The 144,179-nt window shown below is 36.6% G+C and overlaps 2 protein-coding genes and 1 long non-coding RNA gene across 4 annotated transcripts; all 3 read right to left on the bottom strand.

Moving 5' to 3' along the window:
* Positions 1 to 27,668: 27,668 nt before the first annotated feature.
* On the bottom strand, positions 27,669 to 28,875 carry LOC149559986 (uncharacterized). The gene is made up of 3 exons (XR_016363323.1): positions 28,400 to 28,875; positions 28,214 to 28,273; positions 27,669 to 27,968 (listed from the first exon to the last, which is right to left on the bottom strand). It is a non-coding gene; the product is annotated as an uncharacterized LOC149559986 (long non-coding RNA).
* Positions 28,876 to 36,648: 7,773 nt separating this feature from the next.
* On the bottom strand, positions 36,649 to 39,452 carry LOC149559985 (uncharacterized). Its single transcript, XM_089827537.1, has 5 exons — positions 39,393 to 39,452; positions 38,626 to 38,663; positions 38,059 to 38,350; positions 36,933 to 37,860; positions 36,649 to 36,809 (listed from the first exon to the last, which is right to left on the bottom strand). The coding sequence occupies exons 1-5, from the start codon at positions 39,450 to 39,452 to the stop codon at positions 36,649 to 36,651; spliced, it is 1,479 nt and encodes a 492-aa protein (XP_089683663.1).
* Positions 39,453 to 45,911: 6,459 nt separating this feature from the next.
* Positions 45,912 to 140,614, bottom strand: LOC149559984 (Ribosomal protein L13 family protein). Of its 2 annotated transcripts, XM_089824392.1 has the most exons (6): positions 140,418 to 140,614; positions 86,785 to 86,841; positions 46,944 to 47,015; positions 46,680 to 46,846; positions 46,457 to 46,568; positions 45,912 to 46,371 (listed from the first exon to the last, which is right to left on the bottom strand). In XM_089824392.1, the coding sequence occupies exons 2-6, from the start codon at positions 86,803 to 86,805 to the stop codon at positions 46,177 to 46,179; spliced, it is 567 nt and encodes a 188-aa protein (XP_089680518.1). In that variant the 5' UTR covers positions 86,806 to 86,841; positions 140,418 to 140,614; the 3' UTR covers positions 45,912 to 46,176. The 2 variants fall into 2 exon arrangements, with proteins under 2 accessions (XP_089680518.1, XP_089680519.1); XM_089824393.1 differs by lacking the exons at positions 86,785 to 86,841; positions 140,418 to 140,614 and adding an exon at positions 51,801 to 51,821.
* Positions 140,615 to 144,179: the final 3,565 nt, after the last annotated feature.

The raw sequence follows: 144,179 nt of genomic DNA, 5'->3' as shown, positions 1-144,179 counted from the left end.
CTTGGGCAGATTCATTAAGCATCAGGTGTCCCAGAATTCTATTCAAGGTTGGCGGTGGGGTAATGGCTTACCTTTTCTTTCCCATCTTCAATTTGTTGATGATTCTGCTCTTTCCGATCTTGCTAGGATCAAGGAAGCTGAAGCCTTTCGACATGCTTTGGATGTTTATTTGGCAGCCTTAGGCCAGAAAGTTAATAGCACAAATCTTCCATTTACTTTTTTAATACTCTTGATTCTATCCAGCACGGGATTGTTGGTATCCTACGGTTTCAGATTGGGTCACTTCCTTTGACTTATCTTGGCATTCCTATTGCTGTTTCCAGGCAGCCACGTCTCTTTTGGAAAAATTTGATTACCAAGCTTCAGGATAAGGTAAATCATTGGACTCATAGATGGCTTTCTACTGCTGCCCAGGTTACTCTTCTTCAAGCTATTATCCAAGCTCTTCCTACTTATAGAAGCATGGTTCAAGCTGCACCTATTTACTTTCTCAAGGAGTTTGATGCTCTTTCTCGACAATTCCTTTGGAGTGGTAATTTGCATAGTACTAAATGGAGCTTGGTTAATTGGGCAACTGTTTGTAGGCCTAAAAAGGAGGGTGGTCTTGGTCTTCGATCTGCTCTCTTGAGTAGTCAAGCTTTGGCTGCTAAACTTTATTGGCAATGGTGCTCTAGACAACATCAACTTTGGGCTCGTATTATCACTCATAAATATTTTCATGGTGCTGATCCTTTCTCTGTTTCTGCACTTCCTCTTGAAGGTCGTGGCTCAATGGTTTGGCATACTTTGAAGACAAGTGCGATGTTGGTAAAGAGGGGTCTGTTCTGGATATGTAAAGGAGGTTCTCATGCTTTGTTTTTGTCTGATGCTTGGGATGGATTCCCTTCCATTTTATCCATATACCCTCATCTTCAGCCTCTTTGTGACTCTTTTCTTGCCACTGGATGGGATAAAGTGGCTCATTACAAGACTCCTTATCAATTGGGACCTGTTGTTGGTTACAGATGGAAGCATTCTTCTGATTAGCCTCCTGGAGGTACAGACATGGATCATCAGGAGCTTTCTCAAATTTTGGCCTCTAACGAGTGTTCTTCTTTGCTTGGTTCAGATGTTTTGGCTTGGGGTGGTACCTTGTCTGGTAAATATTATGTCTCTACTGGATATCAGGAGATAACTAGATAATTATTTGGGGATGTTGAGGTCCCTTGGTGGAAGCAAGTTTGGAATAAATTTTCTTGGTCCAAGTGCAATTTTTTCATGTGGCTAGTGGCTCACAACCGTTGTCTTACCTGGGATAATCTTTGTAAACGTGGATTTCAGGGCCCCTCTTATTGTGTTTTGTGTGGTAATGGAGAGGAGTTTGTCTCCCATCTATTCTTCCATTGCTCCTATTCTACTCAGATATGGCACCTTTGGTGGAGCACTTGGGGTTGCTCTTGTCAGCATGCTTCCTCTTTGCCTGAGTTCTGGGCCCACTTGGGTAGTGCTCCCTCTAAGTCTTCTTCTCTCCATGCTGCTTGGATTGCTAGCCCATCTTTCATACTTTGGCATATCTGGTTGGAGAGGAATCGTCACATATTCCAAAATGTTCGGCTTGGTGTTTTGCATCTTTGGTGGAAAATATCAGATTCTCTTCAGGAAACTATTCTTGTGAAGTGTGAGCTTGATGGGGGTATGGATCCAGTTGATCTTTCTATTTGTAATCGCCTCAATTTTTATCTTCGGGATGGGGCTGCAGCTCATAGGTTTCCTTCTATGTCCAGGCAGCTTCACCATCAGAGGAAGGGTCGGGTTAACCGAGATGGGCACTGGACTCCTCCTCCCTCTGGAGTTCTAAAAATTAACATTGATGGTTCTTCCCGTGAGAATCCTAGCCTTGCTGGTATTGGCGGAGTGGCTCGTTGTAGTTCTGGGGATGTTAAATTTTTCTTCTCAGTTCATAAGGGTGATTATACTAACAATCTCATGGAAGCTCAGGCTATTTTATATGATGTGGAACAGTGTTGCTTGGCGGGATGGAGTAAGATTATATGTGAGTCTGATTCCTAGGTGGTGGTGAACATGCTTTCTTCACAAGAGCTTGAGGATGTTAGTTGGCAGCTGGCCACTGTTGTTAAGCAGATTATTCTCTTCTCTACCTCTTTTCAGTTCATTAGGTTCACGTATATTCCTCGTGAATGGAATAGAACTGTTGATTGTTTAGCCAAATGGGCTTCTAGTCATGATTCAGGTTGGAATATTAGGGATAGGAGGCAACTGGCCTTTGAGATGGTGCAAGAATTTGATGATCTTGTTGCCTAGGATCGAGCTCCTTGTTGAGCTCTCCTTGTTGTATTCCTTTATGTCTTAATAAATTTTTACCCCTCTTTTCCAAATAATATCAAGGATAGATTACATGGTTTCTCATATTCCTATCACCAAGTTCTATCATTTTTTGTTGTTCCAATAATCTAAAATTCAGGAAGGGAGCACATGTTGTCAAACAAGGAACAACATTTGGCAAAATCAATAGCATTACTTGTAACTTCAAATTGAGAAAAAAAATGTACTTTACCCTGCCCCTCCTCATGGAAGTTAGTTTGTTGCCCATGGGCAATGAGGCCATTAATAACATGATATGTAATAGAGACTCGGTATGAATTTTGACAGCAAGAAGAATGACTTAATAAAATAGGGAAAGAATTAAATTAATTTGTTTATATTCTGAAAGTCCTGCAAAGCTATTTGAATTAAGAGCTCCTCAAACATGGTAACTAGTGGCATGTTTTGAGTATGATGCACCAATTAGTGTTTAGAATTCTATGAAGTTATAGCAATCATAACCATGTTGATATTAGAGCTATTAGATAACCACAATCTATCAAAGATATTAACTTGTTTTCTGGTTTCGATTACAGGGATTCAGCCCCTGGTGACACTTTACGATTTTGATCTGCCTCAGGCTTTCCAGGACTCTTATGATGGATGGTTAGACTCAAGGATTGTGTAAGTTAGGTTCAAACTTCATATTATCTTATCTCTCTTCTTGATTATTGGCTCTGTTTGTTAGTAAAAGTCCACAATTCTGATGTTTTGTATGAAGAAACTTTTATAGAATTTCTAAGGTTAAAAACAATAGAAATGTATCAGATTTCAACAATTCATGTTAAATGTTTAATTTCTTTGGGGTTGATTGTCGATGATGGATTATGTAGTATGATCTGAAACATTGATGCTAAAAATGGTCACACAATCGATCCCACAAGAATGGACAATTTTGAATTTAGATATCTCTACAAATGCTCGAACCTTCTATAAGGTTATATTAGAGTCACATAAATAGAGCTTGCTTATGTTTTTACTTTTAGCAATATAATTGACTCTATATTGCCCTTATAGTCATGTGCAGACTTTCTTTGTGCCGGTCAATCTGAGTATACAATTCACAAATATAAATGAAATTTCTGAGGCCCTTGATTTTGTCTCTCAAACTTTAATAGATAGACGTGATGGCGTTCCCATTGGGCCAGAGATAAATTTCCGAAACCCCAATATCATGCCCTGTTTAGTTCTCTGTTTCCATGCAGTAATTTGTGTCTAATCTTGTATTTTGCAGGCTGCAATGAAGCTGTTTTTTGTGGTGCCCTATGGAATGCAAAAAATACTTGACTACATCAGAGTAACTTAATCCACCAGTTATTGTAGCAAAAAATGGTAAATTGAATTGTGCCAGTAGGCGATTGTAAATTTGAGTACATAAATGATACTGAAAGTCCATAAGGTAGTTAAAATTCGGATTCTTTAAACATCATATAAGAACTATTGATTCTTAAACTAAAAGTATTAAACAATCAAAGTCGACTTATCTTTTTGAAGCTTATTTCTCTCTTAATACTATGCAAATATTTGATCTTACTTTATTTAATTTCAACCTTGAATATGATCGGTTTAATATTTCATTTCTTAAAACCTCTAAAATAATAAAGATTTATTTAAATATTTTGTACATAGTTGGAATATAATTCTCTTATCCAAATTACTATATTTTTAATGGCTGGCTTCATGAATTATCAAACAATTTTTCATTGAATAAAGTAAAATTAATAACAAACTTCGCTTGACTTGTTGATTCAATGATAAAAACATATATATTAGTAATGTAGTATTTTAAAAGTGCAGAGTGACTAGAAAAGGTAGATTGATTTTAGATATGCAAGGAATAGTTTTTTAAGCTTATAATTTGGATTGATTTTTTATTCATGTACATTAGAAATTTAAATTATTTTTAATTTTATCTAGTTATATCTTCAAATGATTGACAATTGCTACTAGTTAAATACAAAAGCATAACAATTTCCATTGATTTGAGCAGGATTTTCTGAACCTAGAAACGATTCTCTGTCTATCAACCAAGTACTCGGAGACAAACACCGTCTTGATTACCATCGAGAATACATGAAGTCTTTGTTAAAGGGTATTAGGTATGCAATTCTCTGCATTAGATTGCTAAATTTATGATTGACAAGTTTTAATTTTTTATAATCAGAAATAACCGATTGATCACCCATTTCAGTACAATTCAAATTCTGCTCAATCAATTCAATTAAATTTGAATTCAATTGCAGGAATGAAGCTGATGTAAGAGGTTACATGGTGTGATCTCTGCCGGATGACTTCGAATTCAATTATGGATACACTATCAGATTTGGCTTATATTATGTGGACTATAAAGACAATTTGAAAAAATATTCGAAGATTTCTGCTCAGTGGTTCAAAAAAGTTCTGAGGAGCAATTCAATTTCGTCTCTATCAGAGAAAAGCGATGAGGGCAGCTTAAATAGCATTTAAATGGACAAAGATTTTGATATACATTGCCGCCATTACACAGTTTGTGGGGCTGGCATTTTTTCTTCTCAAATCCGCATATTCTATGGGCATTTTTGTAGGATTGGATTATTTTCGATGTACATTATATGGGCACTCTTGTAGGATTCGTTTTAAAAGCCCCATGTAACCTTTTTTATTTGTAACTGGTTCGATTATTTTTATAGATACGGAAAACATTTTATAATGAAAGAAAATGGAATTTTTTTAAATATTTTCACATATTATCACTTTTGACTTGTTTGAGGCACTGTTTTATGATTGGACGAAGGCATTGTGAATGTAAATTCTAGACAGTAGGCTAATTGTTGTGATGTCATTTGTTAGTCAGTAGCATCCACTTTGATTCCTGAACCTGGAATCTACATTAATGTTTTATAATAGAACTATTTTTTAAGATAATTTTTATATTTAATTTTATAGTTTAAAGTTGTATATTAAAAAGATGTTTTAAAGTAAAAAGTCAAAACTTTGTTTTACAATTAAAACATTTGTAATTACTAAAAAAATTTAACATATAACATTAATTAATTAATTAATTAAATTTTTATAATATTTTTAACAATAAGATAGTAATACTTTTTAAGAATATTGTAGAAATATGTCTTGGACAATTAATTCTTTCTATAAGTCTTCTACAGTTTGCACATAAATAAATTTTATGTACTTCAATTCTACGAAAATATTATTTTTCAAATATATTTATTGAATATTATAAAAAAATAATTTTAAAAATAATTAATTTATTAATTTATATTATATGTTGATTTTTATAGTAATAAAAAATATTTTAATTGTAACACAAAGTTTGACTTTTTACTTTAAAACATATTTTTATTATAAGACTTTAAACTATACAATTAAATATAAAAATTCTCTTAAAAAAAGTTCTATTATAAAACATCAAATATTTGTGCAATTTCCTTCTTATATATATATATATATTTCAAATGATTCAATATTTGAAACTATTTAATCATTTTTATTTTACATTTTCTTATGTATTTTTCTGATTTTTTGGTAGTATTGTCATTTCAAACTCTCCACCTCATATTCCAACACTTCCAATTTATGAAATTAGATGCTTGTGCAAGTTTAAAATTCAAAATACAAGTATTAAATTATTTAAAATATTAAAATCATAATTTCTTTTATAAAGGAATGGTTAGATTTTATCTAAAAATAAGGTTAAGACATAATTAAAAGCTTAACTAAAAAAATTCTTGTGATATTACTATCAGTATTCAATTCTGTAATTTTTTAGTCAAACTCCATGTTTCATGAGTAGTGGTTCCTTCTTTTCAAAAAGACAGGGACTATTGCTCGTCAAGAGTTCTTGTTATCTATTATGTTTACACCTTTCAATTGTCATATAAGGGAGTAAAACAACTCAATGTCATATTATGCCAACAAGTGGAAGTTTTATCTGTTTGCCTGTCTCTTTGAGATTAGTCACTTCTATTTTAAAATGCCACATGTGTAAGGATGGGAATTGGCTCAGGTTCTTTCATATTACCCCTTTTAATCACTCGCGACATCTTTTCTTCATATTGGAATATTTTGGTTTCGGTTCATGAAGTCGATGCCTTTCTTGGGTTACAATCATATGAATTGTCAGTGTTATGTGGCATGCCCGCATATTCCATTTTGTCGGCCTTCTGTGTTTATCGATCTCTATATGTGCTTGTGATTCCTTCAATCCATTCTCTTAGATCAGGCATTCATTACCATGGCTACATAGAGATTGGGCTACTAATAATGTCGACCCATGTTTGCAACTTGGTCTAAGCTTGACATATGATATCTCGATGCATATGTTTGGCATTTCCATATTGATATTTTCCAGACTCACAATATCTGATGGGCACATCACCATAATATGATATTGAGGTATGAAGAATGTTTTCCTTAATAAGATTCAAAGTGTTCATAGCAACAACTTTTTGATCACATCATCTGGAAGTTTCCTTGAACTTTCCACGTATTAAGTGGAAAAAGATTTGAAATTTTCACCTTTGAATTTGAATTCTTATGCCTTTTAAATGTAAAATATAACTCAACACTCAAACTATTTGTGCAATTATGTGTTCAACTAATCGGACCATGCAACATAAATAGCTTGACAATCCTATCTCTTATAGCTTAATTGGCATTACTAATATGATCATGAGCATGGGCACCTGTTGTCCTGAACTTGAAATCTAGACTGTTAAATCTGCATTTTGAATCACCAAATTTGAACCACAACACCATGTTGAGTTTTGAAAAGACAATTGAATTCACATGTCAAGAATTTGAACCTCAATCTGAAATCTGACACCTTGAATCTACAACACAAGTCTTTGAACTGTGAACCTTTGATCTTTGAATCACTAGACTTTCATGCTGAAACTGTAAGATGAACCACTTCAAACTACTTTGAACCTTAGTTCAAAGTAGGTCAAAACTCCACACTAAAAATTGTAAAACTATGTCCATATTGGGTACCAACACTATGTTAAAGAATATATGATTTTTGATAGAATAATCAGATAATTTATTTATGATATATCAACTGAATTATCTTCTTTATTTCTCTCTTCACTATTGTACTTTGAATCTTTAGAACTTATGACTGATATTATTTCTCTGAATTGTGTTTTTAGAATTACTAATGCTTACGATGTATATGCAATATTCAATGGTCGAAGAAGATCACAATAATATATTATATAATTTTTAAATAAATCATTGAGGATAGTTCAGATACAAAAGACTTTAGTCTTAGTGACAAATATTTCAAAGAAAAGGAGAGTGATTATTTTCATAGATGGATTAATGGATTCACTAAGGTATTGGGTTAAGGCCTTGAACCCAACTAATCTATAGGATGTCATTAAAAAAGAAAGGGAAATGGAAACCTCTACTTCAAGAAGCAAACACTTCACAAGGAATTTCAATCATAAGAGGGATAAAGAAAAAAAACACTCTCACAAGGATGTTGATCAATTTAAGAAAATGTGGGGCAGATTCGATGTTGAATAGTTAATTGAGCTTAAAAAGAAGAAATTATTTTTTTAATGTAGGAAACCTTGGGACCCAACTCACCAGTGTCCATTGAAGGAAAAGATGAAACAATTAGATTACTTTATAGACCCATAATCAAGTTCTAAAAATTCAAAACAACAGCCTAAATCAAGCTCAAGTGAAGAAGATTATATATCAAATAATTTAGCAGGTGGACATAACGGGAAAAGTTACATAGCCCAATTAACTAGCTCACAAAAAATTGGATATCTTAGAGTTAGAGGGGTGTTGTGTGGGCAAAAAATAATCACATTAATAGATACCAATGCAACCCATATTTTATAAACAAAGGAGTTCTAGCTCAAAGAGGTTTGAGGATTGAAGAATGTGAAAGATCCATAGTAATGGTTGTTGATGGATTCACCATCACTTGTACACATAAGATGTCAAACTTATGCATTCAATTGTGATAATATGAATCGAAGGATGACCTCTATGTAGTTAGTGTTGAGACACTGATGCAGTGCTTGGCATCCAATGGCTATGTTCACTTGGTAAGTTTAGAATAAATTTGCAAACTAGGGAAATGAAGCTTAAAGTTGAAGGGAAGAACTTCCTTGTTAGAGGAATGAAAATTGGGAATCCAAGGCTTGTTTCCTTTAAATGAGTGGAAAGGTTAATGAGGAATGATCAAGTGGAGTGCACAACAAAGTGTGTGTTCTCACCAAAATATTTGGGACAACAAGACAAGAGTTTTCATCCTATGATTAAGGTGTTATTAGATAAGTACAATATGGTATTTATAGACATGACATGTGGTATTCCCCCAGATAGAGGAATTGAGCACATAATAGAATTAGATGAGGGTGTGAACTAGTTATAACCACACCCTATAGGCATTCAAAGAGATGCAAAGATGAGATAGAAAAGGCAATTAAAGAGTTGTTGGAAATGAGTCACATAAGACCAAGAGCCCCTTTTCCTCTTCAATGTTCTTAGTGAAGAAGAAAGATGAAACCATTCACATGTGCATTGATTACAAGGCCCTAAATAGGAAGACAATCAAGAACTGCTACCCCATTCCATGCATTGATGAGTTGCATGGAGCTTGCTTCTTTTCCAAGATAGATTTGAGATCCAGTTACCACCAAATCAAAGCAAGGGGAGAGGATGTGGAGAAGACAACATTTAGGTGTCACTATGGGCACTATGAATTTCTACTCATGCCTTTTGGGTTGACTAATGTGCCTATTACTTTCCAATCTTGTATGAACCGTATCTTTATTAAGCAGCTTTGTAAGTTTTTTTCAATATTTTTTGATGATATTTTAGTATATAGCAATACATGGGATAGCACTTGAGACATTTAGAGGAGGTATCTTAGTATTTTGAAGAGGCAATCTTTGTTTGCTAAGGAGTCTAAATGTGAATTTGGTTTAACAATTTTTTTATAGCTCGGTAACACTATCAACTCTAAAGGATTTAATGTTGATCCAAAAAAAATCAAGGCAATCATGGACTAGCCTCCCCCTACTAATTTATCATGGTTGAAAGGGTTCTTTGTCTTGTGAGGTTTTTAAAGAATAGCTGTTAAAGGTTTCTCACAGGTGGATGCCCCATTGACTAATTTGACAAAAATGGGGGCCTTTGCATGGTCAAATGAAGCACAAAAATGTTTAACTAATTTAAGGAACTTGTTAGTTCTTGTCTGGTGTTAGCAATCCTAGATTTTTCCAAACCATTTGAGTTGAAATGTGATGCATTAGGTGAGGGGATAGGTTTTTGTCTACCAAAAAATAAATGTCCCATTGCTTTTGAAAGTAGGAAGTTGAGAGGTGTCAAAAATGATTACTTTGTTTATGGCAAAGACATGCTAGCAATAATTCACACTCTTGCCAAGTTTAGACAATATTTAGTGGGAAGTAAGTTTATTGTTAAAACATATCACAATAGTCTCAAATACTTCCTAAATCAACAAGACTTGAGTGAAAGACAACAAAAATGGTTGAATAAATTGTAGGGGAAAAGAAATAGTGTGGTTGATGCTTTATTAAGGAGGCCACATTTATGCTCCATAGTGGAAATAACAACTAATTGGAAGAAGAATATTACAGTTGGATATGTTAAAGATGACTGGGCTTCAAACTTGCTTGAAGAAAAATCTCATGATGATAGGTATAACATGCAAAACAAGTTAATATTATATAAGGACAGGGTTTTCTTATTGCCAAATTTCAAGTTCAGAATGGATATTTTTAAGTCTTTTCATAATGTCCCTATGGCTGGTCATCCAGGTTTCTTTAAAACATATAAGAAAATTAGAGCAAGATTTAGCTAGAAGGGATTAAAACTTAAAGTTTAGAGATTTGTACAAGAGTGTCAAACATGCTAGCAAAAAACATAAAACATGTACCCTACTAGTTTATTACAACCTTTGTCCATTCCAAACCAAAAATGGGAGAGTATTTCAATGAATTTCATAACCAGTCTACTAGCAGCGCAAGGTAAAATTTGCATTTATGTTGGGGTTGACATATTGACTAAATTTGCACACTTTTTGTCATATCAACTACATATATAGATGTACAAGTAGAAGATCACTTCTTTAAAGAAATTTTTAGACTTCATGGGTTGCTCAGGAACATAGTAAGTGGTAGGGATAGTAAATTTATGAGCTTGCTTTGGAAATAATTATTTAGGTTATGTGGAACTGAACTCACTCCTAGCACTAGTTATCATCCGCAAATGGATGGTCAAACTGAAATTCTTAACAAGTGGCTAGAAGGTTACTTAAGAAACTTTGTTTTAGCTCAATAGAAAGCATGGATAAAATGGTCGCACATGAGCGAGTATTGTTATAATTCAACCTATCACATGTCCATCAAGATGTTACCTTACATGGCACTCTATGGTTATGAACCATTGAGTATTTTATGTTAGAGTAAAGCATTTTTAAGTTAATTTATTAAATTACCTCTACTCCCTTCTTAAGATTTTACTTTATGCACTTTGTATTTTCATTTAATAAATAATTAATAATTATTAAATGTCATTTACCTCTTAGGGTTTCCCTTTAGGTTTTTTATCTTCTTTTATAAGGATTGATCTTTTGTAATTATCTCTCATCTTTTCAGTCTTATAATGTAGTTCTCATATTTTTAGAGCAAAACACTTGCCTCTTCTTTTCTTTTTCTTCTCTGTGATAGGTTCTTGCATGCAGGTGTTCTTCAAGTTTTGTGGATTTGTATTGCTCAAATCCTTCATGGTATTAGAGCATAACCTACTGTAGCTTGTTCAATACTTGGAGGGAAAAAAGAATGAGAGTTTGAGAGAATAGATCTAGCATTTGGGGGTATTTTCTGTGAAAATAGAGGGGACTTTGATTTTTGGAGCACTTTGAGGCCAAACAGACCTCACAGTTGAGTTTAGAAGGCATCAAAACCCCCATTTTTATGTAAAATTTGTCAAATTTGGACACAGATGGAATCTTAGGCAAAATAATATTGCTTCAAAATTGGGCATGTTTCTTGAGGCAACATTTTTTTTATTTTTGATATGCAAATCAAGATTTTTTGGCTCAAAAATTAAAAACTTTTGGCACACAAATTCTAGCCTCCATAACTTTTGCTTCTCTCTTTCTATGTAATGCCCACCCATAGTTTTCTTTTCAATTATATTTGCCAAACTCTTTTATGCCTATTTCATGACTTGGATTACATGTATATCAATAAAGAATTACTTAGTTGATTATATTTCTCATGTTAATTTATGATTATGATTACTAGTGCTTTAATAATACTTTAATGGTTCTTGTTAGTAAATGTGGTTGATGTTGTGATGATATCAAATGATGAGTATTTTATATTCACAATGATGAATTTCCATGTTTGAATATGTGATGAATTATACTCAAGACTTATTATAGTACTTACCCCATACTTGCATGTGTATGGTGTGTGACTTTGTTTTACTTTTCTATTTAAAGTGTTTGATATGGTTAAGGGAGGGAACTGTAGTCACCTGCTAGTTGGGATCTACACGATGTACCACTCCCTGCCATTGCCTATTTAGTTATATATATATATATATATATATATATATATATATATATATATATATATATATATATATATATATATATATATATGCGCATATGTACATGTTCAGATTTTATACAAGATTGTACGTACTAGGCATTGACTTCTCTAAATTGCCAAGATGAGTGTGCCCTATCACAATAACTCAATAGTAAGAATGGAAAGATAATGTTCAGGTCCAATCCCAGCCATAGCCTAAATACTTATCCTACAAGGAGGACTCCTAATTGACTATCTACCCCTTTTTAAACCCATGAGTTTATCTTTGTCTATGTTGTTTACTTTTGATTTTTTGTCAATTTTAGAAATGTTACTTTTATGTAGATTTGACTATGTGATTTATTTGGTAAATGATTTAATTATAATATTTCAGTTAATCATATAATATTGAGAATTATTAAATATTATTTGATTAAAAAGAAAATATTGAAGTGTGAGAATATTTAATTAATAAATAAACTAATTAAATATGTGCTTTAATTTAAAAGTATTAATCTAGATTAAGTCTAAATTTAGAAAATTGGTTAAAGAGAAATTAGAATATGATGATATTTAATTAATTATAAATTAATTAAATATGTACTTTTGTTTAAAAGATTTAATTTAAAAGTCTAATTTAAGAAGTTAGACAAAAAGAGAATTAAAATATTAAAATATCAAAGATTTAATATTGTTTTATTATAATTATTTATTTAATAATAATTAAATTAGAGTTGCATTTAAACAATGAGCTTTGGTTATTATTATTAATTTAAATAATAAACTAACTTTAATTAGTGCTTGCACTAGGAGGGGTCTTTGCATGTTTGAAAAATGGAACCTTAGGTAGAGTTAAACTCTTTATTAAGAGATTCGAACTCATTTCTACACACACAAGTTTTGGGGAGCAAAATTCAAAATTGGGTCAAGAGAATTGTTGAAAGTTTTAGAGGATTTGGATTTGCATGCATTCACAGATTGTCTCAGATTTTAGTTGTGGTTTTGAGGTAAAGTTTGAAAACTCATTATATAATTTTATAGAAAGATCCATCTACTTTGTGTCTTTCTAAGTGTTTGCATATTGTTTATTAATTTACTGAATTGATTGTTGAATAAAGAATTATGTTATAGATTTCTAAAATTAAAACTTATTAATCAAGCAAACTTCAATGAGGGAAATTACAAAAAAACTGTAGAAAATTATAATGAGTGTATTATTTTAAACCCCTTTAGATAATATAAGGAATATTTGATTATGAAAATTTGGAAAAAAATAATAAATTGAATAGTTAGAATTTGAACTTTAAATTTGTCAGTAGAACCATAAGATTATCATGAATTTTCTAAATATAGATAAATATTATTCTTATATCTAAAATAATGTAATTGCAAAATTTATTGAAATAAAGAAAAGAAAAAGATTAATTAAGAGAAAAACATGTTGTAACTAAACTTATGCATGCATGTGAAAATAAATATGCTAAAAATAGAAGTCTAAGTATAGTAAGGTTACATGCATATGAAAACAAATATGCGAAAAATAGAAATGAAGTATAGTATGGTTACATACATGTGAAAACAAATATGCTAAGAATAAAAAGCTAAATATAGTATAGTTACATGCATTTGAAAACAAATATGCTAAAAATAAAAAGCTAAGTATAGTATGGCTATATGCATGTGAAAACAAATATGTTAAAAATAGAAAGCTAAGTATAGTATAGTTATATGCATGTGAAAACAAATATGCTAAAAATAGAACACTACGTATAGTATGCTTGCATTATTTAAAGAATCAAAGACATGCAAAAATACTAATTGCATGTTTATTTTTATTTTATAAAAATATAATTTAATTTTTAAATTTATTTATTTAAAAAATAATTTTAAAATTATTATTAATTAATTTCAAAAATTAAATTAATACTACTCAATTAGTATAAAGTAAATGTTAGTATTAATGATTATTTAAGTTTAGTTAAACTCTTAGTTGCATATAAATAATTTAATATGTATTAATGCAAGAGGGAAGTTAATAAATAAATATTTAGAATTTTATTATATTTTAAGAAAAGTTGTGGTAGAGTTCACTTTGTAATCATTTAGTTAATAACTATTCGACTTTATGAGAGAAATTATAAATAATTAAATTAAACTTATAATTTTATCTCTAGTTGCATTATGAATTAAAGGAAAAATAAATATTAATATTGGACTTAAATAGAAGTCAAATTAATATTTTAGAAATGAAATTGATATTAGTATGTAATCTAATAATATATATTTATATTATTAATTAAATCATTTATAATTTAAGATTATTTAAATTAATAACATGATAATATTGCATGATATTTTATATGCGCAAAAAGATTGGATATTTAAATAATTATTGTTTTAAATAGGTATATTATCATAACAATTTACATCTATATTTTTACTTTAGTTCTAAACACATCCTTATGACCCAAACTAAATAAGAGAAATTGGTAGAATTAAATTATGTGGCTAAAAACTATGTATTTTTTAATTATTTATTTATAGTCTTGTGATGTTTATTTTCGTGTTGGTTTTTCTTTGTGGGTTGTTTAGTTGGCCAGGTTAGGATGTGCACTAGAGGCATTTTTGAGATTTCTTTTATGATTATTTGACTGGATGTCATGATGAAGTTTATGATTTTGAATTGAGATTTATGTTTTATGAGCTTTATACTATTGAGCATTTGTAAGAAACTTAAGTTTTTAGAACCAATGTTATTTTTTGGGTTACATGTTAAGGAACCAAGTTTGATCATTGTAGGTGTTGAAATATGGAACACAATTGTGGTGTATGTGTTTAGGGGAGGTTCTCTAGGTACGTGTCTTTGGGAGTGGTTTGCAATAGGGGTCCGAGACCCAAAGTGGTCAGTACCAGGGTAACCTGCTGTAAGTTGTGTAGTAAGTGATAACATAGTAATTAAAATATCTTGCCTAGACTTTTTCTTGAGATACTTAAAAAAGATAAATTGGAGATTTTTCCTCATCCATGCCTTGAGTGCTTGTATAGACTAAGGATGAGATGGAGATGATACCTTGAGAGGTATGACTAGTTTTTCTTGTCTTCATGAGAGGGTATTCTAGTTTTGTGTGTGTCATGTTGAGGGTCCGAGGTCTAGAGTGACCAGTCTAGGGTAACTCAACACTTGAGGGTCCAGGATCTAGTGAGAGACCAGTCCAAGGTAACTCAAGTAGTTTGATCATGTGATAACACTACCTAATATGTAGCCTGAGTCTCCTCCATAGATTTGGTATTTGCCTCTAGTGGTATTTTTATTGATGTTCTTCTTATTATTAGATGTTCCTATTGTTGGTGATTTACTTTTATTGATGACAGTTGTTATTTGTTGATTATTGTCATTTGATAAGCGGCTTTTGACTTAAGGTGAATATCTTTCATTGGCTTTATCTTGATTTGATACAATATTGTATTTGGTATCTGGATGTTGGCTTGGTGTGGGGTGTTGGTATTAGATTGAGTGTTCTTTCGACTTTGATTGTCTTTTTCTTCTTAAGTAGTTTGTGTTACCCTTGAGGTAGTTTTCGCTATCAAGATTATGTGCTTAGGATTACTTTATGATTTGATTATTTGTGTGTGGATCATTACATTATCTCTCATGTATGGTGGGAGTGGGAGTCTGAATAAGTAACCACATGGTTGGGAGGTAGTGTATTCTTACCATTTGGGTCCCCATCAGATTGACAGATGTTGGATGTCCATTGATACAATGATACTATTATCATTCTTCCTCTTATCTTGAAGACTTCTATTCATTTGATGTATCTATGTATCATGTGTTTTGAAATCCTACGAGATATTGTATTATTGATGTACTTGTATCTATTTTCACATACCTTGTGACATGTGCAGTGGATGTTATTCATTAGATGTGCTTTCATATTATTAGTTGTACTTATGCATTTACTTATATGATTATATATGGGTTTATTCATTTTATGATTATGTACATTGTAATTGAGACTTACTTATTGATACTTTTTAATTGTAAGTTGTGTAATAAGTGATAACATAGTAATTAAAATATCTTGCCTAGCCTTTTTCTTGAGATACATTAAAAAGACGAATTAGAGATTTTTCCTCGTCCATACCTTGAGTGGTTGTATAGACTAAGGATGAGATGGAGATGATACCTTGAGAGATATGACTAGTTTTCGTCATCTTCATGACAGGGTATTTTGGTTTCACATGTGTCACGTTGAGGGTCTAGGGTCCAGAGTGACCAGTCCAGGATAACTTAAAACTTGAAGGTCTAAGGTCTAGTGAGAGACCAATCTAGGGTAACTCAAGTAGTTTGATCATGTGATGACACTCCCTAGTATGTAGCCTGAGTCTCCTCCATAGATTTTGTATTTGCCTCTAGTGGTGTTGTTTTTGGTGTTCTTATTGTTGGATGTTCCTATTGTTGGTGATTTACTTTTATTGATGACAGTTGTTATCTGTTGGTTATTGTCCTTTGACAAGTGGCTTTTGACTTAAGGTGGATATTTTTCATTGACTTCATCTTGATTTGATACGTTATTGTATTTGGTATCTGGATGTTGGCTTGGTGTGGGGTGTTGGTATTGGATTGAGTGTTCTTTCGACTTTGATTTTCTTTTTCTTCTTGAGTAGTTTGTGTTACCCTTCAGGTAGTTTTGACTATTAGGATTCCTTGCTTAGGATTGCTTTATAATTTGATTATTTGTGTGTGGATTATAAATTATCTCTCCTGCACAGTGGGAGTGGGAATCTAAATAGGCGACCACGTGGTCAAGAGGTAGTGTATTCTTACCATTTGAGTCCCCCTCAAATTGACAGATGTCGGATACTTGTTGATACAGTGGTACCATTATCATTCTTCCTCCTATCTTGAAGACTTCTATTCATTTGATGTATCTATGTATCATGTGTTTTGAAATCCTACGGGATATTGTATTATTAGTGTACTTATATCTATTTTCACATACCCTGTGACATGTGCAGTGGATGTTATTCATTACATGTGCTTTCATATTATTAGTTGTACTTGTGCATTTGCTTGTATGATTATGTATGCGTTTATTCATTTTATGATTATGGACATTGTAATTAAGACTTAAACTTATTGATAAAACTTTCTTAAATGTGACTCAATGTGAAGGAACTCTTGAGGAATTGAAACTGTATTTGTAATTGCTTATGTGTATTTGATGTGTATGTGAATATTGCTTCCGCATTATTGTTACTTTGATGTTGTTTAAATTTTTTTTTAAAATAGTTCAGTAAACTTTGTAACATATTAGGTTTATTTCTTTTGGGTTCCCGAGCGAGGTGTTACATTCTGTGACATGTGTTTGAATGCAGGTGATTCTTGGGAGCTATGGGGTTGATCTTTCATCAACCCCCACCTCATGTTTAGATTCTTATCACACAAGTTTACTCTTCAACATTTCCTCCCATTGTAGCTCCAATCATTGAGCCACCTACTACAGTTGTTGAGGATATATCAAAGGACACACATCTCCTCTTAGATGACAAATTCAACACATCTATTATCCCACCTCCATTGGAAATTCTATTTCAGGATTCTCATGCATTCTCCTTTGAGCATCATCTAGGACTTTCAGCTTCACCTTACATTCAAGGGTTTTACCCTCCTTGTCCATTGCCTTTGTTTCTTTCAGATTGGAGCCACATTGGTATGTTCATTGACACTAAAGTTCTGACATTCTAGGGGGGCTATGGAGTCTCAAGCTTCTATCATAGGGGGTATTATTGTATTTATGGTCTTGAGAGAGTCTCTTGAGATTTTTCATTTTTGCATCCTTCTCTATCTCTTTTTGGAGTAGGGTTTTTCCCACTAGGTTTTCTCTATTTCTCCATTTCATAGAGATTTGGTTCTGATTGGGTACCTAATCAGGCTTTGATTTTAGGACCCAAGTTTTCTTTCAGCATTGCATTGTTTGTAGCTGCATTGTTTCTCATCTTAAGGGGGGTGTTAGAATAAAGTGTTAATTTCATTTCATTTTGTAAATTACCTTTGTCCCTTTCTTAATATTTCAGTTTATGCACTTTTCATTTCTATTTAATAATTAAATAGTAATTATTAAATATCATTTACCTCTTATGGTTTCCCTTTCAGGTTTTTGATCTCCTATAAGGATTGATCTTTTGTAATCATCTCTTATCTTTTTAGTCTGATAATATAGTTCTCATATTTGTAAAGCTAAACCCTTGAATCTTCTTTTCTTTTTATTCTCTATGATAGGTTCTTGCATGTAGGTGTTCTTCGGATTTTGTGGATTTGTATTGCTCAAATCCTTCATTTTAGATATGGTTTTGATGGATAGAATAGTACCCAAAGCTCCAGACTTATTGCAATAGAGTAAGGACATAGTGAAAACGCTATAGAAGAACATCCAACATGTTACATCCCAATTTTTTACCTAATTTAAATTAATATAGTCATTGAGTTGAATGGATTTTTCTTTCCTATTCATGTGAAAATGGTAGTTAAATATAATCGTTGTATCCTATGGAATTGGTTGTCATCAATTATTTTTTATAATTGCTTAATGGTAATGGTCACTATTTGTTATTTGTCATGTGATGATGATAGAAGTTTATAGTTGCTTGGTTTCAAAATTATAGTTATTAACTAGCTTCCTTACTAATATCTATGTTAATTGTTATTTTGGATTTACCATAGAACTTTTTATTATTGTAGAAATTGTTGCACGAGTGATTGCAAGAACAAATGAACGGGAGAAGCATTGCTTAATGGGATCTACAGAATGGGGTACTACCTTAGTCCACTTATTTGATCGATAGGTATGACCTCTAACTATCTTGGTAAGAAACTAGCGAATTATATAACAGAATACAATCATTGGACACACGAGCTATTAGATAAATATTAAAACATTAAACATTTTAACTTAATTAAAGTACATACCTTTAATGGCTTATGGTTGACATTCTCATTACTTCAATATAATACATATTTATGTACGTGCACATAAATATAAAAATAAGGTGACACCATAGTATAAATTTATACAAGATTATATCTATTAAAATACATATATCTAAATGTGCATACACCATGAGAAGATACGGAAATAAAATATTTTTCCAGGTGATACACATATCTAGATATGCATACCTTAGTAGGTACAACATTGGATAAATATTAAATATTATGCCATCATAATATAATATATATCTGCAAATATATAAGTATATATATAACCTTATAAATTATCCTTTTGATTATATAACTTTCAAGTTCTCTTTCATATTTATTTTTCTTCCTCTTATAAGGCAAGAATGTACACTTGGCAATTTGATTGGTGATTCAAGAAGATGATTCTTCTTCTCTTATAACCGATCATAGAGTCATGGCTTCTTGGAAGCCTTTATGATTTCGAATGCCTCCTTTATTTATGCAAGTCGGGAGAACTAAAACATTATTCTTCTACGCAATATTCCTCTTCTCTCCTATGTTTTTTTCATTCTATTTTTGCTACAAATGATCAAGGATGTGTCGTATTCATTTTTGCCCTGAGCTTTGCATTTTGGTTGCTCATGTCAAGAAAAACCGACTACATTGAGTCAAGCCAAGCCCACATTTTCCAGGCTAGGTTATGTGGTTAGCTTTTCCAATCATAAATTGTTATATATTAATAATTACATTCGAATTTACAGCAGTATAAATGTATCAATGAATTTTGTACATTATTATTGTATTGCAATATCGAATAGATATTCGATGAGTCCATTCTTCCCATGTTGAGTCAAGATCAAATGTACATGATAAGTTCATCCATCTCTGTTTACTGATGGGTTTCATAATCAAATTATATTCCTTGCAAGTCCATTAAGATTAGTTCTCAAGTCTTAAAGATTGTGATATGACATATTGAAATTTTATAATATACTTAACACCAGCTGAGGTTCAGCAAAAAGAGTTGGATTACTCTAGAATTTGAATACCTAGGATTCACCAATTGTATGGCCAAGGAAGAGGGTGAATAGGTGAGAGGAAAATCTGCCAGAACATGAAACAGAATTAGATGTGATACAATAAATATATATTATTTTTAAAAAGAATCATTTAATAGTTCATGCATATCCATTTATATTATTTTTCCTATTGTCAAGTCGAGCGGTGGTGATCGGGTGTTAGAAACCCATCCAAAAATCTTAGCGAAGGCCATTACAGGCATGCTTACCTTCTTAAAATCACATGATGTCAATAGTGCCATTTATTCAAACATGTCCATCCATAACTATGCGGACATTCTAAATATTGGTATTGCTCAGATGGTTGGACTTGTAGTAACTAAAGCCTAGCCCTGGGTTAGGGAGGGTCTTTCTTTTGAAAAGATTGTGTGGGGATAGATATGGTCTGCGGTTGGGAGGTTAAGCCTAAGTCAATGCTTCTCCTCTTACCCGAAAGTCGAGGCTTGCATAACCAGTTAAAGACTCATCAGTTACTTTTTGTATGTTCCTTCTATATCCCTGCTATGCATTTGTTTCCTTTTGTATCATAGTAAAAATGGAAATAAATTACATTATTTGTATACAAAGAATGTTATGAAATGGTTATTTCAATTAATATCTCATGAAATAGATTATAAGATGTTATGTTTCGAAAATTAGTTGAAGAATTACTTTCATTTCTATTTGAAATCAGATATTAGTTCCTTTCTTTTTTGTTAAGAAAACTTGTTTGTTACACAACATGCTCAAAATCAATAGATACGATATGTAGATCAACATAGGGTTGAGAGACATTTTGAAGTTGATGAATTAGTGTATTTGAGTTTGCAGACTTATCGACAATCTTCTCTCAAGAAAAGTGGGGCTGGAAAATTGAAACCAAGGTTTTATGAACCATATAGAGTAACCTAGGGGATCAGGGAGCTACCCATGAACAATAAGTTACATAATGTATTTCATGTATCTAGGCTCAAAATAGTGTTGGGACATAAGGTAATTCAGTCAACAATATTGCTACCCTTGGATGATGAAGGGAGGCTACTTTTAGTGCCTAAAGCAATCATTGAGACAAGAGAAAGGCGCCTCTGTAAGTGAGTGATCAAGGATTACTTAGTAAAATGGAAAGACTTGCCAGTGGAACACGCTATTTGAAAGAAAGAGAAGATTTTAATGCACCCAGAACTAAAATTGCTTGAGGGAAAGTAAGTCATGGGGAGGGAGGACTGTAATGTCCCTCCCTAAGCTCACAAACAAAGAGGATAATTTTATTTTTCAAAAATTACTCCTTTCTTAGCATTTAATAAAAGACAAAATAATGAATATGTTATAGGCACTACTAGGAAGTATTTCACATTACAAACTTATGAAAATATACATTTAAAGGAAGAAAGTCATATTTTAAAAGACAAGACAAGGGATGCATAACTCTTGGCCCACATGGATATGGAAGCCAAGGCAGTGGACAAAGTGTTACATAGGGAGGATTTTTTGTGTTGTGGAGTGCTCATTCTTGTCAGGAGGGAGTTCTAGAGATGTTCAACTACATATTACAGAGAGTAATGAGAATATAATCAATCATTGGCTATTCTCAAGGCTGAGAGATGCTCCTAGAGTAGCATAAAATCTTTGACAGCTCATGGTATTCATTGGTTTGGTCTCCACAAAGACAGGGTCTCACAACGAAGATTCCTATCTCCCCAGTGTTGCAAAATATGCCCAGGATAGCTCTTAACATCAAGGGTGGAATATTGCCCTTAGTCTAAACCTTGAGGAATCCTTAGCGAATGGTGATTGTTCATGAATCAATTTTGGGTAAGTATAGAGCTTGAGAATATGAACAACAGGAACAAGGTACATAGCTATAGCCAGAAACGGATGGAGTTATTTTGCCAACAAGATTTGGTAGCCAGTTACAAGAGTTCAATTCACGGGAGCCACTTGGGAAGGTCATTAAGTGTAACTCGAGAATACATGTTGGAGATGATGGTTTGGATGTTGTCATAGAATGGTCGAATAAGCAGGAAAATTGATATCGAGGTAGTCATGGTTGTAGATGGACTAACTATCACAAAAGAGTATCATTGAATCCTCCTCCTCCAATTGTCCATGCTAAACATTAGTAGCAACAGGAACACCAACAACTAAAAGTCACACTCCACAACAAATCAACACCATCTCTAAACAAGGAGGATCGTGTTGAGGGAATTTGTATTGAACATTCCATCTGGTTGAGTTGCTTAAAATAGAGAGTTTTAGGAGATAAGAAAAATATTGGAGGGTCTCAAGCCAGTAACCAGATAGCCCTAGTAGGCAAGTGAAGCTTTCCAACTCACACATGTGAAACTAGACTTGGGGAGATATTTAGCTAACATATTAAACTGGAAATGGTTATCATATATGTTATCAATTTCCTTGATGTTTATTCAGATAAGCTTTCTTAATAAATATGTGCATGTGATTTGTGTTTAATTATAAAGGGTTTCTTGATCAAAAAATTGAATGTAAATAGGGGTAGATTGTTATAGGAAGACTTACTATAACCCACAAAATATGACTTTCTTTCTTGAGGGATCTAGTTTAGTCATTTTTTGATTGGGAATATTAATGTATACAAGGCACTCAAAGATTCTTAGGTGACTCAGATCAAGTTTGTTTCCTTAAGACTTCTTTAGGTGTTACATTCTCTAGAATTAAATAAGGACATATATTTTGAATGTACATTGTTGTATTGGAGACTTCAGACCATAATGTTATGTTTAAGATTTTGATCATGCATCATGACCTTAGTTGCTTCAATAAAGGTTATGTTCGTCATTTCTTCTACTCCATTTTGTTGAGAATTACATGGTACTATATACTCCCTCTTTATCCCAATAGATATGTAGAACTCTTTAAATTTTTCATAAATGTATTCTCCTCCATTGTCAGGTCTTAGAATTTTAATTTTCTTCCCAGTTTGATTTTTGAATAGGGCTTTAAAGTCATCGAATTTAGATAGAACTTCATTTTATTCTTTTACTTTCAGAAAACAGATCCAGGTTTGGCTATAATAATCATCGAAAAAGATGATATAATACAAGTATCCCCCTAGGGAAACAACTGGCCTTGGTCCACATAAGTCAATATGAATGAGTTCAAGTACAATCTTTGATTTGTGTTCACTATGAGGAAAAGATGTTTTGGAGTTCTTTCCTACTGCAAATCCTTTACCTATTCCATCGTGTTCAATTTTTAGGTTAGGAATGTCTTTCACAATCTTCTCTATGGAGGCATAGCGTGGAAATGCAGGTGATCTAATTTTATGTGCCAAATCTCATTATATTTAACAACTTCATGATTTAAGGATAGGTTTTGAGATTTACATGGTTTATATAGGCTTCCATTTCTAAATCCAATAGAGATTGTATTCATAATATTTGACTTCTTAGGCCAAGATAGGACCTATCTTCTTGGAAAGTGGTGTAATACCCTTGATTTGCTAGGCCCAAAATAGAGAGTAGGTTTCTCTTGATACCTGGTACAAATAGAACATCTTTTAGTTGTAGAGAAACTCCAGATTCAAGTTCAACTTCACAGGATAAGTGGACATATCCCCTATTGTGACTTCTTCAATTCAGTGTCCTTCAAAGGTTTCAAACTGATCTCTAAATCCAGTTATGTGTCTAGATGCTCTGATATCAATTATCTAGGTATTCTTATTAGCAGTTTAACTCACTTGATAAGGCAAGGAAGAATGGTGAGTTTTCAGCTTCCTTAACTTCATATATGCTAACAAGGGCTTTCTTTCTAGATAATACATGTGAGTATGTCCAAATTTTTCACATTTGTAGCATTGAACTTAAGACAAATCTCTATTCTTATAGTTTTGATTTGTCTTTCCTTGAAACATCTCTTCTTTTAATTGTTTGAGTTCGTATGTAAATCTTGAACTTCACCCTATTGTAATCAATTGTGACTCTTCCTAAATGCAGTCATTCTTGAGTTAGTCAATTTTTCTTTGAAATTGGATGTGCATTGATCCCTTGAACGAAGGATTCTTATGTAGTTGGAAAACCTTTAACAACTATCAATGATATAAAAAATTATCATCTATAATATTTCTGAGTTTAGAAAATTGATATCTTAATTCTAATATTCTCATGAAATATGGCGTGACAGTTTCTCCTTAATTCATCTTAATATGAAGGAGTTGTGTTTTTAAGGTAAGCAATTGACTTGCATTATTGATTTCATATGAATTTTGAATACTCATGAACATCTCATATGTGGATGTAGATTTTGCTATAAATGGAAGAATGTGATCTTTTACATAATCAATTATTATTTTCATAGCTTTATTGTTATGCCTTTTCCATATTGTTTTATCTAGCTCATTTTTAGGCATATTTTTGTTTTTTTTGACATATTGTTCTAATTCAAGCTTTCAAAGAACGATTGTGATTTGTATTCTCTAGGATACAAAGTTTTATGCTCCATCATGTTTGTCTTCTAACTTGACTATGTTTACCATGTTTGCACTTTTGAATAGTTTTTAAATATTTTAGAGATCTTGGGAGATGATTTAACAATTTTTTAGAACTCTATCTACTAGCCTAGCTCTAATACCATGTTAAGGGATATAGGATATGTGATGGAGTAATCTAATAATTTATTTTTGATATATCAACTAGATTATTTTATCGATTTATCTCTTTAGGATTGTACTTTGAATCTTCAGAACTTATGACTAATATTATTTCTCTGAATTGTGTTTGCAAAATTACCAATGCTTACAATGTATATGCAATACTCAATGGTTAAAGGATATCACAATAATAGGTTATACAATTTCTAAATAAATTATTGAGGATAGCAGATACAATGAATGGTAATATTTCCTTATTATTGATATCCTGATATTAATTTGTGCACTCACATTTGATGCAAACCCGATTTTGATCTGGGTGATTATGATAGCATCAACTCAATATGAGTTTGGGAAAAAATATGGATGTACTTTGAATGATAACACAATCTATCAAGGCTCAATTATATGAGGCACTTACATAATATATATACAATCTGACTTGAACATGAACATGATATCAATCTTGATCCGATCATGTACCTTCAATGTCAATAACCACATATGTAAAACATCATATCAAATTTATGTATATGATTATATATTGGCATTGGTTTATCAGATCCATTTGAAGCTATACTTTAACAAACTAGACCCAATGAGAACATATCAAGTATATTTGTTTAATAAAAGTAAAATTGGTCCACTGTTGTGAAAGTTTTATCAACTGGAACTTGAATAGAAGTGGTTTAAAACTTATTGCAAGTTTGAAATTATTTTCAATATTATATTGAAATTACATCTACTCTCTTACTAATGGAATACTTCATAGAATTAGCTTTCTCATTTGTCTTTTTAGCTATAACTAATTATCATAAATTCTATTTTTAAAATACCTCAGTATTTATTTATGTTAATTTGTCTATTAACTTTTAAAAAGTTCAAACTGTCTAAATTATAATAACCTAACTGACTTTAGATTGATTTCATTCTTCATTGTCTCATGGGTGAATTACTTATGTTTTATTGAATTGTTTCTTATACCATCTTCTTATTTGTTTTCACTTTTATTCTTATTATTTTCCACTTTTTCATCTCTTTTTTTTAAGATAACTTTGATAACACATTTTTTATTGTGAAATGTATATTAATTTTATTATTTCTATACTAGACATAATTTATAACAATTTTATTATTTTTTGTTTATATACATTTTGCTTTTCTTTTTTCATCTAGGTTCTTATTGGTTTTCATTTATATTTTAGTAAAGTTTATGAATATCAATATTTTTTTTAATTAGGTACAATTTATATTAAATTTAGAATTTCTTTGTTCTAATATAGAAATATTTTGTTTTAATCAAGTAGATTCAAACTCAAGATCTCCTAAATGAGAGGTTCACAATCAACTATTATGCTTTTCTTGTAGGCCCTTGTCTACTTATAAAGTTGAAACCTCTAGAATTTTAGAACTTAACCAAATAATACATGTTGACTACTAAAGTGCATTTTTAAATTAGATTCTACAGGACATTCTATAGTGGGTGAACCTTTGTACATAACAACATGAAAACTATGCCTGGCTCACTTTGTGAATTTTGATTGAATTATTGACTCCATTCTATTTTCACCATATCTAATATGTTAACTACATGCTTTGCTCAATTTGAATTTTGATTGAATTGCTTACTCCATTCAATTGCACCATCTTATCACAAAACCATTACCCTATAGGCAAGAACTATGACGCTTGCATCCCTTGTTAATCTCGTACTTTAACTAAACTAATGTCTTTTGTTTGAATTCTACTTCATATAATAGACTCCCCAATTACAATTTCATATGTTTAGATTTGTGCATAGTAATTTTATTATTTATTTATAATTATTATATAACTATTCATATTTATTAATAATAAAGAATGATTTAAATTTTAAACTACATAATATTAATTATAAACTATAGGGATTGGCTCCTTTCCCATTGATGTGCAATCTATAATCCTTTCCCATTGATGTGCAATCTATAATAGTATATAACAATTTTAATTTTAAAATTAGTGTATAATATTAGTTATATACTTGTTCACATCAAAATCCATGAAGAAAGTATGTGCAAAGGAAGTCATGATCTAGAGCATATCCATCAACTGCTTCAACACTATCTCACATGTCTCCCTATTATTAAGGATGATTGGAGCCCCTTTCACATTTTGTTTTAGATTAAGGTAAAAGCAGGTTTTGAAGGGGCCCCAAAACCCTTTACATCTAAGAGAAAGATAAACCATTAAGCACAACCAGGTCCAAAGACCAGAAACCAGCTAAACAACTAAATCAGGTTTTACAGGGACCCGAGACCAACAGATGTGACCAAAAAAATCAACCAAAACAATACTGGAACCTTGAAGGTCAACAGACTGGAACAGTAACTTGAAAAACCTCCCAAAGTAGTATCCAACGAACCAGTAAAACAACCAATTCACCAACACAAAAAATCAATCATCATAAGGAAACATAAGATTTTCCTTTAGATATGAATTTTCCCTTACCCGACCGAAGGATCCTATCTAAAGGGGGGTAGAATAATTAGACTTCTTCGGTTAACATTTTGTTAACAACCAATATTGCTCCTCTATTTAGGATTTTCCAAAGCATAAGATAACAAATTGTTTCCACAGTGATTCCACACTAAGTTTGACTCTTATTTGATTTAGTAATTTTTTGTGTTTAACGTTTTATGAGTTTTTGCAAAGATTTTCACTCCTTTGTCATTTTTAGGGATTTGAACACAATTTAAATGCAACAAAATACTGAAACTTGGGTCAACAAGTTTCTCACGAATTGTGATTTCAAGCATAGATGATTAGGTATAATCACCATTTTTGCAGATTATTGCATCTCTGGGTTCTATAATTTGACATTTGTAAACATGTAGACAACTTCACATACGAGAATTAATCATTTGATGGTGTGTTGGACACGCACAAGGAGCATTCAGATGTTTAATAATTTGAAATCTAAAGGCATGCTTAAATTTATGGATATGTGAAACCCTATGTAATGTCCCCAACAATAAATTTCATATTGAATATTAAATCAAAAAATTTCCTTAATTCTCCAAACAAATTGATAGCAAGATGTGTGATCAAACAGGAGAAGATATTTACTACATCAAGTCATGCTATCAAGGTTGAACTGTGTTGTTTTCCAGTCAAACTTATTGACCCATGTTTCATGATTTCATGAATAGTGGCTCAGAAGAGCTCATCTTTCATAAGAATAAATGAAACACTTAGCACTCATTAAATCTACATGATGCTCAGAAAGGGGAAGCATTGGCCCTTCCCAAGACGTCACCCATTCCAATACTGCTCCATCTCAAAGATGATTAACCACAAGATTTCCTACAAGGTTAAGTCCACTTTGCTTGCTAACAAATGAGCTATGAAATCCAAGAAGATAAAACAGAAAACACAAAAACAAAAGAAAGTCACAACATAGACACCATTAAATATAGCCAAAATGCACGCAAAAATCCGAAACAGAATTTTATAGAAATTTTCTAATGTAAATGCATATATCCAATCTGGTACATTGATTTGACACTTACAACAGCTTTTGCAATAAAATCTACAACGCAACAGAAAACTATACCAAATAGAATGAAGCACATAGTATGTAGATCACCTGAAACTGGTTGAAATGAACAGAAACTCTTCTATACTTCCACCAACTGAACTATGCCATCTGAGAAAAGGATAAAACAGAAAACATGTAGAAACAAAAGAAAATCAAAACATAAGCACCATTAAATACTCTTGGAAATACCAAAACTACAACTGGGAAACCTGCAACCAAACCACTAAAAATTACCAAATCCTCCTTAAACCTTCAACTCCAATGCGACCTCCGAATGGAAACACCCTCTGCGAACAAAGAGTTTTTGTGCTTGGCCACCTGCAACTTATGGTTATACATCCAAAAGCTCAAATCTTCGATGGGTTTTCATCCATTGAGGAATACACAAGCAATGTTTCCCTCTAATTTTTATATGCAACAGGTCCAAAAAGGTTGACCAAAGTCCCACTCACTTTGGAAGATTTTCCAAAATGGATTCCATGTATAGCATATGACTGCCATACGTGTCATAATCTTTTGTGCTTTGATGATTTGTTAATTCTAGTGTAGTATGGAGATCCTGGTTCCACAAAGAAAAGGTTATGCATTCTACTTTTTTCTTCCAAATGTTTAAAACTGTTAATGTTTGGTAGCTTCAATCGAATAACTCTATAGTTATTCATATATATATATATATATATATATAAAAGTTTGTATTATATATTATCTAATTATTGAATAGACATGTCTATTCATTCACCCATGCTCAATATAAATGAGAGAATATTGCATATGGAAAACATATACCTTATTACAAGCAATGCTTAGTACATTTGCAGCGATCCAGAAAACTAACATTGTATTAGAGCCAATCTGCAAATATAGAAATAAAAAGAAGCATACATGCTAGAGAAATGGATGCAATTGAAGTGCCACGCGTTGTTAACAGAAATTGGTTGGTTTGTTTGGATTGTAATCAATATCATTGGGAATGAGATCACTTCTTTATTAGTGCCGCCATCCGGGAGCACATCAAGAGCGGCCTAGCCAGAAAAACCAGACTTCCCTTCGAAACTCCAATAAAGAAATAGAAATATGGACAACAAGTCCTTGGGTCCTGTTGGGAGTTATAGAGAAAGATACTTGTTTCTTCTCATGATATATCTTCAACAAACAAGTGAACGTAATGCATTGCTTGTCTCAACCGCTTCTCAGAGCCAATGTTGAAGAGCTAATTGACCTTCAAGGTGAGCGAAAGAAGAGTGAGGAAGTGCTACGTTGTCAGAGAAGCAATAGTTTCAAAGCCTCCATTGCTTGAGATGAAAGCAAAATGATAGTTTCTTTCTCGCTTGTTTGTGCTGATGTAATTTGAATTGGTTGATGTTGAGACTTAAGTTTATTTTATTGTAATATATCTCACCGGTGAATATCTTGAAAGGCTTGCAGTCCAAGTCTCTTCATGCAATCAATAAGCCTCTTTGAGACCAAATATAACTTATTAGCTGCAGAATTATGGACAATAATGAATGAGTCGGCTCTTGCAAATCGAAGACCAAATTTCATAAGCAGCTCTGAACCAAGGCAGTCACCATGCTGAACATATAATAAGCAGCCTGTATGTCCACCTAATCATGATTTTAAGGTTTGATCAACTACGCTTTCGCTATTTAGTGAAATATATTAAACATATGGGTATTTGAAAGTTATGGAAATAAATTAGACATATAGAGAGCAATTTGTCAAAAGGAATATATTAAAACTGAGTCTAAGAGGGACCCGCCACTAGTACAAAGCATTAATAAAGGTGGTAATATTATGTTGAAAGTATAGAAATACATAAGGGAAAATTCATGAATGCATAGAGTTGGACCATCAGTTAAGTGCCAATATTAAAATCAAACATTACAATGAGTGCCCTACTTGATGATATGGTATGTCATGGGAAATTCATATGTAAGGCATGTTCGGTAAATGAATCAAACACATGAAAGCACTTTATATTAAAGGTGGCAATGAAGGGATTCAACTATGAAATAAAAATAAGTATTGAGGTAAGTTTTATTATTAATGATCATTTTATAAATATTATTTTCTAAAGTTTAGATAAATATTATATGGGATATATAATTTGATAATATATGTGGTAATGAATTATGTGTAATTGCATTATATTCATTCATTCAAAATGATGTTTAATATATGTTAAAGAAATTCAATATGGGAGTATGCAAGGAAAATATTGAGTATTATATTAGTCTGTCTCTTATTTATATGTATTAGAAGAGCTATTTGTCTTGATCTTTTCCTCCAAAAATGTTGTTGCAAGAAAAGGGAGATTGAGATTTAGAAGAAGAATAACATTTCATTTGAGAAAATCTTGAAAGAGAGGGAGAAGACTAAGGATGCTATTTGGTTAACCTTCAGTGACCCCGATTTTATTGATTGAGAGGGAGTAAACCATGTTGAACTGATTTCTCTAATGTTCAATAAGTTGTCATAGTTATGAGGACTGTGACTATGGATGGGCCTATCCCCTGTGTGCATCATGAGGAAGTGACGACTTCCAAATGATAATCACTTGTATTTGGAGAAATTGTTGTAAGGTGATGATCTTACAATCAACTTGTATTATGAAATCTAATAAATTGAGTAAATGGTGAATGTCTTGTATCTCAACATTCTGGGAAGCCATTACTCTTAGAGCACTTGGTGAATATCATTGATATTTTGGGAGGCCAATACTCTTGATATCAAATGTGGTATCTAAAACATTTTGAGTAAGTGGTGAATATCACTGATATTCTGGGAGGCCAATACTCTTGACATCAAATTTGATATCTAAACATTTTGAGTAAGTGGTGAATATCATTAATATTCTAGGAGGCCAATACTCTTGATATCAAATGTGATATCTAAACCTTGTTTTGAGTACTTGATGAATATCAGATGTCGATATTCTAGAAGATCAAGACTCTTGATATCAAATGTGATATCTTACCCTAGTTTGAGTAATTGATGAATATCATATGTTGATATTTTGGAGATCAATACTCTTGATATCGTTTACGATATTGAATTCTAGAAAACTTCTGAAATATCCTTAAATTCCTAATATTACCAATGGTGCAATATTTTGTCTTGTATTTATCCTCCCTTGTTAAGAGGGAGTGTTAATGTTTGGTAGCTTCAGTCAGATAACTCTATGGTTAGTTATATATATATAACAATTAAGTTCGTATTATTAATTATCTATTTATTGAATAGACATGTCTATTCATTCACCCATGCTCACTATAAATGAGAGAATGTTGCATATGGAAAACATAAACCTTATTACAGGCAATGCTTAGTACATTTGCAGTGATTCAGAAAACTAACAAAAACAAAGTTGCATGGGGACAGGGTATTTGGGCAACCCTAGGGACGGATATTTGGGTATGTCAAACCTTTTTTTAAATATAACTTTATATTTATAAAATAACTGAAAATATGAGTCATGATAATGGTTTTTCAAAACAAGAATACTGATGAAGTTTGCAGATTTAATATATTATTTTCAATTTCAGATTTGCAATATGTCTGTAAACAGTAGTAATAATATATGATAAATGTTTATTAATTAATAAAGAAGACAAACTTAAAACATGAACAAGATCATAAATCATATAACAATAGCATATTGCAAATGATAAATTTCTGACTTGAATTGTGATATAGTTTACTGTTAAACAGTATTGTAAATGATAAATTTCTGACTTGAATTGTGGTATAGTTTACTGTTAAACAGTATTGTAAACTGATAGCAAAATAAACTTGATAAACAAGAAGCTAAAAAAATAATTTAATATTTTTAACTTTGTATTATATATAATTTAATATTTTTACAGAAAATCTGATAAAATAAGTCATCACAATGGTATTTCAAAACAAGAAGAGTGATAAAGTTCATAAATGTGATCTATTGTTTCCAGTTTCAGATTTGCAGTATATTTGTAAACAGTAGTAATAATATATTATAGATGCTTAACCGAGAAGGCAGACTTTAAACATGACCAAGAAGATCTTAAATCGTATAACAATGACATACTGCAAATGATAAACTTCTGACTTGAACAGTGATATAGTTTAGTGTTAATCAGTATTATATCAAGTTTCAAACTAATTATGTATTGAATTAAGCTTGACAAACAAGAAGCTGCTGATAACACAAACAAGAAACAGAAATAAAAATCAGAAATCATAATCAAGGTCCTTAACAATGATGCTCTCCACTCAATACCCAGTACTTGGGTAAGTGGATACGTGTCCCAAGGGTGTAAGTATGCATACCCATGCAACCTAGGTTTAAAACTTAAATGAACTTTCAAATACCGTGCTTCACAAGAACAAGGAGTAAACAGTTTGTTTTATGGCATTTGTCGGAGGCGCCATTGCTTCCATCAGAATGTAAGAACATTGCACAAGCTTTTCAGTCTCAGCAGAACAGATAAGTAAAAAGAGGTTAATTGATTACCATCAGCTTCACAACCTGTAGTTGTCAAAGCAAGTAATGATACTACATTATCTCCATATGTTGCAACCGATAACCATCATCACATGGCTTCTGTCACAACATAGAATTTGCAGTAAACAATCCACACATAACTGGGACAATGGATACGAGCAGTCCACATTTGTAAATAATTTTGGGTATCGATTGTCAGTAAGAATCAGTTTTGTGATTTATTATATCTAATTTCTGCAGCACTCAAATCAGACAAATGTTGCCCTTTGTACAATTTAGAGTGCATTTATTTTATTTTGATGCCTGATTATGTCAATAGTTGTTTTCATTGTCCAACATATATTGTCAAAGATACTTTTTATTGATTTTTCACGTGGTTTGTAACAATAAAGTTGTTTCCTTTTTGTATCCTAATTACCAGTCTCAAAATCCAGGTTCACATTATCAGTTAGTGGCTTATCCAGAGTATCAGTATTGGGCATTTCCATCAGATAATACATCATTGGAAGCTGTAATGCCAGGTACGTAATATTTTGGAAAACAAGAAACATATGTCCATGGCATACAAACTGGTAACAACTACCTCTTCAGGGGCAGACATGGATATCTGTCAAATTTAATTCCATTGCATGGTTCTTATAGAAGAGGGGTATTCTGCCAGCTTCTTTAATCAATTGTTCCTGTAGAAGTTAAAAAGTATGGATGACCAGCTATGTCATCTTGACCAGACCCAAGAAATGCTGGAATTTTTCATAGCAATGATTTTTCATCTAGGATCCATTCAACATGTAAGAATTTTCCTTAGGGAAAAATTCACCCAAGATCAAAGAACTCAAGCACAAGCACAACAGTAGACTAAAAAGAGTATGATCAGAATATCGATATGTATTCGATTCAATGTACAAGTACACTAGGAGTGCCTATATATAAAGGCCTCTAGAATGCTTCTAGAATGCCTAGGAGTTAGCAATATGATAAGTCATACAACCAGGCATATGTCCACCAAATATGGGTTATCCACCATTAAGCATAGGAGTAAGTGCGATGATGAGAGGATAAGCCTACAAAGGTGTAGCACAAAAAATAATGTTGTAGACAGCATGTTCTTAATTAGGAGTGCAAATAACTGTGTTGTCTACATGACAACTCAGTTAATTATGCAAACTCTAGTGTTGTAGACAACATGTGTTGAATTAGAGTTGCGTACTTCTGTGTTGTCAACATGACAACTCATAACGGTATGCAAACTCCTAAGTGTCAACCTAAAAAATAAAAAAATAATGCATTAACCTAAGTAAACTTAAGTGTAAATAGTGAATACTTATTTACACCAACACCCCCCCTTAAGTGCAACTTAGGGGAATGCACTTAAGCTCACAAATGCATGATGGGTCCCAGCTACGAGGCCATGTTAGGTACCCATGTACAAAAGCAATGCTCTACGTACAATGATGCAATGCAATCTCTCATAAAGCAGAGATAGAGGGAAAATCTCATGGGAAAAACCCTCCTCCAAAAAGAGAGATAAATACAATAAAGAAGATGAGAGAGAAGAAGACCTCAGATGAGGAAAAGATCCCTCCCAGAAGAAAGAAGAGAGAAGTCAAGGGACTCCCCTTTCTGCAACATACTGCACCCCCAAGAGATCTCGCAAATGAATATACTTGACCTCAATGAAAAGTTTGGTGAAGATATCTGCAACCTGCTCTGTTATAGGACAATACTGTAATGCAATGATTTGCTCATGTATCAACTCTTTGATGTAGTGCATATGAACCTCAATATGTTTAGTCCGCTGATGCTGAATTGGATGTGTAGAGATCTCAATAGCACTCTGATTGTCACAATGTATGATTGTAGGTTTAAGTAGATCAAACCCAAACTCCTTCAGGATGTGTTGTAACCAAAGAGCCTCTATAGCTGCATTGACAGCTCCTCGATACTCAGCCTCAGTGGAAGAAAGAGCAACATTATTTTGCTTCTTACTCTGCCAACAAATAGGGTCGGAACCAAGGTGAAAGATGTATCCTGAAGTAGACTTGCGAGAATCAAGGTCCCTTGCATAGTCTGAGTCTATATATCCAACCAGATGAAGTCTTGTACCTGCTGCATTATGTATCCCAAGTGTATGTGTACCCTGCATGTAGTGCAAGATGCGCTTGGCAGCCTTCCAATGAAGCTCATGTGGCTCTTGCATGAAGCGAGAAACCATGCCAACTGCAAAAGCTATATCAAGGCGTATATGCATCAAGTAGATAAGACTCCCAACTACTTGTCTGTATAATGTAGCATCAACAAGTGGAGTAGACACTTGGTGTCCAACTTGACACCTGATAGAAAGGGAGTAGGAGCGGGCTTGCAATCACTCATGTGAAACCGAGAAAGCAAGTCAAGAGCATACTTGGGTTGAGAAAGTGTGATCCCTATTGAAGACAGTGTGATCTCAATACCAAGGATGTAATGTAGTAAACCCAAGTCTATCATAGCAAATCTGTCCTACAAAGAGGTCTTGACACTTGCAATGATGGATGAAGTACTTCCTGTAATGATCAAGTCATCTACATAAAGTACAAGTATCAAGTGTGAGTCATCCTTCTAAAGAATTTAGACATTCGAATCAGAATGACACCTGGTGAATCCTGCTAAGAGTAAGAAGGAATCCATCTTAGCATACCAAGCCCGAGTAGCCTGCTTAAGACCATAGATAGACTTCTTCAATCTGCAAACCATAGTAGAATCCTGTATAAACCCCTGTGGCTACTCCATATAAATCTCCTCGTGAAGATCACCATTCAAAAAGGCACTCTTAACATCCATCCGGTGTACAACCCATCCATGAGCTACAGCAATAGCTAGTGTTAGGCGAATGGAGTTCATCTTGGCGACTGGTGCAAATGTCTCAATATAGTCAATACCTGGAACCTGTGAGAAACCTTTGGCAACTAGTGCGGCCTTATGCTTATCCAAACTTCCATCCACTACAAATTTGGTTCAATAGATCCACTAACATCGAACCACCTTTCTTCCCTTAGGAAGGGGAACTAAGTCGCAAGTGTTGTTTTTCATCAAAGAGTTATATTCTTCCTCCATAACCTTGTCCCATTCTAGAATCCCTAATGCTTCCTTAAATGACTATGGATCTGAAGCAATGGCTATAAATGCATGTGGAAATGATTTGTGCTGTGACCTAGTCCTCCGAGTGTCTGAAGGATTCCCCACCAAAGAACCTGCTGAATCAAGGATCTATTGTGCCCAACGAGGTTTAGTGGAAGAAGAAGGAATGTCCTCAACTGTTTGTGGACCCTACGAAGGTGGTGTCCTGCAAGTCAAAGTTGAAGGAATCTCATCTTCCGAGTCACTATCATCATTATGATCACTGTCCACAAAGGAGGAAGGAGGAGTTGAAGAAGCCAAACTTGGACAAGTTTCTTCAAAGTGAACACTCCTCTGGTAAAAGATTTCATGTGTCTCTAGATCCATGAGTTTGTATGCCTTGAGATGGTCAAAGATATCCAACAAATATGCATGGTTTTCTTCTAAGTCACAAGGTTCGACTTTGAGTTCGAGTTCGACAAGGATGAAGTTTGACAAGTCAAAAAACTTGAAAAAAAATTTGACATTAAATTGGCCTCATGTAATTCTCAAGAAAATATGTTATTTATCATTATTATTATATGTTTGAGTTTAATGCAAGGAACTTTTCAATTCATAACTACAATAGAAAACATCTCTTCATGTCTAACAATATATCCAATATATAATCAGAAGAGTTTGAGATTACAAAATAGATTTGAAATCATTACAACAAAAGATATCACATTTATAAGATATAACCCATAAGAAACATGTGAAATCATGATTACAAAGTTCTTTTACTATCCAAAAGATAGATCAGCGTTTTATACTTTAAAATTTAGAACTTCAAATAGCTCAAAATTAGCAAAAGTACGAAGATAGTTTTTGTCAAAATATTATAGTCAAAAGTCAATACTATTGAACTTCAAAAAAGCTCCAAGTTATCGAGAGCACTTGGCTGATCTGCTCTAGAATCATCATCAGTGTCACTACTTAACTCATCATCCAAGAAGTCTGGTTCCTCTAGAGGTCTAGTTGCCATGTCTTTTGAAATTCCCTTTTGTGAAGAAGATGTGGAGTCCTTTGCTGATTGGTTCATGAGAAATTTCAAATTGCAGCGAACATAGACAAGATCTCCCAACTTTCCGAATAGCAGCTTGTTCCTCTTTTTAGAATGAATGTGGTCAAAACAACTCTAGTTCCTCTCACATGCTGATGAACTTGCTCCCTGACTCAATACTCTAATGGCAAAGCGTTGTAGTTCAAGAGTTTGTGCCCCATAGCTCATCCACCATCTATACCCAGTTACCTTAGCTTGTGCCATGTCATATTGTGTTGCTTGCATTCCAAACATCCCTTCTGCTTTCTTGTATCTCCAACATTGGTCCCTAATCAAAGCTGCAGTGTTTTGATCCGGCTCATACTTGATAATGGCATCATAAAGCCCTGCCATAATTTCACTATCACTTTGTCTATCAGTACGAAATAACTTGGGCTCCAAATAGCAAGTTGCTGCATGTAGAGGTGTGTGCATTATTTTACACCTGAAATCAACTACCTCCCATATCTCCATGTACTCTGCTTCCACATTCTTCAATGCTCTCTGAATGGATTCTTTACAATGGTCCATGCTTTCATAAAGCATGCCAAGGCAAGGAGTGTCACCATCCACCATATGAAGAACATCAACAATTGGACCACATATGTTCAAAACCTTTGATCCACTTTCCCAAAAATTGTTGTTTAAAATGATTTGCTCTATGTTCTTCCCCTTAGCACTTTTAGAAAGTGCTGAACTTTCCCACTCATTAGAACAAATCACCGATCTCAAAGCTGTTTTTTCTTCAATTGCTCTCCTCAATGTGATATAGAATGAAGCAAACCTTGTGTCACAAGGCCTCAACAACTCTCTCGATGCATGTTTCCTGTAAAGACTCAAGGTGAGACAATGATTTCTAATGAAATTTGCAACTGATCTCCCTCTATAAATTGCTTCATGTATCCATGGAAACTTGGCCAAGTCATTAAGCAACAAATCCAAACAATGGGCTACACATGGGCTCCAATTAATCTGTGGGTACTTCTCTACAATCAGCTTCCCAGCTCCCACACAATTCGTTGCACTATCAGTAACCACCTAAACCACATTTTCTACCCCCACTTCACTAATAGCTTCTTCTAATATCTGGAAAATATGTGCTGAAGTTTTCTTTTGATTGATCGTGCCAATCACTTTCAAGAACACAATTAATTCAAGGGAAGCCACTAAAACATTAATCAAAGGCCTCTAACATATATCTGACCACCCATCACTCAATACAATACAACCTATTGCCTTCCAAGAGGCTTTGATCACATCTAACTTTCCTGTCACTCTGCCTTTGGACCTCTCTAAAAGAGTTGTTCTTAAAGCTTTTGAAGATGGAGGTGTGTAGCCTTTACCGAACTCTGTTGTTTTCACAACTGCATTACGGAAATGGGGATTCCTTGCTGCATTGAATAGGACAGCACCAATAAAAAAATAATCGGCCCATGCATCATCCACCTCTTGTCTCTCTATTGGTTTCCAAAAGCTCTTGAATGTTCCACTCTGTTTTATTGCACCTGTGGATGTAGACTTGAGAAAACTAGAGGACAACACAGATGTGAACTTAGACACATCCTCTTGAATTCTTTTTTTTTTTTGTATCTTTTTTCAGTCAGCTTCACTCAAAAGGGTTAGTTCTCTCTCTATATCAGCTACCATTGCATCAGTCACAGCTGGACATGCTCTAACACCTCCTCCTGTAACCCCATTGATACCAAGTAAGTGGTCTCTTGCCCTTGTTAGACTTCCTATAAAATCTTTCATACAATTAGTACAATAGAGTTTAGCACCATCTTTTGTCACATATTTCCATACTTCAGACTTTGATTTTTTGGGAGCCATTCAATTACAGCCTGCATGATGCAAAAGAAAATTAATATTAAAAAACATTTAATATTTTCTTGAAGACATTAAAAGGAAATATAAGAAATAATTATTTCAAACTCTATAATGAAACATAATAAACATCAAATTCCATTTTAAATTAACTAGATACAAAAAAAAACCCTTTTAAACTCTTGTGCACTAAAGTGACTACTCTATATCTTTTAAAATATAAAAGAAAAACAAAATTAATTTTCATCTTTTTTATATACATTAGTTCTTATTTTATATACAACTTAAAAATATTAAATAAAGTATTAATTATAATAAATAAAATGATAATATTAATAATAAATGAAGATATTAAGTCTAAGTTGTCTAACTATTTTGAAGTTTACTTAAAAAATAAATAATACATACAAATTTAAATAATTACAAAAATGAAATATTAAATCTAAATATTATTAGTTTACTATTTTATATCTTATTATTCTATATAAAATATTTCATATAAAAATAAAATATTTCAAACTTTTAGTTATAATATAATAGACTTAACCTAATATAATATAATATAATAATATACTATGGTGATATGATATACAAAAATTTAACAAATTAAACGTAACCTATATAATATATTATGTTATTAAAAAATGTAACCTAAAAAATTAAAAACTATGGCCAAAAAACGTAACCTAAAAACTATGACAAAAAATAATGTAAAATAATAACGCTCAAGCCTAAACGTAACCTACCTGTCGCAGGAGTCTACCGATGAGTTGCAGGAGTTGAAACTTGAAAGTTGAAACCCCCATCGTCGTCTAGTGCCAGAACCAGAGAGAATAGTTCATGCGCCAAGAACGAGAATGCAAGGAGTTCAATTCGGTCGAGATAAATGCTTGAATTCAAAGGACTAAGATTTGGTCCTATTCCATTCTTCGGCCTAAATCAAAATTGGTTCCAGCAGCATTTCCCCGCATCTCAAGACATCAACTTCAGACGTCGTCGTCCAAAGGCGTCCTCCAAAACTGGGCATCGTCGTCCTCCAAAACTGGGCAGCCAAAATTAGACACTAAACAGTGATAAAATCCAAAACAAACAAGATGCATTTGTAGTGCTGAAAAACGTTTATTTATAACATTTGTTTGGCCGAAAACCCTAAAACAATCGGCATTTAAAAAGCATTTTTTGGAAAACGACAACCCTTTTTCTGCCGTATGAATTTATGTCAAATTTTATGGTTTTTTTTTTTTTTGTGGTTCGCCGAATTTTGAATTTCAAGCCGAAAATTCGGCGAACATTGTGACTTAGGTTTTCTTTGAGGTTCTAATGCCTTTCGCTTTTGTGGAGGTATCCTTGCCCATGTTGGACAACCAAAAACTTTAAAGTGCTTTACACTTGGTTTTCTGCCACACCATGCCTCAAAAGGTGTTATTCCATCTAAGGCCTTATGGGGACTTCTGTTTTGGATGTAATTAGCACAACACATGGCTTCTACCCAAAACACTTGATCTAGAGACTTATGTTGAAGCATACAAGTGGTCATTTTCTTAAGGGTTCTATTCTTCCTTTCAGCGACACCGTTTTGTTGTGGCATGTATGCAACTGAATGTTGAAGATCAATACCCTCATGAGTGCAAAAGTCTATAAGCCTAGAGTTGACATATTCCCTGTCATTATCTATTTGTAGAATCTTGATGGCTTTCCTTGATTTTTTCTCAACTTGAGCTTTGAAGGTGGTAAACTTATCAAATACTTCACTCTTATGAGCAAGAAAAAACACCCAAGTGTACCATGAAAAGTCATCAATAAAGGTTAGAACATAGCAGGCCTTACCAAAAGATGGTACTGGAAATGGGCCAGGTACATCACTATGAACCAATTCAAGAACAGCAGTAGCCTTCCAAGACTTCCCCTTGTCATATTTCTCTTCAGGATGCTTGCCTGCTTCACAACCTAGAGATACACCCTCTAAATATTTGACTTTAGGTAGACCAATGACCATTTCCTTGCTACTGAGTTGTTGAAGGTAGCGATAATTGAGATGTCCAAATCTCTCATGCCATAGTTTACTTTGTGTATTTGAATGAGTCAACAAGGCAAGGGAAGTGGACTTAGGCACAAAATGTCAGAAAGAATAAAGTTTTGTCTCATGATTAGCCTTTCCAACCGCTACCATAGAATCATCTTTGAGATTTTTCACCAAAACTGTATCAAGGAGGAACTCCACTTTGTTGCCACATCCATAGTGAGTTATCTGGTAGATGGAGAGAAGGTTGGTGCTAAGATTAGGAACATGAAGAACATCTTTGAAGATGCCATTTTGCCAACTCAACATTTCCTTTCCCTTCAACTTCCACTTGTGTCATTACCCACATAGAAGCAAGGTAAATTTGATGGTTTCAAAGAGGAAAACTGCTCCCTTGAAGCACCCATATGATGTGTTGCTCTTGAATCAAGAACCCATTCCTCAGCATTATTTGTACTTGCAACTAAAGCTTGTCCCTTACCTTTTGAAGTGGTTGAAGATCCCTTATCCTTAAAGGCATTTGGTACATCAATTTTGTGTTTCCTCATTGGGTTTACCAATTCATCAATCTGCTTATCCATACACTCATGTTCATCATGACCATTCTTCTTACAATAGGAACAAGTTTTCTTCTCCCTTTTGTTGGAATTGTTCCCCTTCTGATTATTTTTAGAAAAAGACTTTCCTTGTTGTGAAGAAGATTGTTGAGTGGAAGAAGATTGATGTGAGGAAGATTGTTCTTTAGAGGAGGATTGTTGCGTGTCATCTTGTGGCTTAGCCTTCCACTGCTTCTGCTTCTTGTTGAAGTTATTACCACTTGAATTACCTTCATTAGCTACCAAGGCTTTGGTCTTGGAGGACTTGAGAATTCCCATACTCACTAAATTGTCATGTTTTAAGATCAGCATTTCTGAAAAATTTTCGAATGAAGGCTTACTGTAGGCACTACCCAACGTTAATTTGTGAGTATTATAACTGAAAACAAAAGGAGCATATTCAGGTGGAAGATGAGTCATGATATGTTTGATCATCTTTCCATACTTGATGGGTTCACCACAGTCCTTAAGTTGTGCCTTAAACATGTCTACTTGGGTAAGATAGTCTTTGATGGTGTCAAAATTCCTAGGATCCAACTTGAGAAGTTTGTCCTCAACAGTGTAAGCCATGTCTTCATCTGCTATCCCATACAATGCTTCAAGTTTAGCCCATACCTCTATTGGATCTGTAAGCTTCCTAATGTGATATTTGACAGGATCAGAGATATTTTTCAACAAAGTTCCTAGGGCAATCTCTTGTTTGGATTCCCAGTCTTCTTTTTGAGCTTTATCAGCATCAGCAGGAGGTTTCTTTGTTGCACCAATTACATAACGCAGTAAACCTTTTTCTACTAATGGTTCCTTTATGTTTTCTTTCCAAGTAGCATAATTATGTATAGTTAACTTTGAAAAATAACCCATAATGCAAGAGCACAACAAGGAGACACAAAACACATTACACATCCCCCCTTTTCACTCAATCAAAAAAATCCCTCCCAAATGAAAGATTTTGGCACTCTATATGTAGTGTGTTTACAATAGGCCACTTGTCAAAATGGACAAAGTGAGCTTCTGATTTTGCTGTTTACAACCTCTTTAGAGTACAAATTTGGAACTTTACAATGTAGCTCAGAAATACAACAAGTTTGAAACAATACAATGCAAAATAGGACCTATTTCTGAAAATGGTATTTTTGTCCACACAAGCCTATAATCTGGTAGCAGATTTGGAAAGTAGACGAAAAAAGATGCATTTTCAAAAAAAAGGGAACCTGAAAAGGAGTCCAGACGAGCCCATACGCTACATTTGAAGTTGCAAAATGAAAGATTGGACAGGTACAATCATCAAAAAACATTATTTCTGACAAATCTGTGCACCAAAACCAGAAAAGAACTACATCACTAAAAAGTTCAGGAAATTCTACTCAAAATTAAAAAAATCACACATGATTTGGAGTCTGAATGTCTTAGATATGGCCTCTCAAAGTTAGGCTGTCAAATCAACACCGCATCTGAAGAGGGGTCTGGAGAGGAAAACACACTGTTAAATTTGACGGTCAAACGGCCGTCGAATAAGTTCAAATTTGCCTCCTGATGATAGTCAAACGACCGTCAAATTTAAGATAGCAAATTGCTAACGCAGCAAAAAAATCAACCTCCCTGGGTGACATGGCAGTACAGAATCTATACGGAAAAAGAACATGTGTCTCGGTATGGCTGCCACATGTGTACAGAAAAATGCTAACTTTATGGCTGCTATCAACTAACTAGGCACTGAGTGACATGGAGTAGTGGTCCACGTGGGCGGCTGTGTGCTCACTGCGTGGCAATGGCTCTACTAGTTGTCGTGATGTAAATTGTTGGCGTCCCTGCCGGAAAGTGCAGACGGCTAGCATTCTTGTCAAAAAGTACAGAGCCACGTGTCTAGTGGTGATTACGCCAAGTAGTTTGCGGCGAGGCGGTCGATGCAGTCATAGACGCCAATGACATGGCGTGGATCGTACCGGAAAGCAAAAAAATGGGCGCCAACAGTGTCTTAACGACCGAAGACTAGTTTTTGACATTGCTGGAAAACTCTGTGCTGACGTCGCCAGAAATCTATGTGTGCCAGCGGGAGTCTCAAAAGCAGGCCGGGAACCTCAAACAGCAAGCCAGGAATCTTGTGAATAATCCCACATTGATGGGAAGTTTGTATATGAAGGGTTTAAAAACCCATTTCTGCAAGAGATATGTAAACAAGCTGTCGAGAGGTAGTTGGAACCGCCGAGTGTGAGCTTGTCGCCGGTTGGGTATTGAATGCATGGCGGAAAATGGTAAATTGTTGGATTTGAATTGGCCCGCTAAAAATAAAATTTTGTGCAAGGCCGAGGTGTCATTGCCCAGTGCCTATACAAAAAAAAAATTCTCTACACACCCAACTAGGCTAAAAAAATTTGAAAAAAATAGCTCCAAAAATGCAAAGGAATAAAATTACAGATCCAAAAAATAATTAAGCAAATATGAAAATGACCATACCGTATTTGCAAATCGGGCCTTCGGGTTCTGGTTTGCAAAAAAGTGTTGCCTCAAAATCAACTTTGGCCTAAGGTAGGCGAATGTATAGTCGATTTTCACCGAATCATCACTCCAGACGCAATGGCGAGGTCCACTTGGCTCTAGACGCTCCCAATTGCTGCAAATGCTTCAAATCTGAATCAGGTCCCTTCGAGAGATGAATCGACAAGGTCTCCAATGGCTATGTGACGAGAATCTCCTTCAGCTCTGATACCATGTAAGAATTTGCCTTAAGGCAAAATTCACCCAAGATCAAAGAACTCAAGCACAAGCACAATAGTAGACCAAAAAGAGTATGATCAAAATATCGATATGTACTCGATTCAATGTACAAGTACACTAGAAGTGCCTGTATATAAAAGCCTCTGGAATACTTCTAGAATGCCTAGGAGTTAGCAACATGATAAGTCATACAACCAAGCACATGTCCACCAGATATGGGTTATCCTCCATTAAGCACAGGAGTAAGTGCAATGATGAGAGGATAAGCCTACAAAGGTGTAGCACGAAAAATAATGTTGTAGACACCATGTGCTTAATTAGGAGTGCAAATAACTATGTTGTCTACATGACAACTCAGTTAATTATGCAAACTCTAGTGTTGTAGACACCATGTGCTGAATTAGAGTTGCGTACTTTACTACTTCTGTGTTGTCAACATGACAACTCATAAAGGTATGAAAAATCCTAAGTGTCAACCTAATAAATAATAAAATAATGCATTAACCTAAGTAAATTTAAGCAAAGTGTAAATAGTGAATACTTATTTACACCAACACAACAATTAGTGAATTTGTCGTAGCTGTTCAATTCCCACCTACACGAGTACTATAATTCATAAGGTAACAAAACATTTATCAAAAACATAGATTGATTTATAAATTGTTTCAAGTTTACTTAGGAATGTATAAATATATTTTAAACTAGGAGTTGCTTTCACTCACTGGAAGGTTGAAACTTGTGTTGGTTTCTTTTTGGCCTCAGCGAACAGCTATTCATATCCTGTCACAGAAAGTCTACATCCACCACATGGTCTTCATTTTGGCATTCCATTTTCCTCCACGCAAGTGAGAACAAGTGATGGTTTGATACCCTATCAAGTGGAAATGATAAACAATGACCCAGAATGGGTAGTACAGCTATCATATGCATCACACAGATAACTTCAATGAGGATACCTGCCATACAGAAGAACTTCGTTAAACTGAAATCACTCCTAGGCTCATCAAACAGAACTTAAGCAAACATTCAGACACCCTACAAAATAGCATATACATTTCCCTGTTTCATCACTTTTCCAGGAAGCTCGACCTCTGGAATCAAAATGGATCAATACTGTACACTCAAATCATCAATTGAAAATGGCATGTATATGAAACAGATGTTTGATTGTCATTTAAGACACTTCATATTTTGATAAATTGTTGATGACAAAATGTTCCCACTTTCAGCTCGTTTGCACTAGCCCAAATCAACATTCCTGAGGGCGCACACATAACATCTATAACAGAAACATCTCTCTTTCTGATTTTGATAAATTGCTGATGAGAACATGTTCTCACTTTCAGCTCATTTGCACTAGCCCAAATTAACATTCCTGAGGGCGCACATAACATCTATAACAGAAACATCTCTCTTTCTGATTTTGATAAATTGCTGATGAGAACATGTTCTCACTTTCAGCTCATTTGCACTAGCCCAAATTAACATTCCTGAGGGCGCACACAAAAACATCTATAACAGAAATATCTCATACTCTTCTGAAGTTGTATGCAATTTCTCAGATATTTAGGGAGACGTACCAGTTTTTTTCTTTTCAATTGTCAGTCAAGTAACAAGTACAGTCTAGTCACTCCTCTTTATTGGTGTTTTGATGCTGCTCTGGTTAACAGTATAAACATTCTTTTACATTAAATATGCCAAAACCACTGTGTCCAGTTCAGATTGAGGTTTGGCCAGATGTGACAGTTCTTACTTTCCTTTAATATGTCAATTTTTATCAAAAAATAATATTTTACAGGCACAAAAGAGAATTTGAAATGTAAATTCATCTTTACTGTCTACTCAAGGATAACCAGTAGTCCTGTGATGCCAATTCATGAGCTTTAAGTCAAATCAATAACAGGATTAATCACCATGACGAGAACATAACCATGTGAGAAACATGAAATATTTTAATGCCATTTACTATCAGAAATAAACATAGGAAATCAATTCAATGAAATTGATATCAATTAACAGAAAACAGTCCATACTCAACAAAACAAGAATGCAAGAAATGAGTTCCTCTGTTGGGCTCATACACTCTCCATCCCAATTTGTGCGACAACTCCCAGAGGATGACACTGCATTATAGAGAATTCAAACATGCAGCATCTCACATTTCATAAAATTTTGCTAGTTGACATACAGTTTGATATCTCAGTTTAATTCTCCCTTGACTTCCTGTTTGACAGCATCACTCTGTTCAACTTTTTTCTGAGCACGAATCATTGCTCGCCTTACTCGAGGACGCATTTCTCTCACTTTCCGTGGTGGCATAACAAAGTTCTCAAGAGGCCTGTCCTTAAAAGGGTGTTCACTGCCAGCAAAAATCCTGAGCTTTCTATCTCGATCCTGTAGTAAAAAGACAGCTATAAGTTTTGATGGCGTATAAACATTGAGCATTGACAAAAGTTAGAACTCGATGAGAATATCTTACATCCTGCAACCTATTTTTGGGTAGCATGCGAAATACAGCCTTCCGGATCACTTCTGTTGGATCCTTTGCCATCTGATCTTTCAAAGTCCTCTCTTTCAGATGACCAACATATCTGGATGAACAATGATGTTAGAAATTTTAAAGAAAATATTGCAGACCGGAAATGTTAGATTCAACAAGAATTTGCTTAATCTTAATATAAAAATTTGGAGCATTATCCTACCCTGTATGCCATCGATAAACTTTATCAGTCATTTTCCTCCCTGTCACACAAATATCTTTTGCATTAAGGACAATACACAAATCCCCATCATCACGATTCGGAGCATAGGTTGGCTTGTCCTTGCCCTGTAATACAACAGATATCTGTGACGCTAATCTTCCAAGAACCTGCAGTTTTACACATAATTAGCCGAAGAGAAGCATAGAAGCTTATGCCTTGAAATCTGTCAACATAAAAGGGCCTACAATGTTCCCTACAACACACCTGCCCTTTACAATCAAAAACTCTCCATCTGAGGCCTTCCAAATTTATACGTTTGATTCCAGCCATAGCCTTCTGCATTGAGCAACACAATAAACACCCCAAAATCGGCATCAAAAACACTACAGAACAAAAACTCTAAAATCAAAGATATAATGCCTATACTCTCCTGAAGAATGCAGGAAGGTCATAGGTATCTTAAATAATTCTCACAAAAGTAATTTGAAAATCATTAGGACACTAGCATTCTAAGAAATAAAAATCAGGCAGACATGAGTTAGAAGCTTGAAGCAATCAATTAATTAGATAAGAAACAAAAATTATGATTTGTTATATTATGTCGAACCCAACAATACACAGTCAGTCCATTGAAAAATCAAAATGATATTAGGGGAATACATAAATAATAAACCCAAAGATTCTTGTGCATTGCTTTTTTTTTTCCTGCCAACAAAAATATTCACAGAGTATATTGTTTAAGTGAATTGTTATCAGGATATGAAGAAATAAATATAAGTATGCATCAAATCCATTGAGAGATCTATACAATGTTTCATTAGGGATTGGAAGAGATGAGGATAACTTGCCACTCATTCTGGTTGATCAAAAAACAATATAAATACACATTAATATAATTTTTGATGTCCTCTGTTAAATTTTTTAAAGGCACCCCTCCTCAGCAATGATAAGCTATCTATAATTTCAAATTTCATCTTGTAAACAGTGTCAAATCATAATGTCAAGCTAAATTATGGCGCACTGGACAAGCAATTTATTTCAGACTTTATACTGACTTTTTCACAAAAAACTCTACAGCTATAATGTAATGTAACAACTGAAACTACACGCTAAATCAGACCATAAGAAGCTCAATATAAGATCAACACATTTCAACCGCAGAAGAGAAACTGAAAATAAACAAAGAAAACAAGACGTCCAAACCCTCAGGTAAGTTGTAAATTGCTTACAGAACTGTGAAGCAGGTATTTGAAATAAATTCTCCACGACAACCAACCTAAATAGAAAAACAATTGCATGCAACCATAGTCAACATTAAGGGGTACAAGTAGGAATCAAAATCGAACTTCTAAAGAAAACAAGGTTGTAAGGGGCTCATGATAAGTTTAGACCCTTTCACAATTTTCCCCTAAGAACTTGGGAGGTTATGGTTGCCTCATGTTACTTATCAATCATCTGTGAATGAAAATTAGATGAGGCTCGTGGAGGGTGATTGTAATGTCCCCTAATTATTAGTATACAAATTTACACTAGATTGCAATAAGATCAAGAAAGGTTCAGGGACAATTTTATAACTTGATGAAGATCCTGCAAAACAAGTTAAGAAATACTATAATCTCAATTTATAATTAGACATGCTTGCATTAGAGATAGATATACATAAAAATTATAAGATATTTTAATCAGATTTAGGATGTCACTATCATGGAGATGATAAGGTACGGTGATTTGATGAGGTGCCTGAGAGACCCCAACCCTAGGCCCAAGAGTGAATGTACTATCCCTCTTGGCCTCATGTGGGCCATGCCATACAAATGAGGTAGAGTACCTAGTGTGGTGTCCTATCACCATTTTCCTCATTCTTGTCACTTCTATCTTGTCACCAATGATTAACATCCTGAGGCATTTGTTCACATGATAAAGGTCATCAGGAGTATGCAGCAGGGTGCCTGGAAAGTCCATCCTCCTAAGCCCAAATGCAGTCGTCCCCTGGTCAACCTTTTCGCCCCATGGGACTCCTTAGTCCAACATGAGGTAGCATGCTTAGAAGGCGACCTCATCACCATTTTCCCTCATGTAGCCAACTCATTTTCCATACCATGGCTTGTTGCAGTAGTTAAATATGCATGCAATATCACATATTCCATATATCATGTATTAGACCTGATCACAGATAATGGTTTAGCAATACATCTAATTGTAGGCAATAATGCCTTCCATTTGAGAAGTATACCAATTTATCAATGTGTGCTATAAGTAACATAAACAGTCACAAGTATTACATTTGGCAATGACAGTAGTAAGAAATGTTATTAATATATTTTAGTATATGCTCATATCAGAGGTCACAGCATATAGTTATAAATTACTCCATGTTTCTTCCTTGTCCGCTGATGATTAACAGTAAACAGGGATGCTTCTATTTCTTCTTTGGTCCAATATCAAACTCCTTCAATGATCTCCACTCTTGAGCCTGGAGTTGGAGCTCCTTGGGCACCTCATCATATCACCATATTTTATTATCTCCATGATGGTGACACTCTAAATCTGATTTAAGTATATCTTATTATTGATCTTATTTATGTCTATCTCTAATGCAAGCATATCCAAATATGAACTAAGATTAGTATTTCCCGACTTTCTTTGCAGGATGACCATCAAGATATAAAGATACTCCTGAACCATATTTAATTTATTGAGATCTAGGGTAAATTTGAATACTAATAATTGGGGGACATTGCTGTGATTTTGTGATTATTTGGGTTTCAAATCAATTCTTTGACTGTCATGGTTATCTTTGTATCCTCTAGTGCTTAAACCCTTAAATAGTATATACTTCATTTCCCTAAATAGAATCCTTTCTAATTAATGAATTTTCAGAGTTTGCAAAGTATCAAGGTGTTTTCTTTTTAGCAAACTTCCTTTGGGAGGAGAAAAAATTTGCATGTCAATGTAAAGTTCAACATCTTCCTTAGACAAGAAATGTGAGATGCCTCACAGATGCCAGAGGTGGCTGATGATTTCAGATCACAGGCCACTCTAGAAGCATTTTAGGAGCAATATCGCAAGGAGTAAAATAGCAAGTGTGTGTGCTTGCAAAGATAAAATAATCCTTCCAACAAGTGTTCTACTTCTTAGACCCTAGATATCTGTCATAAGGAACACTTTTCTAGTGTTTCTGGGATTTAAAAGCATGGTGTGTGTACATGGTAAGCCGAGTCTGATGCTCCAAAGGTAGTTTATGCCATAACAAAGTGGGCATAACACGTTAGAATGCAGATTAAAACAGGAGCACCAAAGGTACCTCATTCCTAAGCTTGAAGTCTTTGCTACAAGCAGAATCTTCTTTGAAGCAAATGTTTGTCAGCGAGAAGTGGTGCAAGTCTTCTTGCTCAAAGACACTTGCTAGGATTAGCGTTTGGTAGTTGATGACACCATTTTTTGGACTCTGGCTAAGAAGATTGCAGATGTATATCTTTAAATAGATTTATATGTTTTTTCCTTTTCTTTTTTAATAGTTGAGGATTTTATGTTTTCTTCGTTTACAGATTAAAGCTTCTGAGTAACTAGAGTAACTTTATAAATTGACTTCATTTTGACCTTTTACAAATAACTTGTTGGTGTAAATTTAAATGATCATTATTGGTGAGGACTAACTAAATTGTATTTCAATATCTGAACAATCCACAACTCTGTTTCCGAGTTCTTATATATATCTAAGTTCATATATATATATCTTGTACTGATAATAATATTTTGTTGATTTGTACAGACATTCCTTCTATAGTATTTGAGCAGATTTAATTCAAGTATATATGTGAGTGCAATTCTGATTTTATGGACTGAGATGATATTGCTGATTTGATTGATATATCTCAGCAGATTTAAATGCATACTATATATGCATTGAAACATGATCACATAGGGGGCATGACCCTACGTGGTCATGCCTCAATGCATATACAACATGTATGTTGAAGGCACCAATCCACTTAACATCAGTGATAACCAAAATAATTGGTGAGATTAGTATTCAAGAACCACCGATACTCTTAATCATATTCTCAGTAACTTACAATGCCCGATACTAATGTGATTGGCATTAATACATTGCTTTATCAATATGGTAAGATTATAACATACGATCGGTAACTTCAGAATATTATAATTTTATAATATTATGATGATATATATATATAATCATACTTAATATACAGATTTATCATCACTCATATTAATTTCATATATTATATTTGCTTTAATTTCTATGAGTCTAATATTCTCAACAGCTGGCAATTTTCTCTCATATCTATAAGCTAAGTACTGATGCTGGTTCTGATGCTGATGCGGGTGCTGATGCGTGGATTATTTTTGGGGGGTTTTGGATGCGTTTGAGCGAGTGCATATATATATATATATATATATATAGACACACTATAATTTATGTATGCAAAGAAATGCAAGAAATATACAAAATGAGAAAAAAAACCACTCCATAGCAATTAGCATATTCAAATTGAAATAATAGTCATGTCTAATTAGTAAATTACTCAAGTTCAAGATTCCAATGCAATTTGAATTACAAAATCAAAACATAGTTCATGGTTCAATGTTGATCAATCAAGAGTCAAGGCTCAAGATTAACAAATCAAATTATGTCAATCAGAATAATTAGGATTCTCAAAAAAATCTACATTTTCATCATCTCCTTCTGCTGCAACATTTGCAAGTTCATTTGTAATAATCTGCCCTTAATTTTTTTTGACAATGCTGATGTAAAACCGAGGTGAGATTTTGTCAAACAGTTCACAGACCCTCTGAATGAAACCTTAGAATGTGCTATACTGATCACCGGTTTTTAGGAATAACAAACTATAGAATAATGCAAGGACACTTTTCGTCAAACAGTTGGGAGCAGATCCCAGATTTGTAACTATCAAGTAACTTATCAGCATTGGAAGTGTTTTTATATTAGAACATAGCAAAGATACCACAAAACAAACATTCTTTCTTCCAGACTTAAGTTCGTATGTGATCACACTTAATGTAATATTCAGTAAATTTGAAAAACTGACCAGTTCATACGCAATCCACAATGGACATATGGTAGAACATACAGACCTTTTACACAATAATCTGCTGTAGGAAATCATGCATCCAAGTTTATTCCTCCTCCGAACTGCTGAAGTATATCACGCCCAGTATTATGTCAACAGTATGGTTTTTTTCTGAGTGCTGTTGGTAATCTGACAGACCAAGCTTTGAATGCCAACCCACGTTTTTATCATAACCCGACTGAAAACTGAACCACGGCTCTCTAGTTGGCCGGACGTGACTTTGGGAAGGTTCTGTTATAAGGTTATTGTCAGTAAATAACCGTGACTCACGCAATGTATTTCCAACTTTGCCCTGTTAGTAACCTTGCCAATGCGGAATGATGAGGATAATCAACCCATGCATAACCTGATCAGCACGTGAACACTCAGGAACAATATATCGTTGGCGTTTTCAAAGCCCACAGTATTCACAACTGGAACCCGACTGATATTTCCACCCACCAATAAAGTCAAATGCCCTCAACCAGGTATATCCGACTGGGTAGAGGAAATACTCAAAGCGTCCAACTGTATCAGACTGACCTGTAAATGACTGCGGCAATAGGAGTTTCCAATGACGTCCAAGCAGTAATACAAATACCAGTGACTCTTTTCTGATTCCTTCTTATTATTTCACCCAGTATAGTTCTTCAAACAGACTGTAAGTAGGAGTTTCGTATTTACCAAATGAGTACCACAGACTGGAATTAATCAAATAAACTCAGAACTCCCTTACCTCCATAAACTTGCTCCACTGAAAATTTTTCTTACTTGCCGATTTCTTGCCCAAATCTGTAAAATACCAACTAGGAAAGAAGATTAGTGGAACGTCCAACCTTCTTGAAAATCTCAGACTTGAGGGTTTTCGTCCTTAAGGCTCAACCAGTCACATTTAAGCAACCAGAACTCAGTGTATTTGATTTCATAAATGTTCTTGTATATTGATAATCCCAATCTAAGCTCCCTTTTAAAGCCTCGATGTGAGGGAAATCACAAGGAGTAAAGAATGTGGGATTAAAACTCCATTTTCGTCCTGTAGTCACTAAAAGTCATTTTATAAAGTAAATAACTTATAACATTAAAATGACTTAATTTTCTAATACTTTAATAAAGTTCTGAAGTAAATTAATCTAAACTCCTGTTGTGACTAGTAGACATCCTACCAAATAATATTATTAACCTATCCGGATGTGGAGATAGATTAAATTGGCACCCATCTATCTAGTGCTGAGAAGGGACCATGACATCATTTGAACCAAACATGGTTCCAATTGTGCTACATGCACATGCTATGATGTTATCAACATTATCTATCATCACATTAAGATCCTGAAGTGTTACATCCAAGTTTGCACATTCAGGGGCTACATCCCAAAGCTTGGTTGACCCTTCCTTGTATCCATCCTCCTTACATGACAAAAGATGAAAGTTGGTATGTATATAAAGTTAAACCAAGTCCTCAACTTTCTTTGAGCGCAAAAGGTTGCGCTTCACAAAATGGATATAGGAGTATGTACTCCAATTTCATTCAGCAGCAGAAGAACTTGCAACCTAGATAGTGTTCATAAAATTAAACACAAATAAAAAGCAATTTAAAGAATGTTAAAACACTATATTGTAGAATACAATTGTCAAATAAAAATAAATAAAAACTTGCTTGTGAGAGGATCTTGATTGCAAGAGGTTGTAGATTCTTGAATGGTTAACCATACATGTACCACCATGTGATAGCTCCCGTGTCATTTTGGTCCTTTATTGCAAATGGAGTAAGTTTTGATCCTAAAGCAAATAGCCAAATTCTAACCTCATCTTTTTGTGCATTTCATCATCTAGGAAGAGTCTTGCAAATGCAGTGTAGTACCTAGTAGCAACTTCTTCATCCGGATATGGTGCAACTCTATCTGGCATAGAAAGTATTTCCTGGCTATAGTACCTTGGAGATAAGGCATATGCAAGGAGGTGCAATGGAGTAGTCATCTTCTCCCAACGATGATGAATGATTGCCTCCACCTATTTGCACAAGGATTCACATTTTGTGGGGGTTAGTCTCATGTGCTTGTATGGAAAGCTTTACCTTTTCTATCATGGTGTCTCTGTCATCATACACATCCCCCAAGCAAGGTGCATTTGTATTAGCAAAGCGTAGCACGAGTCCATCAATGCTCATCCAAGACCATTCTCTTGACCTTCAAGGCTCTCTCTAAATTTGAAGCCTTCCATATACCCCATTGGTTACAAATAACTATTTGGCTCAATACTGATCGCAGTTTGAGAAGTTATCTCATAACCACAGTATGAGATGCAAATGTAGTTTCAGCAACCTAAGCAAGTTGACAATAAGACAGCAAATATAAAGCAAGGTTATAAACTATGTTACCCGGAAATGCATTTCCACCTCTAAGACTTAGGTTTTGGAAACGGGGACGGTTTCGGGGATGGGGGGCGGCAGGAAACGTTTCCAAGCTATCCCCACCTAGACAGGAAAATCGGAAACGCATCTCCGAAACACAAGAAATGGTCAACGAGTTTCGAAAACTTGTTGATTGTCCCGGGGACTGCATTTTCATTTCCTAGAGGTTTCTGGGACTTCTAAAAAAGTTTCTGAATTTTACCACAAAAATTAAATAAGCCACTTGTGGACCCCGCAACTTCAAATATATTAAAAAATAAAACTTTTAATGTTTTTTATATAGACTTAGGTTTGTTAATATAATAATAACTCATTGTTTTCATTTCCTATCTTAATGTTTTATTATATATAATCATAACCTTGCGTCCATTAATAATAATAATAATTGTATACTTCTGTTGTTACATGATCCATTATCCCTACGGATATCATACAGATCTCTTTATCTTTTATGGTTTAATTTATATTACAGATCTAGTTTAATTTAAAAGTTTAATTGTTTAAGTCTTAACTTTTCAATGTTTTCATTTTGTTGAAAGTTGATGTTTTTCATTGTCTCATTTGATTCATTTCATGAGTTACTAATGGTATTGTAAGTACTTAGATGATGATTGAAAGTGATTATTTGAATTTTCTTAGATAATTGAAAATGATGCTATTTAGAATTTTGATTTTCTATGATGATTCAATTAGATACTGATTGCTATGCCCTATGATCATTGATGAATCAATATTTGATGAATGAAATTGATAATTTTTAACTATGTTGCTGTGATGAATGTAGAATTGATGAATATTTTTGAAAAGTCAGATATATATATATATATACAGCCGTCCCTTGCCATCCCCTATTCCTGCCAAAAAAAAAACGACCTAGAAACCCGTTTCCCCGTCCCCTCGTCCCGAAAACTTGGGGTAACATAGATTATAACCAAGATAAGATAATAATATTAATGTCCAATGAGAAACCACCAAGGTTTATGGGACTGATCATACAAATAGAAGAGTTGGCCAAAGAAAAAGCACCAAACGGTGACCAAGAAGAAACAAAACAAGAGAGAAGACAAGGTAAGGACTAAGGGTCCTTCCTTGTCATAAAGAAATCAGTAAAATTGAACATGAATATAAAACTTATTCAAAATAATTTAATAAATAAATACATGAAACTAAGTAATTACAGCTTTAAATTTACCTTCAACAACTCAAACTTGGAGAATGCTCTAAATATAGATTGTGACATGTGGTGGTTTGTCACAAACTTTTGCATCTCCTCTCCCTCTAGGTATATTTGTTTCATCCAATCTATTTGGGTGCCAATTTGTTACATGACCAAGTTGAGAGAGTGTACGGTGCATGGTGTCCAAATAATATGGTCATATCAAGACTCAACCAAAGCACCTACACCCCTACAACTATTGGCATTATCTGTGACCACTTGGACCACATTCTCATTGCCCACCATCTCTATTGCCTCAATAAGAACTTTATAAATGAATTGAGAATCCATAACTTGTCCTTCCCAATCAATTGCCCTCAAAAACATCACCCCTTTGGGGGACATTGCAATCACATTGATCAATGATTGGTTTCTTGTGTCTTTCCATCCATTAGACACAATAGTTATACTAGAAGTTTTCCAAGATGTCCTAATTGGTTAAAGAGCTTTGTCTATAGAAACCTTTTCGTTTTGCGAAAGAGTAGTACGCACCTTTTCAAACCCAGGGCTAATGTAATCAGCGTGTGCTTTAAGGATGGCTGCAACCATTTCCTTCCACTATGGCGATCTTACCAAATTGATAGGCAGACCATTGGCACAAAGGCAACATGTAATTGCTTCATCAACAAGCTTTATTGCCTCCATTTTGAATGCTTGCTCTAATGGACCTCTTTTACAGGTAATAACTTCTACTTCTTCATCTTCCTCTCCCACTTCCAAGAATGAATGTTTGGAGGATGCGACATGATTGGTGGGCACATTCACTTTGCTCTTTGTGGATGAAGGTTTATACAAACTTGTTTTTTATTTTCTCAATAAATGATCAGCAGCTTTTTGCTCTTTTATAAATCGGACAAACTGTGCATTGCTCATTCTTTTTCCATCTTTGCTTCCCTTGCACAATGTTATTCCTCTACTAGTAGGTGTAGTGATTTGGTAGCTTCAGTTGGATAAACCTACGAGTCAAAACTAGTGAAGGTGTGTGTGTGTGTGTGTGTATAAAATTGTTATGTAAATATTAGAGAAATTAATATAATAATGACTCGAGATATTATGCACACACACACACACACACAATTAAAATTGTCATTTATGTTAATCACATAATAATGAATAGACATGTCACATAAAAGGACATGTCTCTTCTTGACTTATTTCCAATATAAATACAAGAGATTGTTGCCTTTGGAAAGCACATTCCATACAGCAGTGTCAAAACATTTGCAGCGATCCTCCAAAACTCAACATGGTATCAAAGCCAGGCTGCAAATGTACAAAAGGAGATGAAAATAAATCAGAGGCTTGAGTAGTTGAATGGAGTTTTATAACATAATAAAGATTGTGAAATGGCTACAAATGCAGCAAAGCAATTGGGAAATATGAATGTTTCGGTAGTCTAAGAGTCTTTAGTTACAAATGAATATACCACTTGAATCGATTGATAATATTTGGTTACAAATGCACGGTGAAAATGAATAAAAACAGAGCATTCCTGCCACATGGATACTGCTAGAAGCATTAGCCACATAAACACAGGAACATGCGTGGAGTATGAAGACGGAATCGTATATTAATATATGCCTCTGTAAATCGTTAATTAATATATGTCTCTGTCCGAGTTACACGACACTTGACTGTTAATAGACTAGCGCCAATTCAGAATCAATGTTAGATCAGGAAAGCAGCATATATAAATAAATAAAGGGGAGTGAACAGCCTGGTTTAACCCAAAGAATTACTCCACTGGGTTTCCAAATGCATGGGCAAAGAATGATACCAATAAAATATATTAAAAGTGAACAGAATTGAATAGTTTTCATGCCATAGGAGAGACGAGAAAAGATAATACAAGGGGAAGAATTGGAACCCATTAATCACCAAGGACATATAAAACAAGTGCATGGTATCAAGGCAACCCTCTGCCATTGTGACGGGATGTGAGGAGTATATTGAAAGGGAGATATAAAGAATAAGCCATGTTCGTCCCATTACACATGGAATAGTTTTGGCATATGATATAATCCTACATGCCAATACAAGAGTAGGGGATATGTTCGTACATTCCCATTAAAGGTGGCGAGTATATGTACTTTAACACCTCACATAGATTATGAGGTGGAGGCACCAGTAAGATATATTCAAAGTCATAACTAACACATAATAATTACCATCTTCCATCGACCACGTGCAAAGGGGTTGAAGAAGTTAAGGTAATGTTGGAGGTAAGTGTTAATTGTTTATTTCTTATGAATATAAATGAATATAGATTGTGGAAATTGGTGACTTTAGATTATTATATGGGGCATTAATAAGGAAATCATATGCTGAAAATATAAATTAAACTATATTTATAGAAGATGGAATATATGCATATATGTTCAAGGTATATATTTAAATTAGACATTTATCTATATTATATTGGAATGATCTTATATTATTACGTAGAATTATTTATTGTCCTTGAGTATTATATTAGTCTCTCTGTTATTTGTATTTATATACACAGTATAAGAGCTATTTGCCTTGATCTTTCCTTTTTCACTGAGGACATTCTTGCAGGAAAATGATGTTTGATATCAGATTCAAAGGGAGTCTTGCACTTCATTAGAAACAACATTGGAAGAGGAGCTCAGAAAATTGATATTCAAAGGGAGTCTGAAAATTTATGTGTGACTGCATGATTTTAATGGGCCTACCCATTGTGTACATCATGAGGAAGTGATGACTTCCAAAAATTATCACTTGTATCTATAGAAGTTATTGAAAGATGATGATGTTTCAATGACTTAATCTTCTATTATGATGAACATCTTATGATGTCTAAGTAGATCATGATAGATTGTAACTTGTATGGTGGATTAAGTTCCTTAAACAAAGACCATGGCCTTCTATTGTGATGGACATCTTATGATGTCTAAGTAGATCATGATAGATGATAACTTACATGGTGGATTAAGTTCCTTAAACAAACCATGGTTTTCTACTGTGATGACATCTATTGACGTTTGAGTAAAAACATGATAGATTATATCTTGCATGATGGATTAAGTTACTTAAACAGACCATGAATATTTTTATGGTAAGTATTATTAAGGACACATTATCTATGGACATTTTTTAGAGTAGTTGGTGAATATCATGTGACTTGATATATTGAGGCCATTACTCTTGAAGTCTTGATATCATGAGATGATATCTAAATAGTGGATGTCTTCTAATCAAAGATATCCTTAAACTTGTCTTTCCTGATTTTAAATTGAGGTTATCCCTCCTAGCTAAGAGGGAGTGTTGTGATTTGGTAGCTTGAGTCGGATAAACCTGAGTCAAAACTAGTGAAGATGTGTACATATATTTAGTATATATATAAAATTATTATGTAAAAAATATTAGAGAAATTAATATAATAATGGCTCAAGATATTATGCATGCACACACACACACACACACACACACATAATTGTCATTTATGTTAATCACATAATAATGAATAGACATGTCCCATGGAGGGACATGTCTCTTCTTGACTTATTTTCAATATAAATACAAGAGATCACTGCCTTTGGAAAACACATACCGTACAAGCAGTGTCAAACCATTTGCAACGATCCTCCAAAACTCAACAGTAGGGCTTATAAAATGAGCTTTGACCCGAGAATACGAGTTGTTGATTGTTTACTATTATGACATATATTGCATTTCCAAATGTATAACCCACCTCCCAAAACCTATGATAATCTTGTGGTATGTCTCCATAATGGAGATGCCACATCAATATTGAAGTTACCGCTTCGTTGACCTTCACCTTCTGCTGAATGTTGACTACTAGTTGTGGCCATTCTCGCACAATACAAACTATGAATCTAATAAGAAAATAAAAATATTAAATTAGAAATATTTAAATAGATTATGGACATAAAACATACAAATGCAAATATACAATACAAAAATAGTTTGTTCCTTCATTTTTAAAAAAAATAAGAAAAATCTTACAAAACTTGAAAACTTCATGAAGGCCTCAAAAAAATCCCTCAAAAAGCTCATCAAATGGATCAAATGCTTACCTTAGATACTTAGACATCCTTTGTAGAAGGCTATTAGACACTCTATGAATGATCCTCTTCAAGAATAATGACCTTGCTTTCAAAATGTCAAAATAGAGACCAAATGATAGGAATAAGATAAAAGATAAGGATGAGCTATGCACGGCATAGGAAGTATTAATTTTAGCACAACAAATGGAGCGTAGAAAGAAGCTTCAGCAGGATTACTGATAGACACCGAGGGGGTGAAGGAGTACAGATAGAGGGAGTGCATTCGCCTAGCAGACCAAGGAGTGTCGAGGAATTGCTAGAAGATACTCGACAGCGATTGAATTCGATGGAAGAAACAAGAGAGGAGTTCCTTAACTTGTATACGCTGAGGGTAGAGAATCCAAACAGAAGGGAAGTAACTTGCATGGCTCGAAGTGCTAAAGGAGCATGAGTGTGGAGTAAACACTCTGTTCCCGATACACCCAACGAATGGATACAGGCAGAGAATAGAACAACTTCGCTTGAGAAAGATCTTTTCTCACTGAATAACGCGGTTGTCCAAAGTAGGGTAGTTGTCTGAAGCAGCGCGGTTGTGCAAAATACGTGGGTGCTCAGAACAACGCAGGTACTCCAAACAGCATGGGTGCTTAGAATAGCACGGGTACACAAGAAGTACCATAGAATCAGAAGAAAGTAACAATTGCAAGACCAAAGGAAAATTTGTTGAAATTCAATGGTGATGGGACAACAAATCCGATCAGACACTGCAAAACATGCAAAACAATATGGACGGCATGGTGTAACGGACCAAGATGACTGGGTCCAACAGTTCCCAGCCAACGATTGATTGGTTTTCGGATGTCAATTCACAGAAATTAACTACATGAACAGAAGGAAGGAATTCATAGCAGAGTTCCGACTACTAAGGGACAATAATGAAATTGTGGCAGAAATATACAGTACAAAGCAAGGAAAGAATGAAACAATCCGTGTGTATGCAACAATGCTGAAAGAGTTGGTGGGAAAGATGGAGAGCCAACCAGTGGACGAATTAAAGAAACAATAGTTTGTTGAAGGGCTACGGCCGTCACTGAAGAAGAAAATAATGATTGTACCTCCAGCATCGTACATAGATGCGTATAATCGGGCAATGGATTTGGGGTGTGAGCAAAAAAAAAAGCAAGAAAAACAAAAACAAAATCGTCAAACTTGGACAATTCGTCTTCCGGAAGCAGTACCAGCAATGAAGAATCAAAAAGGTACAAGCGTTGCAAAAGGGTATGCTATGGATGATGGAGTTTAAAAATCTAAAAAAGAATCTTGACTCAATGAAAGGGGAATTGTGGTGTACAGACTATAAGGAGGGCCACACAAAGGGCTCCTGCCTGAAAAAACAATTTTGTGATATCTGCCAGATTGCAGGACATTCTACAAAGGAATGCTTGTTCAATATGAAGACAAAAGGACACCAACAAGTGTTGCTGACACAAAAAGTATCCACCATGGGAGCAGGAACAAACAATGACATAACCTTAGGAGGATACCAGAACAATAACCGGTGTGAAGGAGGTGGTAATAATAATAATACCAATGGAGGCTGAAATCGGATATAGTACAACTCGAGTGGACGGTCGATGATACAATGTTGTGCATACAACCTCTTGAGGCCCTTTGCTAGAGACTGTACCATGAAGGAAACACCACAGTTGTTGTGTAGATGGTGTGGTCTGGGAGACCACGAGGATTCAAAATGCCCTAAGCAAGGTGTGAACTTGTTAAGCATCGAAGCATGTGATGAGAAGATACTAGCCATCACTCGCAAACAAGCAAAGAAGGCAATATACCCAAATGCAAAGGAAGAAAAGAAGAGGTTGCAACAAGCACACACGGAGTTGGAAAAACAAATGGAAACGGAAAAACTACAAATAAAAGACACTACTAGCACTTCGAAGAGAAACTTGGTAGAACAAAACATGATAAGGCAGGTAATGCAAATGGAAGTTCCTATAAAATTAAATGACCTTCTTACAATGCCTCAGTTGCGAACGGTGATACTGAACATGACACCACTCCCGAAAGCAATGGAAGAAACAACAAAGGATGGCAGTGGAGCGACTACAACAGACCCAATGCTACTGGCACTCACTGTGGTAAGACATCCGGCAATAGTAGAGATGGGTATCCTGGGAACCACACTCACGAACACAATCATCGACAGAGGGTTAGGAGTAAACGTACTACCAGAGGATATATGGAAAAAGTTGGAACAACATTCATTGTGGCCACCTACATTTCAATTACTCACTGTCGATCAGCATGGGATTAAGCTCCTAGGGACCCTGATGGCACAGCCTGTAACTATTAGCACACAACATTCTTGTTGGATTTTGTGGTCATACCATTAAAAAGAAAAGGGTATGACACCCATCTTCGAGCAGGGCTGGCTGGTACAAGCGAAGGTGAAACATGATTGGAAATGGAATACTCCGTCCATGGAAGGCGGAAACCAGAGATTTGTAATCGACCTTCACACAGATGGTAGGTGAGGAGGCAACATCATTGGATTCTGAAGGAAAGGCGGAGGGGAAGACGAGGGGAAAAAGAATGGAACCTAATCAAGAGGTGGTATTGAGATTGGAAGGAGGGTCTAACGATGATGACTTGGACTCAATGAACGGCCTACTCCATTGGTAGATGGAGGACTACGAACTTTATCTGAGCTATAACATGTTAGGGGTCGAAGATGGAAAAGAGGAAAACGAATGTCCAAAGGAATACAGAGAAGTAAAAGAAGGAAAGGTGGTTACGGCTGAAGATGAAGGAAAGGCAGTTATGGCTGAAGCTGAAGGAAGGAAAGAGCATATCGTATGGCCGGTACAAGAGAAAGAACATACCATACAAACCCAACAAAAGAAAAGATTCCACCGTACAAAACACAATGAATGGACTGTGTGGAAAGAATAGGTTACACCGCACAATGGATTTAGTAGAAAGGTGTCGGTAGCAAGGAAAACACATCATGCAGTCAGCACAAGGAGACAAAAAGAGCTATGCAGAAACTAGAAATGCACATTGTACGACCACCAGGTAGTACTGTACGAATCTCACACGCAAACACAAAACATGCACCATATGGCAAGGGGAAGATAGTACCGTACACCATACAAACAGAAAATCATGGAGACAACACCATATGAAAGCATCAAAAAGTATCACCACACAACAGCAGGAGGAAACCGTACAAATGCAGAGAAGTAAGCGACCGTACGGACGGGAAAAGGCCACAAGAAAGGGCCACCATATGATTGTGTATGGTTTGCGAGAAAAGACGCCAAACACTGTGTAGTCGAAAGGAAAATATAAAAGCATTGTGTTGACATACGAACTGGAAAAAGGAAGCGATTCTACAGACAGCACGAGAGAACAATAGCAAAATCGATAGTCAACATAGTAAACAAGCCGAGCACCGTATGGTCTGGGGATCACTGTACGGCTTGGAGGAAGAGGGTTGTGTTGTGCAACATAGGTAAAATTTGCTAACGTATATATGTAAATATAAATAATTAGAATAAATAAGAAATCAAAGAGAAAATTATAATAGATGAGCAATGATAAGATGCAAAATAATAGTAAGCTGAAGGCTATAAAGTCATTGTATGACCATCAAGTGGGAAAAAGAGCACTGTACAACCTTCATTAAGAGCACCGTACGACCACCATATAAGCATGCCATACAGAAAGGCAAATTGAGAACAAATACAGAGTAAAGAACACCGTACGAGAACATTAGGAAGTGAGATAACACCGTACGATGGTCAAGCAAAACAGGAAGAGATGTACCATACAGTCATAAGAAGTGACTGAAAGAGGCCACCGTACGATCGTACGGTAGAAGAGGTACAAAACAACACAAGAAATGGCAGAGAGCACTACCGTATGGTAACCCCAAAATGTGAGTTAGAGAGAAAAGAAATCCACCATACGGTGGCACAGACAACATTGTACAACTGTACGGTCGACATAGGAAAGGTTGTGAGGACATACCGTATGGTCCTGAAGGTGAAGACTTAAGAAGCAAAGGGCATTGAAATAGTACCATACAGACTCTTGAAAGAAAGAATGTGGTTCATACAACCCTTTGGAAAAATACCGTACAGTTCGGTTGAGACAGGAAACACCGTTGTATGGCCAAGCAATTAAAAGGAACTAGACAGTATGACCATTGGTCTCAAGGAACAAGGCTATAATTACTGCATACCACAGTATGGCAGAAAGGTTCTAAAAAGATAATGACAAATCAAAACAGTTCACAATGAATAACGTATGATACCGAAGAGAAGGGAAAGACATAAAAAGGTAGTCAAACATAAGCAGTTGGCAGAAAGAGTTTGGGATTGGAAGCAAATCACAAAAATGGTGTGTTTCATGGACTTCCATGTGGGTTTGAGGGTGCTAATTTGGTCTTGGCGGTGGGGGTGCTACCCCTCGACCCCACCTTGCAATGGGGCTCTGCCCCAAGACCCCACGGGGGTACTACCCCCTGACCTCGCTGGGGGCATTGCCCCCCAAACCTCCGGTTAGTTTAGTTATCAGTTGTGGGAAGTGTAACCAGCTGATAAGACTAGGAGCTGCTGCAAGTATAGAGTGTCTGTATGCCAGAGGTGGAGAGAGCACTGTGGAGTATAAAAATTTAATCCATGATAGGAATCAGTTTTGTCCATAATTATCCATCATTAAGGAGATTATCTAGTTCTTGGGATCAAGCAGGACGTAGTTTACAGATTTGTTTTATGACGTATCTTGGAGATGATGTTTGCACAAGCTAATAATCAAATACTATGGTTTGATCAATCAGAACTAGATCTGTATTAATTGATATGTGAGCTTAAAATGCCAGTGATTCTAAGGATTTACATTCATATGCAGAATTTGATATGTTACTGATATAAATGAGAGTGTAAAGATGCAGTTGTGAGTCCTTTCAGTGAAGAAAAGTCAACTGAGGACATACATTACAGGCTACAAGTCATTGGGATCATACAAGAAATTAGAAGCGGCACTACCTTGAATCTCCAGATAGGTTTCAGAAGAAAGTATTGATTTCAACAAAAGTCCTGCTTTATGCCAGATTTTGTTCTGCTCCTTTTCCAAGAACTCACATACATGGCTGTATCAACTTGCTCTGGTCCTGAACATAGATGCATCTCTGGCCTGCATATAATCTCAATCATATGCACTGTAGTCCTATTTTTCTATCAGCAAAGCCTGGAATCATTAAGTTACAGAGGAGGGCTGCCATGTTTAGAAAGCAATGATACTTGGAACATATTGGAATTATCTTCAGAGACCTTGCTGAAAATTCATAACAATCTGGCCATGCAGATATTCCAGACTTATAGTCACTAATTATGAATGGGAAGATGATGGCAAAATTATTGTAAATGTCATACAAATATTACTATCCTGAACTACTTGAGACTGCACATAAAGAGATGAACTGTGAGCACATCTAATGGTGTTGCAGCTTTTTTTTTTTCATCAATGCCATTGAAGATACATTATCAGTGAAATGCATGCAACCAGCACTTGAAGCAGGATTCCAACTATAAAGAGTTTTAATCGCAGACCATTGTCTGCTGTTGTTAAAAGCACGACATTGGAAGCAGAAGAAATGTTTAAAATAATGGTAGGGGTCAATGTCTCTGGGAACTGTGGTTATCCAGGCCCAAACAGATAGAGATGCAAATATTATCAGTCAGGGAGCAGGGCTCGAAAATCTGTTGGCGCCAGTTGCAAATACATTCTCCAGGTCGTGACCACGGTGGAAGAAGCTAGTTTCAGGCACAAAGCAATTCGCAGGCATATAGGAAGAGTCCCAAGGGGCAAACTTGGTGTGGCCCGGAGATGTTCTCTGTGCCGTAGAAGCCTGGAAGTCTTCACACACAAGGCACCCGCGTGGATTCATAATGTACCAAACATTTGCCATGCATATCTTATGTTTGTCCATTTTTTTTCTGCAGGCTAAAAGGGTATCGCGTGGGTTGCTGGACGCGGGGGATTCTACGAGTCACAGATTATGTATTTGATGGCTTGAGCAGTTTGAACAAATAGATGATTCTGTGTGCTCGGATTAACATCTGTGGCATCATTTATCAGCGGGAAAATTCAAACACCTACCCTCTCGTTTCAATGGCAGCTACTATGTGTAACAGAAATCTGCACATGTTCTGGACTGGACCACTGTATTCGTCTGTGCAATCATTAATCAAGTCTTTGAGGAGTCGATTCACCAGCATCCATGGCAAAGGAAGCATTCACGGGGTTGAGAGAAAGAACCCGTCACGATAAGGAGGCCCAATGAATACGTAAGGAAGAATTATCAGATCGCCCACAAAAAAGTTATAAAATATTCATCTCCAAAGGTCTGTGTGCTGTGCGGGTTTCACTATGATGAAATACTTCGCCTCAAGAATGGGAGATTATTTTCTCAAACTATAGTCCAAGCCGAAAATGTAATCATGTGTCAAGACAAATCATCGGGTGTCGATTGAAAAAGAAGATTTAAAAGTTTATTTAAACACTAAATATTATACCTGTCGGTGATGTAGTTATTAATCAAGTTGCTTATTAAGATTGCGATTAGTTGGTGTGAAAAGGTATGCTGTTTCAGCAAGCACCCTTTCACTTTTTATAAATGTAAGGCTTGTGATGTAGCAAAGGACGAAAAATTCCTTCTTTGAAACTCGGCATATATTATTGAAAATTCCCTGCATATTTATTAAAAAGCGTACATATTATCAAATTTCTTCCAAGGAGAATTTTGAGGACTTGAACAAAGTCAAGGAAACATTGATTTTTGAGTTTAAATCTGGATGTCGTGGGACTGATATGTATTGAATCAAATATCACAGGCCTGAAGTCTTCAGTACAATTTTTCCCACAAATAAACCAGTAAGAGATTTATTTGTTGTAGAGTTAAATTGCATGTATTCTCGTCCTTTATGGTTCATCTGTTTATTTGTCTTTAATTTATTAATTTGATTGGAACATTAAATTGTTTGATGCTATTCAAATTCGATTAATACAAATAATACAGGATATCATCCCATCTCTATTATTTGTATCTACTGCGTCCACATGATGGTTAAAAACATAATAGACTAATTTGAATATGCTGAAATATAACAGTTTGTGGCATCGAATTAATTAAATTATTAGCAAGTATTCCATTAACAATATAAAGTTGTATGTAAGAAGTCTGCATTGACTCTATTACCCAACTAGAATTTGGCACTGGTCATAACCTTGCTCTTAAATTCCGAACCCAAGGTTGGCATTTCCTCATCTTTTTCTTTGAGAATTTAATTTCGCTTTGTAACTCATTTTTATTTTATTTTATTTTTCATTTCGGCAAATTACGATCTTAATCAGCAATCCAAATTTGAAGATATTAATCTCAATTTAGAAGTCTTTCCTTGATACTTGCCAATTGAGGAATTTGTTTTCTTTAATCCGCTATAATACATTTTGCATCCGAGTTTTGGGATTTGGGTAAACTGGCCTTGGTCCAGCGGAACCTAAAGCGCAGAGGATTTAATCCTGTCAAGTTGGCCAAAATCAATTAGATACCTAACATCGAGCAGGCAAAGCTCGTAGGCTTCTAACCATCGATTTTGATAACCAACACACTGTAGCAAGCCTTTCAAAAAAGGTGCTATGCTTTGAAGCACTCGGAGTAGGTGTTGGACTTGAGGCTACTGACCATCTAGTTGGAGGCAGTAGAGCGATAGTTGGCTCAACATACCCAGGAGTTCGAAGCAGAGAAGGCGGCATGGGTGGCTATCAAGGTTAGATTGGCTGGGGACACAGTATTGTGTTAGCAGAGGCTATAGATGCAATGTGTTTTTGGAGACCAGTTTGATGTAGGCACAAGAGGAATGTGAATGTGATGTGACGACAAAATATCTATCCTATTATAGTTAGTCACAGTTAATGTATCCTATTTTGTTAATCTGTCTCGGCAATGTTGTAATTGTCGTCTGGAGACTACTTTTCTTTTTAGGGGGATGATGTCGATAAAATCTATATTGTAGCTGACGGGTAGAAGTGTATCCGAAAGGGCATGTGACGGTTGAGTCACCCCTTAGAAAAAGCATATGTACACCCTCCGGAAGGGACTATTGATCATCATCATAATCATATTGTAAGCATTGGAGTGCATATTGCATATATGAATAAAGTATCTGTTCTGCGTTATATCTTCCTGTACTACATGCAATAAGTATCCTTTTACTTTGTATGATAAACAGGTAGGGCCATCGACTATCTTTGTAAATCGTCGAGAAGTTTCTTCGAAGGGTATTTAAGCACGACATGTAGGTAGTAGTAGATATGCGATTTAGATTATTTTCTTTGTCCTGCGAATTCTTGTTGGACTTCAGTACTGTTCGCCATTTTCAAAAGTGAAAGATCTTCCCTAATTGGCTTTCTCCGATTTTCGTGGGATTCATCCCTCACCCTATTTTGTATGTGTGTTACCTTGCTTCGGATCTAGCACATCTAGAGCACCATCTTTGTATGCAATTATATTTCGTGATGGGAACAACAACTATCTGGTATATGCGAGTATTGGTTCTTCCTTCCATGTTATTGTACAAATTGTGTATTGGCAAGTACTTCCTCTTATTCACTCTCTACCTCATTCCTCCCCACCACTCTTCATCAAACACCCCTATCCCCACTATGCACTTCATCCCTACCAATGTACAACCCCTCCAAATCGCCCTCCTTACTATTTGAAACTCCCCATACACGTACATCCCTCCACCACCACCGTACGAACACTTAAAAACTTTGTACAACCTTCTTAACTCTATTGTACAGCTCCTTGGAATCACCTTACGCAAGCCATACCGTACGGCATATTTTCAAGCCTCTCCACCGTACAGCTTGACTCCAGTCAACACCCTAACATATCACAACCTGCATACCCTACCGTACGGACATCTGCTGCTACTGTATGGACATCTACTACCAAAAAAGTTTCTGACAGAAACAAAACATTACTGTAATCAAAATAAAGTAACTATTGTACTTAGTACTTGTTAAAGCTTAATCAGGTTGGGTAGTTAGGAGGTGAGGGAATGCATCGGTTTGTGTTCCCAACCAGCCGACCCTTCTATAAGTACTTGGAATATTGTCAATGCATTGAGGATGTTTTGGTATGAATAAAGTAAATCATTTCCTCGTCAATTGGTATTGTGGTATTAAGGTACATTCTATGTTTTTCTCTGTATACATATTATCTCTATTATTCTATGAACTTGAGAAGTATTTCCATTCTACTTTTTTGGCGCCATTGCCTAAGTCCGAACTTGGAGGTCGACAGGATGAAGTAATGGGAAGGCCATTTGAACCACTTATCCAAGTAACAAATAGTGACAGAGAAGAAGAGGAAATAACTAGGGAAGATCAATTAACATGCGATCCGGTGATGGCCTAGGAAGTTGTGGTCAATCAGTAAATACAAAGGGAAGCCTATGAGAGAACGGTTCCTGAAAGTACGGTACACAACGAACTTTTGGTGCCACCAGTAGTGTACGGTATCCTAGGACAAATTCCTCGCCTGTTGGCACGCAACTTGTTATTGCTGGAGGAAAGAATCGAGACAGAAAGGGAACGAAGGAGACAACAAGTACTCCAACAGTTTTCTGAAAGGAGGACCACAGAACGTGACTTGGAGGAATGTGAAAATTCCAAAAATGGAAACAGGCACTAGACTGATCCATGCCCATGATTCCAAACAAATATCCGAGGCAAGTACCAAGGGAAGAAACTGAGGACGTCACCTTGAGGACACTACGTCTCCAGCAATAGGAGGAGAGACGTCGTAACTTAAGGGGAGGACAAGGGGATCCCACTAGAATCTAAGTGAGGTTGATTGAGCACACAATTGAAGGAATAGTCAATTTGGCCATCTCGAAGAAACTAGGAAGGAAGTTAGGGTGCAAAAGCCCAGAGACACCTGCATGGAGAGAACTACGATAGGAGCAAAGTCGAGGAGAATAGGATACCTCCAGTAATCAAGAATCAAGCTCAGCAAGAGGAATTGTTCCATCAAGAGGGAGTGCTCCACCGAGAAGAAGTGTTCCATTTGAAGGAAGAGTTCCACCAAGAATTTCAAGAGAAAGTGTTCCGCCAAGAGGGAAAAAGGCCAACATAATGGCAATAGGCAAACAAAAATTTCCTAGGTTCACAAGGGATGGCTCGGAGGACCCCGCACGCCACTATAAAACATGCATAACCATATGGCAAGCCAACATAGAAAATGACACAACTGAGTGGCTAAAAGCTTTCCCTGGCACACTAAGGGGTATAGCCATCGAGTAGTATACCGATCTGGAGGTAGGAAAGAAAAACACATGGAATACTATCCGGATAGCCTTTGAGGAAGAATTCAGACTCCTGAGGGACGATGATGAAATAGTAATGGAGATTTATAACAGAAGACAAGGGAAGAGTGAATCCGTTAAAGCCTACAATAGAAGGCTAAAAGAGTTGATTTGAAAACTAGACAACAAGCCTGCGGATGGACTAAAGAAAAGATGGTTCGTTGAAGGATTAACACCATCCCTTAGGAAAATGATGAAGATAGTCCCACCATCAACCTTTGGGGATGCGTGTACTCACGCGATGGACATAGAAAGTGAGAGCAAAACTTCCAAGGCAAGAAGTCATGGAAGCGCGAGTGAAAGTTTAGAAGAAAGTGAAGATGAATCCAAAACCATCCAAGCTTTGAGAAAAGACCTACGGCAATTAATGAAGTGGCAGGGAGTAAGGAAGAAAAAAAAGGAGGGAGCTTTGGTGCACTGACTGTGAAAAAGGCCATACAAAAGGAGCATGTCCAAAGAAAGCATCTTGTGAGATTGTCAAGTACTAGGGCACGCAATTAAAGATTGTCCCTACAATTTAAAAACACAGAACGTTCAACTATTCCTCACCCAAAGAGAGCAATCTACACCACCCTCCACCACTCTTAAGAATATAAATACGGAAGCCTCACCAAGAGGATACAGAAATAACAAAAGAGGAAGTAATAATAATAGAAACAACAACAACACACCTCGGCATACAATCCAGTATGATTCTAAGGGGAGGCCTATGATCCAATTTAGGTGTAATGAATAGGGATATTTTGCATGAGATTGCTAGAACAGAGAACAAAATAGAGGAATGCAGTGTAAATGGTGTGGGCCAGGCAATCACAAAGATGCAAATTGCCCGATACAAAAGGGGGTAAATATGTTAGACACTAAAGAACCAGAAAGTGAAATCCTGGCAGTCACGAGGATGCAAGCCAGAAAACTAGCCTATCCAGATGCAGCTATGGAGACAAAAAGATTTTTACGAAGCAAAGACGGCCATTCAAGATAGCATGGGAGAGGAAGGGAAGACAAGGCCAGATAAACCTATTTAGGATGGGGGTGTACAAAATATTATGAGGCAAGTACTGGAAACCACCATTCCAGTGAAAATTGTTGATTTATTGGAAACATTACCCCAGTTGCAGGTAGAATTAACACAGGGGGCAAGCCTAAAAGGGGCAACTTCTAAAACAGAAGCACGGACAGAAAACAATACCCTATTCTCTATAGGAATGGGAAGTGTAGTAGAGAATAAAGTAATATTGTATTTAGCACTTGTTAAGCTTGAGCAGGTTGGGTAGTTGGGCAGTGAGGGAATGTATTAGTTGGTCTTCCAAACCAACCGACCCTTTTATAAGCACTTGGAATATTGATAATGGACTCATGATATTTTAGTATGAATAAAATAAATCATTCTCTCAACATTTTGATATTGTGGTTATCAAGCACATTCTACGTTACTACTCTGTAAGCATATATCTTGTTATCCTGTGAATGTAAGTAGTATTTCCATTCTACATTTTTGGTGTTGTTGCCTAAGTCCAAACCTGGAGGTCGATAGGATGGAATAATGGGAAGGCCCTTTCTACCACTTATACACGTAAATAGTAACGGAGAAGAGAAGGAAATAACCAGGGAAGATCGTTGACACGCGATCTGGTAACAGCCTGGGAAGTTGTGGTCGAACAGTACATACAAAGGGAAGCCCGTGAGAGAACGGTTCCTGAAGGTACAATACGCGATGAACATTCGGTGCCACCAATGGTATACGATCTACTGGGATAGATTCCTCGCTTATTGGCACGCAACTTGTTAAGTGTGGAGCAAGAAAGAGCCGAGTCAAAAAGGGAACAAAGGAGGCAACAAGTACTCCAACAGTTTGCTGAAAGGAGGACAAGGGAACACAACTTAGAGGAACGTGATAATCCGAAGAAGGAAAACAGACACTAAACCAATTCATGCCCCTGATTCCAAACATATATCCGAGGCAGGTACCAAGAGAAGAAACCGAGGAAGAAGTTGCCTTGAGGATACTACATCTCCAGTAGTAGGAGGAGAGACATCGTAATTTGAAGGGAGGACAAGGGGATTCCATCAGATTCCAAGGGGGGTTGATTGAGCATACAATCGAAGGTATAGCCAATTTGGGCACAGAAATCCAGAGACACCTACACGATGTCATATCCCCATTTTAAGATAAAATTTTAATAATTATTAGATAATACAATGTTATTAAATAAATAATATTTAAAGTTATATTAAAACTAATACTAAAATATAAAACAAGAAAATAATATTTATTTAATCTATATTATTAATAAAATATTTAGTATGATATTTTAAATAATTGAAAAATAATAAAATTTCAATGAGTAAAGAAATAAATAAAATTAAATACAAGAGACAATATTGTAGAAAGTATGTTAACTTTCTAAATAGAATTTAATAATAAATAAAATAAACACAAATAAGTAAGTAAATAAATAATATAACATAGAGGAATATAAATTAACTAAATCTAAGAAAAAGTCGAGATGTTTAACAAATAGACATGACTCTTTAAAACTAAGATATAAAAGGGAGAAAAGTTTATTTAGAGAGGGGAAAAAAAGGAAGAGAAGAAGAAAGGAGTTCAAAAAGGAAAAATGGAAGAAGAAAGTAATATGAAGAAAATAAGGAAGTGACTTTTTGAAAAGGTGGCAATGATATTGAAAGGATGTGAACTTTTGAAAAGGTCATAATTATGAATAGTTGCGACTCTTCAAAAATATTATGATTATAAAGTAATGGGGCTTTTCCAAAGGATTTTAGTTATGAAGTGTCATGACTTTTCAAAAAGATTATAATTATGAAGTGTTGTGACTTTGCAAAGCATTTGTATTATGAAAGGTTGTGACTCTTGGAAAAGAAGAAACAAAAAAAAAAATTATTTTGTCCTTTCTTTATTATTAGAAAATGAAGAACTTTGAAAAGTAAATATAGAGTTGAGATAATCTAGAAGGAATAATTCATTGGAGGGCCGAATAAGGATAGAGCCACATGGACCAAGAAAAGAAGAAGGTAAGAAAGGTATGTTTATGGATTATATTTGTTTAATTATATTTATGAATTTGTTTATATTAATGAATCATACTTGTGAATAATATTATGTTAACCTATGAGGTTAATACCATGTTTACCAATGTTACTCGTACCATGAAGCATGCAAGATATTTAAGATCTCCATTGTCTGCCATGGCCGAGTGTCGATATTGTAGCATGGAGCATGTGAGATATTTAAGATCTCTATAGTCCGCCATGGCCGATAATCGACCTACTAGAATATTCTGAAGTTGTCAACATATGCATATGTGAGTAGCCTTGGATAGAGGATGCCCGTCCAAGAAGAATCTTAAGGGGCGCACTCCCGAGAAGACAGCAATGTAGCTATGAGCTAGGAAGCCCAACTTGGAGATGTCCTTAAGATTGGGAATTAACTTAGAAGGTAGAATAGTATAGTTAGTATTATCGTTATTATGTTTCTAACGTTTATTCTTGCAGGTATTACTTGTCCTTAATGAATCCTATTTAGTGGGGACATTACACACGAAGAGACCTCTAGCAGAAGCAAAGTTTTGTAGAAGAGGATACTTCCAGTAATCAAGAATCAAGCTCCTCATCAAGAGGGAACTTCTAGTCAAGAGGAAGTGTTCCATCAAGAGGAAGTGTTTCGTTGAGAGGAAGTGTTTCATTGAGAGGAAGTGTTCCATCGGGAGATAGTATTCCGCCAAGATGGAAAAAGGCCAACATAATGGCAATAGACAAAAAAAAATTGCCGAGGTTCACAGAAACAGCTCAGAGGACCCCGCACGCCACTGCAAAACATGCATAACCATATGGTAAGCGAACGGAGAAAATGATGCAGCTGAGTGGCTAAACGCTTTCCCTACCACACTAAGGGGTATAGCCATTGATTGATATACCAATCACGAGGGAGGAAAGAAAAACACATGGAATAATATCTGCATAGCCTTTGAGGAAGAATTCAGACTCCTAAGAGATGATGATGAAATAGTAACGGAGATTTATAACACAAGGCAAAGGAAGAGTGAATCCGTTAAAGCCTACAGTAGAAGACTAAAAGAGTTGATAGGACAACTTGACAACAAGCCTATGGATAGACTAAAGGAAAGATGGTTCATTGAAGGATTAACACCGTCAATTAGGAAAAAGATGAAAATAGTTCCACCATCAACCTTTGCGTATGCGTGTACTCGCAGGATGGACATAGAAAGAGAAAGCAAAACTTCCAAGGCAAGAAGGCATGGAAGTGTGAGTGAAAGTTCAGAAGAAAGCGAAGATGAAACCAAAACCATCCAAGCCCTCAGAAAAGACTCGAGGCAACTAATGAAGGAAGTAGCAGGGAGTAAAGAAGAAAAAAAAGAAGGGAGGGAGCTTTGGTGCACCGACTATGAAAAAGAAGGCCATACAAAAGGAGCATGTCCACAGAAAGCATTTTGTGAGATTTGTCAAGTACTGGGGCACACAATTAAAGATTGTCCCTACAATTTAAAAACACGGAGCACTCAAGTATTCTTTACCCAAGGAGAGCAATCTAAACCACCCTCCACTCCTCCAAAGAATACAAATACAGAAGCCTCACCAGGAGGATACAGAAATAACAAAAGAGAAAGTATTAGTGATAGCAACAACAACAGCAATAACAACACACCGCAGCGAGCAATCCAATATGATTGTAAGGGGAGACCAATGATCCAATATAGAAGGAGCAACGAATGGGAACATTTTGCACAAGATTGTCAAGATGGAGGAGGATAGAATGGAGGAATGTTGCATAAATGGTGTGGGCCGGGCAATCATGAGGATGCGAATTGCTCGAGACAAAAGGGGGTAAATATGTTAGATATTGAAGATCCAGAAGGCGAAATTCTTGTGGTCACGAGGATGCAAGCTAGAAAATTAGCCTATCCAGATGCTACCATGAAGACGGAAAGATTTCAGGAAGCAAAGAAGGACATTCAAGATAGCATGGGAGAGGAAGGGAAGACAAGGCTAGAAAAACCTACTTTTGGTAGGGGTGTACCAAATATTGTGAGGCAAGTACTAGAAACCACCATCCCTATGAAAATCGTTGATTTATTGGTAACATTACCCCAGTTATAGGTAGCATTAGCAGAGGGGGCAAGCCCAAGAGGGGCAACTTCTAAGAAAGAGAAGGAGAAGCAAAGGCAGAAAACAATACCCTATTCACTATAGGAATAGGGAGAACAACAACCATAGTAGAAATGGAGATATTAGGGTGCAAGCCTTCAAATACTATTGTTGATGGAGGTTCTGGTGTAAATGTTTTATCTGAAAAAACGTAGAAGGCAATAGGAAAACCCACACTTTGGCCACCTACATTTCAACTAGTAGAAGCAAACCAACATGGAATTAAGACTATAGGGACCTTGATGGGACAAAAAGTCATAGTCAGTACTCAACAATTTTTCCTTGATTTTGTAGTTATTACTTTACAGAAGAAAGGGTATGATGCTTTATTAGGAAGAGGATGACTGGTTATAACAAAAGCCACCCATAATTGGAAATGGAACACTCTATCTATTGAATCAGAAGGAAGAAAGTACATCATAGACCTAAAGAACCAATCAATAAGTCGGGACATGGCATCAGACTCGAAGGGAGAAGACTATGAAGGGATGGAACCAAACGAGGAAGGAGTGCTCAAGTTGGGGGCATGCTGAGACGAGGAAACAAGTTCCCTTAATGGATTATTCCATTGACAAATGGGAGACTATGAAGTTTTCCACAAAAAAATGCAATATGTTGCAAATACAAGAATCTAAGTCGGAGGAAAGATACCCAAAGGGTTATACGGAGTACAAAGAAGGTGCGACAACCCTTAGACCAGCACACATCATTGAGAAAGAGGTGGAATATAAGAAGCCAAACTGGCCTCACATTAATTTTATGAGCCCCGGAAGAAGGAACAAATCAGTGAAAGGGAGAACAAAGGTGCAAGGAGGACACAGCCATAGAGGAAGGAAGAGACAGTTATGGACAGTCATACGGAGGCAGGTGTGGGTACGGAAGGTCGTACGAAGAAAGTAGCAGGAGGTGGTCATACAGTGCAAGGTACGGATGACCATACGAAGAAGGAAAAGGAGGCATGTACGAACAGTCGTACAAGGACAGAGGAGGCATGTATGGACAGGAAGGAGGTTGTACAAGGGAGCAGCGTACGAGAGGCAAAAAGGGTTGTACAAGGGAGTACAAGAGTAGTACAAAAAGTGACAGGGGTCGTACAAGCACAAACAATCGTACACAAGCAAAAGGGGAAGACTACGATACATGTTGCCAAAGTAGCAGTAAGAAAGAATCAGCTTGTCGTACAAAGAGTCAAACTATCGTACGAGCACAACCATACGGCTATTACCGTACCCTCCTAGCGATACAAAGTCGTACGCAGACATGCATTTTCGAGGGAATGACAAATTGTGGTTGCCATATTGGCAAAGGTATTATTCTGAGGGGTAAAAACACGTATTGTCCACGTGACAGGAAGAAAGGGTTGGAGCACAAAGCCACTTCAAACACATTTGGAATTACGACACACCACAAAATGGTGAAATTAAGCATAGAAAACCCGAGCAAAGGGAACATCATTGATTCCAAAAAGAAGAAACCAACAACACTAAAAGCTAAGGAGGTAAGGAAGATGACAAAGGGCAAGGGTAAAATGGCACAAAAGATTACTGCTGAGAATATTTATTTTGAAAGCGTCAGGAGTAGCAAATGCCGCACTTGGTGGGAGTTGGAAAGGACTACTCTTCAAGACAAATGGAAGGCTGAGAAAGAGGCCATGGAAGAGGCTTGGAGAATAGAAAAAACTAACTTGGGAAACAAGACGACCGCAGCAGAGGCAAAGAAGATGGACGCCTTACGGGTACTAAAAGGAGTTCAGGCAAAACAAAAGGCAGTTGAATGCAACCTGCAATGACTCTGAGGAGCTTCGAGAACAAGGATGTCTTCCCAACCCTCTTCCTGAAGTCCAACTTTTGTTCTAGTGTGTTGGGTAGTCGTCTGTAAGACAGCTTCTTTTTTTTGTGGGGGGCAATAGATGTAGTAGAGAATAAAGTATTATTGTATTTAGCACTTGTTAAGCTTGAGCGGGTTGGGTAGTTAAGCGGTGAGGGAATGCATTGGTTGGTCTTCCCAACCAACCGAGCCTTTTATAAGCACTTGGAATATTGATAATGGAGTCATGATATTTTGATATGAATAAAGTAAATCATTCTCTCATCATTCTAATATCGTGGTAATCAGGCACATGCTATATTATTACTCTGTAAGCATATCTTGTTATCTTGTGAATGTAAGTAGTATTTCTATTCTATAGGGAGAAAACCAGCCATAGTAGAAATGGAGATATTAGAGTGCAAACTTCCAAATACTATTGTTGATGGAGGTTCCAACGTAAATGTTTTATCTGAAGAAACATGGAAGGCAATAGGAAAACCCACACTCTACCCACCTACATTTCAACTAGTGGGAGCAGACCAACACAGAATCAAGAGTATAGGAACCTTGATGGGACAAAAAGTCAAAGTCGGTACTCAACAATTCTTCCTTGATTTTGAGGTTATCACCTTAGAGAAGAAATGGTACGATGTTTTACTAGGAAGAGGATGGTTGGCTACATCAAAAGCCATCAATAATTGGAAACGAAACACTCTATCTATTGAGTCTGAAGGAAGAAGGTACATCATAGATCTCAGAAACAAGTCAGTAAGTCAAGATCTGACATCAAGCTTGGAGGGAGAAGACTGTGAAGGGATGGAACCAGACGAGGAAGGAGTGCTCAAATTAAGGGAATGCTCAGACAACAAAACAAGTTCCTTTAATGGATTATTCCACTGGCAGATGGGAGACCATGAAGTTTTCCACGCAGAATATAATATGCTACAAATACAGGATTCTGAGTCAAAAGAAAGATACCCAGAGGGCTACACAGAGTATAAGGAAGGTGTGGCAACCCTCAATAAGACACTTGCACACATCTTTGAAAATGAGGTGGAATACAAGGAGGCCAAACTCTAGACTTTAAACCTTGGGGAAGAGGATCAACCCAAGGAGATTTTGATAGGGGATGATTGGGATCCAGTGTTAAAGGTGGCAGCTTTTATAATTTTTCTGGAGTATAAGGACATCTTTGCTTGGACGTACAAGGACTTGAAAGGAGTACCCCCAAAGCTATGTGTCCATCGGATTCCATTGGTACTTGGAGCAAGACCAGTGCGAACACGACCTTACAAAATGAATAAGACCTATGCGGTGAGGGTCGAGAAAAAAATCACAAAGATGTTGGCAATAGGGATAATATTCAAAGTACAAACAAGTGAATGGGTATCTCCTATAGTCATATCACTAAAGAAGGATGGCAATCAAATTAGGATATGTGTGGACTTCAGATGTTTGAATGTGGTGACTATAAAGGACCCATTCCCCATTCTGTTTACTGATAGCATTTTGGAGAAGGTAGCTGGTCATGAGATGTATTCCTTCGTGGACGGATTCTCATGGTACAATCAAATTAGCATTGTCGAGGAGGATAAGCTAAAAACTACATTTGTGGTTGAAGATGGGGCCTATGCCTATAACAGGATGCCCTTTGGGTTGTGCAATGCACCAGCCACATTCTAGAGAATCATACTACATATCTTCGATGGTATGTCAGTGAAAAATTCCAAAGCCTTCTTCGATGACTAGTTGGTTTTTAGTGGGAAGAAGCAACATCTCAAAATTATGGGGGAATGCATGGAGAAATGTCGAAAAGCAAGGCTGGCCCTCAATCTGAAAAAAAATGCAGGTTTATGGTTCCACACAGAAGACTTCTTAGACATATCGTTTGCAAAAATATGACAAAATCAAGGTTATTTTGGAAATGGAACCTCCATCGGATGTAATAGGTGTCAAATCCTTCCTGGGCCATGTAGGATACTATAGAAGGTTTATAAAGGGCTTTGCGGAAGTATCACTGCCCCTGGAGAAATTAACCAAGCAAGGAGAGCGGTTTGGGTGGAAGGAAGAACAGAATGATGCTTTCCAAGAACTGAAGAAAAGATTAGTTGGGACCCCTATCCTCATATATCTCAATTGGAACAAAGAGTTGTGTCCATGTGGACGCATCCAATTATGCAATAGGTGTCACTCTAGCACAAATGGGGAAAGAAGGGCTTGATCACCCTATGTATTTTGCAAGCAGGCTTTTGTCAGAAGCAGAGCGTAACTACAGTAAATCACCCACTGAGAGGGAAGCATTAGGTATGGTGTATGCAGTGCATAAGTGAAGACATTACTTATTAGCTACACCCTTTACATTTTTCATTGACCACCAAGCACTATTGTACTTAGTAAACAAGCCGGTGATTCAAGAGAGAGTAAGTGGCTAATTCTGTTGCAAGAGTTTATATTCAAAATCATAGTCTAACCTGGAAAAACCCATGTAATTGTTGATCAATTATCAAGAATCAAGTCAGGAGAACCCTCAGGCAGTAGGGTGAATGAGGACTTTCCAGATGCACACCTATTCTAGATTTTTGTGTTACCTCAATGGTACGAAAAAATTGGACAATGCTTATCAACAACAACCTTCCCAAGAGAAATGTCAGCAATGGAGAGGAGAAAAATTGCCTTAAAAAGCAGCATATTTCAGCTAATTGAAGGGTTATTGTACAAATTGGGGCCGGATGGAATACTGAGGAAATGCGTTATGAAGAAATCCCAAGAGTTCTAAAAGAATCCCATGAAGAATTGGCGGGAGGTAACATGGGACCTGATACTTCAGCAAGAAAGGTGATGTTGGCAGGACTTCGGTGGCCGACATTAAATGCAGATGCGAGGGAATGGGTGTTGAGCTGCAACACTTGTCAAAGAGCAGGCAAACCGCTCAAAAGGGACTTCATGCCACTATTTTCGTCCCAACCACAAGAGTTATTTGAACGGTGGGGACTAGACTTTGTGGGTCCCCTACTTGTAAGCAAAACCCATTGGTGTAAGTACATAGTGGTGGCAACATAATACCTGACAAAATGGGTGGAAGTGCGGGCCCTTCCACACAATACTGCTCTCAGTATGGCCAGATTCCAGTTGCATTATTGTGAACGATCAAGTTATTTTGCCTTTGGTTTCAAATATTCTTACAGTGGTTCAGCCGTTCATATCAGCATTCTCTACATCTCAACTCCAACAAAGTCTAGAAAGGAAGAAAAAGGGGTTATCCAGTTAGAAGCAGCAAATATTGATGCGGTTGCTCATTTAGTCCATAAAAATGTGAAAAAAATAAAAGAAAATCAAAGTCGATTGCAGATTAGCAATGAATCCCTCATCAGATATTTGTTTGTTGGAGTTGCATAACCTGCTACCAAAATTTTTACGAATGATGGTAATGAAGCTGACTTTAATGTATCTCAAGTAGATTTGGGTCATGTAACACATGAAGTTGTTAATAAATTTCAAGTCTCTGCCCATATTGGTACAGAAAACAAATAAGGACAAACAAACAAAGGATCAGTTCAAGCAACACTTTCAAGCTTTAGCTTCATGCCTTCAACGAATTATAGGAGTTCAAGCTTTGACTCTTGAATCCACTTTAGCAGAAACAGTTTCCAATCCTGAGAGAGTACCTAATAAAGGTGCCATAGAAAAAAACTAAAGTATCAAACATATTGTAAATAGTTGAGAATTGGATAATTTAGATGAAGGTGCAAAGTTTTGAGTTGTTCAGTGGGATAAAAGCAATGTACACCAAGACAAATCAGATGGAACAACAGATTTGAAAAGCGATAGAAAACATCAAGGAACAATGAATATCATGGCAAGAGATTATGAATAGTCTCAAAGAGATAAAATAAATGGACATCAACATATTGGCATCACTCAAAAAAATTTCAAGTGAAGAAGATTAATCTAACATATGGCTTCAGAACATAGAATGATAACGTATAAGCATGAATCAAATAACAGCTGAATAAAAAAATTTGTTAAACACTTGTAGGCAACTCAAGGCCAAAGTGTTGAATGATTTACTAAAGATCATTGAGGACATATCAGTTAATGAACAGACTAGGGTTCCAGATGCACAAACAATACAGAATAGTTTTGAAGCTATGATCAACCCAGAGCTTAATCATGAACAACATTCAAGTGAAGATGTGATGATAGGACTAAGTGTCATTTCAGTGGCTCTAGGAACATGTATTTATCACCTACTTGGGTGCAACAAAGAATTAGATGAAGTTCAGCAAAATCGTGATAAAGAGAAATTAAAAATATAAAGTGTGATCATTCTTGACAATAAATTCTTAACTCAACCCAACAAATCGTTCAGAACATATGAAGCAAACCCTTCACATCAATAGCTGCCACCCACAGGTCAAGGAGCTTCAACTAGAGATGTCAGCATATGTATCTGAACATGAATTTCAAAAGTTGTTTGTCTCCTTGTTTATTTCATTGTGCAAGTTGGATAAATTACATTTGGATATCTATGTAAATATTTTGCAAGTATTGCAACTTTGGTCAAATTTTTGTTTTAATAAGTTTTTCAATATCCTTTTGTTAAAGTTAGGATCTGAGGTTTTATTTTATCAGAGTTAAAGTTGGTTCTAAATGCATAAATGACTTCCATGCTCTTGCTTGGTTACTAAGCCTAAAGGTATAATGACAAAAGGTCTTTAAATACAAGAATCGTACCATGTAAAAAGGGATTTTTTGTGGCATTTTAGCAAGGGTGACTCAGGTATTGTGGAATCATGTAACTCCTCAAGATGAATACAAACCACTTTTTGGACTATTACTTAAATGGATATTTGTTCATTGTTATTGGTTCATCAAATGTTGTTGCTAATATCAGTTTTTGAGTTTCTTGAGTAAAACTACAAGCATTAAACATTATATTTAAGAAAGTCTTTGGTGTGTTTCTTCCTTGGTATCTCGCAGAAAATGTTACTAAAGAATATATTTATTTCCATTGTTGGGAAGCCTACATGGATACCTTGGCTTTCATAAACTTTCCATCAAGCTTATATGGCATTTGTATATCTGCTGTTAGAAATTTCTTTTATAGATGTTAGTTAAAAGTATATTCAGAAAAAGACCAAAATATATCATACAAGGGAGCTGCCCTATTAAACACAGAGGGTCATACTCCACAAACGATCTCTCCAACTGTTGTGGGCAATTTGTCAGTAAACCATTGGACACTTTGTCAAGGAATTCAAAGTGACAAATCTGTTTACCAACAAAAACTGTAACACCTTCCTAGGCCACTACATGCTTATGCATATTTCCTCAACTCGACCTTCTCATTTCTTGAAAGTTTTGAGGCTAAACGAAAAATTATAGGTGCATCAATACCCACAAAGAGACACAAGTCCACTGTTGAAAGCAAATGTCTAAGATATAGATCTATAGACAAACATTGTCAGATTTCTTTTCTTGAGACATATGTATGTGAAGAACAACTTCTAGGGCAAGCGAAATCTGCATTTTATGGAACAACAATTTGTAATTCCCATATTTTCTTCCTTTTTAATTAATGTATTTTTCAGACTTCTAAATCATAAATACTTAATATTTATTGGTATAGATGCATGTGACAATTTTGGCACAAACATGTGTAATATTCTCTGCTGGTTTTGATTTAGAAATAATGACTTTGACTATGCTGGAATTTCTACGAACAATTGTTATGAAAAAGAATCCTTGAACAATTTACTACTATATCATGCCCTGTACTGTTTCATCGAAACTAAAACTGCGAAATAGATGTATCAACCAAATATACCAAGTTGCAAGCAAGTCTGAAGTGGAACTTGATTCAGAACTTAATGATAATGTATTTCATTCATAGCAGTGAATCAATGGCCATTAATCTATACTCAAAAAATAGGATTACAGATTTTACCAAATAGCTGAGCCTTGCAATTATAAATAATGCAGAATGAGTAAGGAGGGACAGAACCATAACAATGAGGAAAGCTGTCTAGAGATTCTGGAGAAAACAACCCGCACTCAGCCATCACCACTTCCAGGCATTTAACCAGTAAGTCTCCAGTTACTGTGTGTATTCTGCCAAATCCTGAGCTATGGAAAGGACACGACTCGACTCTGGGGGAAAGATGAAATCAATGCCATTACTCAAAACAAGGGATGTGAAATACCCGTGTTGCTGGAGGAGGTTATGTTACATCTGCTGCCTGATGAAGATGCCGTTACCACACAGTAGCTCTCCCGTGATTACTTCCAGACTATGCGCCGTAGCCTCCCATTGCCATTTAATGTTTCTGAAACTATTCTGCCATCACCATTTAATGTAACAACCAGTTCCTGTCACAGCTACTTCCTGTAATGTGGATATTCACGTACAAGATGTCACTGTGGAAAGAGTTTAGAAATGCTGGCTTGTCTGTACTTCCCCTAACCTGAGAACTCAGCTACATGAAGTGAATACTGTCAATATAAATCTGAAATGCAGGGATCATACTCACTTGAGTCTTCACCAATATCTACAGCTGTGGAAGAACTACCTCCCTGTCTGCCGTCTCATGCATCAACCTGGTGATACGTAAATGCCAATGCCACACACCGACCTGTTGTTCAATTTGCTGTTTAATTTCCAGTTTCCAATAGGTCCCCAATAGACCCTTCAAATTCAGTTCTGAGTATGTGAGGTGAGTACTAGGTTTGGCATCTAGTCTCACTTTTTCTTCTATAAGGGTTTTCGTCCTTAGAAGAATCCAATCACCTTAAGCAACCATTAAGATTTATAGGAATATCATATATTCGTTGTGTCTTTCCCAGCTGACCTCAAAGTGAGGGAAGAGTGTTGGAATAACAGATGTGGGATAAAACACCAATTTCGTCTTCTAGTCACTTAAGTCACTTTATAAAGTGAATCTCTTAATAAAACATAAAGTAACTTTATTAAAGTACTTTAATACATTAAATGACGAACTTAAGACAAATCTTCCCTTGTGACTAGCAGGTATCCTTACTGGTAATGTCGTTAATCTATCCGGATGTGGAGATAGATTAACCAGGGGCCAAAAGAACTAGCGCAAAAGAGGGGACATGACATGACAACATGTGCATCTTCAAGTATTACCATCCAAGTGTTGTCCTAAACATGTAACTTTTTCAGTTGTAAGCACAATTGAAGTATATCTGAGCACACATACAATGCTTATTAACTATGTTCCCACGAGTTTCCAGGACAGGGATGACAGGGGACAGCAGTACAGGTTTCTGGGATGGCAAGAAAAAATTGCTGATTTTGGGAAAGGGAGGGGACGGCAAATGAGGATGGCTATATAGATATAGGGAAAATATAAAACATATAAGGAAATTTACATATATACATTATAATCATATGAAGACATAGATAAACCATGCCATTTAAAAATCATAGAACCTTAACATTCAACATTTCAATAATCAAACTCAATACTCAATATGCTATAATGCATTCATAATTTGGATTATTGTCAATGTGCATGTAATATTAAATTAATACATAAAAATTTGAAATATACACAAGAACATAATTTGGAATTAATTTTCAATAGTAACAAGAACAATAACCCACCTTCCAAATTGAAACACACTACTATCATTTAATTTTGAAACTACACTTCCAATTCATTGTAAGTGGATTGATATTAATACAAAAAGGTCCTTTATACAGTTCTGATCATGAAATAGGCTTGTTACTATAAGACAGTATCTTGACGCAACTTCCAATGTTCACCATATCTTCCTCAAAGTACCCAAATCAACCCAAGACCAACCAAGCACTAATGTATTGCCAAAAATGACATAAGAATGCATGTTCTAGGTCTATAATGCACTTTTCAAACCTTCACAACACCTTGCAAACAATCTGTTATATAATTTTGAGCATGTAGCGAGATTGTAATAGCAATATTAATTCCATGAAAGGGTCCCAAGTAGCAGAAATTAACTACCAAACAGTAGTAAGCATGTTAGGGTGAACTCAAAAGGAGGGACCCACTTCAAAATTAAAAGAGAAAATGTTTTATAAAAGAGAAATATTTTACAAGTGATGTTGTCTATAAAATCGGGGACACTAATCCATCTGGGGGACTTCTAGGGCAACCCCAATCATCCCCAAGATGTACGGACGTCCCCGAAAAAAATTCCTGAAGTCTCCAAGTTTCTGGGATGTTTCTTGGGAATTTTTTTTATAAAGGGGGGGTAGAGGGGGAACGTCCCCTAGCTGTCCCCAAAACATTTCCAGTATGGAGACGGGGTTTTTTAGGCAGGGGACATGTCCCCAGGCAACACAGATTATTTTTTCCCATGCCCGATGATTGAGTCATATGTTCCCATAATAATATTCAATATAATTCTCAGGATGTGTGTGTCTTGCTTTGAACATGCACAAGAGCCACTCTATGCCCACATATTATCCCCATATTTTTTTCTTTTCTTTTCATGTGCAACCAGATCTGCAAAAGTAAATCCATGATTTTTACTCATTTCCTAAATTTTCCTGCTCCATGCATGTAGCTGTGCACTAAAATCTTCTTTGTGCATCAGATTGTTGATCATGCAACTAAAGGCTCTACATGTCTCTTTTAAGCTCTTACAACCAGCTGCATTCTGATCTATATACGACCTGCTCATGTTTTTCCACTATTGCTTCTGAAAGGTGGCTCTGTGATTCAAAGGAAATTTTAAACAGTGTTCAACTTGTTTCTACAGTCGTCCCCATACATTTTCTGCACAAAGAAATCCCCCTGATTACTAGGAACCCTAACTTAAAAAGTCAAACGTGCTGAAATTAGTATTTAAAGGATTATCAGCATCAACTGCTAGGTTAAACCCCAAGGCATGTATTTTTTATTCTTATAGTTTTAATTTTCAATCCTTCTAATTATCAAGCTGCAACAAAAAAGATTCAATGCCTGTAAGGGCCTTTTTCTGTTGAAAGTTAAGGAGTTACTGTTTGATGAAAAGAATCTATCCATCTGGAAGGAAGGCATTTGATGATTGTGACCACAATTGAAGGGATGACAACCACTATACTAGGTAATCAAAGCCTCGTAGCCTAATTGTAATTTCAAGTTTCGTTTTGTCCTCTACATTGTCAGTTGTATTTGGTTGAGAATTTATGATTTAGACTTGAGACAGTTTATAATTTGAAATTTGTAATATCGGTCAAAATTTATTTCTCTGTCCTATGTTTTTGTTTCCACACATTATATTTGGCATGAATAACAATAACAGATGATTTCCATACTTGTTAAACATTTCATATTTGTTTTTCCCATTTTAAAGTGAAGTAATTGAATTGAATTGAATTTGTGTTTGCCACATAAATGGAAAGCAATTATAGTTGAAATTTTAAACCATAAGTGTAAAATGATATGCATAAGAGAGAATGCAAAACGTTGATAGTGTAAGATGCGTTGATTGGCTAAATGACTTTAGAATAATGCTCTAGGTAACCAAATATCACATTCTACAATATCCTTGGGCAATCTCTTGCACCATATATTTAGCAAGACCTTAGAACTTAATAGACTGCCTAAAACACAGATAATTTGAGATCAAAATTTTGAAGATGAATATAAAATTCCTAAATGGAAAAGAGTAACATTGAATTTCAATCCTGAGTGTCTTTCAGTGACTTAACAGCTAAGCATGCTAGCTTTAGGTATAAAATTTCCCTGTGCCGTTGTTGTTGAACTGATTTACCTAATTGTAGTTATATAATACCCATTTCCCAAAAAAACACTTAAACCTATTTGTCACAATTTCAAAAAGTACAACTAGTATAAACACATTATAGAATAAAGAATCTAGCAATAGATGAATATATGAGCCAAAGAAAGTGCATGTACCTTTACAGTTAGATTGGCCATTTTGATAATGCAAATTAAAAATATATCCAAAGATCTCTGCAAGAAATAAAATGCCAATTTGGTAAATGTCACTTCAGATGAATTTTGACTGCTAGGATCTTAAAGACTTAAATCAAAAGAATGATACGTTAACAGCACACATGTTAAGAGAAAGCAAGAAACAGATCATATTGATGTCCACAGCTAACTAGAAGTAAATCATGTTGCTAAGCAATATTAAACAGTTCCCTAATAAAGGGGATATCGTGCTTAAGTTCTCGAGGCCACAAGATAAAATATAGGCATCCTAAGGGCGGAAAATCAAACCCAATTTTGTCAAATCACTAAGGAAAACCTATGCCCAGCTAAAAGTGATGATATCTTCTCGGACAACTAAGGAATATTAATTGAATGTCATATCCTAGACTTAGATGACAAATGCTTAGGTAATGGCTCTACTTAGATTAATATGGGAAATCCAGAACTCAGTAAGAAGAAGATTCTTATGTCATCACTGGTCTGATGAACAAGGGAACTTCTTGAATTAACTAGCAACATAATAACCTGCTTGATGAAGCAATTATCCCTTAGGAGGAGCTTCATCTTCTTATCCTTCTCTAATGTAAAATTTAAGGTTAAACATAAAAATAGTGCGGCCCATTTAGCCAACTTGGTCTAGGAAACTAATGGTCTTAGACACTGAATAAAGGAGAAATTGATTCCTGGTGGACCTTATTAACTCAAGAATTTTTTTGTCAGCATATTAGACTCTCGTGAGTCGTCGTTTTTCCTTCCAAGGTGGTGAAAGTAATTCTATGATGGAGTTTACAGGCATAATCTGAGTCACAAGGTTTGAGTTCAACAACTATGAAGTTCGGAGGAACTTTGACGAGGTCAAAAAATTCAAAAAAGAATTGACAGTAAATTTGCTTTATATAATTTATTATAGTATTTTTTTAAATACAAGTATATCCAATAAATTATGAAGATAGATTAATATTACAACATGGATTTGAAATCTTTATAAAAGAATATCACATTTTGAAAATAAATACAAATAAGAGTGATTTATAATTTTTAAAACATTAAATTTATAAAACAAAACATAGTAATTTCACTTTATAATTTTAAAACATAAAATCAAAATGTATTCCTATTTTATTTTATTTTTACATTAAAAAATAAAAAAATAAAAAATACTTGAATTTATTAGATTTAAGATTGCACAAATTTAAATAATAATAAGTAAACTTTAGTAAATATAAATATTTAAATAAAAAATGATATACTTAAAACTTGAATATTATAAAATTTCTTTCTTATTATTAAATAAATTAAAAAACTTATTACACAAAACAAAAATAAAACCAAAACAAGAGTTGTGTAACAACTATAGTCCCGCCTTATGGAAAAGTAAGAGACTTGCAATTTTGCAAAATTACTTTGACAAAAAAAAATGTACTCAAGAAATGTTTAATATTTAACTTGAGAGTCTAACGTTTAATATTTAACTTGAGAGGAAAACTATGACAATATACATATAAATAATTTTGTTATTTTTTATAGATAACATTAAATTTTAATATTAGATGATTTATAGTTTAGATCTATTATATATTATAATATAATATTAAGATTAATTCAAATTAAATATTTAGTGCACATAAAATTTGAATTGTATTTATTATTAGATTTTTTAATAATTAAAAGGCTAACTTGCGATAGTTATTATTATTATTATCATAAGTATAATACATGTCCTAGCTTGAAAGAGTCATAAAGTTCAAGGTCATAAAAGTTCCAAAGTTTCCATTTCAAAACCTTCACAAGCCACCTTCTATTTGTTTAAAATATTGTGCAAAAATAAAGAAAAGCCTAAATAATTATGATATGAGAGATTAGAATAAACCACCAACATTTAAATTAGATCCCAATATTTGAAAATAGATTATTTAATTTTACTAATAGCTAACTAAGTTTCTATATCTTTTGATATTCCAATTACAATGAATATATAATTATGTATATTTATACTTTTTTTACATAAAATAATAGTTGAAAAATTAATATATTATATGTTGTAAAAATGTTTTCATTGTTGAAGATTATCAAAATTATTAAATTATAATATATGTTGAAGATTATATTAAATTTTTAAAAGTGTAATATAAAAATATAATTATTAATGTAATTATGACTATCTATATTATTATCAAATTTATAATTTAATTGAAAGAAAAGAATTCAAACCAAAATACTAAGCAAAGAAAGTATTCTTGTATTTGAAAATTGAAATCAATTTTAATAAAATGTTTAAATTATTTTGATAATTTTTATTATCTTTCTTCAAATTTGACGATTTTAACATAAAATAATTATTCAAATTATTTAAAAATATTACTTTTTGAAAATAATTAAAATAATTTTTTTTTGACAATTATTTAAAATAAAAAATTATAAAACAAATATGTTTAATTTTTTAATTGAAACAAATATAATTATTTAATATTTTTATTTAATTATTATTATTTTATTTAAATTCAATAATTTTTATATAAATTAAATATTTATTTCTAAATTAATTCTAAAATATTATTTAATTGAAAATTAAAATATAATATAAAATTATTAAAAAAATTAAATAAAATATATATTTTACATATCTTAACAAATGTGTTTATGATTATTTGTGTACTGAAAGTGACGATAATTGCGCAGTACAAACTTTATAATTTTTATAGTTTTGGTTTAATATTTGCATCAACACGATCCCCAACGCGCAGATAGAAATTGATGAATGTAGCAGTTGATTAAATCATTTATTGTCATGCGTCATTCATATTTTAAATTTATATGCACGGACGATTCGTTCATTTTTTTTCTTCAATTTTACGAATGGAAATTTTTTTTTCACCTGGGAGAAATTGTGTTGGCCAATAAGAATTTTAGTTTTTAACATTTTCAGGAAAAAAATAATCTTCATTTTCCCGCAAACACGAGCAGACATAGGATTTGTGTAAAATATTTTTGAGGACACCAAGATTTCCGACGCAAACAAATCCTCATATTTGAGGTGAAAACAATAGTCTCCGCCTATATATAGGCGGGACTAACAAAATGGGAAACTATCAAATTAAACACTAAACAAAAACTCAATGTCAAATGTCCATTAACAAAATTAGAACAAGGGAGTAGCAACAAGCAGTTTGCAGATGGTATTCAGCAGCGATCACTAACCAGCGTGCTGTCAAATTCACATTGGCAGTAGACACAGCTCACAAATGCAGAACACAGCTCGACAATCGCAGTTCCAGGGTAGATAATAATTCTTTGCTAAATCCTAAATAATTTCCTCGATGTCCTCACATCAAACTGAGATAATGAACAGAGGATGTTATTTATAAAAAAATTAGCGAAAATCCCTAAATAGCCTGTAAAAATTTTCATTTTTTAAATGCTGCACTTGCTTTATACGAACTTCAGCCAAACCTTTGTGAATTTAATGATTTTTTTATGGGTTTGTCAAATTTCAAGCCTCAAGCCGATAATTCAGCGAACCCTTGTGACATAAGCATAATATAACATCTCCTCCTCTAGTTCAATGCAAGACTAAATTGTGGATTGTGGGGAACAATGTGTTATATTTCTCTTTTTGTTTCAGAAGAGTGACTTGCAAAGTCCTGATTGAAAGGTATTTGTTGTTCAGATTCTTAAGAAGATGGGGGAAAACCCCTTGGCATGTTAAGGTATAATCATAAAATGCTTACCCCTTTGTTGTTGATCAATTTAGTAATGCTCTTTCAGATTTCAAGATTCATATCTTTCCCTGCTATCATCACTGTGGTCTATTCTACTTCTAGATTTTCATCCACTGCACCATTCCCCTCTGTAAAATAGCTTGTTAGATGCGCATAGCAACTCTCAGAGACTCTGAATGGATTCTTCTTGACCCCTCACAGCTTCTCAATGTGAATTTAGGACCAAAACTATAACACGTCTGCATTCTTCCACACAAGCCACCATGTTCTTCCTTTTGCCAATTCCAACTGCTGGTAATTCAACAAGAAGCTTTGAAGAGGATTCTTCAGCATGTCCGTTAACTTCTTCTCAGTTTTGAACTTTACATAGATACAGTGAGATCATCCCATCAAGAAGAAGAGGTTGATACTTTGGTACTAGCAAAAGTGCATGTTTACATTGAAGACAGCAGTTATGTTCACAATGTATTTAGCCACACCAGCATTAAGGAAATCTTCAGACAAAAAACAAAAGGAATATAATCTTTCAGCAACACCTCTGATACTTTTTCAAACCCAGAAAATGAACTTTCTCGTAAATACAATAAGTGTTTGTAACTTTGTACACACCTTTTAGATTTCTGACAACACAACAAAACTTACACTATTAGATACTGCACAGGTGCCGATATGGAAGTTCTGCAATCTCAGTAGTGTCACTTTGCAACAGCCAACTATCTTCTCAAATATTTGCCTTGAAATGGCTCAGGGTCTATGAGAGAGCAAGGACACTTCTCACGGCAGCAAGTAGATGTAGAATGCACTTGTAATCAAAAACTCGCTGTAACACACTCCTACAACTTCTCATGGTTCCAAATAAAAAGTCCTTAAAAATTTATTAACATTGTCTCTTTGTCTTCTCGTCGGTTTGGATACAATTGCAATGATTGATCATTGGAATGCTGACAACCAATGAAATGAAAGATTTTAATGAAGTCCACAAGACTAAAGTAGCCTATGGGACCCACATGATCACCCCCCTAAGGTAACTAATCTAGCTGTAGACTTTTGGTTAACTTGTCTCTCCGTCATTGAAGTTTGAAAATCAGAGCTGATGTTCTCTTCACTTGATTCTCCTCAAATAAGTAATTCAAGTCCATGCTTTGTAATAGCTCTGCATGTCTAGATCTGATGTCACTGTATGCCAGGCAATCCTTGACGAAGCGATGCTCCATCTCTACCACCCCTATATTACAGAATAAACAAGTTTTTTCTGCCCACTCTTCTTTTGGAACTTATCATCTACCAATTTTACATCGCAGCCAGTGTGAACTAGTTTTGAGCTACGCTATCAGCATTTTTGCTCTCCAATTAATAGGTGCTCTTATATAGGCCTTTTCATCATGACTAGAAGTGGGGTTAAATTCTTTAGTGTAGTAAGATTTTTCCCACCCCATGTGTCTTGTCCAAATGATATTGTGAAATTTTTCCAAGACAAACTTCTTTATTTCTTTAATACTATCTAGGCAAGTACGGATGTTGATATCCCATTTTCACATCCACTTGTCATTTTGCCTCATCCATGTGCCTTTTTGCCTCACAAGTTTTTCATCCATGACTAGCTTGCACCAGCAATGTTTTTCCAAACCTTGGGTTTTCTTTAAATAGCTTAGCATCCGGACCAGTGTGACGGCTTCTAGCAGAAAAGAACCCACTTCAACCAATAAGATCTCATAGGGCACCGTGGTCTTGACTTTGAGATTGCGTAAAGTTTCTTACCAGATTTCATATTCGAGGTTGATTGATGCACAACTTTTATTGCAGGGATGATCACTGTTGACAAAGGATGGATTCGCTTCAAAATCTACAAAAGTTAGTGCAGAGATAATATAATATTCCTAAACTTAGCATGCCCTTCGATCCTTTGATGTGCTTGCATTAATAGATTTTGATGCCTTGTCTATTCGGGCAAATCAAGTATACATATCATGTGAAAAGGTGTGGGGGTGAATGGTCATGTCTCCAAATGGAGACATGAACATTCATCCTCACACCTGTTCGGTGTTAACTAATCATTCCCGATTTGTTACAGACTCGACACAAGTCTAACAATGTATTACCAAACATTAAGATCTGCAACCCAATATGAAGTATAGATTGATAGTGATCTAAATATCAAAGGAATCAAAATAAGTTTTGATTATGCCTTAAATGATCTCAAGAAATATATATGTGATCACCGGTTTCAATTGCGCATATCACAGTTATTGTCAGACCAAAGCTACATGCTTTAACGCTCCCTCTTAACTAGGGAAGACAAAGTGCATATATATAAGTTCTCCTTATTTAAAACTGATATCATCTAAATATATTTAAGAAAATCAAGTCTCATGATATTCTTTCCAGTTATGGTGTGTACACAAATATCAAGTCTCATGATATCCACCATAAGGGATCATGGTATATCCATATTACATATCTTGTGATCAAAAAACACATGATATTAAGTATCATCTAACATATAATACCTAGTTTTACATATCACCTAACACCGTGATATGAGGAATCCCCTAACATGTGATACTTAGTTTTACATATCACCTAACACATGATATGAGGAATCACTCAACATGTGATACCTAGTTTTACATATCACCTAACATGTGATACCCAATTTTAGATATCATCTCAATATGATGTTAGAGATATGGTCTGATCAAGAATATCAAGTCTCATGATATTCACCATAACTCAAAATTGTTCAAAGGTAATGTGTACTTACCATAGGAACATTCATAATCTAATGTGATCAGTTATAGCCATCATACGATGTCTATCACAATCTAGAAGGTCATGGTCTGATTAAGGAACTAGATCCAACATGCTAGAAATCATCTATCCTGATTTGTTCCAGCCATCACACGATGTCTATCATGATAGAAGATTAAGTTATTGTAAGATTGTCATCTTCCAATAACATCAACAAATACAAGTAATAATCATTTGGAAGTTGTCACTTCCTCAAGATTTACACAGAGCCCATAAGGCATTACAATGATCTCATTAGTATAATAATCAATCAAGTTTACCTCATAAGTGTTTCACCTTCAACAGTAAAACTCCCTCTCAATCACTATGATCGAGATTGTCACAAGTTGACTGAATCGATCTGCTCCCTCTGAAGCTCAAGTTCATCGACATTTTGACCTCTTCGAAGATGCCAAACTCCCTCTGATCTGAATTCCAAATGCTTTCGTCCTTGTGTTTCAAATATTTCCTTTCATAAGGTGAGCCCATATAGGAAATATAACGCATGAATCAATTTTCATCCTTCATGAATATTTAGCGCTTTGACTTGATGTCGAACATGAAGATGATTTCCTCTCAGATTACATCTCACTTTGGAATCAACAAGAGACATCTTGATTTTACGACCTTGCTTATTTTGTTCCAATGCAACTAAATCCTTGTTGCACAGTGCACGAGGATATCAATCAGCACACATAAAGCATCTTGCACGATCAAATTTGATTTCTACAATCATACTACCACAACCGAGATTCTTAGTGAGGCTCTCTTCCAATTAGCCTTTCTGGCATAGATATAACAGTGCTCCCAGCAAGTGGTGTGCATAGGGCCCATAGATCCCAAGCTACTACTCGTACAGGGCAGCCCACTTAGTTTATGTAGGTTGTCATAGATCTGAACATGGTGTAACTCCACAGTGGAGACACTTCCTTCCATTCCCACTAACAAGAGTTATGACTCATGAAGATCTCGTTTATTTCAGACAGCAAACCAACCAACATAGCTTCACAAGGTAATATTGACCTTATCTTCTACGACATCAATGCACACTAAAGCTTGTTGACTTTCATGGTAATCGCTTCAATATCCTCCAATACTGATGAGCTACTCTTCAATTATGAATCAACAAAATCGATAAATCTTGGCCCTATCATGATACGGTTAAACATCAGTTTGCGGAAGAAGCAAATTTAGACATATAATACACATTAACCAATCAACACAATGGTTGTGGGGTGTTCAAACTACTTCGCACGGCTTCCTCTTGATCCACACACATACAGTACTTATCTTCAACATCATGTATCAATACTTAATCCAATCACGATAACTGTGGGATTTGGGGACCCTGTGTTAAACCTTCATTTGTCATTGCCAACATTACCAAGTTCCTTGGAAGTCAATTGAACCAGGCCCTCTAGCTGCTCCCTCTGTCATGGAAGCAAGGCTCGCTCACACAATAGACTTCTAAGACCAATATTATAGCTACGACATACATCTATCATAGATTATCTTTTCTTTTCTGTATATTAGATTTCTTCTAAGTCCCAGTATGGTCCTTTCATTCAATGAAGGATCCCAAAACCACAAGCATGACAGCAATCACAAATGCATGTGGGGCAACAAGGTCAGATGATAGTGACAACACAGTCATGTAATAAATCAAGTAAGCCAACACTTTCATCCTCACATGCCACTTCAACCAACATGGAAACATGGCAACCAATGAAGCAATCACCTCAGGGTCATGATATGTCAATACATCTACCTATACATTCTGCTCCACAATCTTTTGGTTCTTGACCTTATCTTTGCCACTTTAATGTGAATTGCAACACTTCAAGGTAATGTACCAATGTATGTCCATCCACCTGTATTTTGTTTACTATTGACATTCATTTTTTCCTTCAAAACAAAAGCTACATCTTTCATCCATTATTAACTGTAACTATTGATATTTTGTGCATGGGTTAGAGTGGTCTTCTCCAAACATTTTATGACAGCACAGGATAGCATTGGAGGAATTGAGATTCTCAAAACTTTCATGCTCATTGGTCTACAACCACTCTTTTTTTTATTATTGTTTTGGACCTATGACCATTCTTTCCAAAAGCTCAACAAATTACCCTATGTGACTCAAGTAGCATCAAAGATGAACCCATATGCAGTATATTCAACTTTTACACTACATCCACATACTATCTTTGATTTCTCCTAATCGAACGTTTCAAAGATTTAAGCAGGGCTAAGATCTGAAACTTGCAAATTGTTCTGTCAACATTCAATCACATACCCAGTAACTTTGGTAATACGAAGTCAATTCCGCTGTCAACAACATAATTTGAAATTTGATCTCTTAAATTTAATGAGATCTCTCCTTTACTAGGCTCTGATACCATGTAAAGTTTCTTACCAGATTTCATATTCGAGGCTAACTGATGCACAACTTTTATTGCAAGTATGATCATTGTTGACAAAGGATGGATTCGCTTCAAAATCTGTAGAAGTTAGTGCAAAGATAATATAATATTCTTGAACTCAAAATGCGCTTCGATACTTTGATGTGCTTGCATTAATAGATTTTGATGCCTTGTTTATTCGGGTGGATCAAGTATACATATCATATGAAAAGGTGTGGGGGTGAATGGTCATGTCTCTGAATGGAGACATGAACATTCATCCTCATAACTATTTGGTGTTAATTAATCATTTCTGATTTGTTACAAACTTGACACAAGTCTAAAAATGTATTACCAAACATTATGACCTGCAACCCAATATAAAGTATAATCGATAGTGATCTAATTATCAAAGGAATCAGAATAAGTTTTGATCATGCCTTAATGATCTCAGAAAATATATATATGATCATCGGTTTCAATTGTGCATATCACGGTTATTGTCAGACTGAAGCTACATGCTTTAACAAATGGCATGTAATGAAGTGTTTTTGAATTCTTTCTACCTGTCGCCATTTCTGTTTGGACATACTACCGCCCCAAACTTGACACCCATATAGAATAACTGGAGTGACCAACAGGCCAAAAAGAGTTTTCATGGTCGTCCCATCCCATAATTTTGCATTCCTACACCTATTTTGCAAAGAATATAACGCCTTCCAGCGCCCTTGAATCCTTTTTGATCTGCATGTATCCCAATTGAATTTTAATCTATACCCAAGTATTTGTACTCCTTCACAATCTCAAGAGGGTTACCTTGAAATAGGAACTTGTCTTAAATACCCCTATTCTTTTTCAATGAGAACTTCATAACTTTGGTTTTGCTAGTGCTCACTTGCATTCCTAACTCATAACAAAAACTTTCTAACACTTTTAAGTGTTCTTTCAAACCTTTAACCGTTTTAGCAAGTATGATGATTGCATATAGAAGCAATCTTATCACAAAGTGAGCCAACTGTACCTCCTCACCATTGCTCTTGTTTATCCATTCTTCTAGCTTGTCAATATAGAGCCCGAATAAGGTTGGAGATAGCGGACACCCTTGTTTAACCTCGATCTTGTTACCAAAATATTCTGATAGCCCGTCCGTCATTCTGATTTTAGCTTTGACTTGCACATAAAATCTGTGAACAGCAGACCTAATTTCTTTATGAACTTCCAACTATTCCATTCTTTCCCAAAGTTTGTTACATGACACTGTGTCAAATGCTTTTTTTAAGTCCACAAAATAGCAAAAAGCGCCATCCCCTAAGTGTCCCAAATTTTCTCTACCAAATATCTAAGAGTGATGTTGTGATCTATAGTAGAGAATTTTGGTCTAAAGCCTACTTGCTCTTTTGCTCTTTTACCGTCTGTTTCAACCCATTTACTAATTTGCCATTCTACCATGCTACCAAATAACTTTCCAAAGAGTGGATTGCTCATGATAGTTCAATAATTAGAAGGGTTGTTTATGTCTCCGCTTTTGTGAAGTGGAATCTGCACACTAGTCCAATTTATAGGGAAGCCTTCCCTATTGACACTATTGAAGATCCTAGTGATGTGCGGTGTCAAAGTTTCAGCACCCCACTTTAAATATTCAGCTTGTAGCCCATCTATGTCTTGAGCTTTACCAGGAGCTAACCTCTTTATGCCTTGAATAATATCCTTCTGGCTGAATAAATCACATGTAGTCTCGGTTACCATGGTCCTATGCTCTCCTAAATCACACTCATAGAGGGTCTTGGCATATTCTAGCTATTTGATCACTATGATGTTATTCTCTATCTGTGTCTTTCTCTATTGAAGCTCTTTCCAAAACTTTTTGGGGCTGCTTTTTCCAAGATTAATCAACTCGATCCTTCTCATGTTCACATATTCGTCTTTCTTCTTTTTAATCAGTTGATCGTACTCCTTTCTGCTTTCTTTGTTCATGTTCTTTTTCCAACTCCTTTTTGCCATTTTGCACTCCTCATCAAACCACAGATTAGACAGAAAAGTATTCGTGTCTTCTCTCTTGGCCTTAGATCTTTTACACTCCTCCAGGGCTTTTGATAGTAAGGACAAGATTAACCTTGTCCATGGAATGTTGTTTAGAAGGCTTGGGATAATTTCCCTGAACACTAGACAATTGTAAAAGAGTCTCGAAAAATATTATGATTTTCTTATGTCATTAATACTTTTCTAGTCGGGAGCATCTTCATCTTCTACAAGGGTTTTTCGACATTATGTTGATCCTTAATGTAAGTGGCCACCCTTATCGAGATGGGGGTATGGTCCGACTTTAGCTCAATGGGGCATTCCTCTATCTCAAAGTTAGTTATCTTTGAGACAGTCTTGCAAACATATGACACAATCGACAACACTTTGCCCATTGTGTCTTTTGCATGTGATTTCACCCAAAGTAGGCCATTTTTCCATACCATTACATATGACCATGTTATATAGGCAACATAAACCTAGTAATTCAGCCCCAAAGTGATTGACCTTTCCCATGTTGTCCTACGATGATCTTTCCCATTTTTGTGTCCCCTCTTCCTCTAGCCAAACTGGGTCTCTGCTTTCCTTGTAACTCTCATTAAGGCTAAGAGTTTGGTTGTTCGTTGTTCAAGTGTTGATATCGCCTATTATCATTATTTCCCCTAGGGAGCTAAAAGCTGCAATGTCTTTTTTGATTGCAGCAAACGGGTCTTCTCAAGCCAATCTATGTTTCTTATACATTTTTTATCCTTTAGGGGCGAAGAAGCAAGCAGCCACCATTGTAGAAATATGATTCTCTGTTATTTTCATCCATATATACTGCTTGTTTACATCTTTTTCCAAGTTTATAAATCTGCTCCAAGTTTCTTTAATTAAAACAGTGATGCCTCCATGTCCCTTACCATTTTTCTATCCTCTCATTCCACAGTGATACCTTCTTATATCCCTCAAAATCTAGAACCCTACATTCATCATGTTCATGAGTCTCAGTAAGCTAAAGATTATGACATCATTATGGAACCCTACACCCATCATGTTAAGGTGTTTGTCCTTGCCTCCTCTTATCCATTTTCTGATTCTCTGTGCTATGGTTGTTCCATGCTAATCTAATTGGTCTTTAAAGAAGTTTTTAACTAGATCTATTGTGTTTTCTTGTTCTCTGTAGTCTATTAACGCTTTGATGATGATGTTTGTTGCTTTCTCACTTCTTTCCTTTTCCTCTCTAATCTACCTCCGTACTTGCTTTTCTATGCTATCATTAGAAGTGTTTATTGGCCCCTTTACTATGTTAGCCCATGATCTAACTTCTTCAATATGCTCTCTGAGTTGGTTCTCTTTTAGTTCCATATTGGCCATAACATCTTGTATATTTTTCATTTGAGGGTCTTTGTCTCCGTCCCTAGCCCCTCCTTCTCCTATGATACCTACTGCTGTCTTCTTTTCCCCTAGTTCTTTCCTTAACAATATAAATTTGTACTCTCCTTTTTCCATATTAAACTATCATTTCTGAATATGTTCTCTAAGTGACTTGACCTCCATTGTTAGTTTCCAATTATCTTCGGTGAACCTTTTCATTTTGATACCATCTATTTCGCTCTTCTCTTCGAGTGCCCACACCCTCTCTTTCATGGATACCAAGTCATTCACAAAGATGTCCAGTACCATGTCATGGGTGTCTTCGTGGGGCTATAGGTATTTGATAGCCCATCCTCCACTGCATAGTTACGGGACTCGAACTTGCCTCTAACTCGTAAAGTCAAAATCAGACTCGGCGATTGGACACGGCAAGGACTCGGAAAATCAAAGAACTCGTGAAATTCAAAGATTTTTAAGAATTTAAAGATTTTTTCATGCACCATTTAGTCAATTAACATCAAATACACAATAATTGAGATAAATAGAAGCTACTTAACACTCAAACACAATTTTGCATAGATCACATAAGTATAATAGTGAATTTCTGAAGGAAAAAAACTAAATAACATAATATAAAGTTAAACATAGTGTCACTGTCAAATGTCTACAATATATGAAATCCATGGAATCAAAAGTTGAAAACATATATCAAAATATCAGCTAGAGTGTAGAAGACTAAAGTTCACAGTAGCCTATGCCCTCCTACGAATATGCCAAAGATAAGTCATGGAAAACTCAGATATTGAGAAATATGTTTGCATAGTTACACTGCCCTAGATGGGGGGACGTGGGGACAAAGGGGCCTTGATTTGGGGACGGAAGGGGGACAGTGGCCAGGGACAAGGGGGTGGCAGAGGGAGCAAGGGTGTATATATGGTACTTAAAATGCTAGTTATGAAAAGATGTACTACAATTATACAATATAAGATACAAAGATGTAAAAAACTTAAACATTGAACATTGCATTGAAGTTTTCAACAAGAACATCATGATTCATGATCAAATGACAAACAAACAATGAACATTGAACATTGAAAATCAGCAAATAATAAATATTAGTGTATATATCAGTCTTCAAATCAATAGTATGAGTATCTAGATTCTACTATCTAATAGTAATCAATGATCATATGGGTCATGACATAAAGATGATTACAATAAGTATCATGTGTCATAAACCATGATATCAAAATAAGTATATAATGCAAACAAAGACTACAAGTCTCCAAAAGTCTAAATCAATGATCAATGATCATCCCCTAAAGGCTAGAAGTTGAAACTCATCGCCACTAGAACTATCAGTCTCTCCAAGATCAAAAGCTGAGAAGGGAACACCAACTAGCCCTGGGGCTGGATCTAAAGCATCCTCCTCCTCATCAATCTGTGATGGCTCCTCAAGCTCTACATCCCATCTTGATGTTTGTTAAAATTAATGGATCTCTAATAGACAAAACTATTACTATGAATATGAGAATAATAAAAATCTTACTTGTATCACTGTTGTGCAGTCTTGTTCTTCAAATACTAATAATCTCTGGGACTGTAAGAGCAAATTCAACTTCTTTATCTTTATTGCTGATGACTTGAGACAATTACTTGATGTCCCTATAGATTAGATAGAATGGAGAAGTGCTTATAATAAATCGGATGCAGATCACTGAAGACAAGATGCCGTGAATAGAAGTTGTAATGCAGTGATCTGGACGTTGCATAAATATTACAGCGAAGGGTCATGACCCCCCGTAGAGTCATGGCCCTACGTGGCCTTTGGCCACCTAGGGTCATGCCTCTATGTTGGCATGAACAACCGTTGCTTAACAGAAACTATCCTTAACATATGATACTCGATGTTTACCATATTTACTTGAAATGATAATTAGATCATGATCTCTGCTGATGTGATAAATAATCTCAGTCGATAATGTCATTTATTCAACCAATATACATCTATATATTTATGTGTGTGTGTGTGTGTGTGTGTGTGTAATCATAATGAATGTTTGTCTGAAAACATAAGCATAGATTAGTATATGAGATAATCACTATTTACTTCTACAGAAGCTAAAACATTAACACTCCCTCTTTAGCAAGGGAGAAGTAATACACCATTAGAATTCAGTGTAGAATACTTGATCGCTTTATCTGATCTTCACACAATGAACAGTTATAAGCCAGATAACAAAAATCATCAAGTCATGAACACTATCATAATGTATATTACAATCTCTAATTGTTTAAAACAACATCTAGAGTAAACACAATGGAAATGTTACCTATGACCTCTAATTGCCCGAAGCAATGTCTAGAGATGTCCATAGTAATAACATAAGATCTCATGATCTCTGACAGAATGAAGCAATGCCTAGAGATGTCCATGAAAATTTGTTACTCATGATCTTTAATTGCTCGAAGCAATGTCTAGAGATGTCCATGATAATAACATAAGTTCGTTATCTATGATCTCTAATTGCCTGAAGCAATGTCTAGAGATGTCCATGATAACAGGCCTATTATTTACAAGATCGTCACCTTGTAAATAATTACCTTCTAAATAAATATGTCCATGAAAGATCATCACCTTTCATTACATATGATGCTGCAAACAAACAATAGAAGCATAAACTCACATGAATTTAATAATCAATATTATAAATTAATCATACCAAGTTTTTCTCTGAAGTATTTCAACTTCACTTTAGCAAGAGGCTTGGTAAAGATATCAGTTGTTTGCTCATTAGTACAGATATACTTTAATTGAATGATTCCTCAATTCACCATATCTCGAATGTAATGAAAAGGAATTTCAATATGTTTGGAGTGATTGTGGAATACCAGATTGGTTGAAAACTTGATGCAACTTTGATTATCACAATGAATCACATTGGGCTTCAAAGGTCTTTTAAACAAATCTACTAACAACTTCCGTAGCCATACCGCTTCTCTAACACCCAAGGAGGATGTGATGTACTCTGCTTCGGTGGAATTTAATGCAACTAAAGTTTGTTTTCTATTGGACCAAGAAACTATGCCAAATCCTAAACTAAAGCAATATCCAGAAGTACTTTTACGCAATCAAAATCTGAATATCCATGGAGTTCAATGTTGACTTTATCATATTTGATTCCCATTCCAATAGTACCCTTTAAGTATCTCAAACTGTATTTAGTTGCATGAAAATGTATCTTCTTTGGTGCACACATGAACTGACTTAAGGTGTGAGTAGCATAACATATGTCAAGACGAGTATTAACCAAATACATCAAAGAATCAATAATTTGCATGTAGTAAATAGAATATGTAGGTTCTAATTTGATCATATCATCCTTCAACTTGTGTAGGTTTACTTTCATAGGAGTAGCCACTAGTTTACATTCCATCATTCCAAATTTTGTTAAGATGTCAACTGTATATTTTTCTTGATTCAGAAGAATGTGGTTATCCTGTTGCCAAACTTCTAATCCAAGAAAGTAGTGAAGAAGACCTAAATCTTTCATTTCAAACTCTGTTGTGACTTCTCGTTTGCATTTCTTTATGAGATGTTCCTCACCTGTTATCAACAAGTCATCAACATATAACACAAGAATTATCATATCATCACCCTCTGTTTTGAAATATAAGTTGGGATCAACTTCATTTTTGGAATATCCTAACTTCAGTAGGTAGTTGTCTATCCTTTCATACCAAGCTCTGGGAGCTTGTTTGAGACCATAAAGTGCTTTCTTTAACTTACAAACGTGAGTTTTGCTATCATGAGTACTGAACCCTTTTGGTTGCTCGATATAGACTTCTTCTTCAATCTTGCCATTAAGGAATGTTGTTTTGACATTCATTTGATGTACCTTCTATCCCTTGGATGCTACAATAGCCAAGATGGTTCTGACTGAAGTATATCTAGCAACTGGAGCAAATGTTTCTTCATAATCAATGCCTTCTTTCTGTGAGAAGCCCTGTGCTACAAATCTGGCTTTTTATTTTTCAATGCTGCCATTAGATGCATGTTTGATTTTAAACCACCATTTGGAGCAAACAACTAATTTGTTCTTTGCTCTTGGTACAACATTCCATACATCATTTTTTAATATCGAGTTATATTCTTCAATCATTGCTTCTTTCCAAGATTGATTTGAAAATGCTTCTTTAACATTAGAAGGTTCTATTTTTATAAGTTCAATTAACAATGCAACATAACATGATTGATTTCTTGTTGTTTTGCTCTCTCAAATCACTTCATTAGGTTCAACCTGATTTTCTTCTATCATTTTCCTAGCCCAAAGTGGCCTCTTTTTACTATTGACATTTTCAGAGTCTTCATGATTAGACATGGTGGAAGAAGATGGTTCAATATTATTCTCTCTCAATTTCTATTAGTTGATTTTCATCAACTTTGGGACAAGATTCATTAATGAATTCATAACTGTTCCTAGAAATGTTAAAAGCTATATCTTCTTCAAATTTCACATCTCTGTTAATCTCAATTGTTCTTTGACCTGGAATGAAAACCCTATATCCTTTTGTAGTTTCACTATATCCAATGAATATCCCCTTCTTCCTGGATGGTTCTAGTTTTGTTCTTTTCTCTTTCGGAATGTGAATATAAACTGGACATCCAAATATTCTTAGATGACTTAGATCAGGTTTAATGTTTGTGAATACTTCTTCTAAAGTGTTGTTCTCTAATACTGAGTGTGGACATCTGTTTTGGATGTAAACTATTGTGTTAGATGTTTCGGCCCAAAATGAATAATGAAGGTTTTGATTGTGCATCATAGCTCTGGCAAATTCAACAATTGATCTATTTTTACGTTCAGCAATTCCATTCTGTTGAGGATTATAAGGTACAGAAAACTCCCTCTTAATCCCAACAGTAATGCAGAAGTTCTTAACAATATCAGAGATGTATTCACCTCCATTGTCTAACCTTAGTGTTTTAATTTTCTGTCCTGATTGGTTTTCAACTAATGATTTAAACTCTTTGAATTTTGATAAGACTTCAGCTGATTCTTTCTATTTCGGAAAATAGATCCAGGTGCTTCTTGAATAATCATCAATAAAAATTATATAGAAGCACCCACTAAGAGAAGGTACGGACATAGGACCGCATAGATCAGTGTGGATTAGTTCAAGGATGGATTTAGATTTGTGTTCACTTTTAGGAAATGATTGTTTAGTATTTTTGCCTAAAACACATCCTTTTCAAATACTTAAATGATCAATTTTTAAGCTAGGTAAACCTTTTACAATTTTTCCTATGGATGATAATGCCAGATAATGAAGGTGACCTTGAAGGTGACCTAGCCTCCTCTGCCAAATTTCAGTGGAATTTGTAGTTTCATGACTAAGAGCTAGTTTTAGGTTTTGATTATTACAACATTTATAAAGACTCCCATCTCTAAATCCAATGGAAATGGCTTTCTTAATTCTTGAAATGTGATTCTGAAACCTTGATCAGCAAGACCAGAAATAGAGACTAGGTTTCTCTTTATTCCTGGTACATATAGAACATTCTTGAGTTGTAGTGTAATTCTCGAATTTAGTTGAATTGAACATGAACCAATTCCTTTAATAGGATGAGTAGAGTTATCTCCAATAGTAACTTCTTCTGAGGCTTGATCTAAGAAGGTTTCAAATTTGTCTTTAAAATCTGTAATGTGCCGAGATGCTCCGCTGTCTATGATCCAAGTATTGTGGTTAGAGTTTAATTCACTTGAAAGGGCTAAGTAAAAGGCATGGTTTTCTCTTTCTTCTTTCTCTTCACCCTCTTCTTTGATTTCTGCTAAGGCTGCTTGAATTCTATTCTTTTCAGGACAGAATTTATGTGGGTGACCAATTTTATCACATTTAAAACATCTAACTTTTGACCAATCACGTTGCTTGTAAGATTTGTTAGATTCCTTTTTGTTGTATTTGAATTTTCTCTTATTTGATTTTATATGTAGTGCTTGAATTTCTACCTCTTGATTTGTGCTAGTCCTCTTGAGATTAATCTAGATTCCTCTTGAGTGCATTCATTTTTTAATACATCAAATTTTGAAAGTTCGGGTCGAGAGCTTAAACCTCGAATAAATGTTTCCCATGATAGTGGAAGACCTCACAGTGCTATCATACTGAGTTCTTTGTCATAAACTCGATTTTCCATTCTTGCAAGTTGATCTTTAAGTTCAGAGATTCTTAGAAAGTATGATGTGATAGATTCTCCATTTTTCATCTTTATGTATAGTAGATCTTGTTTTAAAGTTAATAATCTACTGGTATTGTTGATTTCAGATGTATCTCGAATTGTGGAGAACATCTCAAATGCAGTCTTGAGATTAGATATGGATGGTAGGATATGATCTTTTATAGAATCAATAATGATTTTCATTGTTTGTTATTATGTTTTTTCCATGTAACTTTCTCTAGTCCATTTTCAGGCATAGACATGTTTGTTTCAATATATTCTTCTAATTTCATTTCCCTTAATATTATCATTACTCTAATTTTCCATGATGAGAAATTAGATGCACCCTAAAGCCTATCTTCTAGTCTCACATGATTCACCATTTTAATTTTGAATTTTATTCTCTTTTAAAGTTCTGAGAATTTAGATTTTAACTCTTAAGTGATAGTTTTTCTTATCAGAATGGCTCTGATACCATGTTAAAATTAATGGATCTCTGATAGACAAAACTGTTACTATGAATATGAGAATAATATAAATCTTACTTGTATCACTGTTGTGCAGTCTTGTTCTTCAAATACTGATAATCTCCAGGACTGTAAGAGCAGAATCAATTTCTTTATCTTTATTGCCGATGACTTGAGATAGTTACTTGATGTCCCTACAGATTAGATAGAATGGAGAAGTGCTTATAATAAATCGGGTGCAGATCGCTGAAGACAAGATGTCATGAATAGATGTTGCAATGCAGCGATCTGGACGTTGCATAAATATTACAGCGAAGGGTCATGACCCCACGTAGAGTCATGGCCCTACATGGCCTTTGTCCACATAGGGTCATGCCTCTACGATGGCATGAACAACCGCTACTTAACACAAACTATCCTTAACATATGATAGTCGGTGTTTACCATATTTACTTGCAATGATAATTAGATCATGATCTCCACTGATGTGATAAATAATCTCAGCCGATAATGTCATTTATTCAACCAATATACATTTATATATTTATATGTATATGTGTGTGTGTGTGTAGATATATATGTATATAAATAATCATAATGAATGTTTATCTAGAAATATAAACACAGATTAGTATATCACATAATCACTATTTACTTCTATAGAAACTAAAAAATTAACAATGTTGGACTCTCCTTGTACACAGCTATCTTGCGGTCATCGATACGCAACACACTGTGTACAACCACTAGCTTCTCTGCTCTTTGAAAGGTAAGTCTATTCCTCTTAAGAGAGTGGATGAAGCTATATGTAGACCAATTCCTCTCAATGAAGGTGACTTCCTGGCATCCCCCCGCAGTGAAGGAGACTCCTTCATGTCCCCCCGCACCCCTACAATCAAAGATGTCTCGCCATCTCGGAGACAATGAAGGAGACTCTTCACGTCCCCCCACACCCCCACAATCAAAGATGTCTCGCCGTCTTGGAGGCGTCTCCTCGTCTTTGGCGGCGATAGCACTCTAAGTGGCACCACCCAAAATGCCGAGACACCATCCTGGGGACATCCCCCTCAGAGACAGCCCAATTTTTTTGGGGGGGGGGACACATCCCCGTGTTACACTATATATTTGTTACAGCTTATGTGCGCATTGTAGACAACAAGGCTCTCAAGTATGTCTATCAATTTGCTTGGTGAAACACAACCTTTAACGATAAAAGTCTTTTAATAACAATTATAGTTGGCTTACAAATTTTTGCCAAGAAAATGATCAAGGACATAGCCAGTAAGTCTGAAAGTTTATAACTTTATGTACAACACTGGAGAGTTCTAACATTCATGAACACGTAAGTCTTAAAAAAAGGAAAAAAAAAACTCATACATCATTATAGAATTCCAACACAAATATATGTAAATCTGAAAATATATGTACAACATTACTGAACTCTACAATGCTGAAAGCGACTTCTTCATGATGAAACCTAGATAGTAACCAATATTGGCAATGAGCCCTACAACATCATTTTCAGAATTAATATACACTATAAAAAAAACACCTTCCAGAAATCTCTATTGTTTTAAAAAAAAAAATTATAAAAATTTTTTTTTAAAATTGGGAGAGTCCTAGGCTCGAGACTTGGCGTGTCCATGTGGACTCTACTAGGACTCGACCGAGTCCGAGTCCAGAGGCCATCTACCTTGGAAAGGCCGCCTCTACCTCGAACTCAGAGAGTCTTGGAACACTGCTCCATTGTGTTCATTGTGTGAGAGTCATCTGCCTTCCCTTTACCCTTGAGAGCATTAAACCGCTTAACTATATCAGAGAGTTCAATCGACCTCAAACTCTATTCCACCGTCTCTATGTTGCCTGGGGCATGTGGTATCGATTTTTGAAGTATAGCTGCCAGCCTCCTCCTTTTTGCATATTTAATCTTCCATATCTTTCTTCATCTGATTACTCTTTTGAACTACTTAGCATTCACGTATATATAGTTTCCTCCTGCAAGTGGTCCGCTGACTTGTGGAAAGCTCAAAATGCTTGTTGGTAGATTGCCATTTGCTTCTCCAGAATTGAAAGGACTCGTGTGTCCAGTTGGGGGCGCTGGAAGAATGAGAAAGCTCCCTTGATTCCACATGATGAGGTTATTATGCATTATTCTATCCTCATGTGCCAAAACCATGGCTTTGGTACCAGAAATGATGTTGTACCCAGCAGCCTCCTCAAAACTTACTTGTTGTTCTATTATTTTGAGTGACTTGTCCATCTGATTCCCTGCCACAATGTTAATATTAGACCCTATGTTGTGCCCGGTGGCCCCATCTAGCTCTGCCTATGATTCCCTTACCGCTAACTAATCGATCGGTGAGACTTGTGCAAGAACCTTCTCATCTGACTGAAGCCCTACTGGTTCTTGTGTGATTCCACTGCCTATTCCTTCCGTAGGAACCATGCCATTATCTTAATAGAGTTTTTTATGGTTTTTGCATTTTGTTTAGGGTTAATAGCACACAAGTGTATAAGTTTTATGCAGGATCCCATATGAAAATGACAAAGTAGTTTTGGGGAAAGCAATGCGTAAGAAAACGGTTGCTGAGTAAGACACTTGTCACCTGGTATCCTAACACTAGTATCCTACTAGGATTTTTTACCAAACCCGTGACGCTCTGGTGCTCCTCCATATAGGAAATGTGGTCACTCAACAAGAATGATTTGAGAGAGCTCTACAGTTTGATTCTTCAGATCACAATTGTGGTTTTAGATATAAGTTTGCATGCAAAATTAAATAATGAAATCCTAACATCGCTCTCTAGCCACAAGACACTCTGAACAAAAGGGCAAACCATAGAACACTAGCACTGTCTATTAGGAGGGTGTGGGTGTTATATATGACAACCATGACGATGAAGAAATCTCTGTTCAAGCCTGAGATGGTACCAATAGTACATTATAGAGCCCCATTCACCATATTGAAACCTCAAAAAATCAAACCAGAAGAGAAGAAAAGAATACTAGATCTGTTTTTAGACCTTTCTGTAACCTGACTCTGATAATATGCTAAATTTTACAAACCATAATAGCATTAACAAATGACAGATAAATCCAGAACACCACAACACCAGTGATACACTGGGGAAACCCTCCTACTCAAGGAAAAAGCTCAGCCACCCCAATTGTTGGTAAACAGATTTGTTACTGTGAAATTATTTTTGGAAATAACCCTGCTCGCCCTATGAACAATGCCAACAGTTGGATAGATTGAATCCGATCACTATCAAATTATAATCTTCCTTGGCATTTGAGAGGGGCAGCTCCCTCATATGATGGGTATATTTCAGTTTTGTGTACTTTTCACCTAAAAGTACAAAAGGAGAAAGCATAAAACTAAACGAGATAAACCACGGCAACCCCAATGATAGACATACGAATACCAAATGGGATCTCACAGCAGATAACAGATGACAAGGGGGTACAATGACAAAGAATGGATAGTAGACCCTAACATATGAAAAGATAAACTACCCTAGCACATCCACATTAAGATACCATGATATTAATGTTTTTCATCATATCAATTGCATAAATTAAAAAGATCTTCAGATTACGCCATTACATGAGGGACTACCTACTCAACATACAAGAAGTAACCAGAAATAACTAGTAAACACATTTGAGACATACGACTAAATGCATTCATGTTATTTCTTTAAAGATATACCGCTCCAAAGACAATTATGGTCTCAGTACAATCTTCAAAAGAAATTTCTCCATTTCCCCCCTTTACAAAAAGTCTCTCCCCTCATTACATTGACAAACCTATGCATTTATAGGCTTTAGAAGGTAACTACCTAGAAGCTACCCCTTCAAATTCGTGAATACCTCAAAAGTTAAGAGCTTGAAAATTTGTAATGTATGTTACAACCAACTCCAACATCTTAAGGAGTCAAAGCACAAAATCCTAACTTCGGTTACAGTAAGTGACATAAGTGACTTCTTACAATTGGAGTCATTTGAAACTCATAATATCAAAATGAGACCAAGACTTTAGTGTCGCTGATGTTATCTCTATGTCCCTTTTTCAATCCACGAGCCATGTGTTCATAAATACCTGCAAGAAAATATACTCAAATTGCCTTTGTTCAAACATCATTTTATGGTCTTCCCAATTGTTTGGAAAATCTTATCTTGCCTATTTTTCCTAGTTTCAATTGTTCTTTGTAAACATTTCAAACCCAACTACTAAAATTTGGAGCCAACATGTAAAGCAACTGCAAACATCAAGTGTGCTACCGAACTCGCCATACATGTCTATGAGATCATCACACATCATGTGGTGATGCCTTTCAAGGAATTTGTTGAAACGATACCAAATGCTGCACTTTCCATCTCTATTGGACCACAATTATTTGAGGCACTTTGTCAAACAGTTCATAGTCTCTATCCAGTTACATTGTGCACATATATCTTCGAGTGCTCCCGCCTCTACAAAGACTGATAAAAGTCCTCCATATATGCTCTAATGGATGTGCATATGTTGCATCAAACATTTCTTTACTAATGCGGCAAGAAGAATGTTAGCAAGAATTTGTTTAATTTGATTCTGCAACAGCAGCTTGAGCTTTCATAACATATTTGCACCATCATTTAAAATATTTAAACCTCTCATTTTCTCACCATTGATGAGGGCGATATTTGACAATCATCTTACTGTATGCTTTACAACCTGTCACAAAGCTCTTGGTTGCATGGGTTGTGATGTTTGTGTCAGCATAGCTCACAGCTAGTAATCATAGAATTCACAAGATAGAATGTCTTTGAAATATTCTTCTTTTTGTCCAGGATTATAAGATGGCTTTTCATGCTGAAGTATTACATCAAACATTTCAAGTGGATTATTTATGATAAACATTTTGCATGTATTCAATATAAACTTCCATCCATATTCCTTGTTACAAACCATCAGATTGTAAAACATTAGATTAGACTTTACACCCACCAGTTGCGTCCACATGAGGTTTTTACAACTTTATCAATACCATTAGTCTCCATCTAATGAAAAGGGATCTATCTCAGGAATTCTATCAAATACTTCATGTGCATCATGCCTTGTTTCCTTGAAGGTCATCCGAGGCCTTCATTTCTGCCTCTATATTCTTCATGCATTTGACCAATGACTTTGAAAACTTCAACTAAAAAATCCTTAAATCCTTTGTGCCCATTCCTTGTAATTAGTGTGTTGCGAAAATACAAATGAAGTAGGGAGTTTGGCTTAGATGATTAACAAACAATTGGCGCATATTCTAAATAATCGTACACTTTTTCTTATCAATGATACCCTCCTCTTACCATCAAAAATTCAAGGGACAACATGAAGTAGTATCTTCAATGAAACATGACAGGCAACCTCTCTTCTCAAAGTTGATAGAATTCCAACAATAATTGGAGCAATCATCATGTGCAGCAGTCCAAATTCACCATCTTTATACAAAGATGCATTTCCCTTATTATTTTATTCCAATTTCTAGATGCCACCTCTTTGTGGCATTTTGTCATACAATTCATGTGTATTCCCAATGCTACTTTATTTGATTCCTCTGTAGAAATTTCATCCAATAAGCTGCAATTTTCAGTATTCAAAGCATTTACAAGGAAGGAGGAAGCCGCTGGACTATGAGATCTCCTTTAGAAAACACGCACCCATGTTCCATATGCATGAAGTGGACTTGGTGGGGTGTCTTCAGCACACATTGTGAGCTCCCAAAGCTTTTTTTAATATTCAAGACACCAGTAGATATGATATTATATCCATATGTGACTCTGTCTATCAACTAATTGCATTGTTATGCAGTATTTCATCACCATAGTCTCCATGGATGATATAGGTGTGAACCTCATCTTTCGTTAGGTAGATTAGAGAGTTATTTCATGTACCTGGATAGCAAATTCGAATCCACTCATCAAGCGAGCATTACCTTTGTTGTGAGCCTCCTTTTGTGCACACGGGTATGAAGAATAGCCGTGAGGGCCTAGAAATCTTGCTTTCAAATTGTATCGTCTCCAAATCTCCTATCAAAGCCATCGGTTGTAGCATCCATCTCCACTATGTAGGTTTCAAGTTGCGTATTTCTTCAGTTTCAATGGCTCTCTAAATTTCTCTACAACAACATTTACTAAGCTCTGGATATATTTTATGTTTTGTTTTGAATTTTCCACAAGGTAACAGGTATCTTCACATGGAATTTTCAGGTCAGGATTAGGGCATATGTTTTGGACAAAGTTCAAATCCCAACTCTAGTTTGTTGGAAAGTTAAGGTTTTAGAGAGAAAGTGCATATAGGTTTGTGGGGAGAGAGGGAATGTTGACCTGTAGAGACAAATTGACCATTAACTTCAATTTCCCAACTCCAAGTTTCTAACCTTAACTATTCCAGAAAGTTGTGGTTCAAAAAGAGAGTGCATATAGGTTTGGGGAGAGAGAGGGAATGTTGATCCATAGAAACAAAAGGCTGACCATTAACTTTCTAACCTTAGCTTTTGCAAAAGTTATGGTTTTAATTTTTGTTTTTTGAATTTTAAATTTCCAAATAATTTCATATACTTTGGAACTCCACAGTGTAACACCAGTATTGGGGTACGTCGGGATAGTGGGACATTGGGACAAGTTTCCAAGATGAGGGGAAAATGGGCCTTATTTTCAGGATGACAGAGGGATGGCCAAGGGATGACAACAAGGGGAGGACGGGGCAAAAAGGGGTGTTGTATAATATACATATAGAACTTGAAATGCTAGTTATGAAATGATGTTTCAATAGAACATACCAAACTAAAATACTTGAACGTAGCAAAATTGCAACATGAACTAGAACCATTGGACATTCAAGATAGTAACATATTACATACCCAATACTAACATTCAAGAATCAAAATTCAAATAGAAATTCAAGTACCCATCTCACCGGTGGCATGGTTGTGGAACAACAGAGGTGAGGGTACTCGGGTACTCAAGTACCTAGTGCAGGGACAACTTGGGGACAGGTACTTCCAGGTTTGGGAGGGGGGTATGAGTCCATGTATTACACTGGAACACCATAACTTTGACTCCCAACTCCGATTTGGAAAATTCGAAGTGTAGCACGGAGCTAACAATGAACCAAAGTAATTGGGACTGTGAGACTACCAAAAATTGGGTAAAACCCCTGCCCGTTTTAAAGCTCAAAGTTAAATGTTCAATTCCCATTTTAACATAGAATTTTGAAATTTGGGTCTGGTAAATACCAGAGCAACACCAATAATACTCCTTTATTGAATAATAATCATAGTCTCGGTACAGAAATCACAAGTTTTGACCCTTCATACTAGAAAATTAAACTATACTCTCTTTGCAATAATAATTAATCTGCAACTTGATGAATCAACACACATGAAAAATGCTATATGCAGTATCAATAGTCATCTAGAGCAAACAATGGTAGATCGAACTGCACACTCAATAATTTTCACAAGAAAACTACTACATAATAATCCAAATATTTGAGACTTTAAAATGAACAATTGTAACGTCCAGATAACAATGCATGAGACTCATTAGAATGCCAAAACAAAATCTCACTTGCCATCACAACAAAAAGACATCAGTTATGTTGAGGTCTTGAGTGTCCAGACAAGGAAATTTTGCCACCAAAAGGACTATCACAGCTATGTTATATCAAATCCTGTACCCATACTCTGCATCAACCACTGCCTATCTCAATCACAGAAAACACATTGCAGATATACAACAAATGACGCTACTAAGAGTCATAACTTCCATAGTGGTGACTTGTCATTCACTTATCTGACTCAACCACATGAAGATGTGTCTCTTCAATGAATAGCCTTTACAACATATGAGGCAATTCCAAAATGCTAAGTGAAAGGTAAGACTGCCAAAAGCATGAATTGATAGATTTGAAAAGTATTCTTTCATATTCTCATAGTCATAGCACATGAAGTAACTGAGGTTATGTAGAGAAGTTGTTTCATGACCTGATCTAGAATACACTTGATTGTCATTGATGTACGACACCGAGTAACGAAATACAACATATGTAAGAACTATTCACAATAGCAGTGATGCTACAGTTTATGTAGCTCTTTAATAACAACCAGAATAATAGACTCTTTGCAGTCTCAGACACTCAACCAAAAGATGTAGATAGGCATTGCTGAGAGTAAGCATCACATACATGCAACCCTGCAAATTGAAGAAGCCATCGCAAGTAAGAGAAAAATATCACTCCTTGAAGAATTCTATCACCATGTACTTGCAAGCTTACAATCAAACTCAAAACCCCACAAATGAAACCAAAAAGAAACAAAGTTTAATTTTAGCTGTATGGTTTGGATTCGGCTTTGAGATTTGAGTTCAAGATTTGTCCAAAAATTGTTTGGGGTGTTCTTTATATACATATATATATATATACATATATATATATATATATATATATATATACAAAGAGAGAGAGATTTTATGTCTCTCTTGTAGTACTTTTACATTTTCTAGATGTTTTCTTGAATTACAAAAGCCCATTCAGAATATTAAAGCCCAATTAGGAATATTCAGCAATTTCTTCTCCACAGCCTTTCATAGGAACCCTCTGTTCGAATGTGAAGTCCAATGTTTAAACTTCAGGCTTTTCATTTTCTCAAACTCCAAATGAAAAGCATGAAACAAAATAGATTCTTGGACATTTCATATCACTTTGGCACTATATATAAAATTGGTGTCAAATGCTTATTGTTTAGGGTGGTCTTTAATATATATATAATACAGAGAGAGAGAGAGAGAGAGAGTTCATGTCTCTCTTGTAGTACTTTTACATTTTCTAGATGTTTTCTTGAATTACAATAGCCCCATTCGGAATATTAAAGCCCCATTTGGAATATTTAGCAATTTGTTCTCCACAGCCTTTCATAGGAACCCTCTGTTCGAATGTGAAGTCCAATGTTCAAACTTTAGGCTTTTCATTTTCTCAAACTCCAGATGAAAAGAATGAAACAAGATAGATTCTTGGACATTTTTTATCACTTTGGCGCGTAATATAAAATTGGTGTCAAATGCTTATTGTTTGGGATGTTCTTTATATATGTATATGTATATGTATATGTATACACACACACACACACACACACACACACACACACACACACACAGGTTTTATGTCTCTCTTGTAGTACTTTTACATTTTCTAGATGTTTTCTTGAATTACAAAAGCCCCTTTCGGAATATTAAAGCCCCATTTGGAATATTTAGCAATTTCTTCTCCACAACCTTTCATAGGAACTCTCTATTCAAATGTGAATTCCAATGTTTAAACTGTAGGGTTTTCATTTTCTCAAAGTCCAAATGAAAAGCATGAAACAAAATAAATTTTTGGACATTTCATATCACTTTGGCACGTTATATAAAATTGGTGTCAAATGCTTAGTGGATTTGTGGATATAAAATTTAAACTAATTTTCAGTATTGCCGAAAGAGACAACAAAACTACATCTTTTGTTTCCTCTGTTGTTTATTTGTTTTTTGAATTTTGTTGCATAACACCCTTTGCTTTCTCTTCCTTGTTCTATTAATAGTGGAAAATAACAAATAATCCACCTGCCAAGAAGCACTTTTAATCAAAAATTGCAATCATGGTCCCCATTAATTGGAAGTGGGTAGTTACTATTACAATAATAGATAAGACGTCTATTATTAGTTAATGGTTATCTTGTAAATATCTTTAGCTTTAGTTTGCTTTCGTTTTTTGCTTTCTCTGGAATAGAATGTTTCTATTCTTTATGATCGTTTCCTAAGGAAACATCGTCTCATTCTTTTGTATAAATTGACCTTTCGGTCTCTGTTATTAACAAGCAAGTATTTACCAATTACCTCGTAATATGGTATCAGAGCGAGGTTGAATTTTTTTTGAAAATAATAATTTCTTATTGAAATTATCTGAACCTAATTTTCAAAATTATTCATTCTCTAAATTATTCAAGCTCGAATCTACAAAAACGCGACTTCAGCTTGCTCGCATCTGTTATGTTTTGCTCGTTTTTTACTGGAAATCGCGAGCCGTGTTTTGCAGTCTTTTTTTCCTGAATCTGCAACAAAAAACGTGTTTGTAACACCATTTTTTGGTTCGAAATCCTCATCTCTACTGCTCTATCAGTCCATCAGTCCCTATTCTGAAAAGAAAAGTCTGATTTTTCACAGAAAATCGACATTTTTCTGCAAATCCGACCTTCAAATCCGTCGACTAGGGTTTTGCTCGAAATCCTAATTTTTGGGGTCGAAAAAATATTTTGTTTGCAGATTCTTGGTGGGTTTTTCGAGAGCTCAACTGGGTTGTCGTCCATTTTTTCTGGGTGCCTCGATTTTTGTGCCTCAATTTTCGAACCAACAGATCTAGAAAATGACAGTAGATTCCTTCTGGGTTTTTCGAGCTCTCTTCTGGGTCATTCTTTGATTCTTCTGGGTCTTCCGTATTTTTGCCTCGAAGAACGTGTCTTCACAGTTTTTCATTGAAAAACGTGCCATGGCATCTCTGACAAATATTCTGCTCGAACATAATTCCAAATTCAATGGTCACAATTATGGAACCTGGAAGCAGTGCATCATCGCCATCTTTGAATATCGTCGTTTGGATGAACTTGTTCTAGGCACAAAGTCTCCTCCGACCTCCGACCAAGTAGAACAGGACAAGTTTGATGATCGCAATCGAGAGGCTATTATGCTTCTCAAGCTCTCTGTTATTGATGATCAGCTACTGCAGATTCCTTCCGGCAAGTCAGCTGCAAAAATCTGGAAATATCTGAAGGAGCTGCATGAAACAACAGCACAAGTTGTCGAGCTTCCTAATCAAGGCGAAGCTGCATTTTTCGCCTTTTGAATCTGTTTCTGTTTTTATGGGTTTGTTGATTTTCTCCTCAAAAATCATTTCAAGTTGTCTGTAATACGCAAGGTTGCGTGAGATTCTGGGTTTTACCGTTTTTTCCACAAAAACGAAGTTTTGTAATTGCAACTTATTTTGAATCATAGCACTCTTCTGGCAAAGCTTCTTGGTTTCAGCATTCTGTAGATCCAGGGAGGGTCTCAGTTATCACAAAATGTTCCGACATCCGTACGTTGACCATTAAGGGAGGGTATTAAGATAATCTCTTATACTTTCTATAATAGTCAACTACTTGTCTGTAGTCCGTCTTTCAGTCTAGATAGGAATGTTTCCTATCCCGTCTCTTTTGTCTTCAATCCAGATAGGAATGTTTCCTATCCTGTCTCTAGTTTTGTTTTTAATTCTGTCTTCAGTCTACGTTGTTTCTTTTAGAAACAATGTCCTTGTAATTCTTTATAAGGAACACATTTGTTCCTCTGTTTATGAATGAATCATCCGGAAATCCGTTAATCTGCCAACTCTTTTGGGTGTTAAGCAGTGTCCGACTTCTCCGGGTCTTGATCAAGATACATGGGATCTAAACAATCGAGAGGCAATAATGCTTCTCAAACTATCCGTAGCTGATGACCAGCTTTCTCAAATTCCATCCGGCAAGACAGCGGCCGAAATCTGGACACATCTAAAAGGTCTTCATGAGACTTCCGACAAGAGCAGAGCCTTCTTTCTGAAAAACACTCTGTTTTCTATTCTCATGGATGAGTGCACCTCGCTCCAAGCACACCTGAATCGGATTCAGGAAATCCGTGATCAGTTACTTGCCATCGGTCGCAAGATGGAGGAAGAGGATATTGTGGTAATCACTCTTCGGAGTTTACCAAAATCCTATGAGCATTTTATCGAGACTCTCAACATCACATCTACCGGTGTTGATCTAAAGTTCACTGATCTCTACACTCTGCTGCTTCAGCAAGATCGGTGGAAACAACAGTTCGGTAGCAGCTCCAGTTCCACCTCCACTGAGCAAGCCTTTGCTGCGAAATCCTTTCAGAAGGATAAGGGCAAGTTTCAGCAACTATCTCAGCAGAAGTCTTCTGCTCCAGCACCCGATGGTACCAAAAAGAAGAACATTCAATGCAACTATTGCCACAAGTATGGTCACATGAAGGTTGCATGTCGAAAACGCTTAGCTGCCCAGTCTAAGCAATCAGGTTCGCAACCCAAAGCGAACAGTGCAGAGCACACTGAGCAGGCGGAATCTGCCTTTTACGCCTTCATGGCTAAAAGACCCACAGATCATGTGCAGTCATCTGCCTAGTACATTGATTCAAGTGCCTCTCGACATTTCACTCACCGCAGAGACTAGTTTACTGACTACCAGCCTTATTCAAATTCTGTTATCTTTGGTGGTGGAGAAGAGTACATGGTTGTTCGTAAAGGAAACATTCAAATTCAGTCTGTTGGGAGGAAGCTCATATTCCTTGATGTGTACTACGTTCCAGGGATGGAACTAAATCTACTCTCGATCAGTCAGTTGCTGCGACATTCTCCACACTTGGCAGTCACCTTCAGTTCACATCAGTGCACCATCACTGATCGGGCGACTAAGTCTACTGTTGTAGTTGGTCTTGAGGATCATGGTCTTTTCAAACTTACTGATTCTAGTGATTCTCAGGACTTAGCTATGGCTGCTCGGCGATCTTCCATCAGCACACTTTGGCATTAGCGATATGGGCACTTAAATGTGCATTATCTCTCACAACTTGCTCGGGATGAGCTTGTTCTTGGTTTGCCAGAGATTCAAACCCAACACCTTGGAGTTTGTGACGCCAAGCTGGGAAGCAACATCGCACACCTTTCCTCAGTGGCGATTCTTGGCGAGCTTCTCAAGTACTACAGGTTGTTCATGTTGATATCTGCGGCCCTATGGCCACTCCTTCTGTTCTTGGGTACAGGTATTTTCTGTTGTTTGTAGATGATTTCAGTAGAAAAATGTGGGTGTATTTCCTTAAAAAGAAATCCGATGCATTTACTGTATTTCAGAAGTTTAAACCCTTAGTTGAAAAAGAGTCTGGAAAATCTATTATTACTCTTAGATCAGACAATGGGGAGGAATTTTGTTCTAATGTTTTCTCCAGCTTCTTGGATACACATGGCATCCAACGCCAGTTCACCACACCCCACACGCCACAACAGAACAGTGCAGTTGAACGTCGGAACAGGACAATCACCGAGATGGCTCGTTCCATGCTCGAACACAAACATGTTCCGAAGCGTTTTTGGGCAGAAGCAGTTAACACTGCAGTTTATATGTTGAATCGGTCACCCACAGTAGCGGTCAAAGGTAAAACTCTGGAAGAGGCCTGGTCAAGTCGCAAGCCCAGAATCAGTCACCTGAAGGTTTTTGGCTCTCTTGCTTTTGTTTGGATCCCTGATGCTTCACGCACCAAGTTGGATGCCAAGAGTCAGAAACTGATGCTTGCTGGATATAGCAGTCTTCACAAAGCCTACCGCCTTATTGATGTTGAGACATCTCGTCTCATATACAACCGTGATGTAGTCTTTGATGAGCAGCGGGGACCATTCATGTCTGTTTCTCCTGTTCCTGATCCAGCAGACCAGCCTATGCAGGTTCATGATTTGGGAGTTCGGCTTCCATTAGGTCCACCTGATGGAAGGGCTCCAGTAGCTCCTACAGCTCCAGTCCTACCAGTGATACCTGTACAGACACCTCCGGCTTCTCCTGCAGGATCACCTTGTTTTGAAGATGCTTCACCTGAAGTTGATCCAGATTCTTCTGATGAGGATCCTGCTGATCAAGCATCTCCTAGTACTACTGTTGGTCATTCTCCTCTCCGGCCTAAGTGGTGGGCTAAGACACTTGCTGATATTCATGATGATGAGCTCATTGATGGGAGAACTGCTCGGAAAAAGAGCAAAACTACAGATTCTGTTAACTTTGCTCTTATGGCCAACATTCACAGTGTGTTTGAACCTCAAACATATTCCGAGGCTAAAGGAATTCCAGAGTGGGAATAGGCCATGCAATCTGAACACCAGAGCCTGCTGAAGAACAACACTTGGGTCCTTTCTAATCTTCCCCCAGGGAAGAAACCCATTAGCTGCAAATGGGTCTACAAAATCAAATACAAATCAGATGGTACTTTGGATAAGTACAAAGCTCGTTTAGTGGCAAAGGGCTTTTCTCAGCGTCAGGGCATTGATTATGAGGAGACCTTTGCTCCTACTGCAAAGATGAGCACCATCAGATTAGTCCTAGCCATGGCAGCACAGTTTGGCTGGAAGGTCCATCAGATGGACGTAAAGAGTGCTTTCTTGAATGGTGATCTCCATGAAGAGGTCTACATGATGCAGCCTCCTGGTTTCAAGGTTGCTGGTAAAGACCATCAAGTTCTCAAATTGGTAAAAGCTCTATGGTTTGAAGCAGGCCCCTCAGGCATGGTACATCAAGATTGATACGTACCTCAGTGATCAAGGCTTCAAGAGGAGTTCTTCAGACTCAAATCTGTACATCAACACTACTAACAGTGACATCATCCTTCTGGTTATCTATGTGGATGATTTGATCATCACTGGCAGTTCGGCATCTTTGATTCAGGGAATCAAACAACACTTATGCCAGTCTTTTGATATGACTGACCTTGGGCTCATGCATTATTGCTTAGGTGTTGAAGTTTGGCAACAGTCTTCTGGTATATTCATCTCTCAGTCCAAATATGCCAGGGCCTTGTTAGACAAATTCCGAATGCAGGATTGCAAACCTGCATTTACACCTATGGAGAAAGGTCTCAAGCTATCAGCCAAGTCTGATTCTCCTTCCATTGATGATACTACGTATAGGCAACTAGTAGGCAGCCTCATCTACCTATCTGCTACTAGCCCTGATATCAACTTCGCAGTCAGCTATATTTCACGCTTTATGACAGCTCCTAAGGCTGATCATTGGATAGCAGCAAAGCGTGTGCTTCGTTATGTGAAGGGCACTTCTAATTATGGACTTCTGTATTCTCGGAGTTCTAATCCTAAACTCAGTGGGTTCACAGATTCAGATTGGGCAGGCTCTGTTGATGATAAAAAGTCAACATCTGGATATGTGTTCAATTTGGGATCCGGTGCAGTCACATGGACCAGCAAGAAGTAGCAGGCAGTTTCTCTCTCTTCTATATAGGCTGAATACAGAGGGACTGTTAAGGCAGGATGTGAAGCTGTCTGGCTTCGTCGGATGCTTGGGGATATGCAAATGTCACCAGCAGGACCCACTACTCTATTTGTTGATAACGAAGGCGTTATCAAGTTAGCACGGAATCCAGTCTTCCATGAACGAACCAAGCATGTGGATGTTCATTGTCATTACATACGACAGCTGGTTGAAGACGGGACTATAGATCTGCAATATGTTCCTACCACAGATCAGACTGCAGACATTCTCACCAAGCCTCTTGGTCCTGATAAGTTTGTCAAATTCAAAGGACAACTTGGTGTGTTAGATAGATTAACCATTAAGGGAGGGTATTACAATAATAGATAAGACGTCTATTATTAGTTAATAGTTATCTTGTAAATATCTTTAGCTTTAGTTTGCTTTCGTTTTTTGCTTTCTCTGGAATAGAATGTTTCTATTCTTTACGATCGTTTCCTAATGAAACATCGTCTCATTCTTTTGTATAAATTGACCTTTCGGTCTCTGTTATTAACAAGCAAGTATTTACCAATTACCTCGTAATAGTTACAGGTCTTTCGATTTTCAAAACAAAAGTTTGAGATGGCCTAGGAAAGACAGTTCAAGTGTAATGTCCCCATTTTAGCAGTTGACCAAGTGTGTGTGCGTTAGCCTTGTTCTACATGGTCCCGAGGGCTAACGAAGGGTTTAATGGGATCCTGGAGTGTTTTGGCCTAGTCATTTCCAGTTTGGACCAAAACGAAGTTGATTTACTCAGTTTCAGGCATACTTACTATTTTTAGTAAGTCAGCAGAACACAGTGCAGGGCAATTTTGGTGATTGGATTTGATACTCCTCGGTGAGAGCTTTCCGATGAGCTATCACTCGCATTATTCGGAGTCCGATTGCTAATACATTTTAATGCCTGAAGTTTTATTAAAGTAACGTCTAATTTAATTGTAAAATATTAAAGTGTTACTTTAATATTTATTTTATGGGGATGTGTACCCAAGGGAGACATAAAGGGTATTTTAATATATGTTTTATATAGTACACATCTTTTATCCCACATTGCCCATATGAGTTGTAGCGGACCCTTGGAAATAAAATAAAAGGAAGCATTTGTGGCTTCATTAGCCAGGTTGAATATGAAAAGAAATTGGTGTGTGAATTGCAGCTCCGTTCTTGGCATTTGAGGACGTCTATCCTCTCTTGTAACATTCTAGACGTCATTCCCTTGGGGTTTAGCCTTTAGAATTCTTTGTTATTGGCTTCATTATCAGGCAATTTAGTTGCATTTCCAGCTACAGGCAGATTTGGTATTTTGCTCATATCTTCTTCACTACTTTTCCGACACTTATGCCGCTTTGAGGGAATGATATTACGAAGGTAGTGGACTGATTGAAGGACAAAGCACTGTAGCAGCAAGTTCGAAAGCATGGGCTAGAGCATTATGTCAATATTGCTGAAGTAATTAGTGAGTTGATAAATCTGCCATGTATTTGGTTTTATGAATTTTGAAAATAACATTTTATTAGCAGCAGTTCATTTCCACTTTGCATATTATTGTAGTTTCTTTCTTGTTTATGTTGTATGATACCAATTCCATGCACAAAACACAACAAACAAATAAACATTTGATTTCCGGAGTTATAAGGGGTTTAAAAAATCAAAAATTAAAAAAAACACAAGCTAAGCATTTATGTTTGAGCATGCGACAATGGCCTTATAATTTCTGCAATACCAGAGCAAGACAAAATAGGATTTCAAACTTGCAAAGCAAACAGTCTAGTACATCCGTGCAAGGGGACATTGAATCTAGCCATACAGACACAGAGGAGATATTCTTTGATCAGGACAACAATATGGGTGATCGAGATGACAGGAATACAGGATTAGGCGGAGGCGAGAATGTCGGTCCAGATCAGGGGGACGTAATGTTCAGACAATTACTGGATACATTAGAGCAGGGGCAGCGTATGCAGCAGGAGCAGAATAGGCGAATGGACATGATGTTGCAGCGCATGGCTAGACAGATGGGTGTTAATATTAATTTAGGTGATGCCAACAACAGAAACAATAACAATGAGGGAAACAATAACAATGGGGGAAACAATAACCATGGAGGCCAAGGCAACAACAATGGTCCTGAAAATAACATTAATGGTAATAATGGACACGGCAACAATGGGAATGAGGCTGATAACTTTAGACACGTTGCACGCCCAGCACGGACTGCGAGCTCAAGACCTCTTCTACCCACCTTCCCACCCAGAGATCCGGTTCAACCAGTAAACGAACCACAGATTACCGAGTTACAAGATCAGTTCAGGAGGGACTGGGAGGCTAGTGGACCGGAGTTTCAGGCAGATATTTTCCTCAGAGATTATATGAACTTGAGGATGAGACACATGCCTAGAGCAGGAGGGAGGAATCAAAACTATGAGTTGAGAAAGAAAGTTGGAAAACTTTCCTTACCTTATTATGATGCTTCAAGAAAGATGACTGCACGAGCTTGGGTGCAGAAGGTAGATACATACTTGCAGCTAAATCCTATGCCTGAGGAGGAGGCTATCAAGTATGCGGCTATGCACTTGGATGGCATTGCACATGAATGGTGGCATCATGGCATGGTGACTTTGGGGCATAATCAGATTACATCCTATGAGGAATTCACCGAAACATTGATTGAGAGATTTGACACTAGGGATCCCGAGTTAAATTTCAAGGAACTAGCACAGTTAAAACAGTCAAATTCTGTGGATGCTTACATTGCCGAATTTCAGCGCTCGTCTGTACTTGTTACTGATATCTCTCCTAGGAGATTGGTGGTGTTATTTTGTGATGGTATTGCTGATCCATTACGAGGTTGGGTGAAGGGACATGATCCACTCACCTTAGCTGAAGCAACTAAAAAGGCACGAGATTTAGCCCCTTCGGTATACAAAGGAAAAAACCATTCAACAGATTCTTCCTACCGCAAGGACAAAGACAAAAAACTGTTTCAAAAAGAGTATAGCAAACCCAAAGAAGGATCAAAAGGACTAGACAATGAAACCTTGAATGAACTTCGAAAGAAGCTGTGTTTCCATTGTAGAGAGCCTTGGGACTTATCTCATGAATGTTCTCTCAAGGCTAAGGCAAATCAAATGGAGTATTTTTCAGCAGAAGATTCAAAGTCAGAGGGGGAGGATCAGCTCTCCGATTCAGATGAGGGTAACACTATAGAGGAGAGCAGGATTCCTAAGGATGATAGATCGTTGGCACGCTTGACAGGGGCCCAAAAGGCAATCACATTTAAGGTCAGGGGTACTATCCAAGGGCAGAAAGTGATATCTCTTATTGACACTGGGGCTACACATAACTTCATAGATGCACAGTTGGTAGCCAGGAGTGGGTTACAGATAGAGGAGCATGATGGGTTTAGAGTCATGGTGGCTAACGGTGATAAATTATTATGCACTCGAAAGATATCTAATCTTCACATTAGGTTTGGAGATGGCTACGAGTTGAAGGATGAGTTCTATGTTGTGGACATGGGAGATTATGATGTCATCCTCGGCATGACATGGATGGCTTCACTAGTGGAGTTCACACTCAACCTAGCGAAATTGGAGATGAGATTCCAGCATGAGGGCAGAACTATGGTACTTAGAGGTCTTTCAGATGGAGGTTGCAGAGTAGTGTCCTTGAGGAGAATGCAGAGACTTTTTCGTCATGATGACATAGAGTGGGCGGCATAGTGCTACATTATGCCAACTTCACCAGAGCCACAAGAAAAGAGTCATCCACCAGATATCCAGAAGATACTTGATAGACACGCTAAAGTATTTAGCGATATTCCTCATGGGGTTCCTCCTGACAGAGGGATGGAACATGTTATTGAGCTCGAGGAGGGAGCCAAACCAGTTATGATTACTCCCTATCGTCATCCTAAGAAACACAAGGATGAGATAGAGAAGGCGATTAAGGATTTATTAGAGATGGGGCATATCAGGCCCAGTAAGAGCCCCTTTGCTTCAGCAGTAGTATTGGTAAAGAAAAAGGATGGGACGATGCGCATGTGCATCGATTATAGGGCACTGAATAAGAAAACATTTAAAAACAGGTATCCCATTCCTAGGATTGATGAGCTGATTGATGAGTTGCATGGGGCATGCTTCTTCCCCAAAATTGATTTGCGATCCGGATACCATCAGATTAGGATGAGAGCAAAGGACATTGAGAAAACAGCCTTCCGATGTCACTATGGCCACTTTGAGTTCATGGTTATGCCATTTGTTCTAACCAATGCACCCGCTACATTTCAGAGTTATATGAACCAGGTATTCAGGAAGCAGCTGAGGAGATTTGTCTTGATCTTCTTTGATGACATCTTGGTCTTCAGTAAGACCTGGGAGGAGCACTTACATCATCTGGAGGAGGTGTTATCTATTCTGGAGAGAGTCATTGTATGCCAAGGAATCTAAATGTGAGTTTGGCATGACTGAGCTCCTTTACCTTGGGCATATCATTAGTGCAGATGGCGTTCGGGTTGATCCCGAAAAGATTAGAGCTATTGTAGAGTGGCCTACTCCCACAAACCTTACACAGCTTAAGGGATTCTTTGGTTTATGTGGTTTTTATAGGAGGTTTGTTAAGGGATTCTCACAGATTGCTACACCCTTGACAAATCTTACCAGGAAAGGAGCCTTCGTGTGGACAGGGGCAGCACAGAGGTGTTTTGAGCATTTCAAGCAGATAATGTCTTGATGTCCAATTCTAGCTCTACCGGATTTCACGAAGCCTTTTGAGCTTCATTGTGATGCATCAAGTGATGGGATTGGAGCAGTATTGATGCAGGAGAAGCATCCCATTGCATTCGAGAGTAAGAAGCTCCGGGGAGTTGAGAAGAGTTATTCTATCTATGACCGGGAGATGTTGGCCATAATGCATGCATTGGCCAAATTTCGATCATATTTGGTAGGTGGACATTTTGTGATCAAGACTGATCACAACAGTATTAAATACTTCATGAGCCAACGTGATCTTAATGACCGGCAACAAAAATGGGTGACTAAATTGCAAGCTTATGACTTTGACATAGAGTTTGTCAAAGGTAAGAAAAATGTGGTGGCTGATGCCTTATCTCGGAGACCTCACTTATGTGCTCTGGCAGAGATTTCAGGAGATTGGAGAGATTGGATTATAGCAGAGTATGTCGGAGATGCTTGAGCTTCTGGATTGATTTTAGGTACCATACAGGATGATCACTATGAGGTGATAGATGGATTGATCAGAGTTCAGGACAGGGTTTATTTGATTCCGTCATCACATTTGAGAGAGGCGATACTGAAGGCATTTCATGATGCACCCACAGCTGGACATCCGGGGGTCTTCAAGACCTACAAGCAGATCCGAGAGCGGTTTTCATGGAAAGGGCTCAAGGATGATGTTCAGAGGTATGTCAGGGAGTGTGTGGTTTGTCAACAGAATAAGGGAGAGCACACATTTCCTACAGGTTTATTACAGCCCTTGCCCATTCCTGATAGGAAATGGGAAAGTATTTCGATGGACTTCATCACTGGTTTACCACGAGTGCAAGGAAGAGATTGCATCTATGTGGTGGTGGACCGCTTGACGAAGTTTGCCCACTTCTTTGCTATTCCGTCCACTTACACAGCAGCACAGGTGGCAGATCTTTTCTTTAGAGAGATATTCAAGTTACATGGGTTGCCCAGATTCATTGTCAGCAACCGGGATAGTAAGTTTATGAGTGTTTTTTGGCAAGAGTTGTTTAGGTTGTGTGGTACAGATCTTACACCTAGCACTAGTTATCATCCACAAACAGATGGGCAAACAGAGATTGTGAATAAATGGGTGGAAGGATATTTGAGGAACTATGTAACTGCACAACAAAAGGCTTGGATCAGATGGTTGCATATAGGAGAGTATTGGTATAACACCACTTATCGTATGTCCATCAAGATGACTCCTTTCATGGCACTCTATGGTTATAAAGCACCTAGCTTCATGGATTTAGTTTTGGGGGACAGTAGAGTGCCCAAAGCCAAAAACTTATTGCAGGATAGTCAGGACATCCTGAAAGTGCTCAAAGGGAATATACAACAGGCCCAGAATCAACAAAAATTGTATGCGGATCAGCACCGAATAGAGCGTAGCTACGAGGTAGGGGATATGGTTTACTTGAGGCTACAACCATATAGACAGTCATCGCTCAAGAAGAGCAGAGCTGAAAAGTTGAAACCTAGATTTTATGGTCCCTACAAGGTGATTCGCAAAGTGGGCAAAGTCGCCTATGAGCTTGAGCTTCCAAAGGGAAATCGAGTGCACAATGTGTTTCATGTGTCTAGGCTTAAGAAAGCCATTAGTCAGAATGTAGTGCCTTTTGCAGATTTACCCCCTTTGGATGAGGAGGGGAAGCTTGTATTAATACCCGAGGCTATTCTGGACACCAGAGAGAGGAAGCTTAGAAACAAGATAGTGAAGGAGTATTTGGTCAGATGGAGAAACTTGCCGGAGGAAGATTCTACATGGGAGAGTGAGCAAGTTATTCAGCAGGCTGGACTGAGATTGCTTGAGGACAAGCAATTCCAAGGGGGGTGGACTGTAATGTCCCCATTTTAGCAGTTGACCAAGTGTCTGTGCGTTAGCCTTGTTCTACATGGTCCCGAGGGCTAACAAAGGGTTTAATGGGATCCTAGAGTGTTTTGGCCTAGTCATTTCCAGTTTGGGCCAAAACGAAGTTGATTTACTCAGTTTCAGGCATACTTACTATTTTTAGTAAGTCAGCAGGACACAGTGCAGGTCAATTTTGGTGATTGGATTTGATACTCCTCGGTGAGAGCTTTCCGATGAGCTATCACTCGCATTATTCGGAGTCCGATTGCTAATACATTTTAATGCCTGAAGTTTTATTAAAGTAACGTCTAATTTAATTGTAAAATATTAAAGTTTTACTTTAATATTTATTTTATGGGGATGTGTACCCAAGGGAGACATAAAGGGTATTTTAATATATGTTTTATATAGTACACATCTTTTATCCCACATTGCCCATATGAGTTGGAGCGGACCCTTGGAAATAAAATAAAAGGAAGCATTTGTGGCTTCATTAGCCAGGTTGAATATGAGAAGAAATTGGTGTGTGAGTTGCAGCTCCGTTCTTGGCATTTGAGGACGTCTATCCTCTCTTGTAACATTCTAGACGTCATTCCCTTGGGGTTTGGCCTTTGGAATTCTTTGTTATTGGCTTCATTATCAGGCAATTTAGTTGCATTTCCAGCTATAGGCAGATTTGGTATTTTGCTCATATCTTCTTCACTACTTTTCCGACGCTTATGCCGCTTTGAGGGAATGATATTACGAAGGTAGTGGACTGATTGAAGGACAAAGCACTGTAGCAGCAAGTTCGAAAGCATAGGCTGGAGTATTATGTCAATATTGCTGAAGTAATTAGTGAGTTGATAAATCTGCCATGTATTTGGTTTTATGAATTTTGAAAATAACATTTTATTAGCAGCAGTTCATTTCCACTTTGCATATTATTGTAGTTTCTTTCTTGTTTATGTTGTATGATACCAATTCCATGCACAAAACACAACAAACAAATAAACGTTTGATTTTCGGAGTTATAAGGGGTTTAAAACATTAAACGGAGAAATAAGAGGTTGAATGCAAACTGTTTGACAAAATTCCTTTTAGCAAATTGGTTTAGTTTTTTGGGACATCCAGGGGTGCCCATTACATCAAGCTACTTACAATTCTGCCAAATAGCTTGCATGCCTTGTATATTCTTCAAAATTTCACATACGTCTACCAAGTAATTTAAAATTGCATTTGACATCAATCACTCTTCCTTTAATCTTTAAAGACCAATTACAAAGATCATATTTGACATGGGCAGGATGCTGCCAAAATGGTGCAGGGGCACAAAGCAAATATCAGGCAGATTTGAGTTTAAAATCTGAAATTTCAAGTGTTAGTGTGTGTGTGAGTTTAGAGTTTTATGTTTTGACATAAAAGTCCTTTTCCATATGGTGGAAATGTTTAGGTGGAATTCTTATAAGCCTACCCAACAATATCCACTTAGGTCATTAGTTTACTTTAATTTAATATCTTTTGGGTGTGTTAAAAGTTTCCAGTTTTTGAAAATGTTTTATGGGGAAAAATCAAAATGAAGAAAATGATACATATTCCTATAGCATCATGGGTTGGCATTCAATGTAATGTTCCAACCCTGAGGAAGACAAAACTTTCACCAGTTTCTAATTCTGTGCCTGTCATTTCACTAGAGGGTGTGGTACGGTATTGTATTTTTATGGTCGTACGCAGCAATAGTCTTGGTCGTACGATGTAACTGGGCTAGTCGTACGTTGACAAAGGTGGGGCCGTATAGGAGCAAATTATTGGTCGTACAGTGTCTAGGTGTACGGTGGGAAGAGATGTCAAAGGGGCCGTATGGTATGATGGTCGTATGATGGGAGGGGGGGCTATACGGTCAAGGATGGACGGCCAGACGTTGGTAGGATAGTCCGTACGGTTGTTTGTGTCATCGGTAGAAATTGTGCATCGGCCGACGGGTCCCTTCGGTAAAAGTCTTGTTATGTAGCTGACAGGTAAACAGTTTGTAGCGGGCATAATGTATCTGGCCGACAGACTCCTTCGGGAAAGTTCTTCGGAAGATATTTATAACCCCTTCGAGGAGATCATATCATGCCACCGAATGAAAAACGGAAGTTGGTGATACGAAGTGGAACATTTCAGCTGATTAATGGATTGTTGTATAAAATGGGACCCGATCAGATCCTGCGGCGTTGTATCCTGAAGGAAGAAATTCCACGGGTACTGAAGGAAGCGCACGAAGGACCGGCAGGAGGACACATGGGGCTGGACACAACTGCACGAAAAATACTTCTAGCGGGATTATGGTGGCCAACAGTATACAATGACGCCAGGGAATGGGTTGTTGCATGCAATACATGTCAGCGAGCTAGAAAACCCTTGAAAAGAGATTTCATGCCTCTAAACCCTTCTCATGCTCAGGAGCTTTTTGAACGATGGGGTTTGGATTTCATAGGACCCCTGAAGACGAGCCGAACCAGAAGATGTCGTTACATTGTGGTTGCCCCGGAGTATTTTTTGGGGCAACCACTCTATACACTTGTGCTCTTGCTGCTGTACGGATTTCTCAATTTCATCACCGTACGGATTTGGAAGACCGTTAGGAAAAGATAAATATAATTAATGGAGCCTGCAAGTAAACGGCAGTGGAAAAAACAATTAGCATAGTCCAAACTTGTGGATGGCAAGAGCATGGCAAGTACAGGTAATTTGAATGAAGGCTCAAGCAGCGGCAAGGAGAAGCGTAAGACTGTAGCACCTGCAGCAGCTGAAGTCACACCACAAACTATACAATTTGAGGGATTAAATGGAATGGATTGCCGGAAATGGTGGCAAGAAACCCCTGATGACCATCCAGTCAAAGCAAGCATCAGAAGAGCGCAGGTTGAATGGGCCATTTAGATGCCGATTTTTTGCATTCGAGATTATGAAGGGTATCTGCATACCATAATTGAGACATATGGCAGAGCTTCTCGCAGGAGCACATTTCAGTACCTGGGACGGAACTTAGTGGTATCATTCAAAGCAGCAGATTTCACACGAGTTTTTGGCATTCCAGGGCAGCAGGGCAGAAAGATTCAGCCGAAGAAAATTCCAACGAATGGGAAACTATTTTTAATCAAATTAGTATGTGGAGATTTGACTGAAGCAGAACAGGCGGCATTAGCCAAGACATCAAAGGGGAGGGGTTTAAAGAAAACCGACATTCCGGAAGGGCCATGGCAGTGTCTGATGGACTTGGTCAAAAGCAGGCTCACAGGATCCTCTAGGGCATCGGATATCACATTTCCGCAGGTGTCCATGATGAATGGCGTAATGACTGGAAAAGTGTATGATTGGGCGTCTGTGCTGGCTGAACGGATGCATGAATTCATGACTCTCCAGCACAAGACCTTCTATATGCCCCATTACGCCATTGGTCTATTTCTAGATGCTGTAGCCTGGTTGATTCCAACGGAGGAGATAGAGGCACAGCCTGGACCACTGGCTCCAGGAGAACCTCCTATAATGCAATGGAAGCACTTGGACACAATCTCTGGGTAGAAGGGTTCAGCAGGTCAAAAGAGGCCCCGGATGGACATGGCAGATGATATTGACAGCGGCCGACAGGAGACATCTTTTGAGCAGGATAGTGTGGAGGAAGAAGGGGAGGGCGAGGATAATGAAGCGGTTCAAATTGTCACGGCTACCCCCTTGCTATTTCCGCGTACTACAATTCCTATGACTTCCGAGTTGTTACCTCGAGGTCTACACATGGCTCACATTCCAGGATTTGGGCAGACTCGGCGACCGATATTGATGACTGGAGGATCCCACCAGGCAGTCACACTAGCCGCACCATGGCAACACAGGGTACGGCCTTCTCCTGTCCGACCGGGGGCAGGATTTGCGATCGGCTTTGCCCACCTGACCGCACCCGTCAACCGAGAGACTTCTTCAGCTCCTAAAGCACTTCCGGTAGCAGCACCCGTAGCGCCTGCCATAAGTCAGCCAGCAGCAGTTGTTACAGTAGCACAGTCAGCAGAAGCTCAGGCACTTCCAGTAGAGAATGTATCAGACAGAGGAGTACAGAAGTGTACGGACCCAGAGCAGCCAGAGGTCATGGATAGAGCCAGTGTTTTCTTGAGGCAGCAGTTCCGACTCGTCCCTGACAGGCGGGGCCCGTCCATTCAGTCCCCCAGCTATTCCAGAGTAGCACCTGTACCAAAGCCTCAGTCTCAGGAGGAGGGAATGCCACATGCCGTGATTACGCCGACAGCAAAGGAGGCGGCACCGGATGTGGGCATGGCTCCCGCTGATGAGGAGGACAATAGTGATCCCGAATGGTCATTCGAGGACTTCGCCAAGGAGGATTGTGGGTCGGATCAGGACAGGTGCAGGGACTACCTCAGGACTATGAAGTCTGCATTGAAGAAGGGTCATGATGTGGCGATTCAGGCTCTCACTCGGCGAAGGGAATGGCATTTGATTGGAGCATATATTCGTGGGATTTGTCCTAAGTGATTTCAAACTTGTTTTGTAGATAGAGGTTGGCCGACAGTTGAGACACCAGAGATGTTGGCAGATTGGGCCACTGAGCCAGAGTTGGGACCAAGTGACACTCCGATAATGAAGTTGGCACATGAGATCGTGGGACTGTATAAAGAGGTTTACTATGCGCGGCAGCGCGCGGAGGCGGATAGGGCAGCAGACAGTGTTGCAGCTCAGAGATCTCTAGCGGTTGAAAAAGAGGCAAGAGAAACGCTAGCCACTGATTTGGCCGACAAGCAGGCAGCATGGGCAGCAGAGCGGGCAAAACTATTGAAGGATATGGCAGCAGTGGTACAGGAGAAGGACGCAGCTATCTGGGATAAAGATGCAGCAGAGCATGAGTTACAGTTGGCCAAGAGGCAGGCTATGGATGCTACGCTTCTACTAAAGGAGGCCGTAGAAGTTAATTCACAGATTCAGACAAATCTGCGCATCCGGACTGACCAGGTGTATGAGTTGCGTCGTCAACAGCACTCTTCTGGGACCCCTCCTTCTTCTCTCTAGTATTTCTTTTTCTTGATTGTGGGTTGTCTCCTAATTTTGCTAGTCATCAGGAGACGACTTTTCTTTTTGGGGGGGGATGATGTCGTCGGTAGAAATTGTGCATCGGCCGACGGGTCCCTTCGGTAAAAGTCTTGTTATGTAGCTGACGGGTAAACAATTTGTAGCGGGCATAATGTATCTGGCCGACGGACTCCTTCGGGAAAGTTCTTCGGAAGATATTTATAACCCCTTCGAGGAGATCATATCATACCATCGAAGTATAATGTACTGTGGGCATATGCGAATAATAATAATAGTTCTGTTGTTTGCTGTTCATGTTCATTATCTGTGTGCAATTCTTAATTAACCTATGCGGTAAATAGTTTGGAGGGGATGTTGTGGTCCGTACGATGGATACAAGGGATTGTGAGAAGTCGTACAAGGAGGCCGTAAGGGAATAGAGAGGGTTGTACAATTAATAAACAGGAGGAGGGTGAATACAGAATTTGCAGACAATAGAGTGAAAGGTAAAATGCAAGGAGAGACAACATAGAACACTTTGTGAAACACCTTATTCATCCAACGCAAGAGAATTTGATAATAATGACTTCATTAATTTGCAAAATAATAGTGCTCCGATTTGCTAGATCCGAGCAAAGTGCTATAGGTGACAGAATAGGGTGAGGGTTGAATCCCACTAAAATCGAAAGAGCCAAATAGGGAAGATCTTTCACTTCTGAAATGGCGAACAACAAAGAATCCCAACTGGAATTCGCAGTACAAAGAAATACTCCAAATTGCATGATTAAAGACTACTTACAAGCCATGCTTAAATACCCGTCAGGAAACTTTCCAAGGGTGTACAAAGATAGCCGACAGCGACACAAACTACGGAAACAAAAAATAAAAATGGGTCCGAGATATATTAAATCAATCGGCCCGTTACAATAGTTTGATAAATGATTTATTTTATAAGGAACATTACAGTCCTCTCGTCCCAAATTTTGTTTGTCCTCAAGCAAATGCAATGTTGGGTGCTGGAGAATGTGCTCACCCTCCCATGTTGCGTTGTCCAATGGCAAGTGTTTCCAACGCACCAAATATTCCTTCACAGTGCGGTTCTACAGAGTCTTCTCACGAACTTCAATGATCTCGGCCGATTCCAAAATGAGCTTGCCTTCTTCATTGAGTGGTGGAAGGTCTGTGGCTATCGTGACATTCTGCCCTACGGCCTTCTTCAAGCATGAAACATGAAAGATGTTATGAATACAACTTCCCTCCGAAAGTTCTAGCTCATAAGCGACTTCACTAATGCGATAGGGGCCATAAAAACGTGGCTTCAATTTTTCTTTTCCCTTCTCCTTCAATGAAGATTGTCGATATGGTTGGAGCCTAAGATAAACCAAGTCTCCTACTTCGAAACTCCTCTCCATTCAGTATCTGTCGGCGTACATCTTTTGTTGATTTTGTGCCCATTGCAAATTTTCTTTCAAGTGTCATAGGATGTCCTATCCCTCCTGAAGCCAATCCTTCACCCTCGGTGCACGAATGTCTCCCAATACTGTGTCATACAGAGTTTTGAATGGTGTCATCCCGATGGACATGTGATATGTGGTATTGTAGCAATATTCTCCCAAGTGTATCCACTTGACCCACGCCTGTTGTTATGCCAAGACATAGTTTCGAAGGTAACCTTCAAGCCACTTGTTCACAATCTTTGTTTGTCCATCTATCTGAGGGTGGTAACTAGTACTTGGTGACAATTTTGTCCCTGCCAATCGAAACAGTTCTATCCAGAAGATACTGATGAACCGCCCGTCCTGATCACAATTTTTCGAGGTAACCCATGCAGACGAAAGGCTTCTCTAAAGAACAGTTCAGCAACTTGTGTGGCCTGAAAATCTAAGGGGATGGCAAAAAATGTGTGTACTTTGTCAATTTGGCAACCACCACAAAAATACAATCATTTCCATTCACCTTGGGAAGCCCAGTTATGAAATCCATCGAGATACTTTCCCACTTATGTTCTAGAATTGGCAGAGGTTGCAGTAACTCAGTAGGTAGAGTATGTTTGGATTTGTTCTGCTGGCAGACCGCACACTCCCTTACATACTGCAACACGTACCCTTTGAGTCCTTTCCATAAAAACCTCTCTCAGGGACTTCTATAAGTTTCGAGAAAATCCAGATGTCCTGCCAAGGGTGAGTCGTGTACTTCCTTCAAGATTTTCTGCTTTAATTTGGATTCTGGCACCAAAAATATCTTATTCTTATAGTAGATGATGTCATCCACCACTTTGTATTGATTAGCCTGGGTGTTGCCATCCATTAGCTCACAAGAAAATGTGTTTTTGGAGTATTCTACCAACAGATGTGCCTTCCAGTCAGCTGAAATTTGGTTTAGTGAGCAGATGGTAGGTTTCCTAGACAAGGCATCTGCAACCACATTGTTCTTCCCTTTCACATATTCAATGTCAAAATCAAAAGCCTGAACCTTGCTTACCCATTTTTACTGTCTTTCGTTCAAGTCCCGTTGCTTTAGAAAATATCTCAAACTGTTGTGATCCGTATGGACAACAAACTTGGCACCCACCAGATACTGCCGAAACATGGTTAGTGCATGTACGATGGCCAACAATTCTTTGTCGTAGATGGAATATAAGCGTTTTGTTTGTGTAAGTGTCCTGCTCTCATAAGCTATGGGGTGTCTATCCTGCATCAATACCGTGCCAATGCCTTCTTTGGATGTGTCGCACTCCAAAATGAACGGTTGAGTGAAATCAAGTAATGCAAGTACGGGACAAGTGCTCATTGCCTCTTTGAATTTATCAAAAGTGAGTTGTGTTTTTTCGTTCCACTGGAAAAACCCCTTCTTTGTCAGATCCGTTAAGACGAACCTCCGGTAATAACTACACAGTCTGAAAAATCCTCGCAAATCCATGAGTGATTTTGGGGGAGGCCAATCAAGAATAGTCTGAATCTTCTCTTGGTGCACTTGAACTCCATATTTACTGACAACATGCCCCAGGTACAATATTTCTGTCATACCGAATTCACACTTGGATTGCTTGGCGAACAAGGACTGCTCCTCCATGATACTTAGAACTTCATTTAGATGCTTCAGGCGCTCCCCATGTCCTGCTATAAATAAGATCATCAAAAAATACCAATAAGTACTTACGCAATTGTTTGTTGAAGATGTGGTTCATGCATGACTGGAATGTAGCAGGTGCATTTGTCAATCCAAATGACATGACCAGAAACTCATAATGTCCGTTGTGACAATGGAAGGCCATCTTTTTTATGTCTTCCTCCCTCATGCGGATTTAGTGGTATCCAAATGGAGATCAATTTTTGAAAAATAGACTGTGCCATGTAATTCATCCAACAACTCATCTATCCTTCGAATGGGATATCTATTCTTTATTGTTCTTTTGTTCAAGGCATAGTAGTCCACACACATGTGCATCGTCCCGTCCTTTTTTACCAACACCATCGATGACGCGAAAGGGCTAGAACTGGGACGGATCCATCCTTTCTCTAGCAATTCTTGAATCATCTTTTCGATCTCATCTTTGAATTTCTTGGGATGGTAATACAGTGTGGTTATGACTGGCTTGGCTCCTGCTTCCAACTCAATAGTATGTTCAAACCCTCGATGAGGCAGTATGCCAGGATGAATGTCAACGAAAACTTTATCATGTTTACTCAAAATATCCTGGAGTTCATCATCCTATGGAGGTGTTCGTTGCCCTTTTATAGGTTCCGCCAAGATTAAACAATGTGCAGCCCACACAATGTCATCACACCGAAAAATTGCATCCATCCGATGTGCAGAAACTTCCTTTAGACCCTCTTTTTCCATTCCACGGAGAACAACCTTCATCAAGTCAACAACGAAAGTGAAATCCATCCATTTGAAGCTCTGAGTGTATTCATCAAGTGTCTCCATCCACTGTATGCCCAAAATAACCTCCATGTCATCAAGGTCCACTATGAAGAAATCCTCAGACACCGTGTGATTCGCCATTGTGATACTTAGCTGAGGAACAAAGTGTGTGCAGGGAAGAAGAGTCCCTCTGACAACCTTGACCTAAAATCCTGGGTGTGCCTCTGTAGGTAGACCTCTTTGCTTCACCAGAGATGAGTTTATGAAATTTAGAGTAGATCCGCTATCTAGCATCACCGTAACCCTTTGTCCTTAAAGGGTACCGTGTACACGAAAAACTGTGCACCTCGAGCTACCAGCTAGGGCAATAGTTCCTCCGCGCCGTACCAAAGCTACAATTCTTTTCGTACGGTTCAAACTAACCATGTCAGTGTCTTCATGATGTGGGTGGTCTTCAACGAGTGTTTCCTCTTGTTCATCCTCATCATCGAACACGACCTCAATGTAATGGATCTTCCCCTTTCCGAGGCATCTATGGCCAAGCTCCCAACGTTCCTTGCAATTGAAACACAATTTCTTCCTTTGGAATTCTTGTTTGGTAGCTTCGTCTAACGACAGCTTTCTAGCTGGAGGTTTGTCCCTCGGAAACGCCAGCGATTTGGAATGTATCTTTGAGAGGATGATGCCAACAAAGATGCCATACTCCGTGCTTTATCGATTGCCTCTGACAGGGTGGCAAGATTGAACCCCTTTACCCAACCTTTTAGAGGTTCTGTCAGTCCATCTATGAAGAGCACTACCCATCTTTTGAAAATGTCTATGACCAAAACAAAGAATTTCTGGAATTCCGCAATGATCCGATCGACCGATCCAGTTTGTCTCAATTGCGCCAAATCTTTGAAATTGAGTTCCAAATCTTTACTATCAAATCGCTCTATCAATCTCTCTATGAGTTCTGCATAAGTATTTATTTGATCATGCCCTAATGTGATGGTGTCGTGATGCCACCACTCATGTGCAACTCCCTCCAAGTGCAGCGTCGCAAATTTGATGACTTCTTCTGGCATAGGATTCAGCTGGAAGTATCGGTCTTCATTACCCACACTTGTGCAAATATGGAACCAAATCTGTCAAATAGAAACAGATTTACTTTACTCAATTTTCTTCTAAGATCATCGTTAAAATATCCTCTGTCTTCGCCTCCCGAATATCTCATTCTCAAATCTGCGTAATCTTTGTAGGATATATCTTCCTCAAGATTTGCATTCTTGCAGTCTTCTCTGAGTTGTTCTTGCATCTCTTCAAAGGTTGGTTGTTTCCCTCCACGTTGTGCCTCCGTTCGTGGAGGAAAAGTAGGCATGGAAGGTTGAGAGCATGTTGGATGAGGGTTTGATTTAGCCGACACCGAGTTCGTGTTGTGACCATTTTGCTCTCTGGATATTTTATTGTCCACCAACTTCTTGAGAGTCTCTTCCATGAGTCGCTGAGTATCAGTGATTTGTGCCTGATTCTTAGCAAGTTCCCTCAGTAGTGCCACGAGTTCGACAGCTGTCAGTTCTGATTTGGCAGCCATTCGATCAATGGAATGTGTCATTTTTCTCTTCCAGCTATAAACTCTCATTCACTATCCACAGGTTGGCAAGATCGAAGCGCTCTGATACCATTGTAATGTTCCAACCCTGGGGAAAACAAAACTTTCACCAGTTTCTAATTTTGTGCCTATCAATTCATTGGAGGGTGTGGTACGGTATTGTATTTTTATGATCGTACACAACAATAGTCTTGGTCGTACGATGTAACTAGGCTAATCATACGTTGACAAGGGTGGGGCCGTACAAGAGCAGATTATTGGTCATACGGTGTCTAGGTGTACGGTGGGAAGAGATGTCACCGGGGCCATACGGTATGATGGTCATACGGTGGGAGAGGGAGGTTGTACGATCAAGGATGGATGGTCGTACGTTGGTAGGACAATCCGTACGGTTGTTTGGAGGGGGTGTTGTGGTCCGTACAGTGGATACAAGGGATTGTGAGAAGCTGTACAAGGAGGCCGTAAGGGAATAGAGAGGGTCGTACGATTAATGCACAAGAGGAGGGTGAATACAGAATTTGCAGACAATAGAGTGAAAGGTAAAATGCAAGGAGAGACAACACAGAACGCTTTGTAAAACACCTTATTCATCCAACGCAAGAGAATTTGATAATAATGACTTCATTAATTTGCAAGATAATAGTGCTCCAATTTGCAGATCTGAGTGAAGTGCTACAGGCGATAGAATAGGGTGAGGGTTGAATCCCACCAAAATCGGAAGAGCCAAATAAGGAAGATCTTTCACTTCCGAAATGGCAAACAATAGAGAATCCCAACTGGAATTCGCAATACAAAGAAATAATCCAAATTGCATGATTAAAGACTACCTACAAGTTGTGCTTAAATACCCGTCAGGAAACTTTTCAAAGGTGTACAAAGATAGCTGATAGCAACACAAACTACGGAAACAAAAAATAAAAATGGGTCCGAGATACATTAAATCAATTGGCCCGTTACAATAGTTTGATAAATGATTTATTTTATAACAGGAACATTACATTCAAAATGTAACTACCACAAGAAAATTGTGATGGCTTCTTGGGAGTTACAATAGGACTTTTTAAAAAGTAGAAAGAAGTGCATATTCTAGAGGAGAGATTTTTGGGAAAAAGTGAATAGAATCAAATCTTGAATTTTCTTACAATTTTTTTTTTGAGTTCCTTTCAATTTGCATGCATGTCCTCTATTTTGTTCTAAAAGTCATTCAACAAAAGTTTGCTCCTTTATATTTCTGAAATTTGTAAATCAGTCTCATTTCATTTTACTGTAGGCCAAAACGCTTTGTTTCTGTGAGAGTGGTCTTTGCATGGAGGTTTTCTAAAGATCCTCCCATGGCCTGTGTCGACCATTGGAGGATCCTCTAAACTTCCATGCATTTCTTTGTTTATGTATTATTTTCCCATACTATGTTGTAGGAAAGCCAAGTTGTAATGCAGATTTGAATGGGAAACATCTTCATGTGTTGACCCTTTGTTCAGTAAGATGTCTGAAATTTCCATGCATGCATGATATAGTTGTGTAATGGTTTTGGATTGAGAAAGGGTTTTATGTCAAAGTCCCTGCATGTCATCAAATTTAAAAGTTTTGTGTTGTAGTCTAAAACCATCTGCATCACAAAAGTAGTGGAAGTTTGGCTTAATAGCTGTCCAGTGCATTAACTTAAAAGTTCGTTAAACCCTAAAAACCTCTATTTTCTGCAAATTCTGGTACCATATCGAGGCAGCACAAATCTTGCATTTTAAATAAATTCCTCGTGTTAATAGATATTACAAAATAGGTCTATAATCTCAGAATGTGATTTCCGAGCTGAAAATGGATATCTACAGATCTCCTCGAGGCATTCCGTCAAACAGATCATGTGCATTGTGTATGCTTCCAAATTTGTATACATGTCTAGCAGGACAGTTGGAAATGTAGCATCTGGCAAATATCCCCCTATTTACTGTTGGAGTTGCAAGATTAACTGCACAATTTAATGATCTCGGTAAGCAGAGTCGTCATATTTGGAATAGACAGATGACAAACACAATTTACTATACTCTTGTAAGTCCGCAGCAATACAGATGTCTGAAAGATCATATCGGTGCCAGCCAAAATTAGCAACTCTTTTTTACATCATCTCTCCAATCACCACCATTTGTTTTCCAGATCATACATGCAGGACTCTCAAATTCCCACGAGAGTTTACATAATTTAGTTTCAGCTTTGAGGATTGAGGATTAACAATTTTCCAACATCAAAATTAGTAAACTTGAAATTTATGAAGAAGAAGATGGTTTCCTGGAAGGTTTAAACAAACCCTAAATCTGCTAATATTTTAAATAACTTCAGAGTTACATTTAGATACGAAGCCACAATAAGTAGGTTGAATAAAAATTAAATGAATTCAAACATGCAACAAAAATAATCAATAAAAACCACATTGTACCTTCTGAGAACTTTTGCATTCGATTCGAACTCAGTAGAGACGACTAAAATTGAAGCTGCTGACACTATTTTGCGGCCGCGGACTGTCTACAATGAATTAAAAAGGGAGGCAAGCGGCCTGGCCAGTTTGGTTGCTGGAATAGAAATAGAAAAATTAGAATATCTTTTCTATTTTCTGTTTAGTTTGTCAATTGGAATAGGAATAGGAATAGATATTCTCATTTTTATTCTAAAATGAGCTTATATCCATTGGGTAAAACAAAAATTAGTCCTTCATATGCATTCATATTCTCCATTCCTATGTCCTCAACCAAATGAGTGTAGTGCCTCTCCCATTTGACTTTTGTAAGTCGTCCTAATGGATGCAACCTTGATGATCTTTTGTTGTGATGGGATCATGATTGTGACCCTGAGTGGTCTACACCGTTGAGGTGTTTGGATTTATGTTTCTTTATCAGTTGCGTTGATTATGCTTTTGACTGATCTTTGAGATTATGATGTGATTTTTGGTTCACCGAGGTTTGTGCCAGTGGTTACTAGGATCGATGTGGTATCATGAGGTTGTTCCGTGATTACCTTGAGATGTGTGTAGAGATTGCTCTGTGTACTTTTTACGATGCTACATGGGACTAGGTTCCTGTAGCAGTGGTTAGTCATGTTTATGACTATGTTTGTTTTTGTGTTTTAAATGCCTTTTTAATGCAGAGCAATCAATCATTATTAAATGCTTAAGTAATTAGAATGGATTGTTCTTGTTGGATTCTTTGGTTATGTGCTACGGACATTTACCTTGTTTTATTTTGATCTGAGAGATATTTGTTACTCATGTGATGTTTTACATTTGAGATGACGTGAGGGTCAAATGTTACTCTTTGATTCCAGTATCATAGATATTAGACTACCATGCTGTTCAGTTAATCATATTGCATGATGATGCCATTTTGAGATGACAGTGTGTTTTATGATGATATCTGGTTATCTGGTATTTGGACATACCTCTGATTATGTTATGTGATGGATTTAATGCTATGGTTATTTACTTCATTTCTGCGTTGTTATGCTTTATGCGAACGTGAGTGATGTAAATAGATTATTTTAATATAATTAAATAAATGGTTAAATTAGGTGATTTAATGCATTTATTGCTTCGGCTATGTTATTATATGCAATTGCACTTGATCGTGTTGTTTAGTGTGCAGGATTTATATCCCTGGCAGTGGCACATGGAGTTAGTGATTCAGCCTTTCATATTTTACCAATGTCGTCCTTGTATGGTCGACGTATCCTTTATTAAAATGTTTAATTTAAACGTTTCGGTGATTATTAAGTCCGAACTCATTTGCATTATGTGATTAGACCAGTAAGCGTGTCTGTGCATTTAGAGGTTCGCATTGTCGCGAAAAGTTATTAAGGAGGTTTATGCGTTTTTGGGTTTTCGGGCTTTTTAATTGATTTATTTTAATTTCTGGCAGCTTTGCTATAGATGAATTCCTATTTATAGGAATAGCCTATTTTCGTTTGGGTCGATTCGAGGTTTAACGGGATTGGCTGGTTAAATGCCCTAATCGATTATTCACTTGAAAAGTGAATAAATATTCAAAAAGGAATTTAATTCCTCACTTCTCACTTTCAAATTGGAAAGTTGGAGAGTAAAACCCAAAATCCTCTTCATGAGGATTTACTGTTTTGTTCGTTGTGGGAGCTACGGGCGTGGGATCGTCGCGAGGTTGGGCTCATTGGATCCAGCTCGGGGAAACCTTGGATTGCCGCGATTTTCAACTACTTTTGCGAGATATTTATTTTATGGTTCGGATTCCCGTTTTGCCTTTTGGCTGTGAGGTAGGGCTTTCCTGTTTTATTGTTTCTGCTCCGTTTCTGCTTCTGTTTTTGGTAGCCATTTGTTTGGAGGCTGAGAACTAGTGTTCCCCTCCGTTTCTGTATGTTAGTTCTACCCGGTTGGGCGGGTATGAACATTTCCCTATTTTTTGGGATGAGGGTTTGGGATTTTTCACTGTTATGCTGGCCGTTTTTGCATACGGTGTCCGATCCCATTTATTTTTGGATTTTTGGGGTTTCTGAACCCAAAGGCCAAATGGGTTTTAATTTTGTAGTTTTTCAATTTTTTGGAGTTTTTACCTCGTTTTGTGTGCCGCCCTATTTTCTCTGGTTTTCTTGGTACAATGTGGGCCGTGAACCTTGATGATCCGTTTGGATATCAATCAGACCACTTTTGCACTTTTATGTTGCATTGGGATGCGTGTTGCATCCGTACTCCCGACGTTGTGTTCAATTGAGTGATTTTATACTTGTTATGTTTTTGTTGGACCTTTGCTTTTGTTTCGTGAACACCAGGATTCATGTAGAATCCATATTCTTGGATTGAGGCCGGTTGAGTGAGTTCACGATGTTTGGTCTTGTTACATCATTGGGATTCATGTAGAATCCATACTCTCAGATTGAGGCCGGTTGAGTGATTTCATGATGTATGATTTTTTTGGCTTTGGGATTCGTGTAGAATCCATCCTTCCCGTGTTGCTTTCAGTTGGGTGTTTTCTTTGCATTATGTTCTCATTCCTGTCTGTGTGTTATGATCTTCATGATGGTGGTGCGCCACACACGAGTACGTGTGCGTACATTTGTTGGGTGACTTGCGAGGCCCAATCTTTCGTGGATTTGCCGGAAGTTATGATCATTGGGGTTGGGATGGGAGTATGCATGCCCACGGGCACTTGTCGTGGGATGAGCATGGGTAGGGTAGGGTAGCATCTGGAGGGGGCTTCTATCTCGCAGCCCGATGATCATGGCGTCATGGGTTGGCAGAGGAAGCTTTATATAAGTGATAATTAAATAAATGTGTGATTGTTAATAAAACTTAAGATAAGTAAAATGTGTGAGCACCCGATTAAGTTCGAGGACACAATGTGTGAGCACCCGTTTAAGTTTGAGGACACACGATCCAAGCTTGGGCTTTTTGATGCCAAGTGACTCTCCAGGATGTCAGCCCCTACATAGTAGCCTATTGAGTGTCTGACCAGGATCTTTACTCCTTGCATTGTCTTAGGTTCTTGGTTGCAGCCATCATACTGTCTGGCGTGAGTGTTAGCCATGGATGTTGTGTTTTATGTGTGTTTGTGGTTAGATCATTATCTCCATCAGCACGGCAGGTGTGGACCTACGGGTGCCACGTGGTTGGGAGGCGTAGCTACCTTCACCACTGCTAGGGATCGGTGTACAAAGACGATCTTTGTCCTAGTGCGACCGTTGTTGGATGTCTTCACTTGGTACTTCGAGTTCCGTAGTATGCTTTCTTGTGATTTATGCTTTCATTGGGATGCTTGTATATCATGTTTAGATGATGTTATTTTATTTGGCGCATTCCCTTATCATGATGTTTAGCATATGATTAGATGATGTTATTTGATTTAGTAGTATATATGTTGCTTACTGTTGTTTAGCATGTGATAGGTGATGTTATCTACTGTAGGATTATCTTATGCGTTGTCACTAGCATGTTAGATTTCCTTGTGCTTATATTGTTGCATGTTTTAGTAGTGACGTCCCTATTACGACAGTATCGACGATTTAGTCAGTGGCTTGGGATGTTACGCGCGGGGGATGGCTAGGACCCACGATGGTCTTATGATGCTATTGACGGTTGGGAGGAACCGCGTACTTAGTTTGGTTGTTTTGTTCTTGAAATGTATTTCTGTACATTGCGATGTTGCTTTTGTTCTCTACGATGTTTATTTCAGTATGTTCTTTG

The sequence above is a fragment of the Cupressus sempervirens genome, chromosome 4 (genome assembly GCF_028749045.1).
Source record: "Cupressus sempervirens isolate cs-2001-9-10 chromosome 4, ASM2874904v1, whole genome shotgun sequence".
Lineage (NCBI taxonomy): Eukaryota > Viridiplantae > Streptophyta > Pinopsida > Cupressales > Cupressaceae > Cupressus > Cupressus sempervirens.
Note: the sequence above shows the minus strand (reverse complement) of the source record. Positions and strands in the feature narration are given on the sequence as shown.

Bases quoted from the DNA above. Each gene is read 5' to 3' on its own strand.
- LOC149559985 (XM_089827537.1), bottom strand. From the start codon at position 39,452: ATGGGGGTTTCAACTTTCAAGTTTCAACTCCTGCAACTCATCGGTAGA. The intron at 38,351-38,625 runs GTATGGAAATAT...GTTGTCCTCTAG, and splicing joins CCAAAAAATCAAAGTCTGAA to TTTTCTCAAGTCTACATCCA. The intron at 37,861-38,058 runs GCAATAGGTTGT...AATGTGGTTTAG, and splicing joins TGATCAAAGCCTCTTGGAAG to GTGGTTACTGATAGTGCAAC.
- LOC149559984 (XM_089824392.1), bottom strand. From the start codon at position 86,805: ATGGCCAATCTAACTGTAAAG. The intron at 47,016-86,784 runs GTACATGCACTT...TGCTCAATGCAG, and splicing joins TGGCCAATCTAACTGTAAAG to AAGGCTATGGCTGGAATCAA. The intron at 46,569-46,679 runs GTAGGATAATGC...TTGTTCATCCAG, and splicing joins GTTTATCGATGGCATACAGG to ATATGTTGGTCATCTGAAAG.